The following is a 121,896-nucleotide window of genomic DNA, read 5'->3' on the forward strand; positions in this document are numbered from 1 at the left end:
GAGTGTATTGATACCCGATAAAATTGTAGGTGACACATTAAGGAAGTGTACTTACAAGGATTGTTATTATTACTTATAAAGAGTGTACGTTTTTGAATTATGGAATATATGAAATACAGCGATTTTAAAAACAGCAGACGTATTGTGTATAGTTATATGACAGTTGAATGTTTTTGCACATGTTATGTTTTAAAAACGAAACAATAAAGACTTGAAAATAAAATGTAGGATTTCAAGTAAACACAGCCAGAAAAAAAGTAAATGTACTGTTTTTCTGAATTTTGCTGACCAATAGATGAGAAATGACTCCAAGGGGTCGTCCATAAATGACGTCACACTCGGAGGGGGGGGGGTCGGTAATTTTGTGACGATGTGTGATGAGGGGGAGGGGGTTCAGATGGCGCGACGTCACACTTTTTTCATTATAAAAAAGAAATGTTAGAAAACGTATTTTTGCGCTATTTCGCGTTTTAGAAAACTGTTTTAATAAATTTTAATAGGAATTGATTAAAATACTCTATTTGGACGGATTTCAGAAAAGTTTGGAAAAATATCGATGTTTTAAAAAATTTCAACTGCAATTTTGAGGGGGGTTGTTGGCTGAGGTGTGGCGTCATTTTAGGTAAAAGTCGTCAAAAAAACGTGACGTCATTTATGGATGACCCCTAAGGAAAGAGCAACAGAACAGAGCACACACAGAGGGCAGATAACTTGATTTTGGATAGGAAATATCCTTAGAAAAGTTTATAAATTCTGTTGTATAGGAGATGCGTATTTACTTTGCTTCATATTAATTCATTAAATAGCACATTTATAAAATGTGTCAATTTTGTCGAGTTATATGTGAAAGCCCTGCTAGGGGGGGGGGGATAACTATTATACTATCTACCCCTCCCTAGGCTTATCTAAATAAACTGTCCGGTCAGTGCAACCGTGGTAGACCCACGTTGGTTAGGTTCTAGGACCTTTGACCACAGGTGCTTTGACCATAGGGGGTTTGACCATAGGTGGTTTGACCACAGCGGAGCTTTGACCATAGGGGCTTTGACCATAGGGGGTTTGATCATAGGGGCTTTGACCATAGGGGGTTTGACCACAGGTGTTTTCTCAGCAGAGGGTCTTTGATCACAGGTGGTCTATCAACTGGTGTTTGATCACAAGCGCTGTGTCCGGCTTTGATCATAGGTGTTTTGTCCACATAGGGTCTTTGATCTCAGGTGTTTTGTCAACATAGGGTCTTTGATCTCAGGTGGTTTGTCCAATGCTGTCCATATATGGTAAGGATTTATTTTAAAAGTTGCTAAATTATATTTTAAATTTCGCCATGATGTAATAATATGGTCAAACAGATGTGTTGACATATTTGCATGCTATAGAAAATCTGTCATTTAGTTAACCATTTTATGTATTACATCTTTGACTATGTTGTTGGCAAGTTTTGTATCATTTTTTATCCTTTATATTTGCTATGTTCTACATTATTTATTTGTGAAACTTGTTATATGTCGCATTATTTGTGTTTCATTTATATTTAAAATAAATCTATGAGGTCTAGCACCGGCCTTTATGTGGAGACTAAAATATAGTTCTTGGCTTTTTTTTTAAATATTTGTTTGTGTTTATGTTATGCGTTATTGTTTGCGTTTAGGTTTGAGTTTGCATTTGTGTTTGTGTTACGTTAGCGTTTCTGTTTGTGTTTGTGTATATGTTTTCGTTTGTGTTATTTTGCGTTTGCATTTGTGTTTGCTTTTGCGTTTGTGTTTACATTGTGTTTGTGTTTAAGTTTTCTTTTGTTTTTTTGTGTTTGTTTTTGCGTTTGAGTGTGTGTTTTTCTTTGCGTTGAGTTTGTGTTTTCTTTTGTGTTTGTTTTTGTGTCTGTGATTGCTAGTTGCCTTTGTGTTGTTTTGCGTTTGTGTTTGCGTGCTGTGTTTGTATTACTGATTGCGTTTTAGTTTGTGTTTTTTTATTGAGTTTACGTTTGCATATGTGATTGTGTTTGCAATGTGATTGTGTTTGCGTTTATGTTTGTATTTTCTTTTCTGCATGTGGTTGTGTTTACTTTTATGTTTGTGTTTACCTCTTGTGTTTGTGCTTGTGTTTATATAAAAAGAGAGATAGAGGGGGGGGGGAGATAGAGATGGAGAAGGAGAATAAAGAGAGGGCAGTGATTACAGGAAATATGGTTTATCATTTATTATATCATATATACTTTGGCGAATTTAGATTCTATATTTTTCCGTTCTATGTGTACATGATACTTTGGGAACTAATGACATAGATAAACTACATAGAGAATAAAATTAACACTATTGTTAATTATTGCAGATATTTATTTTTCTGAAAGTCTCTTTTCACCATTATTATTCCTGTCATGGAAAAAAGACATTTTTAAAATGATTAATATAACTAACAAGAAAATGAATAAACTTACAGGTGTGAGAAGGATGCGGTGTGGGAAATGTTATAGCATGGGCAAGGTTTTGGGTAGAGATGTGGTAGGTTCGGGGAAAAAGTTGGAGGATTAGTGAAGCTTGCTGTTTAAATTCATTTAATTTGTTGATACAATAGGTTGTAATGGCATTTTAGGGGTATCTTTGTGCATGCCTTCAATGCTTCTTTGTAGAAAAGACTATAGGCTATACATGACTTCTTAATGAATTAACAAAAACAAATTACAAATATTTAAATAAAAAAACATTATTATAAACTGAATTAAGGCACACAACAAAACAACAACATAAAATAAATTCTAAAATATTGCAGTTGTTATAACATACTTAACTATTGGCATTTCTTGACCCCATCCCTGGAGTAGAGAGCAAAAATGATTAATTTTAATGGAGGTATGATAAAAATGTTTGAATAATTTGCAAAAAAAAAAAAAAAAAAAAAAAAAAAAAAAAAAAAAAAAAAAAAAAACCCACATAATTACTTTTGCGCAATAGAGATTCTGCCACGTCCAGCCTTACTACTCATATTAAATGTTAATGGTATATGTTTGAGACTATTCTATCTGCCTGAAATTTTGTGAATAGAATTCGTTTTAAACTACTCTACTGTCTGTAGACTTGTAAATAGAATATGTTTGAGACTATTCTATCTGCCTGTAGTCTTGTTAATAGAATTTGTTTGAGACTTCTCTACTGTCTGTAGATTTGTGAATGGAATATGTTTGAGATTACTGCATGTACTTGAGCCTTCTGAAGTGAATAAGTTTGAGACTACTTTACTGCCTGTACTTGAGACTTATGAATGGAATATGTGACTACTCTAGCTGCCTGTAGACTTACGAATGGAATGTAATTAAGGAAACCAACTGGGCAGAGAGACTTCTCGTCAGTAATGACGCCTTGATTAGTCTCTACAGCTGTCATCATGGGTCATGTTTTACTAGACAGCACTTCATTTACAACAATTTCTTTACACTTGTGTTTTAGGGATTTAGACATTGTTTAAACAAGTTGTGTGTAGCAAAAGCTTTCATTATCTTTCCATGATTTTAAAGGAGATTAAGCTATTAATTTAATTATAAACAACTTTTTAAAATTAACATTATTTTAAATATTATTAAAAAATATTATTACTTTGGATCTGCTACGCAAGTATAATTGTTGCAGCATCTTTCGTCAGAAGTGCAGGGATAATGCATGGTATGGCAACAACTGTATTTGGAGAAAAAAACATAAAGCGTGATATGTTTTAGTGGTATAATCAGAACTTATTTGTAAGTGGACGAATACGTGTTTGTCTGGACATGCATGTTATCACAATGTTGACAAAATAATGTTAAAATTACACATACAAATTTGACGTTTTTTGTTTTAAACTATAACACAAAAAACAAGAATTAAAAATTAAATGTAGACAGTTTAAAATGATACGTACAAAACAAGATACTTGGATTAAAGTGAATTAGACAATAATCTAAAGGAATTAGTTTACAATCCCTTTTGATAAAAAAATAATAAGTTAACCTACCTTTCGGATATGACAGCGAGACTAGCAAAGCACACCAGAAAAAAGAGAAATAGGATCTTCATTTTATTCAGCTGTAAAAAAGTAAAAATAAAATTAATATTTTCTAAAGTTATCTCTCAAGCAAAACTATATAGTTCTAATATTAAATTTAAAAGCAAAAAACAAAACAAAAAGAAAAACAAGTATATATATATATATATATATATATATATATATATATATATATATATATATATATATATATATATGAATATATATATAAGTTTAGTTACATTGTTCACTTGTTTTGAAATAGGCAACTGGTGTTTGTTTGATTGTCCAGAGAACTTTTATATGATTGTTATCAAACGTGGGTCATTTCTATTGGCTGGTATAAACAAAATTTGTCGTCGATCCAAATTAAATAAAAAAAGTGTTGTAAATACTACTCTTGGGTTGAGAGTATTAAGGTGTCTTCTTTGAATATAATGGCCGAAAGGTCGAACTAGTAAATTACTTCTGTGCGTGTGCTTGTCAAAAAGTCGATGTAATAAATTACCTTTTTAAATTAATGGTCGAATGGTCGATGTAATAAATTACTTCTTTAAATGTAATGGTCGATGTAATGATCGATGTAGTGAATTACTTCTTCAAATGTAATGGTTGATGTAATAAATTACTTTTTTGAATCTAATGGTCGAATGGTCGATGGCCAAAATTACGTCATTTATGGTTGAAGGGCCGATTAGTAAATTACTTCTGTGATGGTCGAATTGTCGGTGTAATTAATGACTTTTTAAAAATATAATGGTTGCATGGTCGATGTAATAAATGACTTCCTTGAGTTTGATTGTTGATGTAGTAAATTACGTTTGTAATAAATGAAGCAAAACTTTTACATTAGGTATTATTTGACTGTGATCCCTATGTTAGCTGTGATCCCGGTGTTAAAAATAGCGCCTATTAATAAACGACAGCAAGACTCGACACAAAAGAACAACAGCACTCAACTACAAGATGCAACACCAAATACGCTGACACCGATTATCAGCAATTCGACACAACTAAAGGACCCCAGCTGCACGATAAACAGTACTGCAAATAGCAATAAACCACTGTCAGAAACAGCAATGGACACCATCACATCAACAAAAAGGAAAAACAAACATAGTCCTACATCAGAACAGTGGAAAATAACAAAGGCGCCAAAAATATCTAATTCCGTGCCCGAGACAAACCCCGAAACAGAGGCACCGCAAAAAAGGAAAGAAGATGACCCAAGCATAACCCACAACAAAGAGACAAAGACAAAAACAGATGAAATCTCCATTCCAGAATCTCTACATCAATCAAGTAGTTACATAAGTCCGGTGGACACAATACCTCTAGCAAGGACTGACACAATTAAGGTCTAGTAGACATAATACTTCTAGCAAGGACTGACACAACTAAATCACAGAAAAAAAATCGGCTAAACCATACAAACCCCAAGCAATGAAACAAGAACAACGATTAAAGAATAGGGAAATACATCAAGGAAATTTCTCTGCCTAAACAAAACAAAAATTAGTCCTAAATCCCAAGTATACGAACCAGCCTACCAAGTGAGCACTATGCTTTTATGTTTGCATTTAAGTTTGTGTTTATGTTATGCGTTATTGTTTGCGTTTAGGTTTGAGTTTGAATTTGTGTTTGTGTTGCGTTAGCGTTTTTGTTGGTGTTTGTGTATATGTTTTCGTTTGTGTTATTTTGCGTTTACATTTAAGTTTGCTTTTGCGTTCGTGTTTACATTGTGTTTGTGTTTAAGTTTTCTTTTGTTTTTTTGTGTGTTTGCCTTTGCGTTGAGTTTGTGTTTGTGTTTTCTTTTGTGTTTGTTTTTGTGTCTGTGATTGCTAGTTGCGTTTGTGTTGTTTTGCGTTTGTGTTTGCGTGCTGTGTTTGTATTTTTGATTGCGTTTTAGTTTGTGTTTTTTTATTGAGTTTGCGTTTGCATATGTGATTGTGTTTGCAATGTGATTGTGTTTGCGTTTGTGTTTAAATTTTCTTTTCTGCATGAGGTTGTGTTTACTTTTATGTTTGTGTTTACCTCTTGCGCTTGTGCTTGTGTTTATATAAAGAGAGAGATAGAGGGGGGGGGGGGAGAGATAGAGATGGAGATGGAGATAAAGAGAGGGTAGTGATTACAGAAAATATGGTTTATCATTTATTATATCATATATACTTTGGCGAATTTAGATTCTATATTTTTCCGTTCTATGTGTACATGATACTTTGGGAACTAATGACATAGATAAACTACATAGAGAATAAAATTGACACTATTGTAAATTATTGCAGATATTTATTTTTCTAAAAGTCTCTTTTCACCATTATTATTCCTGTCATGGAAAAAAAAAGAAATTTTTAAAATGATTAATATAACTAACAAGAAAATGAATAAATTTACAGATGTGAGACGGATGCGGTGTGGGAAATGTTATAGCATGGGCTAGGTTTTGGGTAGAGATGTGGTAGGTTCGGGGGAAATGTTGGAGGATTAGTGAAGCTTGCTGTTTAAATTCATTTAATGTGTTGATACAATAGGTTGTAATGGCATTTTAGGGGTATCTCTGTGCATGCCTTCAATGCCTCTTTATAGAAAAGACTTTAGGTTTTACATGACTTCTTAATGAATTAACAAAACCAAATTACAAATATATACATTAAAACATTATTATAAGCTGAATAAAAGCACACAACAAAACAACAACATAAAATAAATGCTAAAATATTGCAGTTGTTATAACATACTTAACTATCTGCATTCCTTTTTCCCATTCCTGAAATAGAGGGCAAAAATGATTAATCATAATGGAGCTCTGATAAAAGTGTTTGAATAATTTGAAAAACAAAACCCCACATAATTCCTTATGCGAAATAGAGATTCCGCGTCGTCCAGCCTTACTACTCATATTGAATGTGAAAAGAAAATGTTTGAGACAACTCTACTATCTGTAGACTTGTGAGTGGAACATGTTTGAGTTTATTCTATCTGCCTGTATACTTGTGAATGGTATACACCCCCACGAACGAAATAAAATTTATATAATTTATATAGAAAATATATACTTTTAACAATGTCTGCCCCCCCCCCCCCCCGAAGAAAGTCTACCGCCCCCCCCCCCCCCCCCGGAAATTTCAAGTGCCCCCCCGGAGAAAAAAGTCTGGAAGAAACACTGATGGTATATGCTTGAGGCTATTCTATTTGCCTGTAGTCTTGTGAATAGAATTTGTTAGAGACTTCTCTACTGTCTGTAGATTTGTGAATGGAATATGTTTGAGACTACTTCCTGTACTTGAGCCTCATGAAGTTAAAAAGTTTGAGACTAATCTACTGCCTGTACTTGAGACTTGTGAATGGAATATATTTGAGAAAACTCTAGCTGCCCGTAGGATTTAAGGAAACCAACAGGGCAGAGAAACTTCTCGTCAGTAATGGCGCCTTGATTAGTCTCTGCCGATATACAGCTGTCATTACGGGTCACGTTTTACTAGACAGCACTTTATTTACAACAATTTCTTTACAGCACTTGTGTTTAGAGTTTCTTCCAGGCATCTCTTCGGGGGGGGGGGGTGTGCGCTCTATTGCCCCCCCCCCCCCCCCAAACGAGATGGATTGTATATAGTAAACATACACTTTTACTAGTGTCCCTTCCCCCCCTCGAAAAATGTGACCGCCCCCCACCCCCCCCCCCCGAAAATTTTAACCCCCCCCCCCCAGGAGAAAAAAGTCTGGAAAAAACAATGCTTGTGTTTTAGGATGTGAATCATTGCTTAAACAAGTTGTGTTACAAGAGCTGAGAGTCGAGGCTTTTTAAAAATGTATTCAAATTTTATTTAATAAAGAATATATCTGCTTTAAAATATAAGCAATTATTTTAAATGTTTCTTTTGTGCACAAAGCATTTATAATTTTATGATAATTTCATGGGACAGTTGACAATTAAAGTTACAAATTAAAGCGCTACGCGATTCCTTGATCTTTAAATGGGATTAAGCTATAAATTTATTTATATACAACTTTTTAAAATTAACATTACTAATTTTAAATAATATAAAAAATCAATAGTATTACTTTTTATCTACTACTACACAGCTAAAAGCTGGGCAGCAATCAGAGCCAGAACTGCAGGGATCATACATGGTATGGCAACAACTGTATTTGGAGAAGAAAGCATAAAGCGTGATATGTTTTAGTGGTATAATCAGAACTTATTTGTAAGTGGACGAATACGTGTTTGTCTGGACATGCATGTTATCACAATGTTGACAAAATAATGTTAAAATTACACATACAAATTTGACGTTTTTTGTTGCATTTTTTAAACTATAACACAAAAAACAAGAATTAAAAATTAAATGTAGACAGTTTAAAATGAAACGTACAAAACAAGATACTTGGATTAAAGTGAATTAGACAATAATCTAAATGAATTAGTTTACAACCCCTTTTGTTATAAATATAATAAGTTAACCTACCTTTCGGATATGACAGCGAGACTAGCAAAGCACACCAGAAAAAAGAGAAATAGGATCTTCATTGTATTTAGCTGCAAAAGAAAACTATAGGCCCCTATAGTTCTATTAGTACATTTTTCCTAAAAACAATTATATCTCAATTATATATCAGACAGTTATTTAATTTTTCATTATTATTACTGTTTAAATTATTTTACGCAGTTTAATTTTCAACTACCGACACATTATACTATGAAAACAATATGAATATAAAAAAAAATATATCCGTGCAAAATAAATAAATAAATAAATATACAAATATAGGTGTATATATATATATATATATATATATATATATATATATATATATATATATATATATATATATATATATATATATATATATATATATATATATATATATATATTTATATATATACATATATATATATATATATATATATATATTTATATATTTATATATATATATATATAAAGATATATACTAATATATATATATATATATACTATACTAATCCACTTTATTTTTGTCATATTTCATTGAAAAGTGTTTTATGGTTCTACAATGTACACGTGGTTATTCTTTGTCAGTGCCTATAAATGCTTGATTTAAGAAAACAAAAATGCCTTTGCGCACTTCTTTGTGCGCAGATTTCCGTTGTTGTTGGATAGAAAACACCCTTAAAACAAATAAAATGGCGGTGATTACGAGACCCTTATTTACTTGTTTACTATTAATTGTTTATATATAGCTTGGTACTATTTAACTTGTTCAAGATGGTTAATAAATCCATTTATTAATAGTTTTTACACTCTGGACAAAATTAGTATCAAGTCGCCTCTAGCAGTCCCGTATCCATGGAAACCACTAATATTTCAGCTTTTACTAACATAATTTTTTATCATGCATGTTTACATAATTCACGATCTGAACTCCTAAAATTAAAAATAAATAAATTAAAAATGCATTATAATCAACTATAGATTGTAACTACAATTATAGAAACAATCTGGCCAATTATTTTAACAAGATTTAGCTAATCCGCTGCTGTTCCATTGAAAACTCTTGCTGCAATGTCCTTGTAGTCTGTCAGTATTCCTTGTTATTGTAAACAGAACAAACAATTATTTTAGCTGTTACTTATCATTACATACAACATGCAGTACTTCTTTTTAAAGATCTCAACATTTGAATACGCTATAGCTATTAGCTATCAGACTGAATCAAACCTATTTATCTATTTTGGCTATTCAATTAAGCTTATTTGTTTGCACCCTAAATTTATGAAGCTGTGCTCGCCCGAGAGAGATTTAGCCGGATAATCAGTTTTCATTAAACAATGGCGCTCTTATAACACAGTGACCTGTAATTTAGGCCTGTACGAATTGGTTTTTAAATTTGCGCGGATCTCAGATCATATCTCCTTAGACTGTACGGGATTGCATGGAAAATAAAATACCTAGAATTATACATTTTAAACAGTATAGATTCCTCTTTAGACCTAGCCATCCGTTTGGCAGATGAAGTAAAGTAAAAGTAAAGTTCCCCCTTCCAAACCTGACGGTCAATGGGGCAAGTGAAGTAGAGTTCATATATTTCGTGACCTCGGCATATGAAAGGGTAATGTGGACAGCACTATGTCCAAGCGCCTTTACTTATTCAAACGTGAGCTGGGTACCCTTCAAAGCTGAGTGGACTCAGGGACGTTCCACTGACATGAACCCGGATTTGATCTCGAAAATTTCGGGTTGGTAGGCTAGCGCTCTACCGCTAGGCCACGCCCTCCTGCAGAATTGTTATATCATAAGATCACAATCGGTAAGATCTGTTAAAGAACTATTACGCTAATCTACGAGTCGGATACAACTACTACATTTTTTAGACGAATCAGAGAAAAGGCAAGTGACGATCTTAATTTAACTGCTGGGTCACAGGAAAGAATAGGATTCTACCCATTGTTTCTAGAGACAAGACTTAGTTTCTTTAATCAATGTAATATTACATTATTCATAATATTATTATTATGTATGGTTCATTATTTTAATGCATGAAGATTTTTTTTCATTTATGTACCATAATATAATTTAAAACATTTGTCATTTTTATAGAAGACATGTGAATACCAATAAGTAAATTAGTTCAATATAATCCTTTAATGCAAATGTAGTTTATAGCTGAATTGCACTGCAGCTTTAAAGAAAACATGTGACGTTCAAATTAACAAACGATTTAGTTAAGATACCAGTCATGAAATCTGGGTTATCAAACGTAGATGGTTTCTATTGGTTGGGTTGGACAAGCTGAGATCTCAATTCTTGTTGGAAAAAATTTCCACTTGAGTGTAATGTTTAGACGATGATATGTAGGGTGTAATGTTTAGACTTAAGACGGTGATATGTAGGGTGTAATGTTTAGACTTTAGACGGTGATATGTAGCGTGTAATTGTTTAGACGGTGATATGTAGGTTGTTCATTGATTTTTTTTTTGCATGGATGTTGTTCATCATTTTTGTTTTTTGCATGGTTTTTGTTCATTTTTTTTGCATGATTGTTGTTCATTGATTTTTGTTTTTTGCATGGTTGTTGTTCATTGATTTTCATCTAACTTGCTATCTCCCACCAGCAGCCATAATTTACCTAAACATAAATCACACAGTCAGATGTTTGTAGCATCTAGCTGGTGATGCGTGATACTAAGGGGAGGGGGTAGGTGCTTATCCTATTAAAACAGATTAGATGATACTAATACTCAAAAGCTATTACATATTACATTTATTTTTGACTAAATGCTAAATCCATTAAATTTTTGACTAACTGCTAAAACCATTACATATTACCGCTAAAGGCATTAAATTTAGACTAACAGCTAAAGCCATTAATATCTCACTAAAATCTTATGGACAACCCACTCAAGCTATTACAGATTTGTCCCACCGCCCAAACATGTCTGCTTTCTACACGACTTTCAAGGATAATCCGCTGCGTTAATAAAACTACTGGGCCCACCAAATTCAACTACCTAATCCGCTGGCTGTGTTAATAAAACTACTGGGCTTACAAAATTCAACTACCTAATCCGCTTTGTTATTAAAACTACTGGGCCCACCAAATTCAACTACCTAATCCGCTTTGTTATTAAAACTACTGGGCCCACCAAATTCAACTACCTAATCCGCTGCGTTATTAAAACTACTGGGCCCACCAAATTTAACTACCTAATCCGCTTTGTTATTAAAACTACTGGGCCCACCAAATTTAACTACCTAATCCGCTTTGTTATTAAAACTACTGGGCCCACCAAATTCAACTACCTAATCCGCTGGCTATGTTAATAAAACTACTGGGCCCACCAAATTCAACTACCTAATTCGCTGTGTTAATAAAACTACTGGGCCCACCAAATTCAACTACCTAATCCGCTTTGTTATTAAAACTACTGGGCCCACCAAATTCAACTACCTAATCCGCTGGCTATGTTAATAAAACTACTGGGCCCACCAAATTCAACTACCTAATTCGCTGTGTTAATAAAACTACTGGGCCCACCAAATTCAACTACCTAATCCGCTGGATGTGTTAATAAAACTACTGGGCCCACCAAATTCAACTACCTAATTCGCTGTGTTATTAAAACTACTGGGCACACCAAATTCAACTACCTAATCCGCTTTGTTATTAAAACTACTGGGCCCACCAAATTCAACTACCTAATTCACTGTGTTATTAAAACTACTGGGCCCACCAAATTCAACTACCTAATCCGCTTTGTTATTAAAACTACTGGGCCCACCAAATTCAACTACCTAATCCGCTTTGTTATTAAAACTACTGGGCCCACCAAATTCAACTACCTAATTCGCTGTGTTATTAAAACTACTGGGCCCACCAAATTCAACTACCTAATCCTCTTTGTTATTAAAACTACTGGGCCCACCAAATTCAACTACCTAATTCACTGTGTTATTAAAACTACTGGGCCCACCAAATTCAACTACCTAATTCACTGTGTTATTAAAACTACTGGGCCCACCAAATTAAACTAACACTATCTGTTTTATTACTAAATATGGTCAAATAACCTCTGTGGACCAGGTACCTATGACCAAAGAACCTCTGTGGACAAAGCACCTCTGACCAAACCCCTGCTGTGGTCAAATCACCTGTAGTCAATGCCTCAATGATCAAAGCCCCTCTGTAAACAAATCACCTGTAGTCAATGCCTCTATGATCAAAGCCCCTCTGTAAACAAATCACCTGTAGTCAATGCCTCTATGATCAAAGCCCCTCTAAACAAATCACCTGTAGTTAATGCCTCTATGATCAAAGCCCCTCTAAACAAATCACCTGTAGTTAATGCCTCTATGATCAAAGCCCCTCTGTAAACAAATCACCTGTAGTTAATGCCTCTATGATCAAAGCCCCTGTAAACAAATCACCTGTAGTCAATGCCTCTATGATCAAAGCCCCTCTGTAAACAAATCACCTGTAGTCAATGCCTCTATGATCAAAGCCCCTCTGTAAACAAATCACCTGTAGTCAATGCCTCAATGATCAAAGCCCCTCTAAACAAATCACCTGTAGTCAATGCCTCTATGATCAAAGCCCCTCTGTAAACAAATCACATGTAGTCAATGCCTCAATGATCAAAGCCCCTCTAAACAAATCACCTGTAGTCAATGCCTCTATGATCAAAGCCCCTCTGTAAACAAATCAACTGTAGTCAATGCCTCAATGATCAAAGCCCCTCTGTAAACAAATCAACTGTAGTCAAAGCCTCTATGATCAAAGCCCCTCTGTAAACAAATCACCTGTAGTCAATGCCTCAATGATCAAAGCCCCTCTAAACAAATCACCTGTAGTCAATGCCTCTGTGATCAAAGCCCCTCTGTAAACAAATCAACTGTAGTCAATGCCTCTATGATCAAAGCCCCTCTGTAAACAAATCAACTGTAGTCAAAGCCTCTATGATCAAAGCCCCTCTGTAAACAAATCACCTGTAGTCAATGCCTCTATGATCAAAGCCCCTCTGTAAACAAATCACCTATGTCCAAAACCCTTTTGGCCAAAGCACATAATAATATGGTCAATTAGTTATTAAAAATATTCTTATAACCGTTGTCGTTTGAACCGGATAATCAGTAATGTTATTAAACTAGGGTGCTTATGTACCAAAATGATCTAGTATTTATATGAACATTAAAATAAAATGTCCATTTCTTTTAAAACACCTGCAGAGTTACGTTTTGACTCTGACCAATTTACAGATATCGCTGTCCACATCTTGAAGGTGAAGCAGTTTACTGTGCACTTTGGTTCGTCGGATATGGAAATGATAGCATATATTTTAGTCCGTGTAAACTTTAAGATGGTGAACGTTCCAAAACAGAGACGCACCTTGTGCAAGGAGTAGAAATACAAAAAGCACACGATACATAAAGTTACTTAGTACAAAGCAGGAAAGGCTTCTTTGAATCCCCAAGGTAAAAGACGTTATGACAGAAAGCAGAGCGGTTATGGTGGTCAGTCCAAGCCAGATTTTAGAAAGAAGGCTAAAACCACCAGAAAAAAATGTCCTTCGTATGGAGTGCACTGAATGTAAATATAGGAAACAGTTACCAATCAAGCGCTGCAAACACTTTGAGTTAGGAGGAGACAAGAAAGGGACAGATGGTTATGTTTTAAGATTAATAAAATCTGGACAATAGAAAAAAAGCGAGATAAGGCTATCCGATTTAAAAAAAAACAAAGAAAACATTTTGATGTAACTTTCATTTTTTATTAAATTTGTGAAGGCTGTTATAAGGTCTATGTATGTACATTTTATTGCAACTTTAAAAAAATCACATAATATAGCCATAAATACTGCAATATCCAGAGATCATTTTTTTTTTAAATTTCTGATTACCGAATTCAATAATAAAGCTTATTTACCGAAATCAATTAAAAAATCTATTTGCAGAAATTGATAATTTAAAATAACCGTCAGCCGGAGCGACAGATCGATTAATGAACGTTAGATTGGTGACGAAGTTTGGTGCCGTCGCTTGGATTCTCTCATCACGTGGTTCCCGCCGCTAAATCTGTCGTCTGCGGCAGTGGAAATTTCTGGACTTCCGGCGTCTGCTGGTCTGCAAGGATGAAAAGTTGTCTCTCACAAAAGTAGTTGTCGTAATCACGCAGAGATGCTTAGGTAGCTGAGTATATTAACATCCATTTTATAAACAACATTAATTCCAGTGGTTCAAGATATCCAGATTAATTTTTAGTATATATTAACATCATCTTTCGTGTGTAACAAGTTTTTTGGGATTAGTTTTTTTTTAATTTAATTAGGCGAAATATCTAAAATCTTGTGGTTTTGATTCTAGGCAAATATTTTTGCGATTGAATAAATAAATATACGAGACTTATGATGGTTGACGCATCGAAGGTTCGCATTGGTTCTTGTTTTTTCATCACAGTCCTTTCGTGGTGCATTCTGGGAGATGAAAATACGACTTTAGATTTTGAAGTTAGAGTTAACTCCTCTAATAACCTGGCCTCTACCTGGAGTGAAATATCGGAAATTGAGGGTAACGCAACTTTAGGAAAGGATTCAAATTCCAGCCAAACACCAACATTCAACAAAATATCGGAAGATAAGTCAAGCGCAATTTTAAATTCAGTGCCAAGACTTCAGGCCTCGCTAACCAAACACGTACCAGATGGTGTCGTAGACAAGAACTGCCCCTGTGATGCTGATAATTTGACAACCTCAGACGACTGGATAAATGTGACCACCACAACATCGACAGTGACGACTCAAGATACAACCACCACGACAACCACATCACAACCCACAACCCAAGCCAACCTTGTCGTTTGGGACAAGAACCTTCTCTCACCTGCCGAGTACCAAGACGTTTACTGCTCAGCTAGGTGCAAAGACGGCATCAAAATTGTTCTCAACAGTTTTGCCGAGTGTTCTGACATCAGGTGTTTCCCTTGTGACTGTCAGAAACCGCGCTGCCAGATCTACGGCATCTGCTGTCCTGACGTCATGACACAGCCACCCCCCACCAGCCCCACCCCTCACATCCCGGCCCTCAACGACACACCCACCACCCTGACCAACTCAACAGTCGAGGCTGTCAGCAGCCACCCCCAGGATCTGGACAGGTCTCAGAGAATCTTCTGTGACCCTCTCATCCTGGACAACAGCAAGCTGCTGTACGTGCGATCGTGTCCAGCCGGCTACACGGACCAGACGACCAGGTCCAGCTGCGAGACCTCAGCAGCCGTGGAGCAGACGATGAAAAGCCTATGCCGTGTCTCTGACAGTCAGACTGGTGTCACGTACTACAACAGCTTTTGTGCCACGTGCAACAACGTCACAGAGGTGAGTAGACACGTTTGTTTTATCTAGACACTGACTCTAAGCCTCACTTGAAACGGCACAAAAATGCTAGTAGCAATATATATATATATATATATATATATATATATATATATATATATATATATATATATATATATATATATATATATATATATCAATGTATGTATGAATGTATAATATATAAGTTCGATGAGTAGAAGGTTTCTACTCCCTCTACTGATTGCTATATACCTTTGATTTATGTATACTAAGAACATCTCTGATTTTTAGAAAGTTGGATGAATAAGATCATAACTTAGAGTTTTTATCGTACAATATTAAACTCAGCAATTATTTCGTATAAAGCTAAAACACGCAATTTTTCTTATCAATAATATGATTGCAGTAATTGTTTTAAAATCTCAATGTGACGTAATAATCTATGGGGAAAAGGGCATCTAAAAATGTCATTTTTATAAAATATAAAATGTGAGAAACAGTTATGAGTAACTGTAAACCAAACATCTGCAGCTGTTGATGTGTGTGACCTCTGTGTGACCTCTGTGTGACCTCTGTGTGACCTCTGTGTGACCTCTGTCCCCAGCCACAGCCATGGAACATCTCCGTGTACTGCAGCCACTACCTGCAAGTGTACCGAGCCAAGAACTACAGGGAGTTCCTCTCGCTCAGCCTCAGCCCACACTCCTCCTGCAAGGTCTACCAGACCCCGCCCTCGGGCCTCACTCACTTCCCCTGCCAGGACCGCTGGTTCGGTGACGTCATCAGCCAATGTAACGTCACCGGAAAATGGGCGGTGTACGACGAGGACGTGGTGGCGTCATGTGAGAAGCTGACAGCACCCAGGTACAGGGTGTTCCACTCGAAGCTGGGCGGTGGCGTGTATTTACAGAACATCTTCTGCGCCATCTGCAACACTGACAGCTACCCCGCCTACAACTGGTCCTGTGCACCGCCCAGCACTGCCACAGTTCCACAAGACCAAGTCCTGCCGCTGTCTCTTCTACTGGGGTTTAAACCCGAACCCTTGAAGACGCGGGTGGAGTGTCCACGCTTCAGGTACAGCAACTGTTCCAGTCTAGAGTGGCCCAGCCCTGACGGGCGCTGCCTGCACGTCGAGTGCTCCCCAGGGAAGCTTCTAGTGGGGGGTAACTGCACCACAGTGTTGGGAGAAATCCGGGGCCTGGGATACAACATTTCCTTGTTCTACTACCCCCACCCTAAGGACGAGTTTCCTAAAAATGAAACCAAACGTGTTGACTTTCTTGTTAAATCAGTTGCCAAATTTCAAGAAAAAATTGAAACCCTTGTTCGTATGTTTGCGAATGAATCTGAAATCACGCTGGCGATAGTTTCACGACTTAATGAAGGATCGAGGGCCGATTACTCGTCGTTAAAGGCCGTGAACGAATCCGCTCCGTTTTTCTCAATGGTGTCGCCGTTTGTGTTTTGGGTACAGGTTTACCTGGTTGGTAAGATGGAGGACGGCCGCGATAAGCTTGAGAAAGACATGGTCGCCAGCTTTATTGGGACCGACTTACACCTGGAGGTGGCAGAAAACACAACGCTCCCCCTGCTCCCGGCAACTGTACCCGGTGACCTTGACTTTGTCAGAGACTGTTCAAGTCTCGCCAGAAACTCGAGTGGCCTAACGTGCCGTCTGGTCACCATCCCATCCCATAATTTCTCTCAGGTTTGGAGGGACAGGACCAATTTTTTGTACTTGACCTCGACCTTGACCTGTATATACACAACGTTTAACAAAAGCGAGTACGTCATCGCCAGCGACGACACAACGATCCCCCCAAGCTGGTCGGTGACGCTAAACTTAAACGTGACTCAGTTCGTGTTTGCGGGCAGCCGAGAGACGAACCAGCTGAGGGTAGAGAAGGACAGTCTGAAGGTGTGTCTGGATCTGCTCAACCTCAAGAGGGCGGAGAGCGACCGCTTCAAGTACACGACCCAGACCAAAAGCGCGGCCTTGATCCTGGGCATGTACATTCTGACCTTGACCTGTTTAGGCGTGTCTATGGCTTGTCTTTTGTGTACACTGCTGACCTATCTCCTGTTTCCGGTCCTGCGCAGTGTCGCGGGACAGAACAATATTTTTCTCAGCTTGAGCCTGCTGCTGGCCCAGGGGTCGTTGATCACCAGCTCCCACGTGACGGGACCCAGCGCCCTGTGCACGGTGCTAGGCGTGTCCACCCACTACCTGTGGCTGTGCATGTTCGCCTGGAGCTTCACCTGCTGCTACCACATGTTCCGCATCTTCACGGCCAAGACGAGAAACTCCACCAGCACGTCCCGGCACGGCAGGATGCACGTGTTGGTCAAGGTCGCGCTCTGCTCCCTCGTCCCGGCCTGCCTCATCGCCGTTGTCATGACAACCGTCTACCTGACCACATCGGAAAAAGCCATTGGGTACGGCCAATTTTCATGCTACCTGGATTCAGGTCTACTGATTGCCATCACAGTGGTAGCCCCGCTTGTCGTCATCGTTATATGTAACGCCTCCTTCTTCGTGGTGACCATCTGTAAGATCAGCAGCGTCCGGAGGATACAGACACACCCCAGCTTCAAGAAAGACGACCGGAAGAACATGCTGATATACATCAAGCTCTCCACCATGACGTGCGCCTTCTGGACCTTCGGCATCGTGGCCGAGGCCATCCACAACGACCCCCTGAGGATTGTCTCCATCGTCATGAACGGCCTGCAGGGCGTCTTCATCTTTGGCTCCTACGTCTGCAACAGGCGGGTCTTCCACCTGTACCTGCGGGCCATCAGCCTTGATGACACGTCATCGGTATCTGTGCCAGGTGTCACACCTAAACCAGCCTAAAGCAGTGATGACTCACCTACCAGGTGTGACACCTAAACCAGCCTAAAGCAGTGGTGACTCGCCTACCAGGTGTCACACCTAAACCTGCCTAAAGCAGTGATGACTCGCCTAGAGTGACACAGACACGATTGAGCTCACCTGATAACACACCACGATGACACCTTAAATAGATCAAACTAACGAGACATTCAATTGGATGACACATAGATCAGTTGATTGACCAATGTCTAGGGCCATTCAAGCGACCTGTTGGGTCAGTCAACTGTCACTAATAGAGCGTGGGTCTGTGTGGGTCACTGTGTGGGTCACTGTGTGGGTCACTGTGTGGGTCACTGTGTGGGTCACTTTGTGGGTCACTGTGTGGGTCACTGTGTGGGTCACTGTGTGGGTCACTTTGTGGGTCACTGTGTGGGTCACTGTGTGGGTCACTGTGTGGGTCACTGTGTGGGTCACCGTGTGGGTCACCGTGTGGGTCACTGTGTGGGTCAATGTGTGGGTCACTGTGTGGGTCACTTTGTGGGTCACTGTGTGGGTCACTGTGTGGGTCACTGTGTGGGTCACTGTGTGGGTCAATGTGTGGGTCAATGTGTGGGTCAATGTGTGGGTCACTGTGTGGGTCAATGTGTGGGTCAATGTGTGGGTCACTTTGTGGGTCACTGTGTGGGTCACTGTGTGGGTCAATGTGTGGGTCAAAGTGTGGGTCAATGTGTGGGTCAATGTGTGGGTCACTGTGTGGGTCAATGTGTGGGTCAATGTGTGGGTCACTTTGTGGGTCACTTTGTGGGTCACTTTGTGGGTCACTGTGTGGGTCACTGTGTGGGTCACTGTGTGGGTCACTTTGTGGGTCATTGTGTGGTCAATGTGTGGTCACTGTGTGGGTCAATGTGTGGGTCATTGTGTGGGTCACTGTGTGGGTCAATGTGTGGGTCACTGTGTGGGTCACTGTGTGGGTCATTGTGTGGGTCACTGTGTGGGTCACTGTGTGGGTCACTGTGTGGGTCACTGTGTGGGTCATTGTGTGGGTCACTGTGTGGGTCACTGTGTGGGTCACTGTGTGGGTCACTTTGTGGGTCACTGTGTGGGTCACTGTGTGGTCACTTTGTGGGCCACTTTGTGGGTCACTGTGTGGGTCAATGTGTGGGTCATTGTGTGGGTCACTGTGTGGGTCACTGCGTGGGTCATTGTGTGGGTCACTGTGTGGGTCACTGTGTGGGTCACTGTGTGGGTCACTTTGTGGGTCACTTTGTGGGTCACTGTGTGGGTCACTGTGTGGTCACTTTGTGGGCCACTTTGTGGGTCACTCTGTGGGTCACTGTGTGGGTCACTTTGTGGGTCACTGTGTGGGTCACTGTGTGGGTCACTGTGTGGGTCACTGTGTGGGTCACTTTGTGGGTCACTGTGTGGGTCAATGTGTGGGTCACTGTGTGGGCCACTGCGAGGGCCACTGGCTGTAACGTATATTTACCCAGCTATTGTGACAAAACATCACGGTCACGAGGACCTTGTCTAAAGACCCCGAAAAATCGACCCGCATTGGCATTTTGGGTTTAGACCAACCTATTGCCCCCCCCCCCCCCCCCCCAATAATATAGCAACAACAATTAGCCCCAATAGTACGAATACTTACAAATGGGCTCCCAATAAAAACGGCAATATGGTCACGGTCATAGCTTTTGATTGTGCTCAAAATATTTCGATAAATTGGCATTTTAAAAAGGTGAAATCGATCTTCTTACATCGTGTACCAACTCACCCCCCCCCCTCTAAAAAAACAACATTTGTCTGGACATCTTCAAATAACCAGGCAGGCAAGAAACATGCACTTTCTACGCTTCATTGCACGCCAACCTTACGGTAGCGTCATTTCACGCGAACGTTTAGTTTAGCGTCACTTCACGCGATTGATTTAGTGATTCCAGCAATCGTGTGATGCTTCATCTGACGTGAAATTAATTTTGCATCAAAAAGCTTCTTGTGTTTTGTTTTTTCAGAGCCCTGACTGACAATTTAGTTCGTTACTTCTGGGATGGTCGAATTGTCGATGTATAAATTACTTCTGTGATGGTCGAATGGTCTATCTAATAAATTAATTTTTTTTTTAAATGTAATAATCGAATGGTCGATGTAATAAATGTCTTCTTTGAATGTAAAGTCCCGAAGTTTGTATCACGTATGTTAGGTTTACGTCAATTAAACACAACATTTTACACCCAGAATTTATTTTGGGGAAAAATCGAAACCATATCGAAAGTTAATCGATAAAGCCACGACCAATCAAAAGCACGCAAAGCAATTTGTGCTGTAGTTATCTGATTTGCAGATAGCGTTTTGTTGCATGTTCAGATCTGCAGATAACGTTTTGTTGCAGGTAAAAAACTGGGACACACCAAGTTTAGTTGACAAAATAACTGCACGTGTCTTGGGGGTTTACTAGCTGTGAGCATTTAATTCATTACTTTTACAACATACAAAGTTTTTTTTTTCTTTTACTAAATTATTCTATAACTATTAAAGAGTGTTTACTTTTTATTTATTTATTTATTTTTTTAAAAGATTATCATTGGTGTAAGTTGTTTTGAAATGTATTTTGGACTAGACTTTATATTGCTTGGATGAACAGTACTTTTTTTTTTGGATGATTTTGAATAAGCGATAGTTAGTCTAAATGTTATTTGGTCTGGGTTGTCTGAAGTGATTTGTCCCCCTTGTGAACCAGCGAAGTACCACAAAACAAAGAAAAACAATGGTATGGGCATGAAGCAGGGGACTCCGGTCTATCCTAACCAAACATGACGGGCTGACATGAGCCTACGGTCTATCCTAGCGAGCCATGCTGGGCAGATAGGGCCTACGATCCATCCTAGCGAGCTGGGCGGGTGGGAGGAGGGAGGAGACGGGGAAGACGACATTGTATGAGGACATCAAGGACTGGCCTGTCCGTTGCAGAATTACTGAAATCAGCAGAAGACCGAGAAAAAAAAACAACGGTAAAATATTATGGAGGAAAATCAACTGTGGTGCATCAACGTCACCCCCCCCCCCCTCCCTCGTCTCACGGGATAATGGGACGATTGATTGACTGATTACGTTAAGTATTCAACAGTAAAGACACAAGTGGTCTGCCCTTGGTTTTTTTTTAATTACCTTTGAAAATTATAATGATTTAGAATTAAATTTGTTTGTGAAAAATCGTGTATTTTAGATTTTTTTTTTTACTTAATCAATTTGAGAGCTAGATTTTTAAATGAATTTCAATCTGTTTTCAACAATATTTTTAAGATTATGCTGGCGTTATTTATTTTTAGGATGTGATTGTATATTGTACACAGAGTTTAAGAGCAATATCGATTCAGCGATAAATTAGGCAAAGAGCAATATCGATTCAGCGATAAATTAGGCAAAGAGCAAACACTTCTAAAGCTTTGACTTTGTCAAATATAATTTAAGTCGCCAAAAAGTAAATGAACAAATTATAAAAGCAGAATTGCGTTTATCTAGATCAATAAGTTTACGTTCCATTTATCAACGTTTGACTTAGTGTTGGTATTATAGTTTAGATTACTTTAGAGTTATTGTTTGGATAAATTTGTTGAGATTAGGGTTCAGGTTTAGGGTTGGGGTTAGAGTGTTGATTACTTTAGAGTTATTGTTTGGATAAATTTGTTGAGATTAGGGTTCAGGTTTAGGGTTGGGGTTAGAGTGTTGATTAATGTAGAGTTACTGTTTGGATAAGTTTGTTGAGATTAGGGTTGAGATTTAGGGTTGGGCAGAAATTTCCTCGTATTAGTTTATAATTGCCACCCTTTGAGCACTTTAAGTAAAGTAACTTGTTTTTAATGGACTCAGCTCTCGTCATGGATTTTTGTCTCGTTAAAGTTTTGACAAAGCATTTTAAAGAATTTATAGGCACGTTATATAGTATAGTAGTAGTAAATGAAGTCATAACGTAACACCCTTAGGAGCAGGGGCGTAGCGAGGGGGGGGGGGGGGGGGCGGGGGGTGCGGACCGCACCGGGTGACACCATTTAGGGGGGTGACACCAAGGCAAAAAATAGCAAAGTATATATAGAGAAAAACTTGAGGGGGGGGGGTGCAAATCGAAAGTTTGAGGGGGGGGGGGGGGGTGCAAATCGAAACTTTGAGGGGGGAGGTGAAAACCTGAAAGTTTGTCCCCGGGAAGGGTCGCAACGCCTCCTGGGGGGTGACACCATTAAGTGCCGCACCGGGTTACACCCGACCTCGCTACGCCACTGCTTAGGAGGGTCGTAATTGTGTGACCATGAGTGATGAAGTGGAGGGCAGGTTTTAGACAGTGTAACGTCACACATTTTGCATTTAAAATATGTAGTGTTAGGAACTGAATATTTGACCTTATTTTGCATACTAGGAAGCTATTTTAATAAGTTGTTATTACTATTTTAGAAAGAAATCGTTGTTTAAAAAAAAATTAATCTATTTTGAAGGGGGGTTATAGGCGGACGAGTGACTTCGTTTTTAGGGGGGGGGGGGGTTGTCTGCTTGTTTGTGACGATGTCTGGCGGAGGAGAAAGGGGGGGGGGACTTTAAAAAAACGTGAAGCTGTTTATGGATGACCCCCTTTGCAATTAGCTGGAAAAATATTTAGAATATTATATATATATATATATATATATATATATATATATATATATATATATATATATATATATATATATATATATATATATATATATGTGTGTGTGTGTGTGTGTGTGTGTGTGTATGTGCTACGCCTGTAAGCTCGTAATAGAGTAGGTGAAGTAGAGTTTCTTGTGCCTCTTTATGTAAAGATACAGTGTGATTAGCATTAGTCCTTTCCTAAATTCAAGCCAGGTACCCGTCAAAGCTGAGTGGACTCAAGTATACCTTACTGTCTCGAGCCCGAATAACGCATGCATTGAAGCGACCTTCACCCCACACAACGCGACGTTAAATAAACAAAACACGCAAGTACATTTTAGCCATATGGCTACAATGAATTTATTTTTTAGACAAAAATATATTTTTATAAAACAACATATAAACAATATAGATGCAACACAGCAGGTTAAAATATACTTAGATCAGAATGACACAAAGGGACTGTGGTTTACGAAGGTCAGTCTGACACAAGTGGTCAACACAGGTCAGTCCGACACAAGTGATCTACAAACACGGTTTTACAGCGAGAAAAGCAACACATTTCATCTTAATTAGCTCAAGTGATCTAAATGTTGACACCATTTAATTCGTCCTTGACTTTGGCAGTGGTGGACACATTTTGATGACGTGGCAGGAGAAAGGCGGGGATAAATAAAATTCTATTTTTAGATGTTTCCTTCTTTGGTTAAATATATTTTTAAAATTATATTCAGGTAGATTTATATTTAGATAAATGTATTTAAAAATATATTTATATTGAGATACATTTATATTTTGATATATTTTATCTTTAATTTTAATAACTAATAAATTGACATGGAAGGGGACATAACTGTATAAACTAGATTCCATTGAAACAAACTCATTGTTAAAAATAAAACATAAAGATGAATTTTAAAATTTGTAAAAAACTAGTTCAACAGCAAGAAAGACTTATCAAGGGCAAAAAATTCCAAATAACAAGGGGCAGTGATAGTTGATACATGAATACACTTTACACCTAATTTCATTTCTTTTTGTTGATTCCAGACTTTATGCGTGTTTTAATACAAATGTTAATACATAGTTTCAAGCAAAAAAAAACTTGTTTCTTTATTAAGGGTTACGTAATTTGACCAAACACCAAGTTTTAATCCATTAGTTAGCATAATCGGATACAGTTTTAGTAGAAACTAGCAGGGAGGTAACTAGGTTGGGTGTCACCCAGTATGGTAACTGAGGGTGTCACATGGTGTGGTAACTGAGGGTGTCATATGGTGTGGTAACTGAGGGTGTCACCTAGTGTGGTGACTGAGGGTGTCAAATCATCCCCTACGCATATTTTTATTTCCACTAGATAAAACATTGTAGTAACAGTAATGTTACGACTTTTAATTTGGTGTCACCATTTAAATGGTGTCACCACTTAAATGGTGTCACCACTTAAATGGTGTCAACTCCAACCCCTCCACCCCCCCCCCACCGGTCGACGCTACTGGACAACAATACGTTTTTTTCAGGTGACCAAATTTGTGTGTTGTATTGATATCAGTGTATTTATCATAAGAAAAAACAGCTAAGTGACACGGGCGTCAGTCGTGTTTAATAGGACTTGAAAATATAGCACACAGAAAGTGATGTAGAAAAACATCGACAGGGAATACAGAAAAAAAGATCGTCAAATATGTATAAGGTCACTGATTTTATACTGCTAGTTTAAAACCAAACAATCGTACAAACATAAAGCCAGAGTTGTAAATTAAGTTCACGGATCAGGTCTGGTATTAAGATAAGCAGAGCCGGAAAGAAAAGTCAGGTTTCAACAGTTTCAAGATGTAAAACAAAATGAAAATTAATTTTTGTACTTGGGTTAAGCTCTAGCTGCCATTTTAAGAATAATTCTATTTTGAGCTGGAGCTGTTGGTATTTAACAATAATGAAAACAAGGGAGAGCACAGATTCATTAACAAACCAGGGGAGTTAATGAACAGCTGTAAACAGTGTTTATATTAAAATGAAGCAAAATCCTAGATCTTTAAATAGTTTGAAAAAATAATTTTAGTTTTTACTTTTAATGTTTTCTGTTCATAGATATTTAATAGCTACTATCACTAAACTATCTTTGCATTTAAAATTAAAGTAAAAACTGAATTTCGAAAAAATAATTTAATAAATGAGACAAAATTAAACGAGTAATTTCCCTTTAATTGTATCTAAAGTAAAAGTAGCCAAACTTGTTTTCCTTTCAATTTTAGCATTACAGTTAGATCTACTTTAATAAATTTCATTTTGAAGGATCAGTGTCCGACTAAAAAGCAAACGTTTTAAAATTATTTTTCGTGTAGCTAAGCGAAAAAATAAATAAATTTCATTTTGAAAAAGTACAACATTTTAAAAATGATTTAGATCTTACGTACTAAATGTGATACTATGTGCAAGAGCAAAGAATTTTGTATTGAATGAAGTAACAGAAGGTGTTGAAAGTGAGACAAACATGAATGACAATTGACATGTGACAATAGATCAAATATCACAATAAGTGCAAGTGTGTGCATCACAGTAAAAACATCAACAGATTTCTTCTGCTACCATCGCTAGTACTGGCACTGGGCTAGTACGAATTAGTACTTGACAGTACTAATCATTGTCCAGTAATTCTTCTGGGTCAGCACTAATCCAGGGCCAGCACTAATCCAGGACCAGTACTAATCCAGGGCCAGTACTAATCCAGGACCAGTACTAATCCAGGACCAGTACTAATCCAGGACCAGTACTAATCCAGGACCAGTGCTAATCCAGGGTCAGCACTAATCCAGGACCAGTACTAATCCAGGGCCAGTACTAATCCAGGACCAGTACTAATCCAGGACCAGTACTAATCCAGGGTCAGCACTAATCCAGGACCAGTACTAATCCAGGGCCAGTACTAATCTTAGGCCAGTACTAATCCAGGACCAGTGCTAATCCAGGACCAGCACTAATGCAGGACCAGTACTAATCCAGGACCAGTACTAATCCAGGACCAGTACTAATGCAGGACCAGTACTAATCCAGGACCAGTACTAATCCAGGACCAGTACTAATCCAGGACCAGTACTAATCTTAGGCCAGTACTAATCCAGGACCAGTACTAATCCAGGACCAGTACTAATCCAGGGTCAGCACTAATCCAGGACCAGTACTAATCCAGGACCAGTACTAATCCAGGACCAGTACTAATCCAGGACCAGTACTAATCCAGGACCAGTACTAATCCAGGACCAGTACTAATCCAGGGTCAGCACTAATCCAGGACCAGTACTAATGCAGGACCAGTACTAATCCAGGACCAGTACTATTCCAGGACCAGTACTAATGCAGGACCAGTACTAATCCAGGGCCAGTATTAATCCAACAACAGGTTGTAGCTAAGTACTCATCATCATTGTATAATAGCTAACATTGAATACTTCAGAGAAAACACTACCAAAACTTTCATTGTAAATAAAGAAACCAATTTTAAACACTGATCAATATTGATTTAAGCATGATTAAAAGAATGTAAAATAATTTTTCAGCATTACAAGACCTTTCATTCTTGAAATAAATTTTTGTTGTATTTTACCACGTTTTCTTTAACTTGCTTTCTCTGTGTGTTTATTTATTTATTTATTTGTTTGTCTTTCCAATCCAATCTTGCGATCGAAATTTCTGGCACTTCCCAGTTAGCTAGCGCGCTGAAATTTTCAGGGAAGCTTTCTTTTGGATGACCATTGAATATTCAATTGTTATTATTACTAAATTGATCAATGGAAACATTTTATTGAGCATTTTAGACCGCTATATAATCTATATATATAATTCTCCTCTGCTAGCCATTACAAAAAAAAACCAGCGACGCGTACCTCGCGCGCAGTGAAGCGAACGATCACATGTCGCCGCAGGCTTAGGGGCAGAGAATTTAGCTTGAACCGAGTTTAAACTTACAGGAGGTAGGCCAGTTTGGGGGAGACGATATGGTCGAGTGGTTGGGCACACGATTGCTATCCCACTCGACACGGGTTCAAATCTATGTGTTCTAGTCAGTAACGTATTCAAACAACGTGTTTTTTACGAGTTGTCTTTTTACGAGTTGTCTTTTTACGAGTTGTCTTTTTACGAGTTGTCTTCGTTTACCCAAAAAAAGTGAAAAGATAAAATCGATAGCAAGATTTTAATGCAAACAAACAGACAAAGACTAAAAAGTAGAAAATAATAATCATTAAAAAAGTTTTTAAAAACCCACGTTTTCTGATTGAACTAAAAAGTAGAAAATAAATGCTATAGGCCCTACATCACAATAATGCAAGCGATCACTCTACTATAAGCGAGCAAAAACGTGGGGCGCCGTGATTTTCTTACAGTTTCTAATACTGTTGACTCTCTACAAGCTCCCTAATAAAAGTCAATTGTATTATCTAATCAATAGTAATATAACTTTTACTTCGGCGCCCCACGTTTTTGATCGCTTATAGTAGAGTGATCGCTTGCATTATTGTGATGTAGGGCCTATAGCATTTATTTTCTACTTTTTAGTTCAATCAGAAAACGTGGGTTTTTAAAAACTTTTTTAATGATTATTATTTGTTGTATTTTTGTGGTATTGTTTTAAGAAAAAATTTACAAAATGTGACCAGCATCTTTACATACATAAAAACGACACAGTTATGTCATTACACAATACAATCTTGAATATATATATATATATATATATATATATATATATATATATATATATATATATATATATATATATATATATATATATACATTTCCAATATATTGAAGTATTATTTAAAACAAGAAATAACAGATTATGTAATGATAACGTTTTCATGACAAAAGATATGAATCTAGTTGATGAAAAAGACGAGCGTTTATAAAGTTTCATTGTTTGATGTTTGCTGAGGGTGAGGGTTCACAACCAATATTAGGAGCAAAATTAAATCACATAATCTAAGTTGTGTATTCCAGACTTATAAGGGGCAGTTTGAAAATTTGAGTTTTAAAATATTTTGGCAAGAGCGCTTTTTGTTGGATATCTGTGTTGTTATTATATTTGTTTTTATTTCTTAAATTGTGTAGAAACTTCGTTACATTGTTCATAGTATAAATTATAGACCTTGAAAGAAGATTTAAAATTTCAATTACATCCATATAAAAACAATACAATTTTTATAAAAATGAAGTATGTTTAAATTCAAGAATAAAAATAAAGTATCAAATTTGTTTGAGAAATATTTGTGTCGGACACTGTGGCCTGTAAGGAATGTGATGTAATGAAAGATGTACATCTGAAGAATTTGTTAAAAACGTCTCTTCGGCAATGGCAAGAATAAATTTGGACAATGTTATTTACACGTTGCCATAGCAACACGAAGACGAGTCATGGCAGTTTTGTTGTGGAATTAAATCTTGTGTTGTCATATATTTGCGCACCTCTCTTATGTTGTAATGGTGCGCACCATTTGCAGGAACTGTAAAGGACATGGACGGCACTGCGCCATTTCCGTGCTGTCTCCATCCATGTCAGTCTTTTGGCACCAGCTGGGGTCAGTGATCTTGGCTAGCACCATAGCTGTAGGACCCACAACATTGGTCTGACATAATTTTAGGGAGCCGCCAACTGAGGTACCAACAGTGTAGATCTAGGTGCCCGGAGAACCAGATACTTACACGTCAAGGTACCCACATTTTAAGGTACTCAAAAGTCAAGGTACCCACATGTCAAGGTACCCACATGTCAAAGTACCCACATGTCAAAGTACCCACATGTCAAAGTACCCACATGTCAAGGTACCCACATGTCAAAGTACCCACATGTCAAGGTACCCACATGTCAAAGTACCCACATGTCAAGGTACCCACATGTCAAAGTACCCACATGTCAAGGTACCCACATGTCAAGGTACCCGCATGTTTAAGCAAGCACGTACTAGCCTTGGTACCCACAGTATCGAGGTACTCACAAAAATCAACCGCGCCACACTTGAATGTAGCCACACGTGTAGGTAGCCACACTTGAAGGTAGCCACATGTGTAGGTAGCCACACTTGAAGGTAGCCACACTTGAATGTAGCCACACGTGGAGGTAGCCACACTTGAATGTAGCAACATTTGAAGGTAGCCACACGTGGATCTAGCCACATACCATCCAATGTTTGACCATCAGCTCACGGCACAAGTCCGTGGTTGGCGTGGAAGAGTTCCTCCTCGACCCTCCGCTCAAATGTTTGACCATCGGCTCACGGCACAAGTCCGTGGTTGGCGTGGAAGAGTTCCTCCTGGACCCTCCGGACGGCGCTGCCAGAAACCTTGCCCGGCATGTGACGTGTGAACAGCTCGGCCAGACCCGGCACATCTTCACGGTCAAGGCCATGCGCGAACCTGGACAATGTACAAAGGTTTTAAAACGTGAGCATGGTTTAGTGACTTGATGAACTGTTGGTGGCAAAAGGTATGTCACCCAAATATATCAATTAATGTTGATAAGACAAATTATCTCGAGACAAAATATCTCAAGATGTATGAACGATACATAAAAATATTTGTTACCATTTTGTTGCAGCTAAATTTATAACATGCTGATTGTTTACAAGTTTCCGTAGTGATACAATGTAAACAATATATGTAAATAAATAATTCGACAAGACGCATTTCATACTGAAATGTAGTTAATAAATAGGGTCTGTATAACTTCTACTTTACCCTGCTGTAAAGATACGACCGAAGTTCTTTCTCTAAGTTCTTTCTCTAAGTTCTTTCTTCAAATAAAACGTCTTATTTTAAAATAAAAATAAAAAACAACAACTGACAATGTACACGTAGCAGGTGCACGGAACTAGATAACAAAAGATGAATCAACTCTTAATTACTGGCCTATTACGTTACGCCTTAATGATGGTTGACATATTTCGAGACGTGTAAGTTGAGATATATCGCACGTAGCACTTACCTAGATGTGCCCACGGCACGTGATAATCACCTAAATATACACACGGCACGTGACACCTAGATATACACACTACAGGGGATACTCACCTAGATATACACACGGCACGTGACATCTAGATATACACACGGCACGTGACACCTAGGTATACACACGGCACGTGACACCTAGATATACACACGGCACGTGATACTCACCTAGATATACACACGGCACGTGACACCTAGATATACACACGGCACGTGACACTCACCTAGATATACACACGGCACGTGACACCTAGATATACACACGGCACGTGACACTCACCTATATATAGACACGGCACGTGACACCTAGATATACACACGGCACGTGACACCTAGATATACACACGGCACGTGACACTCACCTAGATATACACACGGCACGTGACACCTAGATATACACACGGTACGTGATACTCACCTAGATATACACACGGCACGTGACACTCACCTAGATATACACACGGCACGTGACACCTAGATATACACACGGTACGTGACACTCACCTAGATATACACACGGCACGTGACACTCACCTAGATATACACACGGCACGTGATACTCACCTAGATATACACACGGCACGTGACACCTAGATATACACACGACACGTGACATCTAGATATACACACGGCACGTGACACTCACCTAGATATACACACGGCACGTGATACTCACCTAGATATACACAAGGCACGTGACACCTAGATATACACACGGCACGTGACACTCACCTAGATATACACACGGCACGTGATACTCACCTAGATATACACACGGCACGTGACACCTAGATATACACACGGCACGTGACACTCACCTAGATATACACACGGCACGTGATACTCACCTAGATATACACACGGCACGTGACACCTAGATATACACACGGCACGTGACACTCACCTAGATATACACACGGCACGTGACACCTAGATATACACACGGCACGTGACACTCACCTAGATATACACACGGCACGTGACACCTAGATATACCCACGGTACGTGACATCTAGATATACACACGGCACGTGACACCTAGATATACACACGGCACGTGACACTCACCTAGATATACACACGGCACGTGACATCTAGATATACACACGGCACGTGACACCTAGATATACACACGGCACGTGATACTCACCTAGATATATACACGGCACGTGATACCTAGATATACACACGGCACGTGACACCTAGATATACACACGGCACGTGACACTCACCTAGATATACACACGGCACGTGACACTCACCTAGATATACACACGGCACGTGATACTCACCTAGATATACACACGGCACGTGACACCTAGATATACACACGACACGTGACATCTAGATATACACACGGCACGTGACACTCACCTAGATATACACACGGCACGTGATACTCACCTAGATATACACACGGCACGTGACACCTAGATATACACACGTCACGTGATACTCACCTAGATATACACACGGCACGTGACACCTAGATATACACACGGCACGTGACACTCACCTAGATATACACACGGCACGTGATACTCACCTAGATATACACACGGCACGTGACACCTAGATATACACACGACACGTGACACCTAGATATACACACGGCACGTGACACTCACCTAGATATACACACGGCACGTGATACTCACCTAGATATACACACGGCACGTGACACTCACCTAGATATACACACGGCACGTGACACCTAGATATACACACGGCACGTGATACTCACCTAGATATACACTCCTCCGTAAACTGACACAGACACAGCAACCTTGAGACGTGACGTTGCTGTGGGGGGTGGGGCAGAACCTGTCGCACCAGTTTGACCAGGTAGGGGGCACTCATCATGACGGTCAGACGTTCAGAGATGGACATCTGTGGAACACAAGGTTAGTTCTGTCAGGCAAGTCAAGAAACACAACCCGTTGTAAAAACTCAACAAATAACACTCGTACATCAACCCGTAACACTCGTACATCAACCCGTAACACTCGTATATCAGCCCTTAACACTCGTACATCAACCCGTAACACTCGTACATCAACCCGTAACACTCGTATATCAACCCGTAACACTCGTATATCAACCCGTAACACTCGTACATCAACCCGTAACACTCGTACATCAGCCCGTAACACTCGTACATCAGCCGTAACACTCGTACATCAACCGTAACACTCGTACATCAACCCATACTGTATTCATATGTCCAAACTGATCAACACTATGTACCTTAGCATACCCATGATAACACGTGTTAAATATACATTCTGTAACAATGTTAAGTTAAAGAAACCAATTTTAAAACAGAATGGCATTCAACATTTAAATTTATCTGGCACTCATGTGTTTAAAAAAGTGCGTAACTTCGGCATCATTTTTAGCGCAATTTCCAAAGTGTAGAATTGCGATTATTAACTCGTCATTTCTGGATGGATGTAATTTAATTTATAACAAGCATTACGATGTCATTACGACTGACACAACCTTGACCCGGAGACCCACCCACCCGTGGCCCTGAGATTCACCTAACCTTAACCGTAAGACTCACCCTACCTTGACATTAAGGCTCACCTAACCTTGACCTTAAGTATCACCTAACCTTGACCCTGAGACTCACCCTGCTGAGGTAGTGTTCGTCCCTCGTGTAGAAGGTGATGAGTTTGATCAGCTTTTCCCAGTCGTCCTCCATACACGCGAACAGCAGCAGGTCCACGCTTCTCTGGAATAGACAGGGTTCATTAGTGGGGTTCATTAGAGGGGTTCATTAAAGGGTTCATTAGAGGGTTCATTAGAGGGTTCATTAGAGGGGTTCATTAGAGGGGTTCATTAGATGGTTCATTAGAGGGTTCATTAGAGGGGTTCATTAGAGGGTTCATTAGAGGTGTTTATTAAAGGGGTTCAAAAGTAGGCAAAGCAGGAGGTCCACGCTTCTCTGGAATAGACAGGCTTCATTAGAGGGGTTCATTAGAGGGGTTCATTAGAGGGTCATTCGAGGGGTTCATTAGAGGGGTTCATTAGAGGGGTTCATTAGAGGGGTTCATTAGAGGGGTTCATTAAAGGGTCAATGTGTGGGGTACAGCTGTTTCTCGGGACAAAAGGGGTCACAGAGTTCTTTCACGAGACAAGCCGCGAATTGAACGAGATTTAAATAATACTTGGAGCACTCCAATACGCGTGCAGATATTTTTTTTTGCAGATTGATCTACAGACAAAAAGCAACCCCCCCCCCCCCCCCCCCACCTACATCACTGTAATAGCCTGCTCTTTATGTAAGGCAAATTTCTCGAATAATCATGTCGCAAAATTGGCTCCAAAAAATTTAAATTTAAACTCTCGTAACTTTTCTTTTAAGGATTTTCTGGATGATCCCAAACTGCTTCTTTTGGCAGCGAGAATGTCCAGAAATCCCAGCGAGGCTGCGGCTTGGATATGTTATCCAGGATTGGCATTTCCGGTTAGGGTCGAGGATAACACAAGGGTACAATCTGGCTAGCGAGGGTACAGTTTGGCTAGCGAGAGTACAGTTTGGCTAGCGAGGGTACAACCTGGTTAGCGGGAGTACAGTTTGGCTAGCGAGGGTACAATCTGGCTACCGAGGGTACAATCTGGTTAGCGAGAGTACAGTTTGGCTAGCGAGGGTACAATCTGGCTAGCGAGGGTACAGTTTGGCTAGCGAGAGTACAGTTTGGCTAGCGAGGGTACAATCGGGCGAGCGAGAGTACAGTTTAGCTAGCGAGGGTACAATCTGGCTACCGAGGGTACAATCTGGTTAGCGAGAGTACAGTTTGGCTAGCGAGGGTACAATCTGGTAAGCGAGAGTACAGTTTGGCTAGCGAGGGCACAATCTGGTTAGCGAGGGTACAATCTGGTTAGCGAGAGTACAGTTTGGCTAGAGACGGTACAATCGGGCTAGCGTCGGAAAGATCAAAATGTCATTTAAAAGTAGATTAGCTGTAGAGAGCCGCACGTCTGGAGCACCTCGGTCCATGAATACAAAACACGAGTCAATTTCTTATTTACATTTTCCCCCATCTTTCTTGCTCTTTTCTTTTTCCATGAGATTTCCTAAAGCAATTTGGTCTAGTAAAAATGTCGGTTTGGTTCCAAATATGGACACGGTAAAAAAGAGCAGAACAGTACCTTATTCGTTTTTTTTGCCTAAGAAAATATCAAACTTCGACCCTCAAACCACAGACCTTCCAGAACTTTCTCCTCACCCCCCCCCCCCCACCCCGGTCAATAACATTTCCTCTCCTAGTTGTCCTGGGCTAAACTTTTGTCTCGCTTCACCCGACACCCATAAACAGTTATTGTCTCCCATGTATGAACTCCCCCCCCCTCCCCATATTTATTCCGACGAATGACGTCATGGATAACTTACCACACAATCCGTAGCGTCAAAGTAGACAAAATAAATCTGGTATAGGTTAAGGTTAACTAATTAAACAAATTATGCTAAACAGGTTAGGTTAAGGTTAACTTTTGAAACAAATTATGCTTAAAATAATTGTGTATGATCAATACTTAAAGTGTATTCCAGCGCAACTAATATAACCAATACTTTATAAATTATTTTGTTCAACTGCTTAATATACATGTGTGCACCTCGTTTGTGTGTGTGTGTGTGTGTGTGTGTGTGTGCGTGTGTGTGTTTGTGTGTGTGTGTGTGCGTGTGTGTGTGTGTGGAAACATTTTATTTTAATTAGCACGATGTTTATTTCTTGGCTATCTTTGTTTGATGTTTCCATGTTGGTATTTTCGTGTCTGTGTTTCTGTGTGTGCGTGTGTGTGTCTGTGTGTGTGTGTGAACCTGTGTGTGTGTGTTTGTGTATGTGTGTGTGTGCCTGTGTGATACAGCCCACATAAAGGATACAGCGAAGATGTTGGCCCTGACGTGAGCCGCTGTGTGTGTGTGTCTGTGTGTGTGTGTGTGTGTGTGCCTGTGTGATACAGCCCACATAAAGGATACAGCGAAGATGTTGGCCCTGACGTGAGCCGCTGTAACAAAGAGTGGCCGCCCCTGGAAGTAGAGAGCCTGGTTGACGTCCACACAGTTCTGGACCAGGAGTCGAACAATCTGAAACAGATGGGAGTCAGTGGTTCACTGGTGGAGTCAGTGGTTCACTTGTGTGTGGGAGTCAGTGGTGTGTGGGAGTCAGTGGTTCACTTGTGTGTGGGAGTCAGTGGTTGATCATTTGTCTCTGTTTTCTTTATGAGTCAGTCATTGCATCCTAGTGTACCCACGTTACACGACTGGCCAAAACAAACATCACAGTCACATGATCAGGTCTTACCTTAGTCAGCCAATAGGCACGTCGCCACTTGATCAGGTAGCCAGTGGCTACCAGCCCCAGGGGGAAGAGAAACACGGCTAGCCTGACTGGTAGGGCAACTGTGGGAGAGATGAAGGTTAAATCATGTAGCAAGTGGCTACCCTTGTTACGGTGGCTACCCGTGTATTTGTGGCTACCTTAGCCATTGTGGCTACCCGTATATTTGTGACTACAATGGCCATGACTACTACAATAGTTCCCTTAATGGCAAATCTATTCAATTTGGCTACCCAAGTCAGTATTTACCACTACGCTGTATTTGAGCTACACGGTGTAGCCCGTGGCTACATTTTGTAGCCCACCATAGTCTCCACAACAGACTCCTTCACTACCTTAAGTGCAAGTTATTTTTACGCGAGCGCGCAATCATTCAAAGATCAATTTCTTTCAATTCATTGCTCCCGTTTTAGTTTTTTAATTTCCCTTTCCGTGAAGTCGAACTAAATATTCCCGTTTAAAATAGACAACACAGCACCCGGGGACAAAATTAAAAGCCGAACTAAAATTGATGAATTCTCTCCAGCCTGTGTCAACAACTTGTCCTCCAATTGTGGCCAATCGATGGAGGGGAGACAACTCTCTGATAGGGGCAACAACTCGCCGCGTCAATGGAGCTCATGTGGGTGGTCTGCTCATGTCTCGCACACAACTCGATTCGCGCATTTCTAACCGGAAGTGACGATATTCGGAGCAGAAGCAAAGCCTGGCGGGAAATAGAGAACTGCACGGGTTATCTGTTGCGTACACGACAGCAGAAGTTGAAGTGTTTCGAAAAATCGTAATTCTGAAACCGTGCAAATTTTGCGAATCTGACTTGATCTATTCCGGAACCGTGCAGGATTTGAGAATCAGATTTAGAGCTTTGTAAACAAAATGATTTTTTCCCGATGAAGTGGCGAAAACAATTTCCTTGAATGCTGTGAGTGACAAGCGATTTCGTCCGCACTAAGAGTAGATGGGTTCGGCAGCAGGGGGGGGGGGGGGGGGGGGGCTGGAGCACTCTTAAAGCAGACGTCACGTCAGAAAAACATGTTCGCTGGATTGAAATGGGGCAATTAAAGAACGTAAAAAATTGATTAAAATCAAGGCATATAATGGGATTGTTTTTTTCATTAACTTCAAAATCGGTTTCATTAATTAAAATAAAAATAACAAAATAGCGGATGAAGACTCTCCAAACTGACAGTGTAACACCTCGTACTTTACAACATTACAACCCAACAACACAAAATTAATATACAACATCGAGAAATTGAACCAACATTACAAAATCCAAGAGCCATAAGCCCAGAATCATAATCCGAAAATCCAAAATCATAAGCCAATAAGTATAAGCCCAAAGTTCTGTACAAAATCATAAGCCCTTATCCCTCAGCCCAAAATGTCGAGCCCAAAACCATAAGCCTAAAGCCCTAAGCACCAGAATAAAAAGTCCAAAGCCATAGGCTATAAGCCCAGTCATAAGCCCAAACCCATAAGCCCAGTGCGATGAGCCCTAATCCCAAAGTCCACATCCGGATTGGTGTAGGCTATAATCCCTGAGAGACTCAGTTCACGCGATATAAGGATAGGGATTACATGCCGGGATAACACAGATATCACGTGCAGAGATGACGTAATGTGGTTTCTAGCGCACATATCGTGAGTGCAACTGCAGTGAGCATGCACGCGCGCCCGGGAAGTTCGCGTCGACGCCATTTATTTGTGATTGCTTTGGATTATTTGACCTCACGAGTTCAGTGGGTCAAAGGTCATTGAATAAATCCCCAACCCCAGACACCAGAACAACCTAACGAAGAGACAATTTGGCAACTCCGTGATTTTTTTCGTTTGACTTACCGACACGAAAATTATCTGGCATAAAATGAAGACCCGGCTAATGGCTGATTTATGACGCATCAATCAAACCTAAGTGAGCCTAAGATTACATTTTTTTTTCTCGGGTTTTTAAGTTGGGACGATAAAATACGGCAGTTCTTGTACTATCATATTGCTGGGTACTGAGCTCAAGCTGATCAAAATGATTAGGATATCCGGTATTTATTGTAATCACACATTTACATTGATTTAGCCATATCGATTTCTATGCAATCGTGGAAATCTAGAGACCAATGTGTGACTTAACGAAACTACCAGCAAGACATCTAGAATAATAAGACTTTTAGAAGAAAAAATACTTCAGACAGAACAAAACATCCGTCCGACAAACACAGCGAGCACTTAAGACCTTTAAGACCAAGACTTTCAAGACATGCGTTATTTGTTTCAGATGCACTAGCTTGCTGTTTTCATTACCTCTGTTGTTTTCAATGCCTCTGTTGTTTTCATTACCTCGTTGTTTTCAATGCCTCTGTTGTTTTCATTACCTCTGTTGTTTACATTAGCTTGTTGTTTCATTATCTCTGTTGTTCACATTACCTCTGTTGTTTACATTATCTCTGTTGTTTACATAAGCTCGCTTAATGTTTTTCGCTGTCAGAAAAGAGTGTTCAAATCATATTTCTCTGACAATATTCCCAGCCTAATGTAGTCGGCATCTGTTGTTGTTTGTATTAAAGTTCCCTCTCTACCTGTGCTCTACATGACAATTTGAAGCAATTATGTTATTAATAGCAATTTTTCAGTTATTTTGTGTTCGAAATAAACATTCACCATAATTGATGGCATCTGCATAGGACAACAAACAAAATAATTGCACGCTGGGTTTGTACTCTAGCGGCTAAGCTAGTGGACTTGATAGGCGTGTAGGCTTCAGGTGTCTGAGTGGACAGGATGGGCGTGTAGGCTTCAGGTGTCTGAGTGGACAGTATGGGCGTGTAGGCTTCAAGTGTCCGGGTGTCTGAGTGGACAGGATGTGCGTGTAGGCTTCAGGTGTCTGAGTGGACAGTATGGGCGTGTAGGCTTCAAGTGTCCGGGTGTCTGAGTGGACAGGATGGGCGTGTAGGCTTCAGGTGTCTGAGTGGACAGTATGGGCGTGTAGGCTTCAAGTGTCCGGGTGTCTGAGTGGACAGGATGTGCGTGTAGGCTTCAGGTGTCCGAGTGGACAGGATGGGCGTGTAGGCTTCAAGTGTCCGAGTGGACAGGATGGGCGTGTAGGCTTCAGGTGTCCGAGTGGACAGGATGGGCGTGTAGGCTTCAGGTGTCTGAGTGGACAGTATGGGCGTGTAGGCTTCAGGTGTCCGAGTGTCCGAGTTTACAGGATGGGCGTGTAGGCTTCAGGTGTCTGAGTGGACAGGATGGGCGTGTAGGCTTCAGGTGTCTGAGTGGACAGGATGGGCGTGTAGGCTGCAGGTGTCCGAGTGGACAGGATGGGCGTGTAGGCTTCAGGTGTCCGAGTGGACAGGATGGGCGTGTAGGCTTCAGGTGTCCGAGTGGACAGGATGGGCGCGTAGGCTTCAGGTGTCCGAGTGGACAGGATGGGCGTGTAGGCTTCAGGTGTCCGAGTGGACAGGATGGGCGTGTAGGCTTCAGGTGTCCGAGTGGACAGGATGGGCGTGTAGGCTTCAGGTGTCCGAGTGGACAGGATGGGCGTGTAGGCTTCAGGTGTCTGAGTGGACAGGATGGGCGTGTAGGCTTCAGGTGTCCGAGTTTACAGGATGGGCGTGTAGGCTTCAGGTGTCTGAGTGGACAGGATGGGCGTGTAGGCTTCAGGTGTCCGAGTGGACAGGATGGGCGTGTAGGCTTCAGGTGTCCGAGTGGACAGGATGGGCGTGTAGGCTTCAGGTGTCCGAGTGGACAGGATGGGCGTGTAGGCTTCAGGTGTCTGAGTGGACAGGATGGGCGTGTAGGCTTCAGGTGTCCGAGTGGACAGGATGTGCGTGTAGGCTTCAGGTGTCTGAGTGGACAGTATGGGCGTGTAGGCTTCAAGTGTCCGGGTGTCTGAGTGGACAGGATGTGCGTGTAGGCTTCAGGTGTCCGAGTGGACAGGATGGGCGTGTAGGCTTCAAGTGTCCGAGTGGACAGGATGGGCGTGTAGGCTTCAGGTGTCCGAGTGGACAGGATGGGCGTGTAGGCTTCAGGTGTCTGAGTGGACAGTATGGGCGTGTAGGCTTCAGGTGTCCGAGTGTCCGAGTTTACAGGATGGGCGTGTAGGCTTCAGGTGTCTGAGTGGACAGGATGGGCGTGTAGGCTTCAGGTGTCTGAGTGGACAGGATGGGCGTGTAGGCTGCAGGTGTCCGAGTGGACAGGATGGGCGTGTAGGCTTCAGGTGTCCGAGTGGACAGGATGGGCGTGTAGGCTTCAGGTGTCCGAGTGGACAGGATGGGCGCGTAGGCTTCAGGTGTCCGAGTGGACAGGATGGGCGTGTAGGCTTCAGGTGTCCGAGTGGACAGGATGGGCGTGTAGGCTTCAGGTGTCCGAGTGGACAGGATGGGCGTGTAGGCTTCAGGTGTCCGAGTGGACAGGATGGGCGTGTAGGCTTCAGGTGTCTGAGTGGACAGGATGGGCGTGTAGGCTTCAGGTGTCCGAGTTTACAGGATGGGCGTGTAGGCTTCAGGTGTCTGAGTGGACAGGATGGGCGTGTACTCTAGCGACTAGGTTAAAGTGTGTTGGTGTACTAGCTAACCAAGGCACAGGATCGATAACTCCGTCTTGATTACATCAAATTATAGTCAAGTATGAATAATGGCCCTTGGTGCTAGACGGTTTGACTGGAGCCACTACACTGTCTACGTGACTAAAGGTTCAGACAATTTTATTAACTGTGGGTCAGGGGAGAGGAGGGTGGGTCAGCGGAGAGGAGGGGTGGGTCGGGGGGTAGGAGGGTGGGTCAGGGGGTAGGAGGGTGGGACGGGCTAAGAATGGGTGGGGCTAGGAACGTGGGCGTCTGTGTGTTTAAATACCATGCTGGTGAGTGTCATGTTCCAGACGACTACTGGAGCCTGGTCTGGAGTTTCTTGATGAACTCAGGTTCGTGGGTCTGGCATTGGCGACTGGGTTTTTTTTTCTTAAGGGAGAGGAACTGTCAATAGTTTCCTGTGGGGAGGGGTGGGGCGGGATGGGGTTGAAGCTGAGTACAGTAACATTGACAAGTACACATTCAATTAGTTTCAGCACTCACTTCTTAGAACCTACAAAACTGCCTGAACTCGTCCCTTAGATGGACTACTAATATAAGAAACGCGAGAGAAATGGAGCAAAAAGTCAGCGAACAGATTCTCTAATCAACTAATAGGCTTTAATTAAGAAGTTTAAAATTAATTTACGCCTTAAACCTATGACGTGTACTGCTCAACACTTGGTTACCTGACGCCTCCACCCACCCACCTGAGTATATTATTTGACTGTACAAACTCAAGCCTGTCGGAGGATGAGGTTCACTGCAAGGGGTGGGAGAGGGGTGGAGGGTGTTGGGAATATCGCCGAACCAGATATACGACCCAGTCTTTAGAAACCAGCGTTGGTTAACGTCAGGCTCTGGTCAAGCTACACCTGAGGTTAGCTGCAAGTCACCACAAGGGCAGCACAAGTCACCACACAAGGGCAGCACAAGGGCAGCACAAGGGCAGCACACAAGGGCAGCACAAGACACCCAGACAACAAGGTTATCAGACACATTCCTACCACATCAAGCGGCCAAAATCAGACACAACACATGATCAGTACATTCAACTATTACTCGTGTTATATATATAAATATATATATATATATATATATATATATATATATATATATATATATATATATATATATATATATATATATATATATATATATATATATATATATATATATATATATATATATATATATATATATATATATATATATATATATATATATATATATATATATATAAAACACAGATCTGACGTTGAAATCTGGGAGAGTGAGATGGAATCAGCGCAGGAAATTGATTTTTGATCAGATGAAATGAGCGGAGAAAGCGAATCTCTTGTCAAATCTTTCCTAAATGAGGGATACATTACGTTGATAGAGAAATTTAGCTCATATCTCCCAGAGAAATGTCGGCCAGATTGGTTTCAGTTGGCCAGAATTTTTCGCCCAGACGGTTTAAATTGAGGCAATATGACGTAGAGGGTGATTTTAACCTCATGATATTTTAGTGAGGAATTTCTAAGGGTTTAATCCTCTGGTATATCAATGGTAGGAAGCCTTGAACAGCAAGACGATTTTAGGCCTGTGTTATATATATATATATATATATATATATATATATATATATATATATTAGACGGAAATATTTATCTGCGCCGTCTGCACAATTCATTTTATCAGAAAAAGCTTTTGTCTTAAAATTGGACGGCACAATTTATTCTATCGGAGAAACATATTTGTCTTCATTAGCCACCGAGTCAATATATCTGTGAGTCGCAGATATTGGTCTAAAATATGTGAACAACAGATCAAAGGTTTTACCCAAGTGTGATCACACCCAATGTCAGTGAAAAATATGTGAACAACAGATCAAAGGTTTTACCCAAGTGTGATCACACCCAATGTCAGTGAAAAATATGTGAACAACAGATCAAAGGTTTTACCCAAGTGTGATCACACCCAATGTCAGTGAAAAATATGTGAACAACAGATCAAAGGTTTTACCCAAGTGTGATCACACCCAATGTCAGTGAAAAATATGTGAACAACAGATCAAAGGTTTTACCCAAGTGTGATCACACCCAATGTCAGTGAAAAATATGTGAACAACAGATCAAAGGTTTTACCCAAGTGTGATCACACCCAATGTCAGTGAAAAATATGTGAACAACAGATCAAAGGTTTTACCCAAGTGTGATCACACCCAATGTCAGTGAAAAATATGTGAACAACAGATCAAAGGTTTTACCCAAGTGTGATCACACCCAATGTCAGTGAAAAATATGTGAACAACAGATCAAAGGTTTTACCCAAGTGTGATCACACCCAATGTCAGTGAAAAATATGTGAACAACAGATCAAAGAGGTTCTACTCATATGTGCTTATACCCAATTTAGTGGGGGGAAAAATGAACAAAATGAAATTGTGGGCAAAGGTGAAATAATCGTATTATCATTTGTATTAAATACGTTTTTATTCTGATAGTACATGTAAATCCACTTACATAAACTACGTTTTACACAGAATTATACACAGCAATTACATCAACATTTTGCACAGATTGTACACATCAAATACAACATTTTACACAGAATTCTACAGAGCAATTACAACAACATTTTACACAGATTGTACACATCAAATACAACATTTTACACAGAATTCTACACAGCAATTACAGCAACATTTTACACAGATTGTACACTTCAAATACAACATTTTACACAGAATTCTACAGAGCAATTACAGCAACATTTTACACAGATTGTACACATCAAATACAACATTTTACACAGAATTCTACACAGCAATTACAGCAACATTTTACACAGATTGTACACATCAAATACAACATTTTACACAGAATTCTACACAGCAATTACAGCAACATTTTACACAGATTGTACACATCAAATACAACATTTTACACAGAATTCTACACAGCAATTACAGCAACATTTTACACAGATTGTACACATCAAATACAACATTTTACACAGAATTCTACACAGAAATTACAGCAACATTTTACACAGATTGTACACATCAAATACAACATTTTACACAGAATTCTACAGAGCAATTACAGCAACATTTTACACAGATTGTACACATCAAATACAACATTTTACACAGAATTCTACACAGCAATTACAGCAACATTTTACACAGATTGTACACATCAAATACAACATTTTACACAGAATTCTACACAGCAATTACAGCAACATTTTACACAGATTGTACACATCAAATACAACATTTTATACAGAATTCTACAGAGCAATTATAGCAACATTTTACACAGATTGTACACATCAAATACAACATTTTACATAGAATTCTACACAGCAATTACAGCAACATTTTACACAGATTGTACACATCAAATACAACATTTTACACAGAATTATACACAGCAATTACAGCAAAATTTTACACAGAATTGTACACAGCAACTACAACATTTTACACCATACGATTGACACCTTAAAAAAAAACATTTGAAACATGATCTGAAACCACACGTAGACCTCGTTTCAAAGAGAATATTTGTTAATCTATCAGACGGCACGAAACAAGGAATTCATCAGTTGTCTTGGAGAAAACGGTGCTTGAGTTCCATACATAAATTAAAAAAAACCTTATTTGGTTATTCATCGAGATGAAACATGCAACGATCGCTGAGACGCTGGGCTGGGCTTACAAAAACAACAGCAGAGAATATTTGTGCTCCACTGAATCGATGAACGGCTAGAGGTTCACAATATTTGGCTGGTGAGCCGAGGGGGGGGGGGGCTTCTTGATGTAATGGCTCAATGTGAGGACATACAGGGTGGGGTGGAGGGGGGTTAGGGCAGTGAGGGCAGAGATGGTGTCAGAGATGGTGTCAGAGATGGTGTCAGAGATGGTGGCAGAGATGGTGGCAGAGAGCAGATATAGGTGGCAGAGATGGTGTCAGAGATGGTTGCAGAGGGCAGAGATGGTGGCAGAGGGCAGAGATAAGATACATTTGCCGATAGTTTTTCTCTCCCATAAGACAACCGGGGCACCAGAGAAAAAAACTCGCCCAATGGGAACGGATGAATTTTTTTGGATCTTATCGACATTTTTATAACGTTTACGGAAATTTCCCGTGTTTAGGGACATTTTCCCTGGAGCATGTGGACATTTTTCTACAGAGACATATTTTTGATCCTTATTGAAATATTTATTGAATAATAAAAAAAAAAAACGAATCACAATTTTCTCTCTCTCTTCAACCCACCCCCCCCCCCCCCCCCCACCCTGGCCGGGTCGATCCCCAATCATCCCTCTCTTGAATAAACTTATGATCTATGCAGTTTTCAAAGAACGACAAAATGGGTGAACACGCTTTTGCTTGATCAAAGTGATCGATATTCTACACCAAGGGTCTATTCTACAACATGGGTCTATTCTACAACACGGGTCTATTTTACAACACGGGTCTATTCTACAACACGGGTCTATTCTACAACACGGGTCTATTCTACAACACGGGTCTATTCTACAACACGGGTCTATTCTACAACACGGGTCTATTCTACAACACGGGTCTATTCTACAACACGGGTCTATTCTACAACACGGGTCTATTCTACAACACGGGTCTATTCTACAACACGGGTCTATTCTACATCACGGGTCTATTCTACAACATGGGTCTATTCTACACCACGGGTCTATTCTACAACATGGGTCTATTCTACAACATGGGTCTACAACACGGGTCTATTCTACAACACGGGTCTATTCTACAACACGGGTCTATTCTACAACATGGGTCTACAACACGGGTCTATTCTACAACACGGGTCTATTCTACAACATGGGTCTATTCTACAACATGGGTCTACAACACGGGTCTATTCTACAACATGTGTCTATTCTACAACACGGGTCTATTCAACAGAACGGGTCTATTCAACAACACGGGTCTATTAAACAACACGGGTCTATTAAACGGGTCAATTCGTACTTCTATCACAGCTAAAACCTTAAACATTTTTTAATTCACTATTTCATCTTTTCCGTACCCTTCATTTTTTCATCCTTCTAACCCGAATTATTGCTACAGAAAGTAGTTTATGCCCCTCCCCCCCCCCATTAAAAGTAAACAAATAAAGAATCCTCTTTAGACCAAGCTATGCACTGGGCAGATGAAGTAGAGTTCATATGTTTCTTGATCTCGGTAAATATCCGGACATCTATTTACCGAGTTCGATAAAAATATCCGGACATTGAAAGCGAGTAATGAAAACATGTTTGTATTTAAACAACAAAAAGACGGAATGATATTTGCGTGGAACAAACACTTGATGAATGAATTTTCTTAAAAGTAAAGCACACCTTTAAATGTGAATTAACACGGGTGTGGGATACGGGGGGGGGGGGGGGGCAGAAATGTCAAAGAAATGTGAAGAAAATCGTGCGTTAAAAAATCTTTCTGAAATTGCCAAAAATTTAATCTTACGGGGAAATTTATTTTGAGAAAAAAGTATTTCTCTGACATTGAAGTGGAAAATATTGTTTGAAACCTCACAATTGTAGATGTTTCTTCTTAATTTTTAATTACCAGCATGAGAAAACTGACAATCTATGGGACAGTTAACAGTACCTAACACTCGAGATATCGCCGGCCAATTTACTTCGTTGTGTTAATTGTAATTTCTCCCTTTTTTTAACATCGCTGTGTAAATTGTAATTTATTTCTCCCTATTATTTCCAAAATGAATTTTTTCCTTAGCAAGTAGAAAAAAAGGCAGGACCTACTGGAAAAAAAATCTATACTTAATTAATTACTTAACCCAAAAGTATTGGCACATATAATTAGATTATTATTGGCTAACACCGTCAAATGAAATATCGATCTCATTGTATTTCCCTAAGAGAGAGAGTGGTGGGGAGGGAGGGGGGGGGGCTAATTTTATAACACTAAAGTGCTGGACCCCAGATGTACAATATCCGGTTGTGGAAGTTTGGATGTTGAACTCTACTCCCCCCCTCTATCTTCTCTCTCCCCGCTCATTCATCTTTCCATATCTCTCTCCTTCTCCCTGTCTCTCTCTCTCTCGTTCCTTCTCTCCCTCTCTCTCTCCCTCTCTCTCTCCCTCTCTCTCTCCCTCTCTCTCTCCCTCTCTCTTCCTCTCCCAGATGCTCCATAACTAGGAAGTCTACAACAGAGCTAAAAATGACAAACCAACTAACTAAAGAGAAAACAAGGTTACATCCAGCTGTATTAAATGACCGACTCTAAACGAATACCGTACCTATAATCTATGCACAGTTTTAAACTGTCGCTGTGGGAGAGGGGTGACACCAACTAAATTATTAACAAATGTTCGACATGTCATCACAATGACCAAACCTTGACAGAGAAAGACATTCTGCAAGTTGTTAAAAGTTATAAAATGCGCGTGTCGAGTTAAATTATATTTTTAAATTAAAGGCCACGTGAACAGCATCTAGTCCAGATATTGGAGGCAACAATTTCTTGTGATATTATGATCAAAGACACAAATGGGAAACAAACAATGTTTACTTGCATCCAAATATCGTTGGTATTAGCAGCGGCGTAGACAAATAGAACAACACAGCGGCGCATTCTAAAACTTGTCGTCTGTCTTTTCTCGCCCTCCCTCCCCTGCCACAGACTACTGGGTTATACACCCACACACCGCCCTACCCCACTGTGACGTAGCCTAGATGTTCATAACGAAAATGTGTAGGCACGGAGAGATTGTGTGTGAAAGTGGTCTCACCTTGAAAGTGATGTGCGAGTGTGGAAAACAATTGTTTGAACGAGGGAGTGTGTAAGCAGTGTGGTATAGCGTCAACTCAGTGTAGCTAGTCGTCAGTTTTTTCTTCATGTCAATGTTTCTCTTGCAGTTGGTGAAAATTATACTCCAATGTTGCAAATTCACTTTGTGGATTGTGTTCTTTATTAGTGTTACACCTGGCCTCAAAACGAGCCAAAAATAATTAGAAAGCCGAGTATAACACCAACAATGTGTTATTTACGTGCTTCTTCTGCGCGTGCTGCTTATAAAACAAGATCAAATTAATCCGCCACAGAGTTTAAAACAAATCGCGTTAAGAGCAGGAACTATTTTTATGATCGGAATCTGTCACGTGATGTTTGATGAGGCTAAAATGGCGCGTTAATCCGCGTATTTCCGGTTCCTTTTATGCAAATATTTTCCTGCCCTTGATAACAGCGCTTGATTGGCTGGCGACACACAGGACACGCGCTTGTTGTTGTGTTCACACAATGGCGGGCAGACGGCAGCCCACACAAAGGAATCAGCATCAGTCTGTGGTGGGTGGGCCAGCCCACACACAGCTAGCAACATCAGACAGTGGTGGGCAGCCCACACAAAGCTAACAACATCAGGCAGTGGTGGGCAGACGACAGCCCACACAAAGCTAACAACATCAGGCAGTGGTGGGCAGACGACAGCCCACACAAAGCTAACAACATCAGACAGACGGCAGCTCACACACAGCTAACAACATCAGGCAGTGGTGGGCAGACGGCAGCCCACACAAAGCTAACAACATCAGGCAGTGGCGGGCAGACGGCAGCCCACACAAATCAAGCAACATTATGCATTGGTGGGTGGGCCAGCCCACACAAAGGAATCAACATCAGACAGTTGCGGGTAGGCCAGCACACGAAATTAACAACACCAGACAGACGGCAACATCATATATATTTGTTAGATGAACAAATCTAGACGTATAGTTTCATTTCCATATTTTTTAGATGACCGAAAATAGACGTAGATCTATAATTTCTCACAGTTTGCGACCAAACATGGATCCCATCTCACAAAATATTAGCTGTACAAGTTGAGTGAAGATTCCAAGAAATGTCGACCCATTTGGATGCCCGGGGTGAACATTCAACGTTGCCCCCCCCCCCCCTTTTATTTCAGCCACCCCATAATCGCCCCCCCCCCCTCCTCACAATATTGAAAGATCAGGACTGTCCCGGACAGTTTTTCATGTTGATGCCACATGATGTAGCCAACAGAAATCCCCAAATCTAGTTGGTTTTATGCTATTCCTCTCTATCTTGTTCTTCGGGTAAAAACAAAAACAAAAATTCTGTTTCCTCGACCTTTCTTCCTTCTTACTTTCAAAAAACGCGACAGTGTAGTATCTTCAATTTGTGTCTGGTTGTAGGGGGTGGGGGGGGGGGGGGTAATTCTCTCAAGCCAGGCATCTATAGGGGCTCTTATTAAAACTCTACATAATTAATCTGGACCATTGGATTCTGTAGCAGACGACTCCAGGGGCTGGCGTCTGTTTCAGCACGGATTATTTACGTTCCTGTGAGCATGCGCACTGAGGCGCTGTCTAGCGCTTCCGGTTGAAAAAAGTTGGCCGTTAATTTGTACTTTTTTTTTTGAAAGCTGCCCTTTGAAAACAATTCCTTATACATGGAGAGGTTATATTTCCAATGGATCACCTGTTGCATGGTGTGGATTAGAACTCCGGATCATAAGAGCAGTGTTTCTTCCAGACTTTTTTCTCCGGGGGGGGGGGGCTATTGAAATTTTCGGGGGGGGGGGGGGGCGGTCAACATTTTTCGGGGGTGGGGGCGGACACTAGTAAAAGTGTATGTTTACTATATAAAATCCATTTCGTTCGGGAGGGGGGGGGGGCGGTACACTTTCGTCGCCCCCCCCCCCCCCCCCCACCCCCCGAAGAGATGCCTTGAAGAAACTCTGCATAAGACGATGACTTGATCATAGTGTTAGTGGCATCTTGTGCTCTAAGCTTACTCAGGAAATAACCCGACCTTCGTTAGATGCGGCTATATATTCCATTTGCTACTTCTGTCATGTGCAGCTACTGCATTTAATCAACTACTTCTGTATTCGATGCACTTCTCCTGTATTCGATGTGCAGCTTTTGTATTCGCAACACGTTGTTGTAATCGATACTCAATTACGTGTATGCAAATAGGCCCATGCCTTGGGCTCTGGTAGTATCCGAGTTGTTAAAGAGCTGTAGCTTATAGAAGAAGATGAAAAGAAATTCACATGTTTTCTGAAAGAGTTAAGCTAGTAGTTAATCGTTCTAGTCTTTACATAATAGATTTAGAATGAACTCCACACCTATCCAGTATGCGAATACCATGTCTTTGTTAAGTTTTAGTTTTTCTTTTTTTTGTATTCACATCACAGAAAAGTTGATCGTTTTGAAAATGGCCAGACATCAACACCAATATTTCAAATGAATTTAAAAAGAAACAAATTCAAAAATAGCCGCAGAAATACGAACCGCTCCAGTCGAGCCTTGGAGTGTCAGGTAACAGAAAGTATGGCGGCACACTGCCGTCGTTAGTCGTGCCATCAGCGCAATAAATGGTTGCTATGGTGATCGACTGATTCAATTCAGCCATTTAAAAACATAAGAAAAAAAGGGCTGTCAGTTTTAATTCGGTCTGCTTGATTTATCAGGCTGATGTCCAGTGTATGATTGTTGATGTCCAGTGTGTGATTGCTGATGTCCAGTGTGTGATTGCTGATGTCCAGTGTGTGATTGCTGATGTCCAGTGTATGATTGCTGATGTCCAGTGTGTGATTGCTGATGTCCAGTGTATGATTGTTGATGTCCAGTGTATGATTGCTGATGTCCAGTGTGTGATTGCTTATGTCCAGTGTGTGATTGCTGATGTCCAGTGTATGATTGCTGATGTCCAGTGTATGATTGCTGATGTCCAGTGTATGATTGCTGATGTCCAGTGTATGATTGCTGATGTCCAGTGTATGATTGCTGATGTCCAGTGTATGATTGCTGATGTCCATTGTATGATTGCTGATGTCCAGTGTATGATTGCTGATGTCCAGTGTATGATTGCTGATGTCCAGTGTATGATTGCTGATATCCAGTGTATGATTGCTGATGTCCATTGTATGATTGCTGATGTCCAGTGTATGATTGTTGATGTCTAATGTATGATTGCTGATGTCCAGTGTATGATTGCTGTTGTCCAGTGTATGATTGCTGATGTCCAGTGTATGATTGCTGATGTCCAGTGTATGATTGCTGATGTCCAGTGTATGATTGCTGATATCCAGTGTATGATTGGGATATGGCGATGGTAGGGTTAGCGATGGTATTAATGACAGGGATAGGGTTAGTAATAGGGATATTGTGAGATATAGGGATAGGGGTAGGGTTAGTAAATGCTCTGGATCATGAGTGGGGTAATTGGCAGGTGAACAGGGGTAAATGACTAGGGGTAATTCATCCGAGGGGGAGGGGGGAGAGAGTTGGAAATGGTAATTTTTGGGTGGGCAACAGAAGGGAGGGTTATTGTCCTAGACAAGTTGTAATCTATTCCTGCATTTGTAAGATAAATCATGCATTAATCTTGGTATCATCTGGGGACTCTTACAAAACTGCCACTACCCCCGCAAGCACTGGGATCTACAGCTAACAACCCCCCCCCCACCCTCACGACCCCCCAGAGGAGTTCCTTACAAGAGACCACAGATAATCTCTATTGATACATTCTGTCTACCGTGAATGATTCATCACATGACAGGAACCAGACAAGGCCAGCTCCACCCCCCCCCCAAACCCCAGTAATTGTGACATATTTCATGGCTCGGAGCTGACAGCGACCTCTTAAGACGAGCAGACGGTAGTCAGAGCAGACGGTAGTCAGAGCAGACGGTAGTCAGAGCAGACGGTAGGCAGTGCAGACGGTAGGCAGAGCAGACGGTAGGCAGACGGTAGGCAGGGCAGACGGTAGGCAGAGTAGACGGTAGGCAGTGCAGACGGTAGGCAGAGCAGACGGTAGGCAGAGCAGACGGTAGGCAGTGCAGACGGTAGGCAGGGCAGACGGTAGGCAGTGCAGACGGTAGGCAGGGCAGACGGTAGGCAGGGCAGACGGTAGGCAGGGCAGACGGTAGGTAGGGCAGACGGTAGGCAGTGCAGACGGTAGGCAGAGCAGACGGTAGGCAGAGCAGACGGTAGGCAGGGCAGACGGTAGGCAGGGCAGACGGTAGGTAGGGCAGACGGTAGGCAGACGGTAGGCAGAGCAGACGGTAGGCAGAGCAGACGGTAGGCAGAGCAGACGGTAGGCTGACGATAGGCAGACGGTAGGCAGAGCAGACGGTAGGCAGACGGTAGGCAGGGCAGACGGTAGGCAGACGGTAGGCAGACGGTAGGCAGAGCAGACGGTAGGCAGAGCAGACGGTAGTCAGAGCAGACGGTAGGCAGAGCAGACGGTAGGCAGACGGTAGGCAGAGCAGACGGTAGGCAGGGCAGACGGTAGGCAGAGCAGACGGTAGGCAGAGCAGACGGTAGGCAGACGGTAGGCAGAGCAGACGGTAGGCAGACGGTAGGCAGAGCAGACGGTAGGCAGAGCAGACGGTAGGCAGAGCAGACGGAGTCAGAGCAGACGGTAGGCAGACGGTAGGCAGACGGTAGACAGGGCAGACGGTAGGCAGGGCAGACGGTAGGCAGACGGTAGGCAGAGCAGACGGAGTCAGAGCAGACGGTAGGCAGACGGTAGGCAGGGCAGACGGTAGGTAGGGCAGACGGTAGGCAGAGCAGACGGTAGGCAGAGCAGACGGTAGGCAGGGCAGACGGTAGGCAGAGCAGACGGAGTCAGAGCAGACGGTAGGCAGACGGTAGGCAGAGCAGACGGAGTCAGAGCAGACGGTAGGCAGACGGTAGGCAGAGCAGACGGAGTCAGAGCAGACGGTAGGCAGACGGTGGGCAGAGCAGACGGTAGACGGTAGGCAGAGTAGACGGTAGGCAGACGGTAGGCAGGGCAGACGGTAGACGGTAGGCAGAGTAGACGGTAGACGGTAGGCAGGGCAGACGGTAGGCAGGGCAGACGGTAGGCAGACGGTAGGCAGAGCAGACGGAGTCAGAGCAGACGGTAGGCAGACGGTAGGCAGACGGTAGGCAGGGCAAACGGTAGGCAGGGCAGACGGTAGGCAGAGCAGACGGTAGGCAGAGCAGACGGTAGGCAGGGCAGACGGTAGGCAGAGCAGACGGAGTCAGAGCAGACGGTAGGCAGACGGTAGGCAGAGCAGACGGTAGGCAGAGCAGACGGAGTCAAGCAGACGGTAGGCAGACGGTAGGCAGGGCAGACGGTAGGCAGAGCAGACGGTAGGCAGGGCAGACGGAGTCAGAGCAGACGGTAGGCAGACGGTAGGCAGACGGTAGGCAGGGCAGACGGTAGGCAGACGGTAGGCAGAGCAGACGGTAGGCAGACGGTAGGCAGAGCAGACGGAGTCAGAGCAGACGGTAGGCAGACGGTAGGCAGAGCATACGGTAGGCAGAGCATACGGTAGGCAGGGCAGACGGTAGGCAGGGCAGACGGTAGGCAGAGCAGACGGTAGGCAGAGCAGACGGTAGACGGTAGACAGACGGTAATGTTCAAGGACAATGTGAGCTTTGGCGAGTTCGTTCTGGGCTGGCTGGAACTGTCACGCAACCCTTGACAGATGCCGCATGAGATGTCACATGACAGATGTCGCATGACGGATGCTGCATGACAAAGTGCGCACGACAGATTCTGTAAACCTTATATCGCGTGGCATTGTTCTTTTTCCTGACCTTCGCCTTTACTTATCTCCTTCTGACCTTCACATTTAGTTATCTCCTCCTGAACGTCACCTTTAGTTATCTCCTTTTGACCTTCACCTTTAGTTATCTCCTTCTGACCTTCACATTTAGTTATCTCCTTCTGACCTTCACCTTTAGTTATCTCTTGACCTTCACCTTTAGTTATCCCTTCCTGTGTTTGCAAATATTCCGGTGTATCTGTCACGAGTCGTGTCCATCAATCTCAACCGATTAAGTTAATTAATTAACCACCGTTAAAAATCTAATTAAGGGAAGCAATCAACTAGATCTACATTATCTTCTGGTGGCGCGGGATTCAATTACAGACAGGCAAGGAATCCACTTTCCCTGGCAACATCCGGCTGGCAGATAAACACGGACGTCAAGTGCTTCTATTGTTAGGCGGTCTTCTTGAGTTTCAGCTCTCGAACATTTTGTCCAGGATAATTTAGGGAGCTTCAAATAACCAGTAAATAGGACCAATAATCTATTGGACCAAAAAAGCCAACAAATTGGATCGATAATCTAAAATATTAAGGGACGGAGTGGTCTAGCGGTAGAGAGCTAACCCGTAAGTCTCGAGTTCGAATCCGGGTTCAGCAAACCGTCCCTAAGTCCACCCAACTCTGAGAAAGTAAACAAGTGAACTCTACTTCACTTGCCCTATGGACCGTCAGGTTTGAAAAGGGAACTTTACTTTAGATTTAAACTAAAATATTGGACCAATAAGCCAACAAAGTGGACCAATAAGACCAGCAACAGGTAGGAACAGCAACAGATAGGACCACCAACACACAGGACCACCAACATATAGGACCACCAACACACAGGACCACCAACAGATAGGACCACCAACAGATAGGACCACCAACAGATAGGACCACCAACAGACAGGACCACCAACAGACAGGACCACCAACAGACAGGACCACCAACAGACAGGACCACCAACAGATAGGACCACCAACAGATAGGACCACCAACAGACAAGACCATCAAATGACAGGACCACCAACAGATAGGACCACCAACAGATGGGACCATCAATAGGACCACCAACAGACAGGACAACCAACAGACAGGACAACCAACAGACAGGACCACCAACAGACAGGACCACCAACAGATAGGACCACCAACAGACAGGACCACCAACAGACAAGACCATCAAATGACAGGACCACCAACAGATAGGACCACCAACAGATGGGACCATCAATAGGACCACCAACAGACAGGACAACCAACAGACAGGACAACCAACAGACAGGACAACCAACAGACAGGACAACCAACAGACAGGACAACCAACAGACAGGACCACCAACAGACAGGACCACCAACAGATAGGACCACCAACAGACAGGACCACCAACAGATAGGACCACCAAAGATAGGACCACCAACAGGCAGGACCACCAATAGGACCACCAACAGAGAGGACCACCAACATATAGGACCACCAACAGACAGGACCACCAACAGTTAGGACCACCAACAGATGGGACCATCAACAGACAGGACCACCAACAGATAGGACCACCAACAGACATGACCACCAATGGACCACCTTCAGATAAGACCACCAACAGACAGGACCACCTTCAGATAGGACCACCAACAGACAGGACCACCAACAGGCAGGACCACCAAAGATAGGACCACCAACAGATAGCCACGCCCCTGAGCAGTCATCATGGAGGTCTGAGCATTGTCTCGTATGCCCTGACACGGTGATCTCTAACTGGAGTTTATTGCCGCCATTTTTTTCGTCCAATTGTGCCAACAACGATTTTAAGCACCCCCACCCCCACATTTTCATCCCCCCCCCCACCTCCCGTCATTCTCCCACCCCTCACATCGGATGATTAGAGCGTGTTTCTCGGGAAGAAAGTCATGCACGCGACTGTGGTGTAAGGGGAGGGGGTGGGGAGTGGGGTTGGGAGGGGAGGGGTGAGCTATTTCAGTTGACTCTTGCACACAGGTTTACATGCACGTAGAAATTACAGTTCGTTGACCTGTGTTTATGAACCCGCAAGGTCAACACGGTGCCGTCGTCAGGAGGTCAAGGTCAAGTTGGTGTCATTATGTCAAGGTCATCTTGATGTCAACGTACCGAGGGCAAGGTCAGCCAGTTATCATCGTGCTGATGTCAAGGTCAATCTTGTGTTATTATGCAGATATCACGGTTTAGCTTGGTGCCAAGGTCACATCACACTAAAAGCTAGTTGATACTAATGAAACTATCATAATTACACTAATTACATTAGGTTATACCAAATGGCGATGATAATGTAATTTTTATCTTAAATTTTAACTAACCCGTCAAAATAATTTATTTCTTGATTAGCTTTTAATTATGCACGTTTTTACAATACACCAACGGATTCCTCCGGGTATAAAACCCCACAAATTATCGTCATTAACTTTTCGTGGAATCCGATTAGTTCACGAATGAGGTTTTTTGTAAAAAATAAAATAATTTTTCTGCACCAAAAATTTGGTGAAAAACTTTTCTCATTAAAATTTTCACGTTCGAGCAATGAATCATCGCTCGGTAGGTTTGTCAGGCTCACTTCCGGCTTAAATAAAAAACGAAAGTTCGTACTTCCGGATTAAAGAGATTTTTATTTCCCGTTGTGGAAATCCGTGATAGATCTCTCGACTAGTAGCCCGAATGTCTCGAGTTCAGAACTTGGACATTAATATGTAACATGTAGGACATCATGAGTCCACCCAGCTCTAATGTGTACCTGACAGGTTAGGGAAAGTAAAACTGACCATACCATTCTTTCATACACCGTGGTCACAGAAACTAATAAACTCTGCTTCAACTGCTCTACTGACAGGTTCCAAAGGGTAACGCAACACTAATTGCTAAACTAAAAATTCTTTTACGTGCAAAATAAAACATAAGTTGAAAGGCTTGTAGGTCCGAAAGTTCGTACTCCTAATAAAACAAAACGAAAGTTTGTACTTCTTAAAAAACAAAATGAAAGTTCTTACTTCCGCTTGCGTCATCCACGTGCACGACCAGCACCGCAATGAACGCTGGGAGCCAGAGACCACCGGCCAGCAGGAGGGCCGCCAGGGGCTGGGCTGACAGTAACCATGGCAACTTGTTGGAACCACCGATGATGCCTGAAACTTTGGTGACGATTTCTCCAAACTCGGTTTTCTCCATCTGTCAAAGTAGGGGACATTAGTTGGGGACATTTGTTGGGGACATTTGATGGGGGACATTTATTGGGGGAGATTTGTTGGGGGACATTTGTTGGTGGACATATGTTGGGGAAATTTGGTGGGGGACATTTGTTGGGGACATTTGTTGGGGGACATAATTGGGGGACATTTGTTGGGGGACATTAGAGGGGGACATGTGTTGGTGGACATTTGTTGAACGACATTAGTGGAGGGACATTTGGTGGGGACATTTGATGGGGGACATTAGTGTGGGACATTTGGTGGGGGAGATTTGTTGGGGAGATTTGTTGGTGAGATTTGTTAGGGGGCGTTTGTTAGTGTACATTTGGGGGGGGGGGGGGTCGTTAGAAGACAATTGTTGTATTTTGGAGGACATTTGTTGGATGTTATGTTACTAAAATGTGCTTTTTGCTTGAACAAAATGTCTCACAGATAAACCGATAGTTATTTTACTGGTGTCAGTGTTTCAATTAGGTTTAGGGCTATTGTTGGTTTTAATGATTAGATCTCTAGAAAATATTACTCTCATTTCTGTAGCACAATCTCTCAGATGATTAAGTGTTATTTTGCAGTTATAATTACCCTATTACATCAGAAACTGTGCACTTCATTTGGTGGGTAAAGCTAGGTTAATAAACAAATATTGTAGTTTTTTTTGTAATTTATATTTTCAAAAAAACTTACTTCGGTGAAAATCAAGCAAAGAAAGAGAATATTTATTTATTTATTTATTTAACTAAACTCTCAAATTACACCCAACAACTAGGCAAAGATATAATTTCCTCTGAAGCAATTTTTTGTAACAGCTAAACAAACAGAAACCTTTGCCCATAACCATACAGCAAGATCCATGGTGTGTTCATTTTCTGATACAAATATAACTGTTAGCTGTTAGCTTCAGTAAGATATGGAAATAAACCCTCCCCCCCCCCCCCACCCCGACTCCTCCCCCCCCCCCCCACACACCCACACACCCCCAAAATGTGTTGTTTATCCAACATTAACCGTAAAGTTGTACAGGCTAAGCTAGAAATAACACTACTAAAAAGACGAAAGAGCTGTAGGTTTAAGGGGACGAAAAGATTAATGAATTGTTTATACATTTTTAATAACGTGCGTTGCTTTAAAGACGATATTCTTGGAGAATCCCAGGGGTAGTGTAAAGATCGTTTATAGCGTCTGTATGAAGAGCCCCCCCCCCCCCCCACACACACATAATCCCAACCCACCCCCATCTAACCGCCCGCATCCCTTAGCACTATGTTAAGTAGATCGTAGTTTCAACGTATCTAATGCTGAAGCTCGTCCAGCACATACAATACAGTCGTCTGTCATCTGTCAATCGTCCAACACAGACTTTTTCACCGCGTCTGTCATGTCCATCATCCAACATAGAGTCGTCCCACGTCTGTCATTGGTCCATCATCCAACATAGAATTGGCCACACGTCTGTCATGTCCATCATCCAACATAGAGTCGTCCCACGTCTGTCAATGGTCCATCATCCAACATAGAATTGGCCACACGTCTGTCATTGGTCCATCATCCAACATAGAATTGGCCACACGTCTGTCATGTCTATCATCCAACATAGAGTCGTCCCACGTCTATCATTTGTCCAACTGTGCTTGTTTCAATAACTTGATTTAGTCACACGATTTCGTCAAAAACTCTATGACGTAACGAGCACGTGACTTACCCCAATGCCATGCGCAGACAGTGATGGCGGGATGTCCAGTTCCGGTCCGTCTGCCGGGTTGAGAAAAGAATCCCATCCGACCTTGATCTGCAGACGACAGAAGGTCAGGATCTTGCCATTGGTGACGTCTGCGGAGATAGAAACATGGGGGTTATGTGTCACATTTTTGTCACATTTAATGACACAATTTTGTGTCACCCATCAAACAGGAGGTCACCACAGCAGTCTAAAGATGCATCTACCCGGCACCCACAAGAAGATGTGCTACAGTTTTAGGCTTCAAGCTACACACCTTACACGCGGGCCTGTGACGTCACGTAACAAACCTCTACATGTGTGGTCTAACAACGCATGTGTAGTAATTAACATTTTAAACAGCACAAGCCTCGTTAATTATCCTTAATTTCTCACACCTTGCACATAACTAATCCAATTTAAATTTACTAATTAGTTTCGTTAATTTATAATTAATTTTTTTTTATTTCGTTGCCACATTTTAGACAGTTGTGCTAGCAGTGTTGTTTTTTGGTTTTTTTTTTTTTTGGAGCGAAATATTCTTGTGATCATGGCGCTAGTTCATCACACTGTTACGTGCTGTGTGTAGGCTAGGACTGTATCCCATCTTTTTACGGAGTGGTTGGTACACAACCCAGACTACCATACCAGACACCATCCAACAACAACGTAAGTGGATGTACCCCAACCCCATCACTTAGGATTTAGCCCAAAACAGCTCTGTCCGTTACATGCTGCCCAGGTCGATGGAATCAATACAAGAAGTCTGGTACTTACAGCTAGCCGGAGCCAAAATTGTCCTCTACTAAAAGCTAGCCGGAGCCAAAATTGTTTTCTACTTACAGCTAGCCGGAGCCAAAATTGTCTGGTACTTAGAGGTAGCCGGAGCCAAAATTCTCTAGTACTTAAAGCTAACCGGAGCCAAAATTGTCCGCTACTAAAAGCTAGCTGGAGCCAAAATTGTCTGGTACTTAAAGCTAACCGGAGCCAAAATTGTCTCGTACTTACAGCTAGCCGGAGTCAAAATTGTCCGCTAATAAAAGCTAGATGGAGACAAGATTGTCTGCTACTTACAGCTAGCCGGAGCCACCTTCTGTTTACCCAAATTTTGATTGTGTGACCAATACCCATCTTTAATCAATCTGTTGTAATACATTTATAACAAAACTCAAACAATTCTCCAAAGTTTTCCAGCGTGCCCAACATTCAGGTCCAAGCAACCAATGTGTCCTACACTCAAGGCTTTCTAAATGCTGGCTCAATGTGTTTTATCATTAGTGTTTCTTCCAGACTTTTTCCTCCGGGGGGGGGGGGGAGCACTTGAAATATTTTCGGGCGCGGGTAGACTTTTTTCGGGGGAGCGTCAAACCCCCCCCCCCCCCCCCCCCGAAAAAACAAAAACATGCAGCAATAATATCTGAAAACAAATCAGTCACCTCGACAAAACCTGTAAAACCTGGGTACTTATTTCAAAAGTTAAGTGACACCCCCCCCCTCCCCATCGGCTTGCCACAAACACACAATGAATTTGTTCGACTACACGTAAATGTGGGAGGGAACATCCACATTAATTCTGCCCCTCCCCCACCCCCTCACCAAAATAGTTCCCACCCACAACATGTGTGAGATGCCAGGCCACCCACTAACCTCTGGCACAAAAGTTGTGTGAACAAGTTGCAGCAACATGACCTGATTCATGATAGAGCACCTACTACGCGAAGAGACAACAATTTTTTAGGCCACCCAAATAACTCCGGCACAAAAGTTGTGTGAACAAGTTGCAGATACATCAGCTGGTTAGTGCCACAAAAACCTCGTTTCTTTTGTCAGTGTAATCTAATTAATTAAACCAGTTAATTAATTAGCTGTCCGTGAAAGTATTCTATCAGATTGATCAGCCTCTGGGTGTGTGATCTAGAGATGGAAGACCCCCCTTGTGTTGCTAGAACGTCTGTTAGGACCGTGACTGGCTTTGCGAGAGTGTCCGACAAAGGCTGACCAGACACTATGGTCAGTCGCCAGACCGAAATTATTGGATATTAAACAACAAAGGGAAGATAACCAATATGGACGCCAACTTTGTGAGGTCGACTATCGTCTCAATAAAAACATTTTCATATGACCATATTCTCTGTTGATAGATTATTTGAATGATTGGTTTATTGATTGATTAATTAAATTATTGGTTTCGTTGATTGATTATTCGAATTATTGTTAACACCTTTATGGTGCTCAATTTTATAATTTTAAGATGTAGAATTTTTATAGTTTAGTGCTAGGATTTATATATATATATATATATATATATATATATATATATATATATATATATATATATATATATATGCAGATAATAATTCTTTTAAAAAAGGTAAATAAACAAGTTAGAACATAGTTACAGAGGTGTGCTTAAACTCTTACACTCTACACTCACACACCCAACCCTCACACTGAACACACTTCACAAACCCCACCCTCCCACTGTACACACTTCACACACCCAACCCTCACATCCTATACACCTCACACTTTTAGCAACTTAATCTATTTCCTTATCACAACAACCAAACACCCCCCCCCCCCCCCAACACAACAAAGGAACAGCCGCATCGCCCACACAAACACAACAATTATTTCTAGCCCAGTAGCAACAAGGGGAGTTAACCTAGAAGGGGCAGACGACTTGGATTAACTACTTCCCTCGCTCTCTTTCAGTGGCTGAATCAAACGTAATGACTTAATCAAACTTAATGACCACATTGACCTTTGCCACATTGTCTTTAAGTTTCCATCACAGACTCTGTGAGGCACGACAATGCCATCCCTCCCCCACCCCCACCCCCCACAACACCACATGCACTCTAAGGCTGAGCACGGAAAACTGTTTAACCACAATTGTTGGCAACTGTTTTGTGTTGTGGTTAAATAGTTGTAGCGGCCATTTTGTGGTGCTACTACTAAAATTGTTGAATCAACCATTTTGTGGTGCTACTACTAAAATTGTTGAATCAACCATTTTGTGGTGCTACTACTAAAATTGTTGAACCTACCATTTTGTGGTGCTACTACTAAAATTGTTGAACCTACCATTTTGTGGTGCTACTACTAAAATTGTTGAACCTACCATTTTGTGGTGCTACTTCTAAAATTGTTGAACCTACTATTTTGTGGTGCTACTACTAAAATTGTTGAACCTACCATTTTGTGGTGCTACTACTAAAATTGTTGAACCTACCATTTTGTGGTGCTACTTCTAAAATTGTTGAACCTACCATTTTGTGGTGCTACTACTAAAATTGTTGAACCAACCATTTTGTGGTGCTACTACTAAAATTGTTGAACCAGCCATTTTGTGGTGCTACTACTAAAATTGTTGGACCAACCATTTAGTGGTGCTACTACTAAAATTGTTGGACCAACCATTTAGTGGTGCTACTACTAAAACTGTTGTTTGACACCACACACACGACCCCTCCACCACACACACGACCCCTCCACCACACACACTGACCCCCACATATCTGATCTAATCCTGACCCACACCTTCCCCTCCCCGACCCCCACACCTCACCCACCGACCCCCACTTATCTCATCTAATCCTGACCCCCATTCTCCAATCTATCTCACACCATCTTATTCTCGCTAAGACCGTGCAATCTATCAATCTCTCCCTACCCCACCCTACCCCCTCCCTACCCCCACCCTACCCCTCCCTACCCCCACTCCCAAGGTCCACCACTCTGCTATATTGCCTCTGTCATCTCCAGAAAAGGGAGCCAGGATCCCAGATCTGACCTCCCTCCCCCCCCCCCCCCACCCCCACCCCCTGCTATATATCCTAATCCTAAAAGCTGACGGACGCTGATAAATGGCATGCCTGCAATGCCAGAGAAACGTCTGGAAAAAACCTGGAGACGAGGCAAGTGCTTTGGTCAGTGATGGATTAAGTTGTATGTGACGTCAGCTTCACCCGCCTAAAAAAACTGGCCAATCCACCTGACAAAAATAGATCACAATTTTTATGGGTTATTTTAAATCTAGAAAATTATCTTTTCTCAAAAGTCGATTCATTTAGTTTCAAGTTTTGAAAGGCATTCTATTCCTTTAATGCTAAAAAGAAGGAAAAAAAGCGTTCTCATTTTAAACGTAAAGCTCCAGAAATTAAATAGCCTAAGATTGCGGCTAAGAATCTCTGCGTGGCCAGGACAATTTGTGTTCGAGTAAGTCAATGTCTTGTACAAACGTTAAAATAATTACATTTTTTTTTAACTTTAGAAAATGAATTTTTTTGCAGCATTGATAGAAATATGAGTAGATGTAGATCAAAAAGATCATCTAAAAGATCTAGATCTAGTTGATGTAGTTGATGAGATGTGTGGGCTAGTTAAACAGAGACGGGAGATGGGACAGTACCGACGCATGTTAGGCCGACATTACTAAATGTGATTGGCTGGGGTCAGTTTTAGCTCCAAAATGTTCTAGATTTCTAAAAACACGAAACTGATCTAATACAGAAACGAAATTCGATTTTTTTATCATCAACGACCGAAAGAGAATATTAAAATGACAGACCGCACGCTACCCTAAAACCGTAATGGAATTTGTTGGTTTGTTCGCGGAGAAAAGGTTTTAGTGTATGTGAATCAAGAACTCAGACTCTAGTGTTAAGCATACGTAGGGCCTACATAACAGTACGTGCACAACTCTACACACCAAACGGGGCGCACCGAATGGGATGCACCTAGAGGTACCAATTTAGTGAACGCATCTACCAGCAGTGTCTAGGCATATGCACTGTGTGGGATGAGCACTATCGTTGATAAGTACTCAACAAGAGGGTACATCTTTTTGTACTAGGCTTTATTACTGGGGTTTATTACTGGGATTTATTACTGGGGTTTATTACTGGGATTTATTACTGGGATTAAAACAAAAGCTGAAGTATGGGTGGGTGAATTGAGAGTGGGTGGGCTTGGTTGTGTGGGTGGTGGTTGAGTTGGCGGTTAGGGGTCAGGCGAATTGGGTGAATGGATGGGGTAATTGGGTGAATGGGGTGGTTGGGTCGGGTGGTTGGGCTGATGGGGTGGTTAGAGTGGTTGAGTGTGTGGGTGGTGGGGTGGGTGGGCTGATTAGGTGGTTGGAGTGGTTGTATGGATGATTGAGTGGAGTGGTTGAGTGAGTGGGGTGATTGTGTGGGGTGGTTGTATGGGTGGTTGTGTGTGTGGTTGTATAATTGGTTGAGTGGGGTGGTTGTATGGGTGAGGTGGGTGAGGTGGGTGTGTGAGTGGATGAGTAAGCTGTGTGCATCCCCCACTATTATGTACGTAAACATGTAACGTATAAAAATTAAGATGGATATGATTTTAATCTGTTTTAGTTAGCCTAATGAGCTTAATGAAATCAGGAGAGTGGACTAATTGACACAATCTATCAGCTATTCAAAATGAGATCAGCTTTAAAAAAAACTCCGGTGATTTTAAAGTAGGTTCGTTAGTTCAAGAATTAGGAGATTGATGTCTGGAATGAAACACTGATGACGTCAGTGGTGTAATGGCTGGCGGAAAATATTCCGGTCCATGTTTAAACGATATTTTTTTATATCCTGAGTGTGTTTGTACGATGATCTCAGCGTTTCCTGCATTTTGTATTGACCCGCGCAAACATTCGATCACGTGATGAACTAATTAAGTATGCACTAAGATTTAATGATCAAATTTAATGCTTTGTGTGGCTAAGGTAATTCACATCAATCTTGTGTTGTGCGAAATATTTGTAGCGATCATTTTGTGTTGCTATTGCTAAAATCTTTTTCGGCCTTGTCTTTTTGTAAGACCTTTTTGGTAACAGTATATAAAAATTAAATTTCACACAAAAAATGAGCAGAGCTTTAAATTTTAACTAACGATGGTGTCAACAAATAACTAGTTCTGCGGTGGTGTCAACACATATATTGTACTACAGTGACCTCGTGATATCGTTGTTTATGCTTTCGTCAGAAAACCCAATCAGGAAGTATCATCGCGTCTACAACCGTCCATGGGTACATTTAGCTTAGAGATCCAGAGATTGGTTGAAATGCCCGGGGGTATCATTTGATTAGAGAGATGTGATTGTGAAATTGTGGACGTGGGGTAGAACAGTGTGATTGTGATGTTGTTGATGTGGAGTGGAACAGTGTGATTGTGATGTTGTTGATGTGTTGGGACAATGTGTGGTGGTAGGACAATGTGATTGTGATATAGAGATGGTGGGACAATGTGTTTATGAAATAGTTGACTCGTTAGGGCAATGTGATTTTGTTGTAGTTGACGTGGTAGAACAATGTGATTGTGCTGTAGTTGACTCGATAGGACAATGTGATTGTGCTGTAGTGGACTCGATAGGACAATGTGGTTGTGCTGTAGTTGACGTGGTAGAACAATGTGGTTGTGCTGTAGTTGACGTGATGGTTGTGCTGTAGTTGACGTAGCAGGACCATGTGATTGTGCTGTAGTTGACGTAGTGGTTGTGCTGTAGTTACGTGGAATAACAATGTGATTGTGCTGTAGTTGATGTGGTAGAACGATGTGGTCATGCTGTAGTTGACGTGGCACCAGTCGATACCACCAGGACAATGTGGTTGTGCTGTAGTTGACGTGGTGGTTGTGTTGTAGTTGACGTGGTGGTTGTGCTGTGGTTGACGTGGCATCAGTCAATACCACCAGGAGAATGTGGTCATGCTGTGGTTGACGTGGCACCAGTCGATACCACCAGGACAATGTGGTTGTACTGTAGTTGACGTGGTGGTCATGCTGTAGTTGACGTGGTAGTCATGTTGTAGTTGACGTGGCACCAGTCGATACCACCAGGACAATGTGGTTGTGCTGTAGTTGACGTGGTAGTCATGTTGTAGTTGACGTGGCACCAGTCGATACCACCAGGACAATGTGGTTGTGCTGTAGTTGACGTGGTAGTCATGTTGTAGTTGACGTGGCACCAGTCGATACCACCAGGACAATGTGGTTGTGCTGTAGTTGACGTGGTGGTCATGTTGACGTGGCACCAGTCGATACCACCAGGACATTACAATTTGAGTCTGGCAGCGCCAGCAACATTTGAAGCTCTGGGCAGGGAGACAATCGATTCCAGCCAGATTTATTAATCAATACACACGGACCCCGTGATGGTCGGAGACTTTGGGCTAGCCCTAAGGAAACTATTCATGTTCTGTTAAGTAGGTCAAGATGGCAATATTCTTGCGACAGTATCCGGTCTGGGGTGGCGGTTATTGCCCCTGGACCAGTTGACGGGGGAAGTGTTAGGCGGACCAGGACTATTAGGATACATCAAAGGAAAGGTAATTCTAGATTCGGATCCGCCAAGGAAAGTTAACTCTGGATGTGCCAATGAAAACTGCACCTTAGAATTCAATTAGTCAAAAGGAAAAAAAACTCTTACTCTCTAGAAAAATTAATTTCAGATTATATTGCAATGGAAATCAGTATGGAAATTTTAGAAAATAGCAATATAAACTTACTTTGGTATTTGCTTCATAGATTTTCCAAACTACATAAGGAGTTGAGAATTGCTGAAGGTTTAAAGATCCAATTTATTTTTAGACATAAAGTCACGTGATGTTTATAATACAACAATTTTTTTAAAATCATAGCCTAAAACTGTATAAATGAGTTTCGTGGGTTATGTTTAGCTCTGACTCTACAAGTAAAGCGTTGTAGTTCAAACATTACTAGTTTACTGAAAGATAAAACTATTTTAAAAAATCAAGTGGGAATTCCGTGGATTTCATGTCAGAAGATGAGTACTGACATCGAATGCCGTCTGCCGTCACACGCAGGTCGGATTCCGAGCATCGAATTCATCGCTCCCCACATCAAAGTGAAAATAGAATAAAATATTTGAAATTCAGACTTTGTGTAGGCCAGCATGACCTTGAACTCTCAGTGTCAATTATCCCTAGTCCCACTACGACTGACGTCAATAACGTACGACTGACATCAATGACGTACGACTGAAATGACGGTCGTATTAGTCCTGACGTGTGGTTGTCACTTCGCTTTACTCCGCGCTACGTTCATCGATTACTTTCTCTTCGATTCGATATAGCTGAGTAATCGAATCTATTAACCTTACTTCCTAGTTAAAGTAATCGAATAAAAACCTCCCCTTTCGATTAACTTGTGGGCTAAAATGTTGATCATATTAGATCGGGAATATCCGCGCCATTAGCGAGCCTGCACGGTGCAAAGCTTAGCGAAATTTCCGCGCGCAATTTACCCCAGCAGACGGGAAGAATTTCGAGTGATCATAGGGGCTTATGACGAGATGAAAATGAGTTGACAGTTCAAGTAAGGGGGTGAGTGGAGGGTGGGGGGGCGACCCCCAGTTCAGGTTGGATAAAAGTATTGGCTGGCTGAAGAACAAGGTTCCATCAAGACCCGAGCTCAGATAAAAACTGCCATTTTTGGGACAAGAAAAATGAGAGAATTTGGCGGCTTGAACTAGTGGTTGAATACAATTTGGATGGGAAGAAAAAACGTGTTCGGTTTATTATTTTTTCAACCCCCCCCCCCCCCCCCCAACTGTCAGTAGGTGTCTAGACGTGGCAATAAAGTAAAGTTAGGTTAGCAAAATGTGGTACCAATAAAAAATAAAATGTGGTACCAATAAAAACTAAAATAAAATGAGGTACCAATAAAAAAAAATATTTGGTACCAATAAAAAATAAAATTTGGTACCAACAAAAACTAAAATAAAATATGGTGCTTATCAGAACTTGAACAACGTTTATATATATAATAACAAGCTTTTAAATATACAAAAACAAGAAGAAAATAAAAATAAATTTCTGTAAATATATTATAACATTAAATAACTATAGATATATACGTTTTTAATTTTAATTTGATACTTTTTAGGTTCAATAAAGTCGAATTAGGTAACAAAAGATATTTATGCACCAAAAGATTAGTACTTTATAGGCCTATGCCAATCAGTATTTCGTTTTTTTTAAATTCGTTTAATTTATCTAAAAAGTCATGTCACATAGGTGTGTCATTGAACTGAACCTATGTGACAAGTTTGGAGAAAATCTGTTCGGAGTGTGACTGAAATTTCGCTCGTAAGTTTCGACACATGAAGGACGAAGCACGAGAAATCAAATTTTAAAAAAAAGCTTGTGATAAAGTTGAAATAAAATTTGGTGTCAAGATGAGGCTACATAATGTATTGACGTGCCCTTGTCTCTTAGTTTAAGATAGCGTCTACTTTAAACTAAGCACCCAAACTTTCAACATTAACTACCTCAGTTACCCAAACTTTCAACATTAACTACCTCACTACCAAACTTTCAACATTAACTCCCTCACTACCAAACTTTCAACATTAACTCCCTCACTACCCAAACTTTCAACATTAACTACCTGTGAGGGTGGGGATTTTTAGAAGGCGGAACGAATGAATCCAATAACACACAGTTCAAGTTCCAAATACAAAGTTCTTTATTCAAATGTTTATATGTTCAAGTTTCGACCTAACTGATCTACACTGTACTATTTACTTCTACTACTGACTCTTCATACCACATGCTACCTACTACTACGCACTCCCATGACCAATCCTAACACTAACTGTTCTCTACATTCTACAACCTAACACCTTCTCTCCTCGCTATCTACCTATCAACTGCTGGCCTATCTCTCTACTGACCCACGCCTCAGTGGTCAGCTGACCGTCCCACGTGACCGGTCAGTCCTGTGCGCCCCTTGGTCTCTCTAACCAACCAACTAGGCCTATAGTCTGTTTCTGCTAACCTATATCTGCTAAACATGTCTGACGTAATCTTGCGTCATCACATATCTCCCTCCCTTTCTGTAGCTGACAAATTATATTTTTCAGCGTCTGCTACTAATCTAATACATCAACAACTATCTATCTTACTACTCTATTCTATCCCTAACATCAATCATGTAAATCAAATACAAAATGGGACAGCACAGTTTACAAAAACATAAAATCTTCTGTCTGTGTTCTTGGAAAGGAATGTCATTGTTCCAGTTCTTGTACGGTATCCTGACGTCTGTGGTGTCTCTGCTTGATAATGTATGTCTATGTTATGTTATGTGTGAATTCAATCATGTGTAACTCAGTTCTGGCTAGGTTGTCGTGTACTGGCCTTGAGCTAATCTTAGTAGAATGTGTAACTGGTTGAACGGGCTCAACGAGCAGTGTAAGTGTGTGTGTGTGTAAGTGTTATGTACTTATTGGCGTTTATCTGTGGTGGGTGGGTTGTGGCGTTGGTCTACGTAAGTTCCCGTGAGGCGGTGTAGGCGTAACTTTCGTTGGTCAATGTGATGACGCAACAATCTCATCTCAACGCTGGTTGAGACGTCCACGTAGAGTGGTTATACGATGAACTGGAGCTGTCTGATGCGTGGCGAACAATGACGTAACATTCCGACGCTGGGAACTTGGACGACGGGTCTTCTACCCTTTGTATCTGCCGACGAGGGTGTACGTAGCTGGCGGTCTGTTATTCAACCCCAGTGCGGGTGTGGAGCGGTGGCGATGCGTCCGCTGTCTTGACCAGGGCAATTCTCTGTTAAGCAGGGCTGTTCGCTGTCCAGGTAATTCAACGTAATCAGGGCTTCAGGTGGCGGCATTCTTTGAAGTGTCTGCTTCATCTCGTCTCATTCTGAATAAGCGTAGTGGGTCTGAAATTGTATTACGAGACCATGAGCAATGGTTTTACGTGACCATCTTAGTGCCCGCGCAGACAAGTATTCAGACAGAGGTACCTTCCATTAAAAAAAACCTCAATCCCAAATTTATACGTGCTGAACACTTGTCTGGCGGCATAACAAACATTAAAAAAAATAACATTACAACATAACTAAATAAAAAACCAGTAGACTCTAATCTAACAACAATCTGTAAAGCCTATAATAAACACAATAGACGTAAACACTACTAGAGCATAGAAATAGCTTCACAAAAAGAATAGACATGTAAGTGTATATCAATACTATAGTGCCGTTTCAAATCAACATTTGAATGCGTAATCATATAGTGGAGCAGCTCTCACTATCTGACTTCTGACTTGACCTAAACTGGCTGGTTGACTTATTTCACTTTAACTGACTTCAGTAACTTCACCTATTTCACTTTGACTTCAGTAACTTGACTGACTTCAATTTAACGACTGATTCCACTTTGACGACTTCAATTACTTCAACTTGACGACTAACTTCACTTTGAAGACTAACTTGACCTCGACGACTTCAACTTCAATACAACTTAAAAGACTTCACTGACTGACTTAAACTTCGACGACTTAAACGTCTTCACTTTGACTTCAAAGACTTTTCCTTGACTTCAACTACTTCAATATGACTTCAAAGACTTCACTTTGACTTCAACGACTTCAATATGACTTCAAATAATTCACTTTGACTTCAACAACTTCAATATGACTTCAAAGATTTCACTTTGACTTCAGCAACTTCAATATGACTTCAAAGACTTCACTTTGACTTCAACAACTTCAATATGACTTCAAAGACTTCACTTTGACTTCAAAGATTTCAACGACATCACTTTGATTTCAAAGACTTCACTATAACTTCGACGATTTCACTTCTTCACTATGACCTCAACGACTTTAATATAACTTCAAAGACTTTTCTTTGACTGCAACATGACTTCAACTACGTCACTATGACCTCAACTACGACTTCAATAACTTATTGACTGACTTAACTGACTTCAAATAACTTCTTTGACTTCAGTTCTGACTTATACTTCACTGACTTCAATAACACAATTGACTTCAGATTTGACTACACTGACTTCTGACTGTACGACTTCACGTCGATTTCCTCGACTACTTAGATCAACACAAAAACTCGACTTGACTTCACTTTTGTCCGTTGTTCAAAATCATTTGTGGGGGCGGTCCGGGTCAAATTCCTGGTCATGGGGTTGATGTTCTTGGGCAGTTGCGTGTTATCTATGTGTTGTACTTTCCGTTTCACTAATTCTAATGCTAACTCTGCTTTTGTTCTTGACATGTTTTACTATCTTGACTATCTTGTTTTCTAACTTATTCTCTACAAATGTTTCAACTTCTTCTCCTGTTTTGTCTAATGGTATGCCCTGTTTATAGCATTGAAACTCTGCCTCCATGGTTGTGTATGTGTGTTTGTGTTGAGGAAAGTAAACAAAACTAATGCAACAGGGCGTAACATAAGAATGTGTAAGGCAGAAAAACCGCTGGCACAAACTATCCAGCACGGCTCTAAACCCAAACGTTTAAAAAAATTTTGGAAGGTACTTATCTTTTTGGACATGTTGACTGTTTCCTTGTGTTGTTAATCCAAACTCGTTCCGGTTGAAGAAACCCGCTGTTGTGTTGAGTTGAAGAAAGCTGTACACCAGTCGTACTCCGTCATGAATAGCTGATATACGTTCTTTCCCTCACTCGACCCGCGCTCCACCAGTTGTGAGGGTGGGGATTTTTTACGAAAGGCGGAACGAATGAATCCAATAACACACAGTTCAAGTTCCAAATACAAAGTTCTTTATTCAAATGTTTATATGTTCAAGTTTCTACCTAACTGATCTACACTGTACTATTTACTTCTACTACTGACTGTTCATACCACATGCTACCTACTACTACGCACTCCCATGACCAATCCTAACACTAACTGTTCTCTACATTCTACAACCTAACACCTTCTCTCCTCGCTATCTACCTATCAACTGCTGGCCTATCTCTCTACTGACCCACGCCTCAGTGGTCAGCTGACCGTCCCACGTGACCGGTCAGTCCTGTGCGCCCCTTGGTCTCTCTAACCAACCAACTAGGCCTATAGTCTGTTTCTGCTAACCTATATCTGCTAAACATGTCTGACGTAATCTTGCGTCATCACACTACCTCACTACCAAACTTTCAACATTAACTCCCTCACTACCCAAACTTTCAACATTAACTCCCTCACTACCCAAACTTTCAACATTAACTACCTCACTACCAAACTTTCAACATTAACTCCCTCACTACCCAAACTTTCAACATTAACTCCCTCACTACCCAAACTTTCAACATTAACTACCTCACTACCAAACTTTCAACATTAACTCCCTCACTACCCAAACTTTCAACATTAACTACCTCACTACCAAACTTTCAACATTAACTCCCTCACTACCAAACTTTCAACATTAACTCCCTCACTACCCAAACTTTCAACATTAACTCCCTCACTACCAAACTTTCAACATTAACTCCCTCACTACCCAAACTTTCAACATTAACTCCCTCACTACCAAACTTTCAACATTAACTCCCTCACTACCAAACTTTCAACATTAACTCCCTCACTATCCAAACTCTCAACATTAACTCCCTCACTATCCAAACTCTCAACATTAACTACCTCACTATCCAAACTCTCAACATTAACTACCTCAGTACCAAACGTTCGAGAAGGAAGATAACCCAAAAGGGAGCGAACTCTATTGACTAGAGACAGGCCCCGATAGAGATTGTGTTACTTAGACATGGCGACACAAAGCCTGACAGAGTAGTCAGGAAACACTGACACAGGTTGAGAGAGTAGGAAACAAACTGTGCTGCCCATAACTGTCAGGCAGTTGATGCCACCCACTCCGTCACTGACAAATTGCACCATAAAATAAATGATGACGTCAGCAGTTTGCTGAAGTAAAAAATGTTTTGATTTGAGATCAATTTTTATTCAGCTTCCCAAACCCACGACATAAACTGTTTTATGTAGCCTTTCTCGCTTTTACCGCCATTTTAGAACCGTTTGAGTGGTTCGTTATGTTGGCACACGATTGGCTGGGGCATAACGTTATGTTCAGGCTGACATACATACATTATGCCCGGCTAACATACAAGCATTATATGAGGGGGGAGGGGCAACAACAGGATGTGTTAAGCTACGTGACGGTTGACATGGAATGGTTGGGTTTCTATTAGGGTTGGCATGGAATAGTTGGGTGTATGTGAGGGTTGGCATGGAATGGTTGGATGTATGCGAGGGTTGGCATGGAATAGTTGGGTGTATGCGAGGGTTGGCATGGAATGGTTGGATGTATGCGAGGGTCGGCATGGAATGGTTGGGTGTATGTGAGGGTTGGCATGGAATGGTTGGATGTATGTGAGGGTTGGCATGGAATAGTTGGGTGTATGTGAGGGTTGGCATGGAATGGTTGGGTGTATGTGAGGGTTGGCATGGAATGGTTGGATGTATGCGAGGGTTGGCATGGAATAGTTGGGTGTATGTGAAGGTTGGCATGATTAGGTTGGGGTATCTGTAAAATGAGGGTTGAAGTACAACAGGTTGGGATGGTTGCTAAAGTGCAGGAATATTTGAAATTTAGGTTATATAAATCTTTGAAAAAAAAACACATAAACTTACTGGCAGGGGTCAAGGCCGTCTGCCCAAGGTCACTACTGACAGATGCGCTGCTGCGGGGAATGCGACCTGTGAAGGAAAGGTAACATTTAATTATTTGGATATTTTGTTACATGTTTCCTGATTGGTTAAATGTTTTGTTAAAAGTTTCCTGATTGGTTATATGTTTTGTTATGAGATCTTTAAATGATTGACTGCATTTGTGGTTGTTATAGACAGCAGAGATTACTGTCCTGTTTTTTCTGTGTAGTAAAAGTCAGTCAGTCTCTGTCTAGTTGGCTGGTAACTATGAAGTCATTGGCTAGTTATTTGTTAAATCAAATCGTTTGTTTGTTGGTAGCTTATGCAGTATATTATTTACTGGATACATTGGTTCGTTAGTTAGTGATGAGTTGGTGACGTCAGTTAGTGATTAGTTGGTGACGTCAGTGAGTGATGAGTTGGTGACGTCAGTTAGTGATCAGTTGGTGACGTCAGTTAGTGATCAGTTGGTGACGTCAGTTAGTGATTAGTTGGTGACGTCAGTTAGTGATTAGTTAAGTTGTCAGAATGAAATAAATGTAATTTAATTAACTATAAAGAATCTAATTAAGTAAAATCGATTAGCATTAAAATATTTTAAACCCACGTCATATTTCCAAATGAATTTTCTTTAAAAAATTTAAATTTTGATAAAATATCTTCCATTTTTTTTAGATTATTGATTTAACTTTTTATAAATTTTATCCAGGAGAGGAATAATGGACAAGAGCAAAAGTACATCATTGGGTTGTAGTTGGATGTATGACAACCGATGTCTGATGTATGACAACCGATGTCTGATGTATGATAACCGATGTCTGATGTATGATAACCGATGTCTGATGTATGACAACCGATGTCTGATGTATGACAAGCGATGTCTGATGCCTAACATCATATCTGATATTTGAAATATGTCTGATAACTATTATCTAACATATAATGACTGATGTTTGACTTTTAATGAATGACAAATGATTTGTCTGATGTATGAAGTATGATGTCTGATGTCTGATGTATGAAGTTTGATGTCTATATCCAATGTTTGACTTTTGATGTATGAAATCTGATGTTTGACAAAAAATGTCTGAATTTTTAATTTTGATGTATGACATGTAATGTGTGATGTTTCACACATTATGATATGCAATGTTTTTCTTATATTTTAAATCGTGTTAAAAGATTGGTGTGGGTATAATCAAGTGACCAGCTTGGTCTACATCAGATGAGTGTTATGTAGATGTTAAGGTGCATTGTATGTGACTTGTGAGCTTTTATCCTGAGCCGTATGCATTTTTTAGTGGATATTATGGTTAATTTTGGAGTTTAATGTAAACTTTATACGAGTTTTTAGTAGAGATTGTGGGTTAATTTTTGAGCTTACTGTAAGATTTATACGAGTTTGTGGTAGGTTCTAAATGTAATTTTTAGCTTGTTGTTGTAGGTTTGTGTCAGAGTTTAAAAATCTGCTGTGAGCAGCCACCTACTTGTTTTTAACCGCTTGGTGTTGTAGGTTTGTGTTAGAATTTAAAAATCTGCTGTGAGCAGCCACCTACTTGTTTTTAACCGCTTGGTGTTGTAGGTTTATGTTAGAGTTTTAAAATCTGCTGTGAGCAGCCACCTACTTGTTTTTAACCGCTTGGTGTTTTAGGTTTGTGTTAGAATTTAAAAATCTGCTGTGAGCAGCCACCTACTTGTTTTTAACCGCTTGTTGTTGTAGGTTTATGTTAGAGTTTTAAAATCTGCTGTGAGCAGCCACCTACTTGTTTTTAACCGCTTGGTGTTTTAGGTTTGTGTTAGAATTTAAAAATCTGCTGTGAGCAGCCACCTACTTGTTTTTAACCGCTTGTTGTTGTAGGTTTATGTTAGAGTTTTAAAATCTGCTGTGAGCAGCCACCTACTTGTTTTTAACCGCTTGGTGAAGACGAGGAAAAAATCCGGGTCTGACGAGTCCAGGAAATAGAGCTCCCCCAGGGACTCTGGGATCTGGCAGTCCTCCAACAAAACTCCCATGATCCTCTGGTTGTGCAGGCTCATCTGGGTCAGCTGCTTCAGAGTTTTCTCGAAGGAGAACCAGGTCTCCTCCACGTACCTGTGGCTGAGTACCAGCACCACACGCTCGCTCAGCATGGCCGCACACAGGATACGCTGCTGGAGGGTGCTCGGGTCCGCCTCGTCCTGGGCGGAGGCGTAGGCGCAGGTGTAGTTAAAGGGCGGCGCCTCGAGGTGGGAGACCATGTGCTCCACCCACTCCCTGTCCTCGGGGCAGTGGGAGAAGAAGACGTGATACCTGTAGAGGTCCTGGATGGGCGGGGCCGACACGGTGTCCTGGTGCTGGAGATACGCCCCTTCCTGTCTGGACAGCAGCCGGATCTCTTCCGGTTGAACGTGACCGTTGGCCAGTCCCGAGCCGTAGTCCGCGTCGTGGTAATGCTGGTGGTAGCTGGTGTAGCCGGTGGTGCACATGTCGGGGTAGCCGCCCGAGTCCTTGATGTACGGGTGGTTGTTGTTGTTGTGGGTGAGGAAGTCGTTGAGCTGGTAGTTCTCCTCCCCCGCGCTCTCCAGGGTCGGGCTGTCGCAGGTGAAGGGGATGAACGACTGCTGGGAGTTGGAGATGCAGATGGTCACTTTAGGATGGCCGGCGTCCAGCTGAGTCTGAACCCGGGAGGAGTTGGTGTAGTCGTCGGAGTAGGCGTCCATGTTGCCATGGTTACCGGGCAGGTTCAGGTAACCTGCGGAATGGTCGATGTGGGGCGTGGTGTAGTGTGGAATGGTGGCGTGGGGTGGGCAGGTATCGGGGCTGCCGGCGTAGGTCGTGTTGACTGAAGGAACGTTGGGGGAGTAACTGTTGCGCATGTGGCTTTCTGGCGTCTCAAATGGAATCGAACCCGACCCGCCGTGTCCTGGGTCTGGGTGACCAACCCCCGTGGAAGACGAGTCGAGGGTGTCAGCGAAGTGAGAAAAACAATCGGCCGGGGGCGGGAGTTCCGGCTCGCCACAGATGCATGACGGTCGTTTACTGGAGAGGGCGGGTGGGGCCACGTCGAAGGGCAGCTCGATGTTGTTGTTGGCGGCGGCGTCGGCCGACTCGTCGAACGTCAGCCGGAACCTCATGGCGGAGCTGGCGTGCGACAGGCCCAGGTCCTTCATCTTCATGCGGCCCGTGGAGGGGCTACTGCTGTACGAGGTGGACAGGCTCCCCCTCCACCGGTCCGTGTCGTCACCGCTGACGTTACCCGCCAGAGAGCCGCCGCTGTCCGTACGACTGAAATCCTCGTCCGCTCCTATCACCACCAGCGGCGGCGCCGGGCCCGGTCCGGCGTGGGGCACCCTGGAGAAGGAACAGTTGCTGGGGCGCCGGTTGGCGTTCAGGCTGGGGTCCCAGGGGTCGGGGTTCGCCATGTTTTGTTCGCCCGCTTGGCGACCACTGTCTTGGCGACCAGTATCACCGAATTTGATGTCTGAAAAATAGAAAGAGAAATCAGCAATGTACATCAGCATTTACAAGTGACCCACCCTAAACAAAATATTTTTAGATCACTCACACAACACAGAGGTCAGTACATCTGAACTATGTACTCGGTTAGCTGACAAACCACACCAACTAAAGGTAGAAAAAAACCCACAAGCAATAGAATTAAGAGGTCTTCTAATTCTCTGCGAGTCCCCACTGACCCACACCATTTCCGGTCTGCCGGTCTGCCGGTCGACTCCCGTGTTCCCAATCTACCCGGCATGCCTTGGGAATCCAGGATAAACCAACACAGAGCTATTTTTAGCAGTGGAGGGGTGAGCAAGAAAAGTTAAAAATAAAACAAGGCCGCGTTTAACTCGTACGGATCTTATCGGCCCCCATCTATAAATAAACACCGGGAATCTCCGAAAATAAAGGATTAAATCAAGTCAACGTTTTAACAGATATCTGTATTGTATCTGTTTATCTGTGAAATCTGATGATGCATCTAGTTGCAAGAAAATTGTTGCAAGTTGCTCAAGAGAACTGGTTAAATGGAGACATGGGGAGGGTGGGGTAGGTTTGAGTGTGGACATGGGGAGGGTGGGGTAGGTTTGAGTGTGGACATGGGGAGGGTGGGGTAGGTTTGTGGAAATGGTGTGGGTGGTTTATGTGGCTTAGTGCAGCTGATAAAATAACAGGCTAAGTGTGCAGTGTTTCTTCCAGACATTTTTCTCCGGGGTGCACTTGAAATTTTCGGGGGGGGGGGGGGGACGACACTGTCAAAAGTATATACTTTCTTTATAACTCTGTAAGTGTGTCTGGACGTCACTCGACAGAAATTAAGACAGATACACGAGTTGTCAATGGCCCTATCAAATCAAGTGTACTCAATTTGTGATAAAACACTAGTTCGTTGTGTCACTCCATATTGTTTCTGTCTGACATAGATTACTGACAAAACATTTGCGAGTACAGTGTGAACCATTTCATACTCGCTTATAAATGTATACAAAATGTCAATGCGTCCCGTTAAATATATAGTACTGGAAGGGTTAAAGTGATAATAATTAAATTTAATTAATACATGGTAGGTCCACCTTAAAGTGTTAAAACGATGACTGAGAAATATCGTTGTTGTAGTTCGATTTCTTACATGAAATGTTGTGTCGCTATTTTAGCTTTCGAATAGATAGGAGGATGAGGGGTGGGGGGTTATTAAAATGGATAGGGGGTGGGGGGAATGGGGTGCTGATGTCCGGGTGGGGGAAACTAAAAAATTTCCAACCGCTAGGTGGCGTTGTAAAAACCGTTATTAAAAAAAAATAACGACTAAATACAAGTGTACTGGTCAGTTTACTTGAAACGCTACATTTTTTTAACATAAAGGCTAAATGTAATACCTGCTATAAATGTTGGGTGACATTCAATGACATTTAATGACATTCAATGGCGGAATTTAATTCTATAGCGGCTCACATGACATGATAAATAAATGTTTTTTATTTCATATCTTTCACGTGATATCCCCCCCCCCCTTTTTTTTTTCTTGGTTAGAGACTCGCCAGACCACTGAAAAAGCTTTCAACTCCTCACCATTTTGTAGACGGCAGGACATTAACCACATCACTAAGCTTAGAAATTTTCTAATCAAATATGCTACGTCACATCATAAAGCCGACGTTAGGATTTATTTATAGCCAAACAGACATTTAATGAATAACTGTAATCTCGAGAATTCAATTTATTTCAGGTAATTTTTCACGGTTTTTTTCATAGCTTGGACCGCCTCATTCAGGTCTATTTTTAGCCCTGCGGCATCAGCGCCCTCTTGTGATAAAATAAAAGTTGAGGGCAAAAATGTGAGAGTGTTATTGTTAATATTGTGAGCAGTTTTTATAAAGTTGACTTATTGGTCCTAAGTTTCTCGCTATAATTATCATGACTGATTGGTCGTAATTCTCCCTATAATTAAATATGACTTATTGGTCATAAGTCACAAGCTATCAATAAACCTGACTTCTACATTGTTAGCCAAATGCTATCAATTAATATGAATTATTCGTCGTACGTTATACCCTATTCTACGACTTTGATATGTCAGATATATGACAGACGACTTTTATGCTGATTATGACCGATGACTTAAACCAACCAAAAGTTAAGTGAAATGTATAAAATTCCTACAATAGTAGCAGAGATTAGTGTCCTAGTGGCAGAAATTAATATCCTACAATAGTGGCAGAAATTAGTGTCCTAGTGGCAGAAATTAGTGTCCTAGTGGCAGAGATTAGTGTCCTAGTGGCAGAAATTAGTGTCCTAGTGGCAGAAATTAATATCCTACAATAGTGGCAGAAATTAGTGTCCTAAAGGCAGAAATTAATATCCTACAATTGTGGCAGAGATTAGTGTCCTACAATTGTGGCAGAGATTAGTGTCCTAGTGATAGAAATTAGTGTCCTACAATTGTGGCAGAAATTAATGTCCTAGTGGCAGAAATTAGTGTCCCACAATTGTGGCAGAAATTAGTGTCCTACAATTGTGGCAGAAATTAGTGTCCTACAATAGTGGCAGAAATTAGTGTCCTAGTGGCAAAAATTAATATCCTACAATAGTGGCAGAAATTAGTGTCCTAAAGGCAGAAATTAATATCCTACAATTGTGGCAGAGATTAGTGTCCTACAATTGTGGCAGAGATTAGTGTCCTAGTGATAGAAATTAGTGTCCTACAATTGTGGCAGAAATTAATGTCCTAGTGGCAGAAATTAGTGTCCTACAATTGTGGCAGAAATTAGTGTCCTAGTGGCAGAAATTAATATCCTACAATTGTGGCAGAAATTAGTGTCCTACAATTGTGGCACAAATTAGTGTCCTACAATAGTGGCAGAAATTAATGTCCTAGTGGCAGAAATTAGTGTCCTACAATTGTGGCAGAAATTATTGTCCTACAATTGTGGCAGAAATTAATGTCCTACAATAGTGGCAGAAACTAGTGTCCTACAATTGTGGCAGAAACTAGTGTCCTACAATTGTGGCAGAAATTAATGTCCTACAATTGTGGCAGAAATTAATGTCCTATAATGGTGGCAGAAATTAATGCCAAATCTCAAAGGGGTGAAAGTGATGTATGACCACAACCTGAAGGAAAACAAATCGAGAGACTCGATACGTTGTTTAAATCCACTTCAAGTCAGCCTGATTTTAGAATTGAATTCGGAAGGTTTAAAATTGGATATTCAAATCCTACACTACCAAAATAAAATCGAAAACATTTAACGGCAGTTTTATCAGTTTCTTTTCTGCAATCGCTTTTATGTTTTACAAAAGCCGACCTGAATCTATTTAACCTTTTTGATGTAAATAAATAAAAGAGTTCATCAGAACGCAACTCGATTGGTTCATACTGAATAGGTCGAATGATGTACGTCATATCCGGTGACGTAAACATATTCTGTCTGACTCTGATCTCGTTCTGAAGAATGGGCGCCGTCCCCGGGGAGTGGTACTCCCTGCCCTGACGTCACAACATAAACTCAATCAATGATCTCCCCTGGGTATACCCCCGAGATAACTTGCATCCATTTTCATCTCCGTGTTGCTTTTCTCGTGTCGTCTTCCGGAATATTTTGTCACGTTTTTATCTCACAATGCCGGCGTTTTCCGGTATCTTTGGTCACGTGGTCATCTCTTCATGCCGGCATCTTCCGGTATCTTTGATCACGTTTTTAACTTCTTATACCGGCATATTCCGGTACCTTCTGTCACATTTTCATCTGACCATACCGGATTTTTCCGGTATCTTTGGCCACGTGTTTATCTCCCTTATGCCGGCATTTTCCGGTATCTTCTCTCAAGTTTTTATATAACCAAGCCGGCATCCCGGTATTTTGGTTGCGTTTTTATCTCATAATGCCGGCGACTTTTTATATCACACGATGCCGGAATTTTCCGGCATCTTTAGTAACGTTTTTCTCACGTTACGCCGGCATTTTTATGTATTTTTCGTAGTTTTTATCGCGTCATGTAAGGGTTTCCTTCGTAATGATTTTTACCCGTCACTCTGTCAACTGCCGGTTTCTTCGGTAATTTTTTTATCTCGTCATGCCGGCATTTTCCGGTATCTTGAGGAACATTAAATCTAGTCAGTCCGTCATGTAATGGTTTCCTTACAAACGTCACGCTTGTAATTATATTTTATCCTCAATGTTAGAATCGATAAGCTCACGTCAATTTTGCAACTTCTTAATTGAAATATTTTCCTGAATTATTAGTGATGAACAGGGGAATTGAGATTTATTTAGATTGAAATTAATCCGTTAATTAATTTTAATAAGCAGGTGAATGGTGCTCAGTTAGGTAGGACGAACATTACAAAATTTTTAATCCGTTTTATGCAAATTATTTATCCATAATTCTGACGTGTATTTTCTCTCCAATACAGCAAGTATAAATGTTTTCCTCTAATACAGCTATTATAAATCTGTTTTCCTCTAATACAGCTATTATAAATCTGTTTTCCTCTAATACAGCTATTATAAATCTGTTTTCCTCTAATACAGCTATTATAAATCTGTTTTCCTCTAATACAGCTATTATAAATCTGTTTTCCTCTAATACAGCTATTATAAATCTGTTTTCCTCTAATACAGCTATTATAAATCTGTTTTCCTCTAATACAGCTATTATAAATCTGTTTTCCTCCAATACAGCTATTATAAATCTGTTTTCCTCTAATACAGCTATTATAAATCTGTTTTCCTCTAATACAGCTATTATAAATCTGTTTTCCTCTAATACAGCTATTATAAATCTGTTTTCCTCTAATACAGCTATTATAAATCTGTTTTCCTCTAATACAGCTATTATAAATCTGTTTTCCTCTAATACAGCTATTATAAATCTGTTTTCCTCTAATACAGCTATTATAAATCTGTTTTCCTCTAATACAGCTATTATAAATTTGTTTTCCTCTAATACAACAATTATAAATCTGTTTTCCTCTAATACAACAATTATAAATCTGTTTTCCTCTAATACAACAATTATAAATCTGTTTTCCTCTAATACAACAATTATAAATCTGTTTTCCTCTAATACAGCTATTATAAATCTGTTTTCCTCTAATACAGCTATTATAAATCTGTTTTCCTCTAATACAGCTATTATAAATCTGTTTTCCTCTAATACAGCTATTATAAATTTGTTTTCCTCTAATACAGCTATTATAAATCTGTTTTCCTCTAATACAGCTATTATAAATCTGTTTTCCTCTAATACAGCTATTATAAATCTGTTTTCCTCTAATACAGCTATTATAAATCTGTTTTCCTCTAATACAGCTATTATAAATCTGTTTTCCTCTAATACAACAATTATAAAACTGTTTTCCCTAATACAGCTATTATAAATCTGTTTTCCTCTAATACAGCTATTATAAATCTGTTTTCCTCTAATACAACAATTATAAATCTGTTTTCCTCTAATACAACTATTATAAATCTGTTTTCCCTAATACAGCTATTATAAATCTGTTTTCCTCTAATACAGCTATTATAAAACTGTTTTCCTCTAATACAGCTATTACAAATGTTTTTACAAGCTTTTATTTAACTTGCTTCCTCTGTCACTATATTATCTATTGGATACCTTTACTAATATTTTGGAAGAGACCCATGCTTTTCTTTAGAATTATTTGAATAGCTGTGTATCATTATATATTTAAAGAAAATCATTTATTTTCTCTATTTTAATGCATTATTACAGAAAAGCTTGTTATCAAAACGTTTTTATGCAATTTTTTTTCTCTAATACAGCTATTATAAATTCCCCCCCCCCCAATACATCTATTATAAAATCTTTTTTTTTAAACTTTTGGATCTCTTTGTATGTTACATCAAAACAAAATGAATGTCAACATTTTTTTTACCTTAATAACAAAACTCACGTAACGTCAATGTTTATTGAACCATGATGTAACTAAATATATTAATGTCGACATTTATTGGACATTGATCACGAATTAATGTCAGATTATTGGGCCTACCATTCACCCGGTTCCCAGAAAGAACCGCAACGGAAATAAGCGCACACGGAAAAAAGCACAAAGAGAAAAAAGCGCACACAGAAAAAAGCGCAAAGAGAAAAAAGCGCAAACGGAAAAAAGCGCAAAGAGAAAAAAGCGCACACAGAAAAAAGCGCAAACAGAAAAAAGCGCAAACGGAAAAAAGCGCAAAGAGAAAAAAGCGCACACGGAAAAAAGCGCAAAGAGAAAAAAGCGCAAACAGAAAAAAGCGCAAAGAGAAAAAAGCGCACACAGAAAAAAGCGCAAACAGAAAAAAGCGCAAACGGAAAAAAGCGCAAAGAGAAAAAAGCGCAAACGGAAAAAAGCGCAAACAGAAAAAAGCGCACACGGAAAAAAGCGCAAACGGAAAAAAGCGCAAACGGAAAAAAGCGCAAACAGAAAAAAGCGCAAACGGAAAAAAGCGCAAACAGAAAAAAGCGCACACAGAAAAAAGCGCAAACAGAAAAAAGCGCAAACGGAAAAAAGCGCAAACAGAAAAAAGCGCACACAGAAAAAAGCGCAAACGGAAAAAAGCGCAAACAGAAACAGAAAAATGCGCAACCAGAAAAAACACAAAGAAAAATGTGCAAAAGAGAAATTTAGCACAAAGACCATATGGACTAGATGACACATTTATACATGACTGTTAGGGCTGCTGTGAGAGTGTCGTTTGATCACGTGATCTACTACCATTTAAAGCGTACCACTACCATCTGCATTCCCATCACCACGATACAGGCGATAATCACTTTACACAATGCCTATTATTTTCTTGGTCAATAATTATTCAACTACTATTCTCGTATAAACATAAAACTATCGACATTACACGAAGTATCTTTCACATTCTCCCTAGTCCGAACTACCTAGCTTGCATACTATAACAACCCGTTCCTATGGCAAAACTTCACTCTCTTTCATCCGCGTCATCAAACATGCATTCGTCATATCTCTCGTAACAACATTCATTCGCACCAAAATAACAATTTTGTATTTAATATTTTTTCACATCATGACGCACCTACCTACCTACCTACTACCCACCTACCCACCTACCTACCTACCTACCTAACTACCCACCTACCCACTTACCCACCTACCCACCTACCCGCCTACATACTTACCAAACTACCCACCAAAAAAGTATCGGCGAAGTTCGTAAGTTTCGTAAACTGTACTAGACATCTTTTTTTTAAATGAAAATTCATTGACATCATTGACATATGTTACATTTTGCGACAACCTTAATTAGTGCGTTGGGCTTGTATGAAAACTCACTTCGAACTAACTAAATTACATGCTATTTATTTTAAGATTACACGGTAAGCGTCACCCAACTGTTGTGATGTGAGGTGAGGACAGGTTCGACAATAAACCAACACGAAAGTACGAAAGAGACATAGATTGCCTGTTAGAGAATGGACCCCTTAACTTTCCTAACCCCACCATTTATTATACCCTACCTAACCTCTAAATTTACTGCGCTAAATGTCACTTCCCTCCCAATCGTTCCTATTCTACAGAATTGTGTATACTATTTATTTACATTCTTTAATCTCAATATAACTAAAATAGACTTTTGTTTGAAGGGTAATGAAAACATGTAAACAAAAGGGACGCTACTCTAAATCTATGCGAATACTTATATGCAGTGGCGTAGGCAGGGGGGGGGGTTTCTGGGGGTCATAACCCCCCCCCCCCCCCAGACCCCTCGGTATATATATATATATATATATATATATATATATATATATATATATATGGTGGGGTTAGGAAAGTTAAGGGGTCCATTCTCTAATAGGCAATCTATGTCTCTTTCGTACTTTCGTGTTGGTTTATTGTCGAACCTGTCCTCACCTCACATCACAACAGTTGGGTGACGCTTACCGTGTAATGTTAAAATAAATAGCATGTAATTGAGTTAATTCGAAGTGAGTGTTCACACTAGCCCAACGCACTAATTAAGGTTGTCGCAAAATATAACATATATGTAACATAATATGTCAATGAATTTCATTTAAAAAAAATATGTCTAGTGCAGTTTACGAAACTAACGAACTTCGTCGATACTTTTTAGGTGGGTAGGTGGGTAGGCGGGTAGGTGGGTAAGTGGGTAGGTGGGTAAGTGGGTAAGTAAGTAAGTGGGTAGGTGGGTAAGTGGGTAGGTGGGTAAATGGGTAGGTGGGAAGGTGCGTAGGTAGGTGCGTCATGATAATATTAAATACATAATTGAGAGATACTTCATGTAATGTCGATATCAATGATATTTTGATGTTTATTTATACGAGAATAGTAGTTGAATAATTATTGACCAAGAAAATAATAGGCATTGTGTAAAGTGATTATCGCCTGTATCGTGGTGATGGGAATGCAGATGGTAGTGGTACGCTTTAAATGGTAGTAGATCACGTGATCAAACACGACACTCTCACAGCAGCCCTAACAGTTATGTATAAATGTGTCATCTAGTCCATATGGTCTTTGTGCTAAATTTCTCTTTTGCACATTTTTCTTTGTGTTTTTTCTGGTTGCGCATTTTTCTGTTTCTGTTTGCGCTTTTTTCCGTTTGCGCTTTTTTCTGTGTGCGCTTTTTTCTGTTTGCGCTTTTTTCCGTTTGCGCTTTTTTCTGTTTGCGCTTTTTTCTGTGTGCGCTTTTTTCTGTTTGCGCTTTTTTCCGTTTGCGCTTTTTTCTGTTTGCGCTTTTTTCCGTTTGCGCTTTTTTCCGTTTGCGCTTTTTTCCGTGTGCGCTTTTTTCTGTTTGCGCTTTTTTCCGTTTGCGCTTTTTTCTCTTTGCGCTTTTTTCCGTTTGCGCTTTTTTCTGTTTGCGCTTTTTTCTGTGTGCGCTTTTTTCTCTTTGCGCTTTTTTCTGTTTGCGCTTTTTTCTCTTTGCGCTTTTTTCCGTGTGCGCTTTTTTCTCTTTGCGCTTTTTTCCGTTTGCGCTTTTTTCTGTTTGCGCTTTTTTCTGTGTGCGCTTTTTTCTCTTTGCGCTTTTTTCCGTTTGCGCTTTTTTCTCTTTGCGCTTTTTTTCTGTGTGCGCTTTTTTCTCTTTGCGCTTTTTTCCGTGTGCGCTTATTTCCGTTGCGCTTTTTGATTTGCGCTTTTTTCCGTTGCGCTTTTTTCCGTTGCGGTTCTTTCCGGCCACCCATTCACCCAATAACTTAACACCTTAACGTCAACATGTGTTAATTAGTTTCTTTAAGCTCCACGAGAGGGTTGAGGAGGGGGGGGGGATGGAGACATACAAAGCCAGATAAACTTTGACCAAGTTTTAAAATATTACAGAATGCAATTCTATTCTTAGCTAGTGGATGCTGATTCGTTTACAAAAATAAAACGGGAAATAATTATTATATTTATAATTAGTCAAAAAGGTAATTAGTCGACCTTAGCCTTAGATTACCTGGAAAAGACGCGTCATCCATTTTGTAATGATTATTTAAATATTTAATCCACGAGAAAAAACACACAATCCATCGTGGATTAACAAGTGCCTACGATAATAATCCAGCGCCGTGGATTCATATCCACAAGTCCCTTTCAAGAGTCAATAAAAAAACATTTCCCAGAATCCAACGAGGACGTGTCGCTGATGATGTGAGTCCGTGTCTACTGGGTGCCGTCTGCACATCTCGGCGCCACGCTCGTGTTGCCCGTCACTTTCGCGGGATTTGCGGCTAGCGCTTTTCTCCCCAGCATCCTCGCCAGTTTTCTAGGGCTGGCCAGATTTTCTTCCATGCCATGCTTGGGTATTTTTGTATCACAGGCCAAACCTGACCACTAGGAGGTTGTTTAAGTTATGTTCATATCACAGGCCAAACCTGACCACTACGAGGTTGTTTAAGTTATTTTCATATCACAGGCCAAACCTGACCACTACGAGGTTGTTTAAGTCTAGTATTCTCCGTTATAACTGTTGTAAGTCTAGATTTTCCCCCTATAAGTGTTGTAAAAGTCTAGTTTTTTCCCTCTAAGGCTAGTGTTTCACTTTTGAAAAAGATATATCCAGAGCTGCCCTTGATAATAAGAAAAGTAATCATATGATGGTCATCCATATAAACATTGGTCAAACACCACTTTCGTATAGCCAGAGGTCAAAAACACATACAGATAGACGGTAGTAAAACAAGACACCCGTAAAGATAATAACCCCCCCCCCCCCAACAAGTTTGTAGCTTTAAGAGATGCCTGATACATAGTTAATAATTATAATTAGTTATGTTAATGTGTTGAAAATGGCAATTAAATACAGATAACAACTTTACTATAACGATGACGCAGACAGAAAACGTCACTACACAATTCTTTTATCGGTGATATGACGTAACATCAGTCCCCGTGTCACGGAGACCCGGCAATTAAACAAGTTATTTATTAACTAGCTTAACCCTTACTTTATCGCGTGCAGGCCCAGCTGTGGGGTGAATATCAATATCGGGCAATGCATTCACCAGTCACTCAGCACCATCTCACAACATGCTCAAGTCTTATCTGCAGCGTGGGTGCACGTGCATGGTGTGCTCACGTTCTTGCTCGCACGTGATATATGTGCTCACGTTGGTGACCACACGTACTGGACGTACTCAAGGTCAGTGCCGTGACAGGACGTATTAGATGTACTCACGTTCGTGGCCGCACGTGATAGATGTATTCACGTTAAATGCAGTGGCCGCACGTGTTAGATGTACTCACGTTCAATGCAGTGACCGCACGTGTTAGATGTACTCACGTTCAATGCAGTGGCCGCACGTGTTAGATGTACTCACGTTCGTGGCCGCACGTAATAGATGTACTCACGTTCGTGGCCGAACGTGTTAGATGTACTCACGTTCAATACCGTGGCCGCACGTGATAGATGTACTCACGTTCGTGGCCGCACGTAATAGATGTACTCACGTTCGTGGCCGCACGTGTTAGATGTACTCACGTTCAATACCGTGGCCGCACGTAATAGATGTACTCACGTTCGTGGCCGCACGTGTTAGATGTACTCACGTCCGTGACCGCACGTGACAGATGTACTCACGTTCAATGTCGTGGCCGCACGTGTTAGATGTACTCACGTCCTTGGCCGCACTTGATAGATGTACTCACGTTCGTGGCCGCACGTGTTAGATGTACTCACGTCCATGGCCGCACGTGTTAGATGTACTCACGTTCGTGGTCGCACGTGTTAGATGTACTCACGTTCGTGGCCGCACGTGTTAGATGTACTCACGTTCAATGCCGTGGCCGCACGTGATAGATGTACTCACGTTCAATGCCGTGGCCGCACGTGATGGATGTACTCACGTCGTTAGCCGTACGTGATAGATGTACTCACGTTCAATGCCGTGGCCGCACGTGATAGACACACTCACGACCAGGCCTAACCTCACCCACCACTGCCATCTGCTGTTGTGGACTTGGGCAAGGCTTACAGGCGAGGATCGTCTTAGATTTAAAGCCACTTAACCAGGTTAGGCTTTGTCGTGTGCCTTAGATTAGCAGATAACCAAGTTGACACGTGACTCGTAGGCGTGGCAAGTGCTGTCAATCACAGAGAAGTTGACATAGTTTCCTGGGGGAAATTACGCCTTCAACAAAAATTCACTCCAAAACAATTTACAATCTATTTTATAAGATTTTTTCAAAAGCTTCATTAAAATGTTTGCGGTTTTATAAAAACACATAACTTGAAGTGTTACATGGGAAAGTTTTCGATCTGATAAAAAAACACATCACATAATCAGTTTTAAATGGAAAAGTATGCGGTTTGTTAAAAACACATCATATATTCACAAGAATTTTCACATTGAATCAAGTCTTCAAGAAGTTGTCAGAAAAATGAAATTCTCACCACATAAAGCTCTTGCTATGGTCAACATAAAAACAAAGCTGTTGCTATGTTCACCATATAAATAAAACTATTGCTATGGTCACCATATAAACAAAGCTGTTGCTATGGTCACCATATAAACAAGAAGCTATTTTGCTCATCACATTTAACAGGTATGTGTCCTTATCAAAAGGTAAACAATGCCAGAGCTTAAAGCTCCAGCTCCGCACCAGAAACTGCTCGTCACGTGACCAACCTCTCGGCAGACGTGAAGCAGACGAACTCTTCAATCCCATCTAGCACGCGTGTACCCCCCCCCCACCACCCCTCACGACTTACCACGCGCGTGTACCCCCCCCCCCCTCCCCACAACTCACCAGGTGTGTGTCTGTTTCTATCGCTCTAATTGATGCCAAAAGCAAACACGGGAATCACGCGATAACGACCAGCCTGACCCGCATCTCACCCCCCCCCCCCCACAGTACCTGCTCGCATATAACCTCAACACTACATGCTCGACCCCCACCCCCCACCCTCCATTCACTACCCACCGAAGACTGCTGTAGGTTTACGTGAACTTTTATAAAACTTCCACGAGGGGCTCTATATAGATGTAAACACCATTCAAATATAACTTTCTAAAGATGTAAGCACCATTCAAATATAACATTCTGAAGATGTAAACACCATTCAAATATAACATTCTGAAGATGTAAACACCATTCAAATATAACTTTCTAAAAATGTAAACACCATTCAAATCTAACTTTCTAAAGATGTAAACACCATTCAAATATAACTTTCTAAAGATGTAAACACCATTCAAATCTAACTTTCTAAACATGTAAACACCATTCAAATATAACTTTCTATAGATGTAAACATCATTCAAATATAACATTCTGAAGATGTAAACACCATTCAAATATAACATTCTGAAGATGTAAACACCATTCAAATATAACTTTCTAAAAATGTAAACACCATTCAAATCTAACTTTCTAAAAATGTAAACACCATTCAAATCTAACTTTCTAAAGATGTAAACACCATTCAAATCTAACTTTCTAAAGATGTAAGCACCATTCAAATCTAACTTTCTAAAAATGTAAACACCATTCAAATATAACTTTCTATAGATGTAAACACCATTCAAATATAACTTTCTGAAGAAAAAATACTATTGAAATATAACTTTCTGAAGATGTAAACACCATAAAATATAACAACAGTTCTAGCTTTGGGCTACACGTGTAGCAATCTAGCCACAGGCTACTCACGGCTCTCTGGGTCAACAGGTCATCCTTAAAGTCGCCACAGGATGAGCGGCCATTGGCGTGATGACCCAGCACGTGCCGGCACGTGCTGCTGATTAGTTGAGCTGATTTAAGCTCACACGTGGGAGCTACGCTGGGTTTATCAACTCAACTTGTGTGGGTATTGTATGGGTGTAGTGTGGGGGAAGTTTGACAAGTTGTGTGAGTATTATGTGGGGCGGAAGTGTGTGGAAAGGTTGATAACAAATTTTGTAAGTATTGAGTGTGGCTGAAGTGTGTGTGAAGTTTGATGACAATGTGGGTTCAAATCTAGTGAGTTAGTTTCTTAACTGCTTATGCAAGTATTAAAATGTTAGAAAAAATTGTTCGCTGCTGACTTCAAGACATGCTGGTCATCAAATATCGTAGCATTTTTTTTACAAAACTTTGGCAACTATTTTGTTTTAGACAGATATTGTCAAGAAATTTTGACAACGTGGATGCCAAAAAAGGACAGCATATTTTCAATAAATTCCGCCCAAATTTCTCACAAATCTCGCAAGAACTCACACAAATCTCGTCCAGATCTCATGCAAATCTCGTCCAGATCTCACACAAATCTCGTCCAGATCTCACACAAATCTCGTCAAGATCTCACACAAATATCGTCCGAATCTCACACAAATCTCGCCCAGATCTCACACAAATCTCGTCCAGATCTCACACAAATCTCGTCAAGATCTCACACAAATCTCGTCCAGATCTCACACAAATCTCGTCAAGATCTCACACAAATATCGTCCAGATCTCACACAAACCTCGTCAAGATCTCACACAAATCTTGTCCGAATCTCAAACAAATCTCGCCCATATCCCACGAGAACCACGAAATGGCTGCTGCTGACGTAATGAAAGATAAAACACCGCGGGTCGTCGAGTGCGTTGATTGGCCAACTGCAGTCACGTGATGTTTATCTAGGTCAGTTTCTCCCAGGTATCTCTGCCAAGAGTTGACCTACTTTAGGCGAAATTTAGAACCAGAATCTTTTTATCCCCCCCCTCCCCCCCCCACCACACACACACCCTCACCCATGCTGGACACTTCTGACTATCTGAAGAGAGTGAAGGATAGCTCGGGCAGTGTTTGTTGTGTCGGGGTCCTCCGGTGGGGGTGGTGTTTGGGTTGGTTGTGTGTAGTGTGTGTGTGGGTGGTGTGTGGGTGAGTGCTGGGGGTGGGTGTGGGGGAGTTTTGATGTATTTGGGTGTGTAGGTGGTGTGTGGGTGGGTTGTGGGTAGTATGTGTGGATTGCATGTGAGTGGGATGGTGTGTTGGTGTACTTGGTTGTGTGTGAGATGGTGTGGGTGTGTGTGGTGTGTTGGTGTATTGGTTGTGTGGGTGTGTGCGGAGTCCGTCCACTACCACCACGTAAACACCAAACACCGACAATCTGCGGGTGACGTAAACAAACGCCCGAGCAGAAACAAGATTTCGCTGGGAAAAATATTTATTTAACCCCCCCCCCCCCCCCCACACACACACTTCCTTCTGCCTTATTAAATCGCAAACGTTTGGCGTAAAAACATGCACAATGAAGCTGGTCACAGCAAAACAAGTGCAAACAGTTTAAGTACATTTATATTCCAATAAGACAGCGGACTATTGCATACTGTGATTTTCATGCTTGTTTTTTAAAAAACTGAGTCTGTCCCTAATAGTTCAGGTAATAGACCAGAGACTCTGTCCCTAATAGCTCAGGTATTAGACGAGATACTCTGTGCCTAATAGTTCAGGTAAAAGACCATGTACTGGGTCTGTCCCTACTAGCTCAGGTAAAAGACCAGATACTTCTCTGATAGAAAAAGATCCCTACGTCAACATGGTCTATCTGATTATTTACAGAGGAACCTGTCGATATCGATTGAGTTTTTTGCTTTAATGTGTTAATGTAACGCACCTTCTCTGCCCCCGCTCCCATGGTATTATTGCTTTAATAATTTAACACGACGCACGTGCAAGATTTAACTAAGCGCTTTATGCTTATCAAATATTTATCATTTGTTACAATTGTAGGGTGGAGTTCAAGTTAGGGTTGGGATGGAGGGTTTGGGAAGGAGGGGGTTGGGGTTGGGATGGATGGGTTGGGATGGAGGGGTTGGGATGGAGGGGTTGGGATGGAGGGGTTGGGATGGAGGGTTTGGGAAGGATGGGTTGGGATGGAGGGGTTGGGATGGAGGGGTTGGGATAAATGGGTTGGGATGGGATGGAGGGGTTTGGATGGAGGGGTTCGGATGGAGGGGTTCGGATGGAGGGGTTCGGATGGAGGGATAAGTCGAGCAATGTTTAGAGGGAGAAGATTGATAGGGATAGATAGATATGTCTGGAGAGAAGACGAGGGATTGATTGATGGGAATTTAAAGGGAAGTGTTTGGGGAGGGGTGGGATGGTTTGAAAGACAGAGAAGCTGGAAGAAGGGTAGGAGAGAGAGAGGGCGGGGGGTTAAGAGGAGGGAGAACTAGTGAGAGTGAGATTGGATGCTGGGTGTGGTGATGTTGAGAGAGACGTTAACAACCTAGATGTTGAGAGACATTTCAACAACCCACCTGACAGCAGGTGCATGTCCTGTTCCAGGTTGGTGTTCAAGGACATCTGACGCATCATGACGCCGCGTCGCAGGGAAATCCTCTCCCTCCGTGCGCTAGTCTCGCCCGTCCCCCCACGTTTCGGCGCATGCCCGTGGGTCCGCTGGTCAGGCTCCCCGGCCCCCGTCTCGAAGTTGGCCACTATACAGATGGTCCGGCACTCCGAGTCGTCCACGCCGCTGTAGCACTGGTCGATGGTCACGTAGTCCGGCAAACGCCGGTCGCTGTTGAATCCCTGGTGAAAACCGGCAGAGCAGCACGGTTGCGGGCAGGGCTTAGGGTAGGCCTGTCGAGCCGGTTCTGCCGGTTCTCTGTAGTGGTTTTGGTGCTGAGATTCTCTCCTCGGCTGGGATTTGATCTCAGGGCCGGGGGAGTTGTGGCTGGTCTGGTTGCTATGGCAACCGTCCTGTCTCGGCTCCCCACAGCTGGACTCGCATTTGACCGCGCACTTGGCGGGGAACCCGATGCAGCCTTTCAGCGTCCCCGTCCGGGGTGACGCCTCTGTCTTGTCTTTTGATGAGATGTTTTTGTTGCTGTCGACGCTGACAAGTGTCTCAACATCGCTCGGTGTTTTGTCCTTTGCCCGGAACTTGTCATTATTTAGGACAGGGCTTGTGGCAAGTCGGACAGAGCTTGAGTCAGAGGTGGCATAATGGGCATTGGCAAGATGGGCAGGTGGGAGGTACCACTCGCACAGCGTCTCGTCCACGGAGGGCGAGTCGACAAATTTCAAGGTACACAGCTCGATGTTATGCTCTAGGAGCGGCTCCTCGCAAGATGGGGCTGAGCGGCTCATGGCTCCACTGGTCAGCCCTGTGGGCGGGGCGCCGGTCACATGGACAAGTTGCACCGAGTGCCTGTACGGCTGCGGGAAAACCCGGTCGGTGGGCAGCTGGCTGAGAGTCTTCTTCAGGCAGCTCTGGATCTCGCTGGGTTTGCTGCGCTGGGTGGGGTAGAGCTCGGAGCTTCTGGAGCCCTTGACACGAGCCCTGGCGAGGGCTGAGACGAGGGGCTTCCCCGCCCGCTGGTCGAGTGAGACGAGGGGCTTCCCCGCCCGCTGCTCGTGTACCTGCTTCACGCCCCCGTCCTCAGCGAAGGCGACCCGCGTGAACCTGACGACCGGGCCGGTGTCTTCTGGGATGCCAAGCTCGTGCCTGCCGCCCACGTGAATGCCACTGTCGCAGAACTCCTCATCCCAGTCAGGGGAGAGAAGCGAAAGCTCATCTGTGAAATCAAAGGGAAATAATTAATCAAGGGAGATAAGAGAAGTTTCATCTGAAGAAAAAAGGGAAATAATTCGTATCATGTTACATCCTGAGTTGTTAATTTAAACTTAAAAGAACAAAGGTACACAATTACACAAGCATTCAGTTTTCTTATCAAAAGGCGCGACATGAGTCTATTCCTGTACGAGGCAACACCAACTTTATAATTACTACATTTACATACATAATTACAACATTTCCAACCAGATTAGCATAAAATTTACATCAACAGGATTTTAACAAGTACGATCAAACATGAACACAACTTTAAAATATTCTGGTCGGGAAGATAGGGCTTTAAATTTCGGACATCTAATCAATGAAAATTTATGGTCAGACTTTCATGTTTCATTCAATTTTTTAGATAAAACGTAAGCTGTCGTTTCGATATACGTCGTCCGCGAATCAATGACGACTTAATCTGTGTATCTAGTTGACAGAAAATATGAAATGTTTGTTTCACGGAGGGGGCTAATGTTTACAGTCGGCGTGTAGTGGCGTCACTCGAGTGGAGTGGCGTCAGTGGAGTGTCGTGGCGTCACCCGAGTTTAGTGGCGTCACCCAAGTAAAGTGCCGAGTGACGCCAAAAATGATGTTCACCAAAATTGTAAATAAAAAAACGAGCAAGATGTTCAGGCAAGTGGGCTTTTGTTACGTCGCTTGTCATGGTAAAGTCACCTTTCACCTCTGACCTTTACCTTCAGACATTACTTCACGTGAATCCATTATAAGTGAGAGCTACTGCCCTCAGGATATTAATGTCTTAGGTGAAGATAGTGGTTATGGTTAGGGCAGATAACTGTTCTTATTCCGCACACATACATACACACTCAAACACGCACATACACATTTACCAACACAACCACACATACACACGCTCCAAGCACACAAACATACACTGAAACGTTTTTTCCTACTTGATGAGACCACGTGACAAGGAAATCAATGAGGCTGACAGATTAAGCCAAGCTTCAAACAAAAATAATGTCATAGATACGTCAGGGAAAGTAGTTCGGTCAACAGTTTAGGCCGGCTGTTTATGACGTCTGTCTGGACAGTCTACCTGCTGTCTGGACAGTCTGTCTTGGACAGTCTAGCTGCTGTCTGGACAGTCTGTCTGGACAGTCTACCTGCTGTCTGGACAGTCTACCTGCTGTCTAGACAGTCTACCTGGACAGTCTACCTGCTGTCTGGACAGTCTGTCTGGACAGTCTACCTGCTGTCTAGACAGTCTACCTGGACAGTCTACCTGCTGTCTGGACAGTCTACCTGCTGTCTGGACAGTCTGTCTGGACAGTCTCTCTGCTGTCTGGACAGTCTGTCTGGACAGTCTAGCTGCTGTCTGGACAGTCTGTCTGGACAGTCTACCTGCTGTCTAGACAGTCTACCTGGACAGTCTACCTGCTGTCTGGACAGTCTGTCTGGACAGTCTACCTGCTGTCTGGACAGTCTACCTGCTGTCTAGACAGTCTACCTGGACAGTCTACCTGCTGTCTGGACAGTCTGTCTGGACAGTCTACCTGCTGTCTAGACAGTCTACCTGGACAGTCTACCTGCTGTCTGGACAGTCTACCTGCTGTCTGGACAGTCTGTCTGGACAGTCTCTCTGCTGTCTGGACAGTCTACCTGCTGTCTGGACAGTCTACCTGCTGTCTGGACAGTCTGTCTGGACAGTCTACCTGCTGTCTGGACAGTCTACCTGCTGTCTGGACAGTCTACCTGGACATTCTACCTGCTGTCTGGACAGTCTGTCTGGACAGTCTACCTGCTGTCTAGACAGTCTACCTGGACAGTCTACCTGCTGTCTGGACAGTCTACCTGCTGTCTGGACAGTCTGTCTGGACAGTCTCTCTGCTGTCTGGACAGTCTACCTGCTGTCTGGACAGTCTACCTGCTGTCTGGACAGTCTGTCTGGACAGTCTCTCTGCTGTCTGGACAGTCTACCTGCTGTCTGGACAGTCTGTCTGGACAGTCTACCTGCTGTCTGGACAGTATACCTGCTGTCTGGACAGTCTCTCTGCTGTCTGGACAGTCTGTCTGGACAGTCTCTCCGCTGTCTGGACAGTCTCTCTGCTGTCTGGACAGTCTACCTGCTGTCTGGACAGTCTACCTGCTGTCTGGACAGTCTGTCTGGACAGTCTCTCTGCTGTCTGGACAGTCTACCTGCTGTCTGGACAGTCTACCTGCTGTCTGGACAGTCTGTCTGGACAGTCTCTCTGCTGTCTGGACAGTCTGTCTGGACAGTCTACCTGCTGTCTGGACAGTCTACCTGCTGTCTGGACAGTCTACCTGCTGTCTGGACAGTCTGTCTGGACAGTCTCTCTGCTGTCTGGACAGTCTCTCTGCTGTCTGGACAGTCTCTCTGCTGTCTAGACAGTCTGTCTGGACAGTCTACCTGCTGTCTGGACAGTTTGTCTGGACAGTCTGTCTGGACAGTCTACCTGCTCTCTGGACAGTCTGTCTGGACAGACTGTCTGGACAGTCTACCTGCTGTCTAGACAGTCTACCTGCTGCCTGGACAATCTACATGCTGTCTGGACAGTCTACCTGCTGTCTGGACAGTCTACCTGGACAGTCTACCTGCTGTCTGGACAGTCTACCTGCTGTCTGGACAGTCTAGCTGCTGTCTGGACAGTTTACCTGCTGTCTGGACAGTCTACCTGCTGTCTGGAAGTCTACCTGCTGTTTGGACAGTCTGCCTGCTCTAGACAGTCTGCCTGCTGTCTAGACAGTCAACATAGCCAGAAAATTGTGATAACACATAGTAATAGAAAGACGAATGTCTTATTGTTTACAAGAGTACACAATGAAACTTAATGTTGACTATACGAATGTACAAAAAAAAAAAAAAACTCGAGAAATTAAGTCACTGGGGGAAAAAGTCACGGAAAAAAAAGACAAAAGATTAAATAATATTAATTGAAAAAAAAAACCCACTCCAATTTTGATAACGCGCAAGATTTTAAATTTATCAGTTAAATCTGTACTGAAAATGTTTTTAACTTTTTCTCTGTAACTGTTTCTGGCACCTTTTCTGTTACATTTTTGCGGTAAGATTTTTTACTTTTTTCTTTTGCGACTTTTTTCTGAAACTATTTTTCGGTGAACGGAAAAAAATTCACAGGAAAAAAAAACACAGAAAAAAGTCAGTTTTTGCTAGTAAAAAAGGCACAGAAAAAAAGTCACAATGGAAAAATTTTATCGGAAAAAAAGTCACAGAAATAAAGTCATAGAAAAAAAAGTCACAAAAATATTTTTAAAAATATTTTGATTTATTTGTTAAGAATTGTAAAATTTTGTATGTTTATTATTGTGGGTTGTATTTTTTTATAGCATAAATTTTTTATAGACGTTAAAAGCATTATGGTTTATAACAATTGTAAATACAAATACTCTAAGATAATTTACACAACAATCTCAACTTTTGTTACGTATTTAGTTAAATACGTGGTAGAAAAGTTAATTCTAAAACAAATTTAGGCACATCATTGTGTTTTGCATATGTTTTGCCGTAGGCTATTCTCTGGTCGGCCTCTCCTCAGTCGGCCTTGTCTGAACATGTTGTGTGTTGGTCAACCTTTGAACCTTGTCGGCTTTCTGTTTTGATCCTAAGTTTTGTTATGTAATGAGCGTGATAAATGTGGGCAGTAAAGGTGGTTGAACTAAACATAACTATTGTTGCCATGAGTTGAGGGCAGCAAGTCAGATGAACTTACCATTTCACGGTAATTTAATATTAGTATTTTAAAAGAACAAGATGAAAACCGAGGACGTTGGAACATTTTATAAATGCTATTAATATTATGTTTAACATAATTACAATCTACAAACATCATACAAAATATTTTTAGATGAATTATAAAAATTACCATGCGCATACAACATACACACATTACATTACATTTAGTTAATCCTAAGTTAATTTGCACTCTCTGTATATTTAATACATAAAATTCCACGCAAATATATATTTGTGTTTTTTTTTCCTGTGACTTTTTTCTTGTGACTTTTTTTTCTGTTTTTTTTTTCCTGTTTTTTTTTTCCTGTGACTTTTTTCCTGTGACTTTTTTTCCTACAATCGTTTTTTCTCTCACCAAACAGCCACCACTTTTTCTCTTACTCTAGACGCCCTCCCCAACCCCATTTACTCAACGTGCTCCCGAGGCTACTCACACATCGTATAACTCTATTCCTCCCACCCTCCTCCCCTCCCTCCTCCGGCGGTCCATTCACCAATTGACAGTATTTACCTCAAACATGGCCGCACCGTGTCTATATTTGACTAGCACAACCACCGCCACAACCACAGAATGTACACAGACCACACGTGGCTACTACACCTTATACTTCCGGTAGCCATGTTTATTTTGGTAGCCAGTCCCGACAAAAAAATCAATTAATGATGTAATACTTGTCGATACTGTTTGTCATGTCTGTGTCTGATCTGTATGCTGGATAGATTCTATGTTGTATCCTAAGTGTATGTTGGTGTTGTAGATGATATGTTGTATCCTGGGTGTATGTTGGTGTTGCAGATTATATGTTGTATCCTGAGTGTATTTTGAGTAATTACATATTGGTGTAATAAATAAAAGATGGATTGGATAATGTCTGACGATAAAAATCGAATCCGTCCATTATAGGACCATTACAGCCAAGAAATATATTCACCGTTCTGGTATTACTGCTGGATGTGTGTGTGTGGGGGGGGGGGTTGTTAGATGTTGCACATGGGCCAGCTGATGGAAGCTCTCCTTTCATCAGGGCTGCATTCTCAGCTGTTGATGGGTCCTGGGAAATATTTCCGGATGGTGATGGGGGCTGGGAAATATTTCCGGATGGGCAATAGGGACTGTGTTTTTGTGTGGCTCTGGTCTGGGTTTTAGGTCCTGTCATGTCTTTGATCACCCATCGGGCGGATTTATTGGGATCGATTTGTGATCGATAAACACAAGTGTCACGTGATTTACTTCAGAGCAGACATTATAGTGGAGTTTGACAATCACAACATACAGATATTTTTATAGCGGGATGTTTGTGGAAAAGATAGCAAATGGACAAGAATCAACACACAGAGAGTAGATATAAGAGTAGCAGCAGACATTAGATAGAAGATAACAGACTGTAATATGACAGACAGTAAAATGACAGACAGTAAAATGACAGACAGTAAAATGACAGACTGTAAAATGACAGACAGTAAAATGACAGACAGTAAAATGACAGACAGTAAAATGACAGACAGTAAAATGACAGACAGTAAAATGACAGACAGTAAAATGACAGACTGTAAAATGACAGACTGTAAAATGACAGACAGCAGACAATTTAAACTGTAGCGACACGTCAGCCTGTTAAGACAAAAATATTTGACTAAACAATAAAAAAAATCGATGACGTCAACATTCCGCGCCGTATTTAGCTTAGTGGCTGTCAAATCTAATTAGCTAATTATTTATTGACAGACAGACAAAGACGACTGGACGTCACTGGTCTTACACGAGAGAGAAGGGGGGGGGGAGTCATTCAGCCCTGGACTCGGTTGATTGTTGCACTCATGATGTCATGTATGAAGCCAGTTGATTGTCCCACTCACCATGTGTGATGCCACTTGAAGGTTCCACTCACGATGTCATGTATGACGCCAGTTGATTGTTCCACTCACCATGTATGACGCCACTTAATTGTTCCACTCACCATGTATGACGCCTGTTGGTTGTTCCACTCATGATGTCATGTATGGCGCCACTTGATTGCCCCACTCACCATACCACACGCGTCATGTATGACGCCACTTGAAGGTTCCACTCATTATGTCATGTATGACGCCACTCGATTGTCCCACTCACCATACCACACGCGTCATGTATGACGCCAGCTGATTGTCCCACTCATGATGTCATGTATGGCGCCACTTGATTGTCCCACTCACCACACCACAAGCGTCATGTATGGCGCCAGCTGATTGTCCCACTCACCATACCACAAGCGTCATGTATTGCGCCACTTGATTGTCCCACTCACCATACCACAAGCGTCATGTATGGCGCCACTTGATTGTCCCACTCACCATACCACAAGCGTCATGTGTGACGCCACTTGATTTGGTCCACTCACGATGTCATGTATGACGCCACTTGAATGTCCCCCTCACCATACCACAAGCGTCATGTCTACATTGACGTCTCCTGTTCTGTGGGCCGGAGCCAAGCTCCGCATTGTTTACCGTAGGGCGTGTTTTCCCATCAGATGGCGGGTCATGCCGACCTCTTTTGCCAAAACTTGTCACGTGATCAGCAGTGATGAATGACCAGGGGAACTCAGTGACCTTCATCTGCTGGTGTTTGGTCGTCTCTGGTGTGAATTCAATGGATCGATGGACGAGATGTCCATATGGATGACAAACAAATCGATGAAAGGTGCGGTTCTAGCAAGTAATGTCCATCTTCAAAATCAACATCTACGATAATAACAATGTACATCTGCTATGCCAACATGTACGATAGCATGTCCATCTGCGATACCAGCATATACGATACCAACTATTTCTATCTGCGATACCAACATATACGATACCAACAATGTCCATAAACGATACCAACAATGTTCTTCAACGATACCAACAATGTCCATCAACGATACCAACAATGTCCATCAACGATACCAACATGTACGATACCAACAATGTCCATCTGCGATACCAACATATACGATACCGACAATGTCCATCTGCGATACCAACATATACGATACCAACAATGTCCATCTGCGATACCAACATGTACGATACCAACAATGTACATCTGTGATACCAACATATACGATACCAACAATGTCCATCTGCGATACCAACATGTACGATACCGACAATGTCCGTCTATGATACCATCAATGTCCATCTACAATACCGACTAACGGCTACCACCTAGTTTTACCCCCTTCAAAAAAATCCCGTAATGTCTAAAACACAACCCAATAACCCCTCATCGACACCTCACACCCCCACCCCCCACCCCCAACCCCGCCCGTCTAAAACCCCACCCCAATAAGAAAATGCGTTGGATCTCTGAAGACCACGTACACAAGATATAAATATGGGCAACACGCCTTCCTGGCACGCTGTTAGTGGCAAGGGCGGTAATCACGTCAGCTCTCACTCGGATTTATTACTCGCTTTGTAAACCTTCCAGAAAAGTGGATGCCTTTATGTACAGTATAAAATCTAAACACATTACCTCAAGGTTTTAAAATCTTTGCGCATGTTTCAAACCACTTGACAGAATCAGCGACAAACAAATAAAAATAAAAACGAGACTCCCAAACAAAGTGGGATGTGATGTGTTGAAACCATACTGGAGATAGAAGGGAAGCTACTCGGTTAAAATTAAAACGATTTGATGGGCCAAACTCAAATTACTCCCCCATCAATTTGGATACGTACAACACTGTCAACATTAAAAACTACGATACAGTTTACATTTTTTTTAAAGATTTAAATTCCATCCCCTTATACATTTCTATGTCAAACATATCATGTCTATAAATTTTTAAAAAGTTATTAATTCATTTCCCCAGTTGATGTTTTGTCTTGTGTTTTTGTGGATATGTCTAAAAATTATTGCAATGAAAGTAAACACATTTTTTTAATGTTTAATTAAGCTTAATAATTAATTCTAATCAATTAGAAACAGGATCAGGTTACAACATTCACTGTGTTGATGAAAATATTTTATACAACATTCACTAGGTTGATGAAAATATTTTCATAATCCTTTATGTTTGCTAGTTCGTATTTTTATTTTAATGGTTTTATGATGAGGTTAATAATACAATAATGCCACCACTCCTCGCGTGCCACTAGGAGCAGACTTGAAGAGACAAGCTATAGGATGGTATCATTTTTACGGTCCATATGTTGAACAGAAGATATATGTTGAATTATACTGACGATATTTGAAAAGATGATATTATATGTTTACTTATACTGACGATATGTTGATAAGATGTTAAAAATATTACAATAATTAGATTACCATAGTTTATGGTACCTGTTTTACGGACATTTGGTCGGACAAACAAGCCGGCTGTTGGTCGGATGAACTAGGTTCCAGATCGCCGGAAAACCGGAAAATTTGCCGGACAAATTCTACATTTTACCGTTATCAAGCCGTTCAGGTGTTTAGATGTTTAGATAACACCAGTGCAAGTGTTTAAATTACTGTTACAACAATTCAGGTGTTCAAGTTACTTAAATCAATTCAGGTGTTCAAATTATTACATCAAACATAGTCACAAACCCGTATCCATCACAAACACATGTTTGAAAGACAAATTACGACATCTTTCCTATCCATCCTGCTGATGTTATACGACTTAAAAGAATCAACCAATGATCAATACAATTTTGCAGACAGTACAGCAGTAGTAGCCTTTAATCTTACCAAAAAAAGTTAAGTACAGAAACTCATTGAATAGATCGTTACCCAGCAATAACTGAGATGTTGAGTTGGGCTCCGGCTTAATGTAATTTTTGTTGTTAATAAAATAATATTTTGGCCAAAGCTAATCTTTATACTGAAATATATTTTTAAATGAGCGTGAGAAAAAACGGTGCGGGGGAGAGAGGTGATAAAGTATTTGTAATTTTAAATTACGTACGGTATATGTACATTAAACAGACGTAGATTTGTACAATAATGTTCTACAATGTTCGTGAACCACCCAGTGGCGGAACTAGAAAAAAAGGGCCACCCCGCAAAGAAATTTGTTGGGCCCCATATATATATATATATATATATATATATATATATATATATATATATACGAAAAAACCAACATAGAACACTCATTTCGGGCTTGTTCGAGTTTTTTTTTTAAATAATTAAAAATACTTTTTTTTTATTAAATAGTAATAACAAGTTACATCACGTCATTTGTGTGACTGCTAATAGTTTGTTTTGAAAATCTCTGTCTTAACATGTTTTCTGAAAAGCCACATGTCAAAAAGTTGGTCGATATAATATAAAGGATGAAAGCTTTGTATGTGCAATGGTTTCTCGCCGTATGTTTATTTTTATGTTTTTTTTGTATATATATTATTAGTTTTAAATATATTTCCTTTTTGTGCTTTGTCAATCTTTATTATGTATTTTTTAAAATAATAATTAATAGAAGTAATAGCTTTTTAATTTGTTTAGTGCAAATCTATTAAAAGGTGCTTAAGAGCACACATATTTGACTATTTAAAAAAGGGAAATAAGTCATGGAAGTGGTTTGAACGTTTGCGTATCTTTCACGCAATGGATTTATTTTCAAAAGAATTTTTCCGACAACAGCGCGTGTTTGATTGTTGGAGAAAGAGGACCCGGGATGGTGTCTATAGAATAAAGATAATCTAACCTCTGCTGCAGTATTCTTTTTACAAAACAACCATAAAGTCAAAAATGCAGGAAGATTTTTTTTTTTTTACTGTAAAAAAATTGATTATGGTCGGCAGCGGGCCCCTAAACGTCCCGGGCCCCCCCGCAATGCGGGGTCTGGCGGCACTGTAGTTCCGCCCCTGGAACCACCGCAGTTTTCGCTCATGAAGACAGTAGCAAGGGAAATAACCAAGAAAAAGATCAAAGTTTCATGCTTGCAAATCTTGTAATGTCTCTTGTGTTAAAGTTTTATGATTTGTGTTGGATGTGTCCTGTTTTATGTTTCTTGTTTTAATGTGTCTTTTGTTTTAATGTGTCCTGTGTTTTATGTTTCTTGTTTTAATGTGTCCTATGTTTATGTGTCCTGTGTTTTAATGTGTCCTGTTTTATGTGTCTTGTTTAAATGTGTCCTGTATTTTATGTGTCTTGTTTTAATGTGTCCTGTATTTTATGTGTCTTGTTTTAATGTGTCCTGTGTTTTAATGTGTCCTGTTTTATGTTTCTTGTTTTAATGTGTCCTGTGTTTTATGTGTCTTTTTTCTGTCCTGTGTTTTATGTGTCTTGTTTTAATGTGTCCTGTGTTTTATGTGTCTTGTTTTAATGTGTCCTATGTTTATTGTGTCCTGTTTTAATGTGTCCTGTGTTTTAAATTATCTTGTCTTTCATCTGTCAAATTGTTCTTAACATATTCACCTGTAGACAAGGCTGGGATGTGCAGTGGGTGACTTACGTGGACATAAAGGTAAATTTTTAGTCAGCCATGTCTAGCTTACATCATACGCTTATCGGATGGGAACACCTTAAACACAGCATCAGTCTTGTAGAGAATTTGATCTGGTATAATTACTGCCAGTGTTCTTGAAACACAATCAGACGACAACATGACCAGTGGGTCATAGAACACCAGACGACCAAATTAGCTAATGAACCAAACACCAGACGACCAATTGACCAAATACCTGACAACCAATTAATAAAACACTAGACGACCAATTAGTTAAATAACCAAATACCAGACGACCAATGAACCAAACAGGCGACCAATTAATAAAACACCAGACGACCAATTAATGAAACAACAGACGACCAATCAACCAAACACCACACGACCACACACCATCCACCCCACATACAAACAGCTAATCCGATGTGTACCACACACAAGTCTCTCTCTCTCTCCACACCTCAGACAATTTTTTACTGGGCTCTAGTTCCAACTGATCACCGGCTAATTCCTTGTTGTTTTTTCGCTTGCGTAATTCAATTACCGCGACTCGCATGCGTGCCGTTACTATGGCAACGACCGGCAGTTGCCACTCTCCAACGCGTGAAGTTTCCCTTCAGCCAAACGTCAGGACAGGACTGGTTTCAAACTTGATTCAACCGGACAATGTCGTCGCCCTTGTATCAGTACTTTGTCTTCTTATGCTTGCTCGCGACAATTAACCGGCAATTAGCCGGCAATTAACCGGAAATTAACCGGTGCAATCCTTCAAACAATCCGGCACGTCATTCTGTTTGCGCGGGGTTTCAGCCAATGAGAGTTTAGGTAACCGAATCGTCTGCTTGAGTTCTGGCAACACTTGAGACTAAGATTGCAACTTCCGGTTAGATTATGCGATGTAACAGCTCTGTCACAATGGACATCTTTACGGCCTAGCACACTAAGTGAGTTGGAAAACGGTCAGCTGACTGCTTTGTTGGACCGGATGGTCAACAGAATTTGTGTATAGAGGTGTATCATAAGGTCAGTGGCGTAGCGAGGTCGGGTGTCACCCGGTGCGGCACTTAATGGTGTCACCTCCCCAGAGGCGTAGCGACCCTTCCCGAGGACAAACTTTCAAATTTTCGATTTGCACCACCCCCCCCCCTCAAGTTTTTCTCTATATATTTTGCTATTTTTTGCCTTAGTGTCACCCCGCTAAATGGTGTCACCCGGTGCGGTCCGCACCCCCGCCCCCCCCCCCCTCGCTACGCCTCTGCATAAGGTGTTATGAATCCGAATCGTAACCAATCATGAGCAATGGCGTCACTAGATGGGGTTTAACCCGGTGCATTAACTGAGGGGTGTCATTTCCCCCTCCCCACTTCCAAAAAAACTGTCCATTTTCTGTTAGGTGTCACCCCTCTCCCCAATATATTTTGTTATTTTAACTGAAAAAAAAATTGTTTTGGCAGTAATTCATACACCTTTTTGTCGTGGTGTCACGCCCTAACTAGTTTAGTTCACCCCCCCCCCCCCCCCTCCCCTTCCCTGTAACAGCGCTGATCATTAATGAGTACAGCCGTCGTTTCTGGAGGTTTCTAACCAATCTAACGCTACAGACACCGTCGATTAAATATCAGAGACCTTTCCAGAACGTTCGACAGCACTCCCCCTTACTGAAATATTCCTCCAATGAATTAGATAATTGAATCCCAAAAAAAAAACTCTCGCCATGGCCAGGATTTTTGAAAGATTTCATTTTAATCCGATGTCGAAAGCCCGGAATGATTGGAGTAGCTTCCCCTGTCTGCCAGCGGTTATCTTCCCTTGAGCGGTCATCTATTACACAACGGTCACGTGATTTTATCTACCCGTGACGTAATGAGGAACATCGTTAATCGGTACATACGGTGGGGGGGGGGGGGGTGAAAACAATGTTCTGATTTTTATAATTATTTTCACATTTCGTAACAGAATGTCTGTAAACTATATCAAGATTCTGGCTTAAACTTTAATGACAGGAATCAATAACATGGTGTAATACATAGGGGGGGGGGGGGATCTGATCAAGAATATTATGAACCGTATTCTTTATTAGGGTTTTCATTTGAACAGTGTACTTAATCAAGGACTTTTCATGAACTATCCTGTTTATCAGGGATTTTATAAGAAGTTTGTTGTTTATAAAGGATTTTGTATGAACTATGTTTTAAACAAAAGATTGTGAATGAACGATGTTTTTTATAAAGGGTGTTGTTTATAAAGGATGTTATTTATATGAACAGTGGGATTAGGGATGGAGCACTTCCCCTCCTATATACGACCTTTCCCCACCCCCTGCCCCACCCCCTGCCCCACCCCCTGCCCCACCCCTGCCCCACCCCCTGATGTTTGGTCTTGGGGTCTAACAAGCCGCAAGAGACAGTGACGTCATCCAGTGCGTGTAGCAGCTACTCACGAGAAGTCGGGATGAAAGGCCCCCGGACATTAATTACATCGGTGATTGGATCATTAATTACCTCGGTGATTGAGATCGATGCTGGTACTCGCACTTTATTATGGCCTTGGTCAAGATGTTGACTAGAACTTTGTCAAGATGTTGACTCGACAACAAGATGTTGACTCGTACTTTATCAAGATGTTGACTTGAACTTTGTCTCGAACTTTTTCAAGATGTTGACTCAAACTGTCAAGATGTTGACTCGAACTTTGTCAAGATGTTGACTCATACCTTACAGGGACCAGGATGTTGACTGGAAGTTGCAAAAAAGTTGACTCGTAGGCTACTCCGCTGGGGGTAAGATGTTGACTCGTAAAGCAATGAGGCCCTTTACATGAGCAGACGGCTCAAACCTGTGATCTTACATGAGCAGACGGCTCAAACCTTCGATCCTGTCGACTTCGGCCTTCAGATAAAGTTCATTTCCATCAGCCAATCAGCTGCGGCTTCAGACCGGCCAATCGTTTGCCCTTTTAGTAACAATCAAATCACGTGACCTTTTCAGCCGCAGCAGAAAGTGTGTACGGAGCACATTTGTTAAAACAAGAGAGAGAAGAGTTTATGTTTTCTGTCGTACATCGCGGGTCCAAGTTGCTTCTGTATGCTTCAATGTACGCTTTAATGTACGCTTCAATGTACGCTTTAATGTACGCTTCAATGTACGCATCAATGTATGCTTCAATGTACGCTTCAATGTATGCTTGAATGTATGCTTGAATGTATGCTTGAATGTATGCTTCAATGTCTGCTTCAATGTATGCTTCAATGTCTGCTTCAATGTATGCTTCAATGTATGCTTCAATGTATGCTTCAATGTACGCTTCAATGTATGCTTCAACGTACGCTTCAAAGTATGCTTCAGTGTATGCTTCAATGTGTGCTTCAATGTATGCTTCAAGATTATTTTTTTTTTAGTGTAGAAGCATACACACAAACACACACACACATATATATATATATATATATATATATATATATATATATATATATATATATAAATATATATATATATATAAATATATATATATTAGTTTATATTGAGAGAGAAAGAGATAGAAATAGGGGGAGGGAGTGACGATATAGAGAATAATTGCAAGAATTATGTTATCTTGTATCTAGTAATAACGTAATTTTAGGGTAACGATATATATATATATATATATATATATATATATATATATATATATATATATATATATATATATATATATATATATATATATATATATATATATATAGAACTCCGCTTTATAGATATCCCTAGCCTCCATAACTCCAAGCATTACACCACCCACCCACCGATGTAACTTTGGAAAGTTCGCCAAACCATAGTAATCTTTCGACAGACCACAGTAATCCATCTCCACACATGAACACAGTGTGTTTGGGCGGGTTGAGATCAGAGGCCAAGAGAAGACAACTGACATCCGTCTCGTGTACTGTTGGAAGGGAGATAATGGATCTGTGGAACACGAGTTGATGAGCCGGGATATAAGGGGAGAGAACTCAACTGTAACGAGCCCAACACAGTTTGAAGTGAAACATTTGGTAGGGGAACGTTTTAGGGTAGGTTCAACAAGGTCTTTTCGAAATAGCAGAAACTGTCCGAACATTCGCATTTTAATTTCCTACAGTTTCTAAAAATAGATTTAAGACGTTAAAGCTTCTTATCGGGATCTAATTACATCATAAATAACAGATAAAGCGGAATGAGTGTCTTAAAATAAGCAAGATAAAACAGATGATTTCGTTTATTCAACATACAACACCATCAGTTGATTTCGTGAATTCAACATCCAACATCATCAGCTTATTTCGTTAATTCAACATCCAACATCCTACACATTTCGCCCTCTTCAAATCTCGGCGACTTGCCTACCACGCCAAACATCCAACACAATTCGCCCTCTTCAAATCTCAGCGACTTGCCTACCACGCCAAACATCCAACACATTTCGCCCTCTTCAAATCTCAGCGACTTGCCTACCACGCCAAACATCCACCACATTTCGCCCTCTTCAAATCTCGGCGACTTGCCTACTACGCCAAACATCCTACACTTTTCGCCCTCTTCAAATCTCGGCGACTTGCCTACCACGCCAAACATCCAACACATTTCGCCCTCTTCAAATCTCGGCGACTTGCCTACCACGCCAAACATCCACCACATTTCGCCCTCTTCAAATCTCGGCGACTTGCCTACCACGCCATTTTACAGCGCGAACCTCGTGGGATCGATTAAGAAACCCCCAGGTCGGGCTAATTAGGTAATTAAAAAGTAAATGACGTCAGTGAGGGATTGTGTCAGTTTATTTCGTGATTAACCTTCGCTACAACTCGGATTTATTTTTTAACGGTTCGCGACATGCCCCCCCCCCCCCCTAAAGGCCGAGGTTCGCGACATGCCCCAAACTGCCCCTAACGATTCGCGTCATGCCCCTAAATGCCATAGTTCGCAACATGCCCCTAAATGCCATAGTTCGCGACATGCCCCTAAATGCCATAGTTCGCGACATGCCCCCCCCCCCCCCTAACGGCCACTGTGTTGTATAAATTACATTGACATGTTATGAGTAACACACTGTCTTTGTTTGACGGAATATTTTGGGATTTCAGCACTTCCGTGTTATGAACAAGGGGAAGCTATCCTGAACTTTCGAGTACTCACGACTATGTAGTGCTAAGAACGATCAGTGTATATGAACTTAGAGCATTAATGTAGTAATCATAGCACCCGTGATACCCGGATGTAAAATAATTTAACTATACTAAGGCCTTGAACATGATATGAAAAACCATTTTATTAAAATTGTTAAACGTTTTAATTAAATTATGTTCATTAGGGCTAGTTAATTGGGCCTGGACGAGAAACAAAGTTTCAGCTAAGTAAGCGAGACGGTCCCATAAAGCACTTTCACGCTGGAGTTATTTCAACATTCACCCCAATAGATCTATTCCTGTTGCCATGGTTACAGGAAATGATTGGTTAGCGCGGCTATGATGATAAAACCCGCATCAATCTACGACCATCGCTAACTAGTGTTCTGGTGTAATGGTGTAAGGTGTTTTGGTGTAACGATGTTATGGTGTTCTGGTGGTATGGTGTTATAGTGTTATGGTGTTATGATGTTATAGCGTTGTATTGGTGTGGTGTTATGGTGTTATGTTGTTATGGTTTTGTGTTGTTATGGTGTTGTAGTGTTGTATTGTTCTGGTGTTCTGGGGATCAACCATTGTAACAACAAATCTCCAGCCACGGTTGGTCAACTGTAGCCATCTACTTTAAGCTAACATTTAGTCGTCTGCTTTAAGTAAACATACAGCTAACTTTAGGTCGTTCAGATTTGAACATTTGGTCCACCGTATTTAGCATTTAGTTTTTTGATGAGCATTTAACTGGCTACCAAGATCACGTGACATTGAAAGCTTGGTTCACCTGGTGAACAAGGTCACAAAGTCCTGTAAAAGACATTCAGGTTAGAGTGAGTGTTAGGGTTTAAAAGTTTTGCTATCAGGAGTAAATCGATAATTGGCCCAATCATTAGTGTAATCGATAATTAGCCCGATAATTAGGTTTATCGATAGGAATTATTGGCACTAGAAGCAAACAGCCGCTGTAATCGCTGTAAGGTTTCTCTGTAAACCACATGCTGCTCGGGTAATTAGTTTTCTAATTATAGAACAGTGACGTCACGCTGCCGTTAACAACTGTGACAGAGTGAAACAAAATAGACAGACTGTGACAAAAGACAGACAAAGGACAGACAGAAGACAGACAGAAGACAGACACCAGACGGAGAGACGTGCGAGAGAAACTGCGAGTCTGGAGCTAAACAAGGCCAACAGGTGTTTACATACAATTAACACTGGATCACTTGTGTTTACGGCGTGTTGTCAGTCAGGTGGTGGTGGGAAACTGGGGGGGGGGGGGGGAGGGGATGGGTGGTTAGTTGGGGGAAAAGTCGAGGATGGGTGGGGTGGGGTGATGGTTGTGGTGGGTGGGTGTGGCGATTGGTTGGCGATGGGTGAAGTTGTGATGTTGTGAGTGGGTTGATGGTGGGATGATGTTGGTTGTTTTTTCTAGACCCTACCTAAATGAGGGTTTGGCGAAAGGTGAGGAATGAAGCTGGTGACACGTGAAACTAAACAAAGTGAAACGTGAAACGTGAACCTGGTGACACCTTACCAGTGGTGATGAAGAAGTGAATCGCGAACTGTATGTCATAACAAAAACGTGGCCACCAGCAAGTACACCGCGCTACTTGTACAAGCAAGTACACTTCATCTTTTCTCTGATGTACACAAACTACAACATTGGATAGTCTGTCAACTACCCGATCAATATGTATGGGGAATCGGCCTGCAATTATTTGTTATTAGCGCCAGAGATGTCCCTTTAATCATTGGAAAATCTCGAGGCTTAAGAAATTTTAAGGTGTATTGGGGTTTAGAGATGCATTGTAGAGGGTTGATGTGTGATATAGACTGTAGAGGGTTGGTGTGTAATATACATTGTAGAGGGTTGGTGTGTGATATACATTGTAGAGGGTTGGTGTGTGATATACACTGTAGAGGGTTGGTATGAGATACACATAGTTTAGGGTTGGTGTGTGATACACAGTATAAAGGGTTGGTGTATAGATATATATTTTAGTGGGTTGGAGTATTGTGTCTTAGAACATTTTTGTAGAGGGTTGGTGTGTGATACATGTTGTAGAGGGTTTGTGTATAATAGCCTAGATACATATTAAAAAGGGGGTTGGCGATACACATTATAGGGAGTTGGGATATAGATTTAGATAAATATTTTATACAATTTAAAAAGGTTAGAATATGGATGCCCTCTAAGAAGCATAAGAAAAAACAAATGTCAATTAGAAGTACAACAATATTTTTTTCTGAAACTGTTTGACCTAATTGTGAAGTATAAGTGCTTATATTTTAACTTTAGTGAATAATTGATGCGATATAACCAGCGGTTATTTAAAATCAATTTCAGCTTAATGTTTACCGTCTCTTAATGTTCTACGGATGATTTAGAAATAAACATTTCGAGATATGAATAGAAATTGTGTTCGTATAATCAAAATAAGTGCAGTGATATTAAAACCATTAATGTAAAATGTGTATGAAGATTTTTAAACAAATTAAAAAGTTGAAAGTACCAGCTTTTGTTTTAATAACCATCAGGTAAAATTACCTAATGACTAACATCGTAAATAAAGTTTTTTATACATATCAGGTAAAACTACCCAATGACTAACATCGTAAATAAAGTTTTTTATACATATCAGGTAAAACTACCCAATGACTAACATCGTAAATAAGTTTTTTTATACACATCAGGTAAAAAAAACCTAATGATCAACATCGTAATTAAGGTTTTTATGCATATCAGTAAAAAATATCTACTGACCAACACCCCAAATAAGGGTATGAATACCTATGAAGAACATGAATTACGTAGCATGTCGACTACCGGGCATTTAAATACACTTAGACATTTTTGGTGGCTAGGTTTTTGTTTCGTTTAGAGTTTAGAAAGTGGTGAATATTTTTATTTCAGTATTTCCATTGTGTTACAAGTTTTATAATTTTTACTTTCTCGAATACAGAGTATAGAGGAAGTATTGTAATCGTGCACAAAAATCACATGAAATTTTGACAGTTTTCACTGTTTTACTTCTCAGTACTTCATCATATACGGAGTATAATGAACTTTTTTCGATAACCGAAAGTGGAACTTATTCTACTTTTTGTTTTTCATAAGCCTATAACTTGAGTTCTGTTTCAGATAGATAAACGAAATTTCACATGTAAGTAAGATATCTAATTCTCTGCCTTCTAACGAATTTTGAGTTATTTCCGTTGACCGGAAGTAGTAATTTACGATAATTTTCGATTTCTCAAAAAAACGCATCTGAATTTATTAAGTACTAATATTTCGCACTATTATACACATATTGTTCGCCGTTCACTTGCTGCGCAATTCTTTAATTCTATTTTTAAAAGTTTAAGTAATTAAAAATGGAGTAAAAATCATGTCTATATCCCGAGTTGCCATCCCCCGTAGTGTTATATAAGAATATTCGAGAAAGTTTAGGGGAGATCACCCCCGGTTTATTTATTTCAATATTTCCATTGTCATGAAAAGGGCAGCATTGATTATTTCAATATTTTCATTGTGTTTAGGAATCAGGAGAGGGGAGGGGTAGGCACGGTCGACCTTAATAAAAAAGGAAAATTTAAAAAATATTTTTTCCCATCTGTTTCTCGTTTATTTATTTTTCTTGCCCGAATGTTTCGCAACCTAAGAAAAGATAATGTTTAAAACAGGTTTTATCAAAGCATCCCAGAGGTCCAAACTTCATCAAACTATACCAAAGGTCCAAACTTTATCGAACTATACTGAAGGTCCAAACTTTATCAAACTATACCAAAGGTCCAAATTTTATCAAACTATACCAAAGGCCCAAACTTTATCAAACTATTCCAAAGGTCCAAACTTTATCAAACTATATCAAAGGTCCAAAATATATCAAACTATACCAAAGGTCCAAAATATATCAAACTATACCAAAGGTCCAAACTTTATCAAACTATTCCAAAGGTCCAAACTTTATCAAACTATACCAAAGGCCCAAACTTTATCAAAGCATCCCAGAGATCCAAACTTTATCAAACTATTCCAAAGGTCCAAACTTTATCAAACTATTCCAAAGGTCCAAACTTTATCAAACTATATCAAAGGTCCAAAATATATCAAACTATACCAAAGGTCCAAAATATATCAAACTATACCAAAGGTCCAAACTTTATCAAACTATACCAAAGGTCCAAACTTTATCAAACTATTCCAAAGGTCCAAACTTTATCAAACTATATCAAAGGTCCAAAATATATCAAACTATACCAAAGGTCCAAAATATATCAAACCTTACTTAAGGTCCAAAATATATCAAACTATTCCAAAGGTCCAAATTTTATCAAACTATACCAAAGGTCCAAACTTTATCAAACCATACTAAAGGTCCTACGGACATAAAGACCTTTTGCCCTACACACAACACCGATCGTGTACCGTCATAAAGATAAAAAACCTTAAGACCTTAAGACCAATCCTCCTAAATACATGTCGTCCTACCAACCTCAAGACCTATCGTCCTACCAACCTCAAGACCTATCGTCCAACCGTCCAAAAGACATCGTCCTGCCGACCATAGACCTATCGTCCTACCGACCTCAAGACCTATCGTCCTACCAACCGCAAGACCTATCGTCCAACCGTCCAAAAGACATCGTCCTGCCGACCATAGACCTATCGTCCTACCGACCTCAAGACCTATCGTCCTACCAACCGCAAGACCTATCGTCCAACCGTCCAAAAGACATCGTCCTACGGACCAAAGACCTATCGTCCTACCGACCAAAGACCTATCGTCCTACCGACCAAAGACCTATCGTCCTACCGTCCAAAGATCTATCGTCCTACCGACCAAAGACCTATCTTCCTACCGACCAAAGACCTATCGTCCTACCGACCAAAAGACTTATCGTCCTACCGACCAAAGACCTATCATCCTACCGACAAAAAGACCTATTGTCCTACCGACCAAAGACCTATCGTCCTACCGACCAAAAGACTTATCGTCCTACCGACCAAAGACCTATCATCCTACCGACCAAAAGACCTATCGTCCTACCGACCAAAGACCTATCGTCCTACGAATTGTTAGTCGTAGTGTGAGCCACGTGAGGTGATCGCGTGATGAAAACATTTTAAAACCAGATTTCAACATTTGTTGGCGTCCACCTTGTTGGATGTTGATGGAGTGGCTGAAATTCTATACACGATTTTGTTGGTTTTTGTAGGGTTGGTAGTACAGCAAGTTTTGTTAGTCCTTGTAATGTGGAATGACTTTTTGTTCTCTGTGAAGAATTGCTCAGGCCTCATTTCACCGCTAGAGGGGGCTGTTCGACAAAACAACTTCCTGCTGTGACGTCACCAGCTTCCCAAGCTCAAAAAATAGTCTTATGGTCGTATGTTATCTGGTCAGTCGCAGAGCCTGTCAGCCGGAAAGCCGGTCAGCCGGAAAGCCGGTCAGCCGTGAAACTGACTTCAGTATCAGCGATGGCATATCTGAGGTTGTCGGATCGATTTTTTTTTTGTTTTTGAACCCACGTTTGGCTGTACTGTAACTTGTGTAAGTGAAAAGTGCAGAAGCTACAGTACTTGTGGTTGTTGGGAAAATGTCAACAACTTATAAATAACACACACTCGGGCCGAGGCTGAAAGGCTGGGGCCTAGAATAAGCTGATGGGCCGCGAACTGCCGGCTCCAGACGTACTCCCTCACCCCCAACCCTCAGAGTTTCTTCATGGCATCTCTTCGGGGGGGGGGGGGCTAAGCCCCCCGAAAAAAGTCTACCGCCCCCCCCCCCCCCCGAACGAAATAAAATATATGTAATTTATATAGAAAGTATATACTTTTAACAGTGTCCGCCCCCCCCCCCGAAGAAAGTCTACCGCCCCCCCCCCGAAAATTTCAAGTGCCCCCCCCCCCCCGGAGAAAAAAGTCTGGTAGAAACACTGCCCAGCCTACAGCCAGAAAGTGTGCCCCCCCCCCCCCCTGCCCGTCCCACCAGGCAACAACGAAAGTGTGCATTACGTGTTGTCAACATTCTTCTCTCCACCGATTGATTGCCCGAGTTCAAGTATTTTTAGAGCGATGTAAACTCGCTTGTAACAAGCAGGCCACTTAGTCTGTCACATTGATTTCAGCTGGATGCCAATCTACTCGCTCTACACACCAATTAGGCCATCGAATGACGTGGGCCATCGAAAGACATCCGCCATCGAATGACGTGGGCCATCGAATGACGTGAGCCATCAAATGACGTGGCCATCGAATGACATGGGCCATCGAATGACGTGGCCCATCAAATGAATCTGGCCGTTTCAAAAATTAAGTTATAAAATGAAAAGACCATCACATGAAGTAGGCCGATAAATGAAGTAGGCCAACGAATGAAGTAGGTCAACAACTGAAGTAGGTCAATACAAGAAGTAGGCCATCTTATAAACTTCCGTCACCGATTTAACATAGGGAAAATAATCGGGCGTCACGGTTGGTTGCTAGCAGCCATTGTGTCACGCCCAACTTGCACGTGCAATCCCTCTACCCCCCCCCCCCCCCCCCCCGGCCTTGTGAAGAGTGGCAACTGACCATAGTCTACTTTTTAAAATCACAGGGGTCTCACACAGGGATCCCACACAGGGGTCTCACACAGGGATCCCACACAGGGATCTCACACAGGGATCTCACACAGGGATCTCACACTGGGATCTCACACAGGGATCCCACACAGGGATCTCACACAGGGATCTCACACAGGGATCCCACACAGGGATCTCACACAGGGATCCCACACAGGGATCTCACACAGGGATCTCACACAGGGATCTCACACTGGGATCTCACACAGGGATCTCACACAAGGATCTCACACAGGGATCTCACACAGGGATCTCACACAGGGATCTCACACAGGGATCTGCCACAGGTATCTACCACAGGGATCTCACACAGGGGTCTCACACAGGGATCCCACACAGGGATCTCACACAAGGATCTCACACAGGGATCTTACACAGGGATCTCACACAGGTATCTACCACAGGGATCTCACACATGCATGGCATGGGATGGGGATCGTAATTGGTTTGTTGATACCACAGACAGTAATGTGTCACATATAGACAATACTGTATCACCACAGACAGTACTGTATCACCACAGACAGTACTGTGTCACCACATACAATGTGTCACCACATACAATACTGTGTCACCACATACAATAATGTGTCACCACATACAATAATGTGTCACCACATACAATAATGTGTCACCACATACAATAATGTGTCACCACATACAATACTGTGTCACCACATACAATACTGTTTCACCACATACAATAATGTCACCACATACAATAATGTGTCACCACATACAATAATGTCACCACATACAATACTGTGTCACCACATTCAATAATGTCACTACATACAATAATGTGTCACCACATACAATAATGTCACCACATACAATACTGTGTCACCACATACAATAATGTGTCACCACATACAATACTGTGTCACCACATACAATAATGTCACCACATACAATAATGTGTCACCACATACAATAATGTCACCACATACAATAATGTGTCACCACATACAATAATGTCACCAGATACAATACTGTGTCACCACATACAATAATGTGTCACCACATACAATAATGTCACCACATACGATAATGTGTCACCACAAACAGTACTGTGTCACCACAGAGAATACAACTGAAAGTACTTTAACAAAATATTATCTCCATCAATGTCCACGCACCTGGTCCATCCTGTTTAGTATCGAACCAATTTATCTAAAAATGGAAATGTTGACTTTGTCGCATTGTCTTCAATTTGATAATTGATCATAAGAATCGATACCGTTTTGTATACCGCCACATAACGCTCTATGGTAATCGAATACGTTGTAATGTATTATGTATGATGTATCGATTAGTTTTCATTGACTCCACCGTGATCGCTGTTTGATAAAATGGTGGAAAGTCTTTAGCTAGTTAAGGACTAGGACATTTAATTGTGTCCTGTGTTCGGTGTCAGGACATTTAATTGTGTCCTGTGTTCGGTGGCAGGACATTTAATTGTGTCATGCCGTAAGGACCAGGACAACCCCCATTAATCCCCCACGCCCAATTGATGTGTGTTGTCTGACCTGACAAAATGTTTGCCGGTTAAACTTGACCTGTCAAAATGTTTGCCGGTTAAACTTGACCTGACAAAATGTTTGCCGGCTAAACTTGACCTGACAAAATGTTTGCCGGTTAAACTTGACCTGTCAAAATGTTTGCAGGTTAAACTTGACCTGACAATATGTTTGCAGGTTAAACTTGACCTGTCAAGAAGACCACAAGGTCGACCAGGATTTTGTTTAAAAATTTGTTTTGATGAGAGAATGCACAACACAGCCGATCACGGGGCGTTGAAGTATTTTTTAACCTCCCACCCCCCCCCACCCCCCACCCACTTATAAAAATGATCATCAATGATTCTGTGAAAATCGATGCACCGCTGCGGAAAATGGCATAAATGTGCTTTACATTGGAGGCACAGGAGGGAAGGGCAGGGAGGGAGAGGGGGGTAAAGGGAGGAGTGAGGTGGTGAGGTAAGAGGAGGGTGTAGTGGTGTTGGGGATGCTTTATATTGGGGGCGAGAAGTATGAAGGAGGGAGGTGGGGGAGGGGAGGGAGGTGGGGGAGGGGAGGGAGGTGGGGGGGGGAGCACTGGAGACGCAGGCAGCAATAATTGAATTGTTTTCAGTAACCCACCTCAGCTCTGTTTACTAATGGTTGGATCAGTCTGAGTCGAAACAAGATGGCGGGATAGCAGTTTCCGGTCAGATGGGATCATGGGATTGAGTTTAATGGGGGACGTCATGTTTGTTGTCAACTGTTTCAAACACGCTGGTCCTTGGTGGTGAAACTAATGGCAGAAGGTGATACACTGGGGGATGATGGCAGGAGGTGACACATTGAGGACATGATGGCAGGAGGTGACACATTAAGGACGAGATGGCAGGAGGTGACACATTGAGGACATGATAGCAGGAGGTGACACATTGAAGGCATGATGGCAGGAGGTGACACATTGAGGACATGATGGCAGGAGGTGACACATTGAGGACATGATGGCAGGAGGTGACACATTAAGGACGAGATGGCAGGAGGTGACACATTGAAGGCATGATGGCAGGAGGTGACACATTGAGGACATGATGGCAGGAGGTGACACATTAAGGACGAGATGGCAGGAGGTGACACATTGAGGACATGATGGCAGGAGGTGACACATTGAGGACATGATGGCAGGAGGTGACACATTGAAGGCATGATGGCAGGAGGTGACACATTGAGGACATGATGGCAGGAGGTGACACATTGATGACATGATGGCAGGAGGTGACACATTGAAGGCATGATGGCAGGAGGTGACACATTGAGGACATGATGGCAGGAGGTGACATATTGAGGACATGATGGCAGGAGGTGACACATTGAGGACATGATGGCAGGAGGTGACACATTGAGGACATGATGGCAGGAGGTGACACATTGAGGACATGATGGCAGGAGGTGACACATTGAGGACATGATGGCAGGAGATAACACATTGAGGACATGATGGCAGGAGGTGACACATTGAGGACATGATGGCAGGAGGTGACACATTGAAGGCATGATGGCAGGAGGTGACACATTGAGGACATGATGGCAGGAGGTGACACATTGAGGACATGATGGCAGGAGGTGACACATTGAGGACATGATGGCAGGAGGTGACACATTGAGGACATGATGGCAGGAGGTGACACTTTGGGGACATGATGGCAGGAGGTGACACATTGAGGACAAGATGGCAGGAGGTGACACATTGAGGACATGATGGCAGGAGGTGACACATTGATGACATGATGGCAGGAGGTGACACATTGAGGACATGATGGCAGGAGGTGACACATTGAGGACATGATGGCAGGAGGTGACACATTGAGGACATGATGGCAGGAGGTGACACATTGAGGACATGATGGCAGGAGGTGACACACTGAGGACATGATGGCAGGAGGTGACACATTGAGGACATGATGGCAGGAGGTGACACATTGAGGACATGATGGCAGGAGGTGACACATTGAGGACATGATGGCAGGAGGTGACACATTGAGGACATGATGGCAGGAGGTGACACATTGAGGACATGATGGCAGGAGGTGACACATTGAGGACATGATGGCAGGAGGTGACACATTGAGGACATGATGGCAGGAGGTGATACATTGGGGACATGATGGCAGGAGGTGACACATTGGGGCATGATGGCAGGAGGTGACACACTGAAGACATGATGGCAGGAGGTGACACATTGAGGACATGATGGCAGAAGGTGACACATTGGGGATATGATGGCAGGAGGTGACACTTTTGGGACATGATGGCAGGAGGTGACACATTGAAGACATGATGGCAGGAGATGACACATTGAGGACATGATGGCAGGAGGTGACACACTGAAGACTTAACAGCAGGGGCGGGGGGGGGGGGGGGGGCTTAAGGGGTGACAACGTATTAAAATGTTCAGATGTTTAAAACAGATTATGTGTTCGGTTGTAAGTAGCGGTAGCTTACCCGTGCTACATACTTTAAGTAATTCATCAATTCCACATGATTTAATATAAAGTTACTTAAGTAACTGATGAATATAATTTGTTTCCAATTACGTGAGGTAACCTCAGACAGTGTTTCTTCCAGACTTTTTTCTTGAAATTTTCGGGGGGGGGGGGGGGGGCGGTAAAAAATTTTCGGGGGGGAGCTATGCCTGGAAGAAACTCTGACCTCAGAGACTCCCGCCCACCTGTCATTGGGGGGTGACACAGTTGCAAGTGGTGACCCATTAAAGACCTGATTCGCCACACAGGTGTCACCAAACCTAGCCACGCCACCAACCATGTTTTATCTCTCGACAACATGCCAGTGCTCACCAGGAGGAGCCACCAAGACAGCGGTCACGTGTTGGCATCAAATATTCATGGCTGACCACGACCCTGGACTCGGGCTAAAAAAAATCAATCGGAATGTGAGACTCCCTGCATTGTCAGTCGTCATCAAACTACGTGTTCAATCGTCATCAAACTACGTGTTCAATCGTCATCAAACTACGTGTTCAATCGTCATCAAACTACGTGTTCAATCGTCATCAAACTACGTGTTCAATCGTCATCAAACTACGTGTTCAATCGTCATCAAACTACGTGTTCAATCGTCATCAAACTACGTGTTCAATCGTCATCAAACTACGTGTTCAATCGTCATCAAACTACGTGTTCAATCGTCATCACGTTTTCAATCGTCATCAAACTACGTTTTCAATCGTCATCAAACTACGCGTTCAATCGTCATCAAACTACGTGTTCAATCGTCATCGTCATCAAATTACGTGTTCAATTTGCTGGGGAAGCTTTTTATTGCGGCGACTGTTTGTAAATACACCGTGTCATTCTCAACTGTTTGTCACGTGTTAGTTTATTGCTAGTGTCATTCGAACCGCAGTCAACAGCGTGGGTGGTGGTGATGGGGGTGTGATGGTGTCGTGATCCAGTTATATAGGATCAGTAATATGGGACCAGTTATATGGGACTAGTAATATGGGACCAGTACTGCGCAGTGTTTCTTCCAGAATTTTTTCTCCGGGGGGGGGGGGGGGTGGGCACTTGAAATTTTCGGGGAGGGAGGTCTTTCTTCGGGGGGGGGGCGGACACTGTTAAAAGTATATATTTTCTATATAAATTATACAAATTTCATTTCGTTCGGGTGGGGGGGGGGGGGGTAAAAAATTTTCGGGGCCGAAGAGATGCCTGGAAGAAACTCTGGTACTGCGCTAGTATCAGAGAAAACACCATAACATTATCGACTGTGTGAAAATGCTGTTATAGGGATATTAATTTTTGTGTTTTATATCTCGTCATGCACAGGTGGTCAACTTTATTTTGTGTAAAAATGAAGGTCAACTTTATTCTATATTACAGCGATGGTCAACTTTATTCTACATCACAGCGATGGTCAACTTTATTCTACATCACAGCGATGGTCAACTTTATTCTACATCACAGCGATGGTCAACTTTATTCTACATCGCAGCGATGGCGACTTTATTCTACATCACAGCAAGGGTCAACTTTATTCTACATCACAGCGATGGTCAACTTTATTCTACATCACAGCGATGGTCAACTTTATTCTACATCACAGCGATGGTCAACTTTATTCTACATCACAGCGAGGGTCAACTTTATTCTACATCACAGCGATGGTCAACTTTATTCTACATCACAGCGATGGTCAACTTTATTCTACATCACAGCGATGGTCAACTTTATTCTACATCACAGCGATGGTCAACTTTATTCTACATCACAGCGAGGGTCAACTTTATTCTACATCACAGCGATGGTCAACTTTATTCTACATCACAGCGATGGTCAACTTTATTCTACATCACAGCGATGGTCAACTTTATTCTATATCAGAGCGATGGTCAACTTTATTCTACATCACAGCGAGGATCAACTTTATTCTACATCACAGCGATGGTCAACTTTATGTTAGATGTGACAGATTGCGAGACGAGCTGTACTACCACACACATCTAGGTCATGGGTCATAGGTCATGGGTCAGTGTTTTGTCTGGTGAGAACACAATAACAAATATAAAATAGCCTGCGTGTCGGCTACATGAAAACAATGACCAAGGCTACCTGTATGGCTACATGAAACAATGACCAAGGCTACCTGTATGGCTACATGAAACAATGACCAAGGCTACCTGTATGACTAGATGAAAACAATAACCACGGCTACCTATTTGGCTACATGAAAACAATGACCAAGGCTACCTGTATGGCTAGATGAAAACAATGACCAAGGCTACCTGTATGACTAGATGAAAACAATGACCAAGGCTACCTATTTGGCTACATGAAAACAATGACCAAGGCTACCTGTATGACTAGATGAAAACAATGACCTAGGCTACCTATTTGGCTACATGTAAACAATGACCAAGGCTACCTGTATGACTAGATGAAAACAATGACCAAGGCTACCTGTATGACTAGATGAAAACAATGACAAAGACTACCTGGTGGCTACATGAAAACAATGACCAAGGCTACCTGTGTGGCTACATGACTACAACACATCTGTACGTACCGGTCAGCTGCTCGTGACCCAGCTAAATATCGATCCCTAGAGCCTGGTGACGCCCCCCATTGAATGAAAGATCAGCCACAAATTTGGAGACGTCTAAGAGGTCCGGACACAAACTGGCCGGGTTTCACAGACTCAAGAATGTAAACAAATCCGCGCTCCACGCGAGGCCAGACAACAGCAGCACTCCCTGGGTCTGGAAACACAGCCATTGACAAGCGCGCGTGCTACACGACAGACATTGAGCATGTGACGACGACAGAGAGCCACTCACCCACACACACACACACACACAGACACGCGCGCGCGACGCTCACGTGCCCTTGATAGTGCGGAGAAAGGAAATTCTATTAAAAGTCGTTCGAGATGCCGCCAAGATCTAAGGTAATACTTCGTGAAAGAGGGGGGGGGGGGGGTAAGAGGGAGGTGATTTATCGGGTGATACACGTGAATGTTCAGCGGTGTGTCTCTAACGTTGTCTACATCTTTATTACACAGTTTTTTCTCTCTCCCACACATTTATGTACAACTCCACCGGTGTCCATTAACTGCACTGCCGGCTCCACCTATATCAGCTCCACTGTCAGATCCACTTCTGTCAGCCCACCTGTGTCTATGAAATAGTTCACGCTTCAAGTAGTTGACAGTTGGTGATCCCAAACTATGACGTTTGCCCAATATAACACCA

At 41.6% G+C, this 121,896-nt stretch overlaps 1 protein-coding gene and 2 long non-coding RNA genes across 8 annotated transcripts in view; all 3 read right to left on the reverse strand.

The window, feature by feature from the left end:
* LOC131954076 (uncharacterized) overlaps positions 1–4,383 on the reverse strand; it is an 8,904-nt gene extending 4,521 nt beyond the window's left edge. Inside the window, exons 1-5 of one of the 3 annotated variants that reach the window (XR_009388730.1) lie at positions 4,251–4,383; positions 3,979–4,049; positions 3,585–3,662; positions 2,783–2,806; positions 2,310–2,366 (exon numbers count right to left, since the gene is read on the reverse strand). This is a non-coding gene — a long non-coding RNA (uncharacterized LOC131954076). Of the gene's footprint in view, positions 1–2,309; positions 2,367–2,777; positions 2,807–3,584; positions 3,663–3,978; positions 4,050–4,250 lie in introns of those variants that run through there. The other 2 variants (XR_009388729.1, XR_009388731.1) reach the window with 2 other exon arrangements.
* Positions 4,384–6,281: 1,898 nt separating this feature from the next.
* On the reverse strand, positions 6,282–9,620 carry LOC131954077 (uncharacterized). Its single transcript, XR_009388732.1, has 5 exons — positions 9,470–9,620; positions 8,475–8,593; positions 8,071–8,151; positions 6,747–6,775; positions 6,282–6,334 (listed from the first exon to the last, which is right to left on the reverse strand). It is a non-coding gene; the product is annotated as an uncharacterized LOC131954077 (long non-coding RNA).
* A 19,589-nt stretch (positions 9,621–29,209) lies between these two features.
* Positions 29,210–121,388, reverse strand: LOC131954073 (uncharacterized). Of its 4 annotated transcripts, XM_059317579.1 has the most exons (12): positions 121,212–121,388; positions 91,429–92,691; positions 74,143–75,702; positions 72,224–72,289; positions 57,764–57,891; positions 55,867–56,044; positions 35,642–35,739; positions 35,317–35,424; positions 34,729–34,764; positions 32,965–33,066; positions 32,074–32,219; positions 29,210–29,735 (listed from the first exon to the last, which is right to left on the reverse strand). In XM_059317579.1, exons 2-12 carry the CDS (start codon positions 92,261–92,263, stop codon positions 29,594–29,596), a joined length of 3,399 nt encoding a protein of 1,132 aa, XP_059173562.1. In that variant the 5' UTR covers positions 92,264–92,691; positions 121,212–121,388; the 3' UTR covers positions 29,210–29,593. The 4 variants fall into 4 exon arrangements, with proteins under 4 accessions (XP_059173562.1, XP_059173563.1, XP_059173565.1 ...); XM_059317580.1 differs by lacking the exons at positions 91,429–92,691; positions 121,212–121,388 and adding an exon at positions 87,593–87,652; XM_059317582.1 differs by lacking the exons at positions 91,429–92,691; positions 121,212–121,388 and adding an exon at positions 87,077–87,124.
* Between the last annotated feature and the right edge of the window lie 508 nt (positions 121,389–121,896).

This window comes from Physella acuta, unplaced genomic scaffold (assembly GCF_028476545.2).
Source record: "Physella acuta isolate Inbredline_101_S28 unplaced genomic scaffold, ASM2847654v3 ptg000970l, whole genome shotgun sequence".
NCBI lineage: Eukaryota > Metazoa > Mollusca > Gastropoda > Physidae > Physella > Physella acuta.

Excerpts from the sequence above, each read along its gene's own strand:
- LOC131954073 (XM_059317579.1), bottom strand. The coding sequence starts at position 92,263 with ATGAGCCGCTCAGCCCCATCTTGCGAGGAGCCGCTCCTAGAGCATAAC. Across the intron at positions 72,290-74,142 it reads CACCAAGCGGTTAAAAACAA|GTCGCATTCCCCGCAGCAGC; the intron begins GTAGGTGGCTGC and ends TTTCCTTCACAG. Across the intron at positions 57,892-72,223 it reads GACGGCCTTGACCCCTGCCA|ACGTCACCAATGGCAAGATC; the intron begins GTAAGTTTATGT and ends CTATCTCCGCAG.